The 144,179-nt window shown below is 35.8% G+C and overlaps 1 protein-coding gene and 1 pseudogene across 1 annotated transcript; one reads left to right on the plus strand and one right to left on the minus strand.

The window, feature by feature from the left end:
• Positions 1-10,418: 10,418 nt before the first annotated feature.
• ST8SIA4 (ST8 alpha-N-acetyl-neuraminide alpha-2,8-sialyltransferase 4) lies at positions 10,419-109,670 on the plus strand. Its single transcript, XM_032403932.1, has 5 exons — positions 10,419-10,895; positions 17,221-17,352; positions 27,284-27,541; positions 54,575-54,868; positions 104,272-109,670. The coding sequence occupies exons 1-5, from the start codon at positions 10,783-10,785 to the stop codon at positions 104,552-104,554; spliced, it is 1,080 nt and encodes a 359-aa protein (XP_032259823.1). The 5' UTR covers positions 10,419-10,782; the 3' UTR covers positions 104,555-109,670.
• A 4,484-nt stretch (positions 109,671-114,154) lies between these two features.
• On the minus strand, positions 114,155-117,152 carry LOC116632005 (annotated as a pseudogene).
• Positions 117,153-144,179: the final 27,027 nt, after the last annotated feature.

A 144,179-nucleotide genomic window follows, 5' to 3' on the forward strand; every position in this document is an offset into this window, starting at 1 on the left:
CTGTGCTCTGCTGTATCTTCAGTGCCACGTATATCTGGCAAACAGTAAGTACTCAAGGGATGTTTTTTAACTAATCAGTAAATGAATATGAAAGGGAGCAAAATACGCCACCCCAAAATATACTACTTTGGCATATTGATTAATTTAAATTAAAGTTACTTAAGAAATAGCAGGTACAAGAAGGACACTCTAATCTCCTTTGTTGCCCTGAAAGCAAGAAGTGAATCTCCCATGTGAAAGGTACCCTGTCTGTGTCAGGAGTTAGGAGGCAATCTTATCATCAGAGTTAGTGACACCAAGGCTTAGCAGTCTGCATAGACAAATCTTATTTCCTCACTAATTTACTCTCCTAAGCTCAAAATTCTTTGTCTTGTCAATTCATCATAAATTTATTTTTTCTTTATCTAAAATGTGTAAAAGCTACTTGCTTTGGTCATTTCTTTGAGTCTCATATTTTTTATGAGCTTCTGTATGTATAAAATTAAATTTGTTTTTCTCCTGTTAATCTGTCTTATGTCTTTAATTATTAGACCAAGCAAAGAATCTAGAAGGGAAGAAGAGAAAAATTTTCCTCCTCTACAAATCAATACTATACGCAAATGACTTGAAAACATGTTAACTCATTTTTTTTAATCTATAAAGTAAGAAGATAATAGTAATACATGGTTCCCAAAGTCTCCCTCTTTAACCCCTTGACTATAGGTTGTGAATAGCTGTACCATGATATTAAGTGGGTAGTTGAATCAACTCATTGTTTGAAGTATGTTTTCGCATTTGTTCTATCATTTGTCAACAGAGAACCAATGATATAAGGCTAGTTTTGATGCTTCCTGTGGGTAACTGCATCTTCAGAGGGATCTCGACATCCATGGATAAGAATCATCAACTGCCCAAACACCTCCACTCACCTCAACAGACATATGCCAGGTGTCTATAATACCAAGGACACACACTCAAAATATTCATGCAGCTTAGTCTCCAGAGGAATTCTACACATCAGAAATGTTATTTAAAAAAAAAAAAAAAAAAGAAATGCTATAATAATCCAGTCACCCCTGAGAGTTCACTTCTCTGTCAAAAAAACTATAGGTGAATAAATCCAATCTACTTTCTTCTTCATATCTCCATCTAACATATGTGGTCAAAGGTAAATAGTTTTACATTCAGGTCCCAGAAGAGGTGAAAATTTCCCAGACATTTTGGATTTTCCCAGTTGAATTTTAAAATGTATTTCTTTGTTTTTCTAATGCTGGGAACACAATCATAACCAATATAAGCTATCACAATTTGCATAAGCTATGTATTTCTGAACATGTGTTTAGCTACAATACCTACGTTATCCATAGGTATTTACATAAAGTTTTTTGGTGGAATGTTGGAAATAGGATTATGGCAATGCAGAAGACAGATTAATTATTTATATTATGAAGTACAGGTCAGATGTGAACTAGACTCATTATTATTCCTTTATTCCCACAGGCTCCCTCCAATAAGTATCTATTGATTCATTCTCCCAGAGCAACTTCCTCCTGCTGACAGAATAGGCAGGTATTGCTAGGCTCAGCAATCAAAACTTTAGTTCACAAGGGCTTTATTTAGTTATTTGCTCAACTATTTACTTTACATAAGCCAACATTATCAAAATTTCAATCCATTAAACAGGTAAATCATGAAATGTATATCCTTTAATATAATTATTTACTTGAAGTATTACAAGCTCAAATACATGTAGAGACCAAGTAGATAAAATAAGTTAATAAAAAATTCTGGAATAAACAAAAACAGCTCCTATTTAATCCCACTGAATTGTTACCACTAGAGTAGGTGAGTCTGGTATTAACAAGTCTTATGATATTTTTGAAAATAAATTTAAAATATTAGCAATTCATTGTGTGTGTATGTGTTTATGTGTATTTAATTTTCATTCATTTTGCAAGAAAACAAAAGTCTTCTATGGGCTTTACCAGTTAATAATGTTTACCACTTTACCAGTTAATAATGACTTCAATAGTATTTTTCTTTAGAATCTTAAAATAATAAACACTATTGAATCATTTACAATGTCTGCATCACAAAATTTGATTTACCTAGGACTGTTTCATGTTATAATCATGTACATTTAAACAATATTTTCCAGAGATACTCACTGTATACTATTATAACTATAAAAGCAATTATGGAGACATACATCTATATACACATACATCTATATATCTAGAAAAAGATAGACCTATAAAAATAATTTTTTAACCTTGAACAATTTACACTACTCTTTCTCTTTTGCTTTTATTATGATGAATTGAAAGTAATATAAAAGGAAGGTGGGTTACATTAAAGAGGAAATTAAGTGGATGATTGCACTGGGCAGAAGAAAAAAAAGATAGTAAGAGATGAGGAAGAAATTGTATCTAATTCAGATACAAAAGAGACATTTAGAAAGTTCACAAAGATTAAAGAAATTACAAGCCTAAATAACAAACTCTCTAGATAGCAACAAAGAAAATTATCAAGTGATCACTATTCAATAGGAAAGCTGTTTGTATAGTATTTAGCCCAAAGTTAATCTCTTCCTACCATTCTGTTCCTCCCATCACCAATGAGCACAGAAACACAGCAAAAGGAGTACACAGAAAAAATATTTCTAGGTAATAATGTAGATCAACGAAGATTTTCCAAAACATGTATATGATAGTGTATCTGTTTATTTTAACACTTCAGGGGTCTGTGCAATACAAAATAAAATAGCAAGAGCTAGGATTACAGAACTAAAGGAGTTAAGAGTCTATAAACAATTAAAATGTGAAGGGGTGCCTGGGTGGCTCAGTCAGTTAAGCATCTGCCTTGGCTCAGGTCATGATCCCAGGGTCCTGGGATGGAGCCCCACTTTGGGCTCCCTGCTTGGTGGGAAGCCTGCTTCTCCCTCTCCTACTCCTCCTGCTTGTGTTACCTCACTTGCTGTATCTCTCTCTGTCAAATAAATAAATAAAATTTAAAAAAAAAAAGTATAGACTGTGAGCACATGAAGTGCCCATTCCAAATTGGGGTATATTTGACTAGCAGTAGTTAAAAGATGTCTCACAGAACATTTCAAATGACTATTACAAATTAAAGAATATTTGAATAACAGTACTTACGAATTGTGTCTTCTGTGGACATTCATGTTTAAATAGAGATCAAGTACAAAATGCAAAGGATAATATAAGTACCATGGGTTACATAAAGGGGAAGAGCTGAGAATGGTAATGATGGGATTTATCTTGTTCCAGAAATTATACTAGATTCATGATTTTATCTTGCATTTAAAGTCAAGGTCATCCTTCTGTTGTAAGCTTATTATATTTGGTTATTAAGGATGAAAACAAAACATAAGTAACAAAAGGACGATGAATATATATACAGAAAAACATTTGTGAAGTTTTTATGGATATTGACATAGGTAAAATAAATTAATTTAGAATAATTTTTTAAACTAGGTATTTTGTCCAGAAAAAAATAAGAGATCGAGCTGTCTAGTGGTGAAAAGCCTAATTTTCTCATTAGTATGCTTCTTGCATTTCTTGATCATTGATTCATAGGTAAAGGACTTTGCATGGATGATTCTCACTATATTTTAAGGTCATTAACAAGAACTTCAACCAGCCCATCTGTGATGATTTTATACATCAACTTGATTAGGCCATGGTACCCAGATATTTGGTCAAAGATCTTGATATTACCATGGAGGTATTTTGTTGTTGTTGCTGTTATTTTAGCAACATTTAAATCAGTATGAGTAAAGCAGATTATCCTCCATAGTATGCATGGTCCCCATTCAATAAACTGAAGGCCTTAAGAAAAAACAGATTGAGTTTCCCCAAGCAGGGGGGATGTCTGCCTCCAGATGTCCTCAGACTTAAGCTATGACATCAATTCTTCCCTCTTCTCAGGTCTTAAGCCTCAGCCTACTCTATAGTTTGGGGAATTGTCAATCTCTACAATCACATGATCAATTCCTTAAAATAATCTCTTCCTTTCTGTTTAGACACATATGTTATTGGTTCTGTTTCTCTGGAGATTATTGACTAATGAGCCAACATTCTCATTATTAAAATGTCATAGGCACTACTAGCAAGGAACAATTGGAATTTGAAATGAAAAAAAAAAATTATGTTACTACACTGTTGGTGGGAATGCAAGCTGGTGCAGACACTCTGGAAAACAGTATGGAGGTTCCACAAAAAGTTGAAAATAGAGCTACCCTACGACCCAGCAATTGCACTACTGGGTATTTACCCCAAAGATACAAATGTAGGGATCCGAAGGGGTACGTGCACCCCGATGTTTATAGCAGCAATGTCCACAATAGCCAAACTGTGGAAAGAGCCAAGATGTCCATCGACAGATGAATGGATAAAGAAGATGTGGTATATATATACAATGGAATATTATACAGCCATCAAAAGGAATGAAATCTTTCCATTTGCAATGACGTGGATAGAACTGGAGGGTACTATGCTGAGCGAAATAAGTCAATCAGAGAAAGACATGTATCATATGATCTCACTGATATGAGGAATTCTTAATCTTAGGAAACAAACTGAGGGTTGCTGGAGTGGTGGGGGATGGGAGGGATGGGGTGGCTGGGTGATAGACACTGGGGAGGGTATGTGCTATGGTGAGCTCTGTGAATTGTGTAAGACTGTTGAATCACAGACCTGTACCTCTGAAACAAATAACACATTATATGTTAGAAAAAAGAAGAAGATAGCAGGAAGGGAAAAATGAAGGGGGGGGGGAAATCGGAGGGGGAGACAAACCATGAGAGTCTATGGACTCTGAGAAACAAACTGAGGGTTCTAGAGGGGAGGGGGTGGGGGGAGGGGTTAGCCTGGTGATGGGTATTAAAGAGGGCATGTATTGAATGGAGCACTGGGTGTTATACATAAACAATGGATCATGGAACACTACATCAAAAACTAATGATGCAATGTATGGTGATTAGCATAACATAATAAAAAAAAAGAATTCAAAAAAATGAAATAGGTATAAATCTAACTAGATATGTGCAGAAATATGCCAAATTCTGAATCAAAGAATGAAAAAAGAAATGAACCAAGGAAGAATTAAATAAATGAAGAGATAATCCATGTTCATGCATAGGAAGACTCAATACTGTCAAGATGTCAATTCTTCCCAACTTGCTCTCCAGATTTAATGCAATTCAATCAAAATCCCAGCAAGTTATTTTGAGGATATTAACAAAGTGATTCTAAAGTTTATATTGGGAAACAAAAGACTCACAATAGCCAACACAATTGCAGGACAACAAAACAGAGGATTGACATTATGAGACTTCAAAACTTACTATAAAGCTACAATAATTAAGAAAATGTGATACCGGTGAAAGAACAGACAAATAGATCAATGAAACAGATACAGTGCTCAGAAACAGGCACAAGTATATTCAACTGCTCTTTGACAAAGGAGCAAAGGAAACACAAATGCAGAAAAGATAGTCTTTTAGCAAACAGTGCTGAAACAACTAGACATTTACATGCAAAAAAAAAAAAAAATTAGACCTATACCCTACACTCTTCACAAAAATTAACTCAAAAGATAATAGACCTAACTACAAAATGGGAAACTATAAAACTCCCAGAAGATAACATATGAAAAAAATTCAGATGACCTTGAGTTTGACAATGACTTTATAGATACAACATTAAAAGCATGATCAATGTAGGAAATAATTGATAAACTGGACTTAATCAAAATTTAAAATTTCTGCTCTATGAAAGACACTGTCAAGATAATGAGAAGACAAGCCATGAAGTGGAAGAAAATATTTGCAAAAAGAAATATGTGATAAAGGACAGTTATCCAAAATATACAAAGAACTCTTAAATTCAGCAGTAAGAACAACAACCCAGTTTTAAAAAGGACAAAAGATCTGAACAGACATCTCGCCAAAGAAGATATACAGATGGCAAATAAGCATATGAAAAGATGTTCCACATCATATGTCATCAGGAAAATACAAATTAAAACAACAATGAGATACCACTACACACCTATTAGAATGCCCCAAATCCAAAACACTGAAAACACCAAATGCTGATGAAGATGTGGAGCAACACAAATTCTCATTCATTGCTGGTGGGATGGAAAATAGTACAGCCACTTGGAAGACAATTCAGCAGAAAAAACAAGTTCTTTATAAAGTGTCTTATAAAGCTAACAATAGTCTTACCATCTATCTTACCAGCAACTGTGCTCCTTGGTATTTACCCAAACTGCACATGGATGTTTATAGCAGCTTTACTCATAATTGCCCAAACTTGGAAGCAACCAAGGTGTCCTTCAGCAGGTACTCAAATAAACTATAATATATCCAGGCAACGGAATTTTACTTGATGTTAAGAAAAAAAAGAGGTTTCAAGCCATGAAAAAATATGGAGGAATCTTTAAAGCATATTGCTAAGTAAAAGAAACCAATATAAAAGAGCTACATTCTGTATAATTCCAACTATATGACTTCTGGAAAAGGCAAAGCTATGGAGAGAGTAAAGATCAGCCATTGCCTGGGGCTTGGGGGCTGGGGCAGGCATGAATAGCCAGGACACAGAGGATTTTTAGGGCAGGGAAACTATGATACTCTAAGGGTGGACATAGGTCATTATATATCTGTCAAAGCCCATAGAATGTACAAAACCAAGAATGAACCCTAATGTAAACTATGAACTGTGGATGATAATGATATGTCAATGTAGTTTCATTGATTTTAACAAATGTACTGCTCTCGCGTGGGATGTTGATAGTGGGGGAGTCTGTGCATGTTTAGAGGAGAGGGTATAAGGGAAGTCTTTATACTTCCTGCTCAATATTGTTGTAAACCTAAACCGTTCTAAAAAATAACTGATTAAAAAAATGTTATGGGGGCACCTGGGTGGCTCAGATGGTTAAGCGTCTGCCTTCGGCTCAGGTCATGATCCCAGGGTCCTGGGATCGAGTCCCACATCGGGGTCCCTGCTTGGCCGGGAACCTGCTTCTCCCTCTCCCTCTACTGTTCCCCCTGCTTGTGCTCTCTCACTCTATCAAATAAATAAATAAAATCTTTAAAAAAAAAAAAAAATGTTATGGGCCATTATACTATGATACTCAAAGTGTGTACCCATTTCTTTCCAGCTAAAGAAGAGGGAGCATCCAGCAATTAAAGCATGATTTACATGAAGTTAAAGGATAAAGTAACATTTTAAAACCAGCTGCCATTACCTGCATTATTTATTCATCGGGTTCTGTGTAACTGCAGAATTGTGCTGAATAAAGACAAATGTGTTCTCTTTATTGAAGAACTTGTAGTCCAAAGATGGAATGGAAATTTAGAAACAACTTTAATTTCTTAGGATCATCAAAAGGGGCATTCTAATGGAAGGAGTTGAGTCCAAAAGACTCTTATGTCAATAAGATTTCTTACTCAATATTTAGGTTACGGTTCTTGTACCTAGTTGCATATTGAGAAGAATCAGACTATCCTCCGTTTGGCCTGAGTGTTGGCCTGTATGTTTTTTTATTTTACTTTTTTAACCTGACAAATTGTTATGGATGCATATTTCATGAATCTAATCATATTAAACAAGTGACACTAAATTGCACTCTAAACTCAAAATTGTTCAACTATGGGAAAGGGGAATCTCTTGAGTCTCACGGAACCATTATCAGTCATTCAGAAGTGTTCACCTCAATATAAAAGATGTTATGCTTAATGAATACAGAAATAGCAGCATTTTACAGCTGGAGAGTTCATTTTTTTTCTCTTATCGATGTTTAAATTTCTTATGTACCCCCATAACTAGTTCTTGGTGTGTTTTTGTTTTGCTGCTGGTGGGTTTGTTTTGGTCTGTTTGGGCCAGATGAACAGTTCCCCCTAATTTACTTGAAGTTTAATACATGAATTAAACCCACTTTCCTCTTGCAGATTTTCTTGTTACAACTTCCCCATTAGAGAAGACAGTTTGACATTGTAAAACTATAATATATTATGGTCACACTAAAAACTTATGTCCTACTATTCCCTTTTCCCACTTTGTGTTCTAACAGTATTGAACTACTTCAAAGTTTCCCAAAGCACCAGCATTTTATTCCTCTCCGGAGTGCACATAATCTTTCCTCTGACTGCAGTGTTGAACCCTCCCTTTGCCGGGCTTGCCCCTCAGGTTTGCAAACCCCAGTTGATGTGTGCCCTCTCCCAGGAAGATCACTTTCCTTGCTCCCAACAACTTAAACATTCCATCTGCTTCTACCCTGTAGTGTACCCAGATAGGAGACACATACTTAAAATGCTGGTGTTAGTTCATGGCGCCACATTGCAACTTAATTCTTTTACAATCTGTCCCCCCGCCCTCCATCTTCCCACAGTGAGCGAACTTCCTCCCTAGTTAGATGCTATATTTTATTCATCTCTGTGTTCCTCTGTCCTCACATATTGCATGGACCATATTAGTTGCTCAAAATATGTTGTATGAATTTAATTAAGTGATGCATATTACTCCATCCCCATCAGCAAGTGTTTTATTTAGAATCCAAAATATTTTGTTTACTGTTTAAAAACCAAATGTTAACCTAAAGAATTTAATTAATTAACCTAAAAAATCCTAACCATGCATTGCCCACCCTCTCCCGGCCCCTATTCCCTTTTAACTTAAATAAGAAGCTGTTTTATTCTTGCAGTTTCTGCTAGTTGAGAAGTCAGTGTGATAGAGACGCTAGCGGGATTTGCCTAGACATCAATAAACTCCAAAGGCTCCCAGTGGGCCACTTGTAGTGTCAATAAAGGCTCATAATTACTTGCTCCTTTGAGCATTTTAGACCCAACCCCCTAGTTCACTCTGCTGCGAAGATGAGGCTTAGCAACTGAGAGGCTCTTAACTTCTTAAACCTTAGGCGAGGAATGGCAAACATTGGCAGGGACCTCAGGATTTTAAGCAAAGGTGCTGGCTGTTATAGTTGTTATCTTAAGCTGTCAGGGGAGTAGTAACTCAGAATTCCCTTCTTGCTCAGCTCTGTCCAAGGATTGGTGGTGGGCCTCATCATTTCCGGGCTTGGGGAAGTATAAACCCCAGGGGCCAAGAGTGGATGGCAGCTGGAGCCTCTGCACAACCTGAAGGAACAAGTAATTCAATTGAGAGAGGCTGCTGGACCTATGGGAAAGGGGTGGAGAGGGGAAAAAGCGGAGAACTTGGAAACTTTGCTTATAGATGGGGGAAATTCCTGGCTTCCAGATAGGATCTCACACTAGGGGTGCCTCCAGACCCATTCCCACCAGCCAAACCAAGGCATGGGTACCACCCCAACCGGAGCAGCAAGCTTCTCTCTTGGTGAGGGCAAGACCAAAGAAAAGTGAAGGAAGTACTCAGACTGAGGGTTACCCAGGACTTGAAAGTTCCCCTGCCACACAATACAACAGGAGTTAGAAAAACAGTAGGAGGTGAGGAGAGCGTGAACACGGAGGTTAAATACACATCACTGAGACTTTTGAGGCAGAACTTGCCCTTCCTTCTTTCCTTTCTTCTTATCTTCCTACCTTTTTTTTTTCCTTTCTTTCTCCTGTGTCTGGATGTACTTGCATTTAAAAAGGATGTCCTTGGGGGCTGCTTTTTCTCAGAATTCTGTTTCTCCGCAGTGAAGTTTAAGGAGGATTGGAGTTTCCTTGACTCCTGCGTGAGGAGTTTCCAAATGGCGATGAAAAAGAGTCACATAAATATCCACAAAGCGCCTGACACCTCTGTCATCACTTGTTTCCTGCTAGATCCTAAATCGGGGTGGTCATCCACCACCCACCCTGAGTGGGCGATCAGCTAATTGGTTCATGTGTGTATTTGTACTTTCCAGATTGAGCTGTGCACGGAATACAAAACGTCCTCATCCTACTTCCCCCTCCCTACTCCAATTCACTCTACTTGGGAGGGCGTGTGTATGTGCATTCGCGTGTGTATGTCCGAGTGTGTATGTTTAGCAAAGGCGCTAGGAAGAAACTACCCCTTCTGCATCCCTCCCCCCACCTCCGCTCTATACGAAAACGAAAACGAAGCATCTCTCGAGCAAGATGCGTCTCTAATCTGTCCCCAGCTGAGGTGTCCTCTCCACGCTGATAAGGACAGACTATCTCCGCGCTCATCCAGAGAGCTGATGCTTTGGCTTCCCGGGAGGGCGACCTGACTTCCTCCTGGAGCGCTGCGTTCACCCCGGGCTGTGCGAGTGCTGGTGCGTGCGTGCGTGCGAGTGTGTGTGTGTGTGTGTGTGTGTACACCACTGTGAGCTTGTAAGCTTCCTCTCCCGGCGCTGTGCAGGCAGCTCCGGCGACGTTACTCTCCAAGCAGCCGACAGCAACGCGAGGCAGCCGCAGCCTCCGCCCCCTCTGTCTGGTGATTGGCTGGTTTTGCTCATCATTTCCCTGCGAGGAAAAGGGAAGGGCCAGTGACGCCCCTGAACCCAGCTGCAGAAGCGGCCGCCACCTCCAGTGCACAAGGTGTCTCATCTGAGAAGAAACCTGAGCCCCAGGGAGGCAGCGCGGAGCGACCCGAGCAGGGCTGGCGCGAACCGGGAGGGAGAGCGCTGGGCAGCGCTCAAGGACCAGCGGGAGCTCGGCCGCGGCGGACCCTTGCGACCTGCTCCTGAGATCCCGGCTCCACGCTCTCCTCGAATTTTACAGATCTCCCCCCGCGACTGTCTCTCCCCAAAACGGAGCCTTTATATCAAGAGAAGGTGAGGGAGCTGGGGCAACCAGGACTTTCCCGGGCACCCAAGATGCGCTCCATTAGGAAGAGGTGGACGATCTGCACGATAAGTCTGCTCCTGATCTTTTATAAGACAAAAGAAATAGCAAGAACTGAGGAGCACCAGGAGACGCAACTCATCGGGTAAATGCAAAGCTTCATTTCAGGATATAACAAAACAAAACAAACAAACAAACAAAAAAAGTCAAGCCATAAATGAAATGGGAATATAGACGGTAGAGTGAGGGTTGGGATAGTATGTGTGTTCTGATGAGCTTTTGTGTGTTTAGTCTCATGAATTAAATAACAAAGGCTGTTGTTGAGGTGTGTGTGCTTCTCCACGGCGTGTTCCCAGGATGAGTTCAACTTGCCCTGTGTGGTGGTAGTGACAGTTGTGCTGGCGCCGGGGCTCACACGCCCAAGGAGAAGTCACTGCAGAAGTGTCAACAAAGAACGTGCGCCCTTGTCCTTCCTTTTAAGCCCTGGGCAGAACTCAGGAGAGATGTCTTCATTCCCCATGTGGTTGTCCTTCCTTCTTTCTCTGCCCTATCACTCTAAGGAGATAGTAGAGAGAGGTGGCTTCCTGAAAGGCTGAAGTTAAAGCCCAGAAAGCAGGAAATGCGTCTCCTGTTTCTTTCCTCTTCTTTGGCGTTGGATAGATCTGTGTATCATTTGAATTAGAAACTCCAATACAACCAAGGATTCTTCCCTATTTGCTCTTCTGTGGGTAAAACGCATGGGCGTCATGGTTACAGTTTTAGAAACTGGGTACTGTAGCTTCACACAGACTATATTTCTGCTATTTCTTTAGTTTGTCTAAATGAGTTCAGAAGCTTCCCCCACCCCAGTAAGTTCTCTAAATATCGCACTTCCTTCCTCCCTTCCCCTGGCCTCTGTTGCTTTGAAGTTTACCCAGGAGGTGGCTGCAACTTTGCTTGCTTACATAGCTTGGAAGTGTTTTCTGAGGATGTGAACCTGGTTGTCAACTCTGTTCAAAGTCCTGTTTCGGAAATCCTCCCTCATCCGGAGGCGTCCGCTATCGGAAACTCCACACTGGCAGATGCCAGCCTGGTTTTCATGTTCCCTGGCATTTATTAAAACGAAGATAGAGCCCTTGCCAGTGTGTGTGTGTGTGTGTGTGTGTGTGCGCGCGCGCGCGTATGTGCGCATGTAAAGACTGCTAAAACGTGCACGCGTGCACACATACACACACACAAACTTCATGCACTCGATTTAATATTCCTGCTCCTCCCTAAGTAATGAGTATTTAAGTGAGCAAGACGGAGGCTTACACTTAACAGAGAATTTGCTGTTTTATAGGAAACTAAGCAGAAGTACAGTCGAAAGGGACTGGAAGGGAATGAAAAAGCAAATAAAGAATGAGCTGGATGGTCGTTATGCATCGACAAATCTACAAATGGTCTATTCTGGAAAAGAAAAAAAAAATCCTAACTATATGAGGTCGCTTACACAGGGAGTGGGTGGGTTGAAAACGCAGCCTAGCTCAATTGTCAGCAAAGCAGGACTCTGGGCTGGGGCGGGGGCATGCAAGGCAGACCTGTGCTTCCCAGGCAGACAAAGGGGTCTCGGGGAAGGTGATAAAGCGGTGCGTGGGGGAGAGGCGGAGGCTGGGCGTGGGGGTCGAGGCTCTTTGTTCCCTTACGGGCTGGTGGGCTCGGAACACAAGCGTGAGCCCAGACAAAGCCGCCAAGCCTCGCCAGAACTCTGAGGGTTCGGGCCCTCGGCTGGCTGAGGAGCAGGAGTGGGCGGACCAGTGAGGTGGACAGGAGGCGTCCCATGCCGTCCAGGAGCCCTCTCCCGGCCTCCCTAAACCGCCGCCAGGAAGGGGGCGCACACCCCGTGTCCCTCGCAGGGAAATGACCGACCTGGGACGCTCCACATTTCCCGGGCAACCTTCCTCCTGTGGCCCTTTCCTGGACGCCGCGGGCCGGTGGGCACCGACGAGGAGCAGGCGGGCGCAGGCACCGGCTCCGCGGTTGGGCTAGCTCCGCTGGGTTTCGCTCGCCCCCTCTTGGGGCTGAGCTGCGGTTGCTCGCCTGCTCCTCTGAGAAAGCATGAGGCGGGCGCGTGAGTTAATCAAACAGGAAGCGAGGTACGCACGCACCGGCTACCTCCCCTCCTCCGAGAGAGCTGGCAGCGAGGGTGGAAGAATGAGTGAGGAGACAGGTTAGAGCCTTTATTTCGGGAACCGGGTCCCGTCTTAAAAAAAAAAAAAAAATCACTTCTACGTTTCTGTGGGCAACTAGGCTCCTCCTCCTTAATTAAAACCCGCAATTACGGTGGTGCGGGGGAAGGGCTGAGAGCCGCCTGCGGGCGCCGCGCTTCTCGCGCCCTGCAGCTCCCGCGCCGCCTCGGCCGGCGCCCGCTCTGCCCTGCCTCGGCGCACTTGGCGCTGCCCGGAAAATGCGGCCACAGCCAGTCCTCCTGAGCGCTCTTTCCGTTTTCCCTCAAGGTGGAACGTTCGGTGGAAAAGCTTGTGATACTAGTTCATGATTTCGTTTCAACTTCCAAATAGTGCTTCTAGTGGAGGAGTTGACTCATCCAACGACCTAATGATCTCTTTGACTCTAGTTCTACCCCCAAGCCATTTAGAGGGGCTAGTTTTGAGATGAGTAGAGTGGAGATTTGGCCCAGATCATTGAAAAATGAGGTAACAGGCAATCTCAGACCTTTGGGAGGTACTGCATGACTTGAGAGTGGGCAGTAGGTTCAGTTAAGGGCCTTCCACAATCCTTGTACCTTAGAACCCCCCCCCGCCAAAATCCCTCCTCATATTTCGTTTTCCTGCTACCATTTGCAATATGCAGGCAGTTTCTTTATTCCACCTCCCCCTCTTAACTGGAGGTCCCATCTAGAGTGAGTGCAGCGTTGTTCTTATATACAATATTGAGCAGTCATTCCACGCAGAAGAGAACACCAGCACAACTTTCCTGCCTACCATCCACGTTCTCATATCTCCAGAGGAATACTAAAAGCATGGTTTTTATAAGGAATTATTTGAGAATAGGTCACGTACTTATTGGAAATTTAACCTTTCATGCAAACCTATTAATTGCCTGGTATGATTACTAGTTAATAAAGTTTAACTCAAAAGGCATGAGGCTATAAAGTGGTTTATCCTTGACATATATATATATATATATATATGTGTGTGTGTGTGTGTTTGTGTGTGTGTGTGTATGTATATGTTTTTTCATAACTGGAAAAATGGCACTTGCCTCACAATTGACCCATGATTTCACTGACTTTGTGTGCTCTTTGGGTATAATTGTGTTAACTTAAGGGTCTTACAGATAAAAATATGTGGGTGTGCTTGTTTAATAAGATAATGTATTTGAAAGTGTGGCATAAACTTAAATATTTATCACACAAGTATTTGTTTTGATTGCGATTCCTTAAAACTTGCCACATACTGTGCTCCTAGTTGACCATAAATGAGACTAATTTTCTTATCATCTAGAGATTTCCTTTTTAATTTGACTGTGTACTTTGTCTCACGAAATAATTGTCCATATGAATTCTGAAACTTATGATAATATTGACAGTGGAGATAAGCATTCATAGTTAGAATACTGCCATTGTCAGCAAAGTTAGTTCCAGTTGGTTCTAGGGTAGAACCCACTTATCAATCAGGAAACCCACGATCTGTTTCATTTGAAATTCTACTAAAAACCATAAGCAGTAGGTTAAGGTAGTACATCTCATCTTAATTTTTAGTTGTTTGACACTTAGGGAATGAAGACACCAAATTGCCTGCTGTTGCTATTCAGGCTTAGTTTGATGCAAGTTGTTTTCTTTTGAATGACTTTTATAATTTTATATTAAGGAGGAAATTTAACCTAGTTCATGGGGAACACATTCATTCCAAAGCCAAGTTATGAAGAGTTTTCAGTGGGGTTGAATGCGGGGCTTTTGGGACCTAATCTCAAGAAACAAAATTATATTTGTTATGTACTGCAGAATTAATAGAATAAGTTGTAGTGATGCCTGGCAACTCATATTTCAAAGAGAAAAATATTTGTAAAAACTAGTAACATAACTGATGATTAAATTCTGTCACTACCATCATTGTAAGGTTTTCTTAGCTCAACATAAGCAGGATTACTTTATAAAATATATTGCTTTATGCTGCATTATTTCCCTGATGTGTTTTGTGATTTTCTCTTTAGAAGTATATGTTGGATATTCCTGTATATAGCCCTATGCAAGAAATGTTTTCAGTGCAGCTGTATAGTAATTGGGTTTGATCTGGAATGAAAAACTAGTAGGGGGTGGCAACATCCTTCATGCTTTGCATTAAAGGAAAAGCCTTTCTAAGACAGAATACTACCAAGGTCACAAATGGAAACATCCCTTGGGACTCATTTAACTTTATACAAAGAAATTTGCTCCAGGGACTCAGATTGCACTAAGTCTAGCCTTCTTACATAGGAATTCCATCTACTTCAAGAAGTGGGACTAGTTGTAGCTATTTTCATTCAAAGTTCTTTCCAGGAATGAAACTGAATTTTGGTTTATCATCAGTTCAGTGAAAACAGTTCAAAGGGCAGAGTTATATGGTAGTATTTCATTAATATAAAACTGATTTAAACTTTTAAAGCACTTTTTTTTTTTAAGTCTTGGAGGTTCTGAAAAGCCTCCATATAACTAAATACATCAAAGCAATTATTTTGCAATGCAAAATGTACCTTTAGCTACATGTCAGCGAAACAATCTTCCACAGATATTTAAGAATGCCAGCCCATGTATATTTTTACTTCTCCTATGAAAGTTAATTGGTGGTAAAATAATTGTTATAATTATGGCAATCTGTGGTTAGAAAAAGATGATATTAACAATCCAGTTAACAAGATGAAGATAGGAGAAAAATCCCTACCCTTAGAAATGGTGAGAGTTTGTACCCATATTCTTGAAGGCATATCTCCAAAAGTGTGAAGGTTAGGTTCTGTATATATCCGTGTTCTCATTCATATGTAGTTATTATCATTAAACATGTAATATAAAAATTGACTTCTGGGCCACTGAGTAGTAAATTGCACCCTATGTTTCCTAGCATCTTAAGTTACCTCTATAAAATGATTATTATTGGCCATGCATAGGCATGCAAATGTATCATTTTCATCAGTAGGATAGTTTAAAATATTGATTTTTATGAGTTCTAAATTTCACAGGGAGTAGTTGCATATGATGCTTTGAGTTGCTTCAAATTGGTACATGTTTAAAAAAGAATGCAAACCAAAATACCAAACTATAAACCTCTAATTACAGAATTCATCTAACAGCTGTTACACAGGCAATGTTTCCATTGATAGTAGGAGAGGATTGCCTACATAATGAACACAGTTTTAGACTTTGTGACTGAGCAAATAGTCATATTACTTTTTAACTCTATTTTTGAGATTTTAAAAAAGTAAGAGTTAACATGTAAAGAAATAAATGCAGATACTGAAAGGGCTATACCATAAACAGGTAACATTTTATTTCTCTGAGTATGGGTTTTAGGCTATAAAGTACTAAGAAAATAGTCTATTGAACAATAAACTGGTTCTCCTATAACTGTCCTAGTGATACAAATGCTGTCATAGGTATCTGTCACTGTCAGCACTATGACCAGCACCACCACGCCACCTATATACTTGCCTGACAATATTGATTGAAAGGGATAGCACAGTTGATTGTGTGTGTGTGATGTAATGGAAAATACCATTAAAAATGGCTACTGAATGAGTTTTCTTTCTCCTCATTACAATCTGTCTCCCCACCACCAACAATCAGGAGAGTGTCTCATTGTTGCAATGATTTGGGACTCAACGTAATTTTAGAAATTAGCACTTCAATAGTGCTTTATAAATTACTTTCACATACAGACTCCCACTGAATTCTCACAAAGTCATTGCATGGTAGATAATGTTATTGCAATTTTCAAGATAAGGCAAGGCCACTGTGGCCTAGAAAGAGAATATTATCCAAGGACATATAGGTTAGCAAGTGAAAGAATCACCAGCATGCCCAGATCACCTGATATTCCAAAGTCTTCTTACTCCAAAACAAAATCTCTTTCCATTGTAAAAATAAAATTACAATCTTGAGAGTCACAATTATACAGATGCAGGAGAAGTGGCCAAACTTCCTGTCTCTATTGTTAAACACAACAGGGAGGGAGGATCGAGTTTGAAGACAAGTTTCTTTTTTCTTTAAACACCACAAAGACCTTTTCTTTATATGAAAAATGTTTTTATTTCAAAGAGAATAAGTGTAAAGATTGTCCTGATAAAGTCATATTCTCTTATTTCTTATAATAACTTTCATCAATCTCATACCTCGTTTACCATGTAGAAAAATTTGTATCGACAATTTGTAATCAGTAATCCAAATCAAATTATGTATTATGCTACTTAGATAAAATCCTTCTTACTTTCACAGAGCTGGCATTTTTGTTTTGTTTCAGAGATGGTGAACTGTGTTTGAGTCGATCCCTTGTCAATAGTTCTGATAAAATCATTCGAAAGGCTGGCTCTTCAATCTTCCAGCACTCTGTAGAAGGTTGGAAAATCAATTCCTCTTTGGTCCTGGAAATAAGGTGAGTTTCTTTAATAAGCCATAATAAATTTCACATCATGTTCTCGAATACATTGGGCTTGGCAAACTTATATTGAATGCTTGATTTACAGTTTAAGTATGAATACTTTAATAAAAGAGTGAACCAGCTCTACTTAATGTTGATCAATGAAGGATATGAAACCATAAAACTGAAATCATTATGCAGTCAGAAATTTAAGGATGAATATGTGAGTTTTGAATATTTTTATTCTAATGGAATAAAATATTCAACGGAATACTAACATTTAATAGACTTTTTTTTTATTCTATTACTCAGGATGGACATATATTTTGAGAATTATCTTTAACTTCTTTATTAAGTCTTCATACATTTCTTCTATCTTTTCACACTTGATGAAAGTAGAGCCTATCCAACTCCTATTTTGCTGACTATTCTAAATAAATTTTATTTACTCTATAGATGGATATTTCTATGTGAGTTTCTGTAATAAAAGTCTCAGTAATTATATCCTAAATTGACAAAAGTCAGAAAATGAATTTTCTAGAGTACTGGTTTATTCTTTGTAAGATTTTGGCATTTTGCCTGAAACAAGCTCTCGAAATCAAACTCAAGGCCTGCATATATCTATTATATCTTATTTTCTTCTGGTACAATTCTACAACTAATAAGAAGGTTAGGGCCAGACCTTCCTGAGCATGGAGGAAGCGAACACATCATGTTTTCCTGCAACTACGTTGCTATATTGGTTGATGTGTTGAAATCAGAGCATTTCAGTAAATCAAACTCTTTGAAAGTTTTAGAGAACTATCCTTTACATAATAAAATCATTGCAATTTCATATTGGCAAAATTCTAATTATTCAATGAATGGACATTACTGCACAGATTTTGTAAGTCATTACGAGGATAAGCCATTGCTCTGTCTGTCTGGGTTTCTATCTACTCACTTCTTGGATCATACCTACATGTCATGGAGATTATCAGCACCTTGCGGGAAGAGTCTACTAACACTCATCTTCAGAGTATGCGTAGCAGTTCATAAAATGCTTTGTGGCAAAGACACTCACTCCATGTTGAAATACACTTGAAAGATTGGAAAATTTTTAAAAAGATGGGTGCCAGGGAAATGCAGGAATAGTTTGTTTTGAAGCTTTGGAAGTGGCTGGAATGGGAAATGAATCAAACCATGGCAATATCAAATAGTGTGTACTTGGTTGCTTTTAGTTATGGGAAATTTTGTGTATTTGTAGGCAGAGTACAAGAATGAGGAGATGAGTAGGGTCTGATGACAGAGTCTATAAATTGGTGTCTTTTGGGTAGAATATGGTCAGCAAGCAAGATTTATTTCAACTGGATAAATAAAAACCCTTAAAACCAATATTAAAATTAGGAGATTCCTTTAAAAGTACAGATTTCCATATACTCTTAAGAAAATGAAAAATTTGACAACTCTGGTCATAAATACAGGCATAGTTTAGTTTAGAACAGAATAAGGATTCATATTTCTTGGAGGTAGATATTGGAAGGAGAGAATTATGGGTGATTTATAAAGGAAATATTTGATCTATAAGAATGTCTCAAAAGGAACTTTCAGGGGCGCCTGGGTGGCTCAGCCGTTTAGCGTCTGCCTTCGGCTCAGGTCATAATCCCAGGGTCCTGGGATCGAGCCCCGCATCGGGCTCCTTGCTCAGCAGGGAAGCCTGCTTCTCGCTCTCCCACTCCCCCTGCTTGTGTTCCCTCTCTCGCTGTCTCTCTCTCTCTGTCAAAAAATAAATAAAAATTAAAATAAAAAAAAGGAACTTTCAAACTGAAAGATTTGGCAAGAAGGGAGGCAATTAGGTAAGGCTATGCAGATCAGGTAAAAGAAAGTAATGGAAGAAAGTAAAGTAAAATTAGAAATTGTAATAGTTTAATTAATATATCTAAATATTATATCAGATAAGGTAAAGTCTAATAAGTAAATTCAAAAAGTAATTAGCAATAGTTTAAGTAATATATACTTCCTAGTATCTATACAAAAATGAGGCTACAGAGGTACACTTTGCTATTTTTAAGATATTCAAGCTAAGGGTATTAAATATAAATTGAGCCAAGCAAATGAGTATTACAATTTTACAAATTAATGCAGATTGCATTCATATCTGTGAAGGTGATCCGTTTTCAAAAATAACAGATGATATTACGTATGAAATGTTAGTACTCTTTTCGTATGATTCTCCTTAACAGATAAAGAAGTAAACAATAAAAAATTGAGCAAACATTGAATAATACATACAAAGTTGTCACTTCCTTACAAGGAAACAATAATTTGTAAAACTATTATTGTACAACATGATACAGTTCATAAAAATTATAATTGCCTATAGCATTAGTGATTTGTGAGTATTAATCAGCTTGACACCTGTAATAAAAAATTTAGAATATGAAAATGTCCTATTGTTAGCTTAGCTCTTGTTTTTCATACTGGAAACTAACAATAAACTAATTTGGATTATTATCTTTCTTTATTTCTTCCCCACATCTGTAACATTTATGAAGAACCACATTACTTGGTTTCTGTGAGTGGGTGTGGGCATATTTTACAAGTGTTTTTAAAATTCTACTTTGAAGTTTTGATTAAGATATTACAACTAATCATTTTTGATCTTACATGATTAAACCATGCTTACAAATCTTTCTCATTTTAAAAATCTCATTAAACTTATAATGCTCTTGTAACATTCCTAATAAACTATTTATCTATTTGTATTAACATGTGAAGCAGTCACTGATGATAAGTTGTTTTTCCCTACATTTGTAGAAATTATTTTTTTCTTATTACTAATTTTTTCAACCCTATATATACTCTGCTACTTTCATAAACACAGCAAGAGTTAATTCATATATGTTCATCAAACAACTGTACCCCTGGGGAGTTTTTTGAGAGAGATGGTTCCACTTTCATGGTGCTTTGGAAATTCATCAAGATTTAGAAGAGTTTATCCATTCCACAGCTAACTTCACAATTAAAATAATTACCTTGGTTAAGGACTTGATTTTATTGGTAGTAGTTTGTTCTTTGTTATTGTAAGCTAGGAAATGACATATTTGGGGTTCCTTGGTGGTTCAGTCAGTTGAGCGTCTGTCTTCAGTTCAGGTCATGATCCCAGGGTCCAGGGATTGATGAGCCCCATATCAGGCTCCCTGCTCCGCAAAGAGCCTGCTTCTCCCTCTCCTGCTCCCCCTGCTTGTGCTCTCTCTCTTTCTCTCTCTCTGTCAAATAAATAAATAAAATCTTAAAAAAAAAAGAAATGACATATTTAAGATGTATCAGATGTTTGTGAGTAAATCTATAAACATTGTACCAAGAGAGTATTTTGGTCATGTCCAACACTTGTGACTTGACCCTTTTTTCCCCATCTTTGGGTTGTTTCTTTTCTTTGTTTTCCCCTCATTCTTCATATGCTGAATAGAAACCTAAGGAATTACAATACCAGATGTGGATGCATAGAGATATATGAGCTCAACTACTCATCAAGGCACATCATAATTAGAAGGACTATTTTCAAGTTAATATCATCAGATGTCAAGGTTTTTAAACAGATCAAACTCGCAGGTTAACTAAACTTAACTGCAAATTTATATATGCTTACCTACCAAAAAGAACTTGCTGTTGCATGCATTGATTTACTTTAGAGAAAGGTCCACATACAATTCTTCTACTTACTCTGTTCAGTAAGTAGCCAGAGGAGCACATCTTAGGTCATACAACTTGTTAGTGGCAGAGTCAAGCTTCAAAGCTAGGCCTATCTAACTAGAACCAAAGCTCTTATCATGAAACAAATTTCTTGGAAGACTCTATTTTAATACTAAAAATGCAGCCTTAAAAAAAAATAAATAAATAAATAAAAATAAAAATAAAAATGCAGCCTTATGCAGTACACACAATGGAGAGTTTTTTTTGCTCCAAAATAATAATATATAGTATTCATCCAATATTACTAAATGCTGGGTCAAATAATCAAATGGCCATCTGAGGTGTAAATTAAACTAAAAAATGCTTTTCTTCAAGCATTTTGAGACCATTTTGCCTTTTCATTTGGCTGCGTAGGATTTTTCTTTGATACTAGAATATCTTTCTATAACAGCTGGGACCCTAAGCTCAGAAGCCCTAACAAGCTACAGGTTATGTTCTTTCAGTGCTTTGAAGAATCTTGCCTTGCCAAAATAATCTTTGAGACAAAAAATTGTGTGTTCTCTCTGCTTTTTTGTAGGCATAATGAAACACTCGGCACTTCTTAAACCTTTTTAAATTTCTTTTTAGTAAACCACGTTAGTAACAATTGAATTGATTTGGTGATTTTTGTCTGAAGTCCAAAGTTTGCAAAAACTGATTCCTAATACATGTATCATAACCTAATTTGCTTCTCAACTTGTGATGCATTCCAGCTGTAAGATTTGTCTTAACAATACTCGCTGATGGAGTCAACAGTGTCATTTAGATTAAATTTTAGTTGCCACAGCACGTATGCTTGTTGTTGACAAGAAACCTACAGAGAAGAAAGAGTGGCACCTGGTGATAGGTTAGCTATATTTAACATTTCACAAGTGAAAACAATGTTTAGTAAATTAATTCTCTGGAACTCTGCAGCTGCTATTTCAAGGGATGTGTGATGTTGAAAGGGAAGTTCTAGTTGAAAATTCAGTTGAAAAGTTTCTGTATAAAATCTATTCCTGTCCGTTGAACAGTCTCAACCAGCCTTTCAGTTTAAACCAGCATTGCCTAACAAAAAATAATCTTTATGACTAAGATTTTTAGTCTCACTGAAAGTGAAACGTATTTTTAGATTCTTTCAGTTATCTTTAACATTAAGACAGTTGCTGAATTTAGGTTTTTGCTTATTAATAGGGTTTCAAAAGTTAATTATGCCCACAAAATGACAGTTAAAGACCTATAAGGGATCTTTTTTGTTGTTGCTCTTTGCAGTCAAACACAGAAAACACAACCCCTGCTTTAAATATCTGGTAATGACTTGATCACCTATCAGGAAAACTAGTATTGAGACAGCCTGCATATTAAACTTAGCTTTTGTTGATTCATGTTTCTTTCTTTTTTTTTATTTTTTTAAAGATTTTATTTATTTATTTGACAGAGAGAGACATAGCGAGGGGGAGTGGGAGAGGGAGAAGGAGGCCTCCCGCGGAGCAGGGAGCCCAATGCGGGCTTGATCCCAGGACCCTGTGATCATGACCTGAGCCGAAGGCAGACGCTTAACGACTGAGCTACCCAGGCTCCCCAATTCATGTTTCTTTAGAACCCAGAAGTTAAACTGAATTTCCTTTCTATCTCTCTCATTCTGAAATAATTTTGTTTAATCTGCTCTCTTCATTTATGTCAATTATCTGAGCAAAAGCATATATGTTCTTGGTGATACTGAAAATATTGTTCAGTTCACTGTAAGAGTTTTTCATGCTTCCAATGACATTTAATTATATTTAAGCACTAGTTTTCTTTTTTTCATATATTTACAGTGTGAATAACAACTAGACTTAGCAAATCCACAGAACTTTTTATAGTCCATTACATCTATAATCTAAAAAATGCCTAGTGGTGCCTGGGTGGCTCAGTTGGTTAAATGTCTGCCTTGGGCTCAGGTCATGATCCCAGGGTCCCTAGGATCTGGCCCAAGTCCGGCTCTGTGCTCAGAAAAAAATCTGCTTGTCCCTCTCCCTCTTCTCTCCCCACCTGCCACACTTGTGCGCATGCTCTCTCTCTATCTCTTTCAATAACTAAAAGTCTTAAAAAAAATAAAAAATAAAATAAAAAATGCCTACAGCTTGCTAGAGAGGAAAAAAAAACCCTAACCTTTCCTTACTGTTTCCAAAAAAAAATATTAAGCATTGAAGCCACAATACTGCTCACTCAGAGTAATTATTTTCAGTTTTTCTTGAATCCTACACCAGGAATCTTAGCTCAAATAATTTTCCATGCATAGATGTAAGCCCTAAGATGGAAACTAAACGTTTAGTTCAATATAAGAAAAAGAATTTACTGGAGACATTCAAGGTTTCCTTTCACCCTTCTTTCAGTTTAAAAACGTAAATACTGCTCTAACAGAATAAACAATTGTTGAGCCTATAAAACAGTTTTGGAAGAACACATAGTATTATCTGAGTTTAATAATTATGCCGTTTATCTCAAGAGTTAGGCAATGTGGTATCTTTTGAAATTTCGCTGAACTTTTTTTTTTCTTTAAAGATTTTATTTATTTATTTGAGAGAGAAAGAGAGCACAAGCCCAGGGAGGGGCAGAGGGAGAGGGAGAAGCAGGCTCCCCACTAAGTAGGGAACCCTACACAGGGCTCAATCTCAGGACCCTGGTGTCATGACCTGAGCCCAAGGCAGACGCTTAACCAACTGAGCCACACAGGCACCCCTGAAATTTCGCTGAACTCATTGTCCACTTTTTTATATCAATTTTTGCTAAGAGTGAACAAATTAAAGATGTTCTATTATACTCAGGAATGTAAAAGACCTATGTTTAAAATATTTTGTTGTTAAATTTCTATAACACAGCAAAGGTTCTGTTATTGGAAAGTCCCTTGTACTATCAGTTGACAAGCATTTGAGTGTTAGCTTGTTTCGTGAATAAAGGTGTTTTCCCCTTTTGGATTTCCAAGTTAAGAAGTCTTCTTTCAAATCTGGATATCTGGTCTATTCACATCACACTTGGAAACATTTCACTACTTGTGAGTTACATCTTCAAGTATCTATAACACTACCTTTAAACTATGTTCAAAGGAAAATTATAATACCAGCTAGTTTGGCGATTTGACCACATCCGTGCAGCTTTTATTTTAGAGCCAGCCTTGTCATTTCCACAGGAAATGAGATTTTTTTTGAAATACAGGTGTCAGGCATTACTACATTTTTTCCCCAAACAAACAAGTGGTAGTTAATAAGTATGTACAAAAGTTTCTATGGATTGCTGTTCTTGGTGCTAGATAACTTTTGCAAAGAATTATATGTGCTTAACATAAGGAGAGACTTGTCAGTTTTCTGCAGTTCACACACCCAAAAGTTGCTGATTTCTCTGGCAATTGTCTTCATATGTAATCTGTACTTTGTTAATATGAACTGTTATGGTGCCTGATAGCATTACTATTAATTTTTAAGTTTCATTTGTAGGGCATTTATACAGATTTTCATCTATAAATTCTACTTACGAACCTGATATTCTGATTGAAGAAAAAAATTCAATAAATATTTTCTTTTCCAGAGAGTTAATGAACATATCCCTTGTGTATCAAACCTGGTCAAACAAAGTTTTCAGTCAACTGGTTTTCTAATAAGACTACACATTAAACTGGGACCTATTTAAAGCAAACCAAAATTAAACAAAAATAAAGATTTAAGTTATTTTCCATCCCTTCTTGCTAGTCATGCTTCTGGCTTGTAAGTGTGATTGGGAGAATTGCCCTTTTGGTGGAGTAATGGGAGTAGGTCATATTGTGCTCAGTAATAGCATTTATGAATGCGGTAGAGCTTAAACAGTAATAGCACCAAAGGAAAACATGTCTGTCATATCTTAAATGTTATAATAATGGTATTGTTTTTAGCACTCTGAAAATACAAGCTCACAATAAGAGCACTTCAGTAACTAATATCCAATCTCCAGTCTGGAGAGAGCTTTCTCAGATTGCTTCTAGCTGGTATATGTTTGGTAGCTTGAGGATGAGGTGAAGTCAGATTTCTGTAGGAAGGCTTATAGTTTCTTTGGCCATATATTTCCCTCACAAACTTAGTAGGCTCCTGGGCCATTTCCTTGTACTTAATTACTGGTATAAATAACTGCACCCAAAGGTTTCTTCTGAACAGTTCTTCAGCCTCTGAGTCTCCTCTATTCTAGCCTAACCCTCTTTCCCTTAATTTCCCTCCTAACTCATTTGAATCTATAAACTTACGTAGGAAGGATGACTCTTGTTCCTGGGATGGCTCTGATCTACAGTTGTATCTCTTGCTAAGTGGGGTATTAGAAACATTTTGGAGGTCCGAATTTCCAGACTTTCACACAGTTTACATACAGGTCATTGCCAGAGATATTCCTTTCCTTCTGAGCTTGCAACTTGGCTATCTCATGCCTGACTTTGCATCTTCTATTGCCTTGCTAGAAGGAGCAACTAACATAAAACAGCATAGAAACTCTTTTTAACCATTTCTCCAAGAGCAACAGGCTTATTAGATATAGGATTTGACTCCAAAATTATTGCAGACCATCATTTTATTAGGTGCTTTGCTATATCATGCCAAGGTCGCTAGCTTTCCAGCCAGCTATAGCTTTATTTTCATTTTCCATCATCTAACTTAGCATTTACATATTTGTTTATACAGCATCTCACATCTGTTATCAGTTTCTTTATTATGTATGGGATAGGCTAAGCTTCCATCAAAAAAGAGTGCTATCTTAAAATACAATGGATCAAACATGTTGGAAGTTTATTTCTCTCTTGTATATCCATGCACATTATCCACTCATATCCCACGTAAGAAAACTCACATGACCAAAACCAGCTGCACTTGAGTTTGGAAACTTGCAAATTTTCTAGCTGAGGAGTCATGTGCCTGAGTAAAACTTAGAAGATTCAAATACTAAAAGGAAAACTGGAAGGAAGAACACTAAGGAACAATTAGCTGTCTCTGCCGGGCATAGTGTGGTGTTCTATCTATCCATTTTTTCCTCTAACATACCCATTTTTCTTCCTGGATTCTTGAGCTTCAAAGGGCTTTCATATACTATAGTTTTATTCTTCTTCAAATAATTGTAATATACACATGATTTGGATTAATGTATATAAATTTATTGGGAAGTTTAATCCTTTTCATAGAATTAAGTAAGATATAATTCCAAACCATTTTATTTCTATTTACCTTAACTAGACAACACTGAACAAAACAAAATGACTATAGAGAATTAATTAAAGCTAGCAGAATATCTAGTTATGCAAAGTCAAGTCATGGTATTTTCATTTTATTTAATAAACTAATTTTTCTTATTTTTTTCTTCAAGTTTTTATTTAAATTGTCTTTAGTTAACATATAGTGTAATATTGGTTTCAGGAGTAGAATCTAGTGATTCATCACTTATATGTAACACCCAGTGCTCATCACAAGTGCCCTCTTTTAATACCCATCACCCATTTAGCCCATCTCCCTGCCCACCTCCCCTCCAGCAACCCTCAGTTTGTTCTATATAGTTAAGATTCTCTTATGGGTTTGCCTCCCTCTTTTTTTTCCCCCTTCCCCTATGTTCATCTGTTTTGTTTCTTAAATTCCACATATGAGTGAAATCATATGGTATTTGTCTTTCTCTGACTGATTTTGCTTAGCATAATATACTCTAGCTCCATCCACCTTGTTGCAAATGGCAAGATTTTATTCTTTTTGATGGCTGAGTGTATCTATCACATCTTCTTTATTCTTTATCCATTTATCAGTGGATGGACATCTGGGCTCTTTCCATAATTTGGCTATCGGTGACAGTGTCTATAAACAGTGGGGTGTATGTGCCCCTTTGAGTAAGTATTTTTGTATCCTTTGGGTAAATACCTAGTAGTGCAATTGCTGGATAGTAAAGTAGTTATTTTTTTCATTTTTTGAGGAACCTCCATACTGTTTTCCACAGTGGCTGCACCAGAATAAACTAAATTTTCTGTATCTTTTTTCACTCTATAAATAGATGTATATACTATATTTATTTACCAAACCATTGAGAAACTATAAGCAAATGATTTTTTTAAGAACAAATTCAATATCAATAGAATCTACTTAATTGGTTGGTTTAATTACCACCTGACAATTTAAGATTCATAGTGTACCAATTTACATTTTATCATATGTTACTTTGTACATGATATCACCAGTTCTTGGATATGTTGTCATTAATGGAAAACTTTGCTTGTATTTCCATATAGGAAGAACATTCTTCGTTTCCTAGATGCAGAAAGAGATGTCTCAGTGGTCAAGAGCAGTTTTAAGCCTGGTGATGTCATACACTATGTGCTAGACAGGCGTCGGACACTAAATATTTCTCAGGATCTCCACAGCCTCCTACCTGAAGTTTCACCAATGAAAAATCGCAGATTTAAGACCTGTGCAGTTGTTGGAAATTCTGGCATTCTGCTAGATAGTGAATGTGGAAAGGAGATTGACAGTCACAATTTTGTAATAAGGTGAGCTTTCTTCTGTTCCTAAAGATTGTAATTTTTTCCAAGATGTTTTACTGAGGTGTAGAAAACTGACAGAAATGTGTAAGGCTAATATTAACATTAAGGATTACCGAAAGCTCAAATATTTATTTATGATATGTTTTTCTGTGTGGTGTCCAAATTAACATATACCCTGGGATATAAAATTAAAATTATAGTATCATTGAAAGGAAAGGTGATTTTATTATAGCAGTAGGATTCACACCAGGTTTTTTTTTGTTTTGTTTTGTTTTGTTTTGTTTTTGCCAAATGACAATTCTATTAGATTTAATACACAGGAAAATGACTTTTATTAATAGTTTTTCTTTATGTCCATTAATTTAATATTAATTAATTCATTCAATAATACAGTTAATAGTTAATTATTAGTTAATTAATAGTTAATTTTTATATTAGTGAATGGATTAATTTATTTAATCCACTTAATTGATTATATTTGCAATCCTTTTTATATACAATAAATTATATTCATTTATTCATAAAGATTATGAACATTTCTATGTAATGATGTAATAGATGTAAGTAATTTTACCCTTTTAATGACAATTATTTAGCAGATTCTAAGAATATAACAAGTTCATAAAGCAAGTTTTTAAAAAGTATATACATAAATTTACATTTGATACCTTGCACCAAATTCTCTGCATTATTCTTTTATGTGGTATTTATGTATGTTAGTATATTTTAGTTTTTGAGTTTTCTCACATAATTAAACATACCTGTTTTTCATTGATGGTCAGCAGATGTTTGATGAGTCATGTGTTTGGTTAACTTTAGATTAACTGAAAGAAACAGCAATAGAAATGGGATTGTGATGAAATCATAGATACTAGTTTTTCATTTCCAATTCATGCATCTGGACATTTTTTTTTGGCTTTTTTTAGTTCTTCAGGAAAATTTGCTGAATGAATGAAGTATGTATGTTGAAATATGAAATAGTTCAGTGTAAAGATAGCGAGATTTTTAGTTTTTCAGAGTCTGAGGATGAATTGGTGGTCTGCAAATTTTTTAAAAATTAAGGAAATAAATCCATTATGAAACAGGAAAATTCAAAGTTTTTCAGGAACTACACTGCATTCTTCTATTGCGAATAATACTAGTCATATAAAGTCAGTCATAATTATGTAAAACTGAATACTAATACAACAAAAAATGATTGTGTAATATTGAGGGGATTGGAGAGGAGAGAGGTGTGTGTAATGGGGAAAAATCAGTCAAGATCTAATATAGAGAGGTCAGTAAAGCAGTATCAACACATTATTTAAAAAGCTAAGAAAGAAGTGGTTGTCTCTGGAGAAAGAAGTCAGAGATGGGTGGAGAAAAGGTGGAGGATTGCTGTCTTTCACTACCAGTCTAACAGTATTATTTTGGTTTTTCTTAATTGTATATATGTATTTCTCTGATTAAAACTTAATTTAAGTAAGTTTCAGTTTTAAACGTTTCCCCCAGGCAATTGAAATATACAGTACTGGTTAAGAGCCACCACAGTAAAATGGGATTGAGCTTTTTTTTTTTTTTTTATGTTATGTTAATCAGCATACATTATATCATTAGTTTTTGATGTAGTGTTCCATGATTCATTGTTTGCGTATAACACCCAGTGCTCCATTCAATACATGCCCTCTTTAATACCCATCACCAGGCTAACCCCTCCCCCTACCCCCCTCCCCTCTAGAACCCTCAGTTTGTTTTCAGAGTCCATAGTCTCTCATGGTTCGTCTCCCCCTCCAATTCCCCACCTTCATTCTTCCCCTCCTGCTATCTTCTTTTATTTTTTTTAACATATAATGTATTATTTGTTTCAGAGGTACAGATCTGTGATTCAACAGTCTTACACAATTCACAGCGCTCACCATAGCACATACCGTCCCCAATGTCTATCACCCAGCCACCCCATCCCTCCCACCCCCCCACCACTCCAGCAACCCTCAGTTTGTTTCCTGAGATTAAGAATTCCTCATATCGGTGAGATCATATGATACATGTCTTTCTCTGATTGACTTATTTTGCTCAGCATAATACCCTCCAGTTCCATCCACGTCGTTGCAAATGACAAGACTTCATTCCTTTTGATAGCTGCATAATATTCCATTGTGTATATATACCACATCTTCTTTATCCATTCATCTGTCAGTGGACATCTTGGCTCTTTCCACTGTTTGGCTATTGTGGACATTGCTGCTATAAACATCGGGGTGCATGTACCCCTTTGGATCCCTACATTTATATCTTTGGGGTAAATACCCAGTAGTGCAATTGCTGGATCGTATGGTAGCTCTATTTTCGACTTTTTGAGGAACCTCCGGGGATGCAGAGAAAGGGGAACCCTCCTACACTGTTGGTGGGAATGCAAGTTGGGATTGAGTTTTTAAATCAGGCAGATCACTGTTAAAATACAAACTCTTAATTTTGTGGTTGTAGGTGAGTCCATTAATCTGCCTAAAACCCAGTTTGCTCAACTATTAAAAGAAGATAAAAATACCTACTTTGAAAAATCAGAGAATTAAAAATAAACCTGCCTTAGTGCTTGATATATACACAATAAGTAGTATTTGTTCTAACAAAATATCTCATTAACATGTGAGTAAAACTTAAAACTCATAGAACGCCTGTTTTTTTCCAGTGGAGCTTTTCAGTCCTAAAGGTGATCTGTAAGGTACTGACCCTGAGGGCCTGGGGCAGAGCCTCCAGAAGGATTTTAAGAGATAAAAGGCACCATTGTTTGGAGAGATAAAGATTTATAAACTATTTGCAGTTTTGTAAAAAAAAAAGATAGCTAGGAAAGTATACTGATTTGCTATGTTGATTACCTGGAGTCTTGAGGTTATGCTGGAATTCAGCCTGTGAAAGTATAGATCTTGAAAGAATTTTTTTTGAAATACAGTCTTAAAAAATAAATGTAATTAATAAGTATTAATCATAAATAGGCAATATTTTTTTCATAAAACAATAATAGCCATGAAAATTATAATAGAACACTATCAGGTGAATACATTTCATAACAGTGAATATAACTACAAACACTTTATTATTTTACCTTTTCTCAACTGGGTGCAGGATCAGAGATTGATTATACATCAGTTGAGCCTTTAAAAACCTGAACTATTATATTGATTGGACTGAGTTGGGGGGGGAACTCTGTCAACATGTAGATACGCAAACAAAATTGTGTCCAAAGAGGAGGTAAAAATATTTAATTAGGGAATGACAATGGAAATGGAGGTAATGAGCTCCGAACATTGAAATCTGTGTGAAGATGGTTGTGAAAGAAAACTAAGGCTAGGGCGCCTGGGTGGCTCAGTCAGTTAAGCGTCTGCCTTTGGTTCAGGTCATGATCCCAGGGTCCTGGGGTTGAGTCATGCATTGGGCTCTCTGCTCAGAGGGGAGCCTGCTTCTCCCTCTGCCTGCCACTCCCCCTGCTTGTGCTCTCTCTCTCTCTCTGATAAGATGATCTTATCAAAAAAAAAAAAAAAGAAGAAGAAGAAGAAAAAAGAAAGAAAAACTGAGGCTTGTAGAATTTCTGAAGAGGCTAAAAATCAGAGGTCAGGAAAAATGAAGTAAAGATTTTACAGCAGAAGTGGAAATTGTTGCAGTGTAAAGAAGAGAATTTTCAAGTTTGTTAATACAGGATCTACACGTGACTGACTCCTTGTTCTTACATCGCTTTAAGCTTTAACCCTGGGATCTATATAACTTACCGGGTTCAGCCCCACTTCTGATTCTGAAATTAAGACTGTAGTCTTAACACTTCTGTCAATTCACGTAATTACCACTTCTTTCTTATAGTAAGAACAATTAAGACCTAGCATTTTAGCAACTTTAAAATCTATAGTAGAGTATTATTCACTATAGTCACTATGTTGTGCATTATATCTCCAGAACTTTATTATCTACTGTTGCAAGTCACTTACTGGTGTTTGAGCATTTGCAAATGGTGGAGTGTTTTTAGGAATAGAACTTCAAGAGGTTATTTATACTTTACTAAGCTATGATTATTTTTGAAGCTTATTTAACAAGAACAAAATAACGACTGATCCTTTAAGTTTACAGCTGTATTATGGAGTTACCAAGAAGTATAAAAAATGAGGATAATCATCCTGATGAAGACATGAAAATTATCATCATAATTACTTTTGTTTTATTTTCCTCCTATTTTTTACTAGCTTCCAAAAATAGAAGTTGGAATATTCTAGATTAAAGTATGTACTAGGGAAATATTTCTGATTTTAGGATAAGGCTTCTGATTTTATGAGGAAAACTTTAGCAAGAGTCCACTTATGATTAGAAACAAATAATCTCTATAGGAAAATAATCTTGGTTGTATAATAGCTATTTGGGGAGTTCATTCATTTGAGTCTCATGGACACAATAGTTTCAATGACATATCATTATACCAAACTTCAGTCCTTCCTAAAGCTCTTCTCTTCCTCATGGAATTCTGCCTCATCATCTATGTCTTAAATACGTTTTCCTTCCCCAAGTATGTTTGGCCATTCCTTATTGTACACATGTCTCTTTTACCCTAGAACACCATGAAGGACTTTTTCTTAAAAACTCCATCAGAGCCTTACTCCTTGAAATAGTTTCCCACCCATATCAAACTGGTTGAAGTTGTTACAAATTTTGGTAACAATCTTCAGAATCTTTCAAGGTTCTCACCTTCCTAGAAATGTACTGCATGTGTATCTGCATATCTAAATATAGTTTTTGTTATTTGATTGCATGTATAGCCTGTGTTCCCAGGTTGTTTGTTTCCCACTTCTCCTGTTAGTAAGTTTGTTAAGAGAGAGCTAAATTATGCCTGGTCTGCTTGCAGAAGGCACTAATTAGTTTTGTGACCCCTCAAGGATCAGGTTCATCTAGGTATTACATTCAACTTGACCTCTAACTTAATAAACCAAAGCATTATTTTTAGACAAAATCTTCATTTGACATTAATTAAATTTTAAACTTCATCTTTAGTTTTTTCAAAAGGACTTTATAGGAATAAAATGTTATCTTTTTTGCTTCATTATGTACCGGTGCATTATTATATGCCAACAGGTATCTATTGTTCCAAGCAGTTATTCTATTGGGGGAGGAGGGCATGGCATATATATGTGGCATTATTGTGCTGTGAAGTATGATTTTGGAGAATGCTATTTTTAATGCCCCACGTAAGTATTTTAAAATTAGCCTGTGAAAAGTGCCTATTTGTATGTTTACACATATAATGGTAGCTATTCATAAATACAAACACACACACACACATTGTCATGCATTTCCTCTCCTAAAAGAGATACTCCTTTAGGTGGCAGTTTGTATCATCAATTAATCGATTAAATTAAATGCTGGCTTCAGTGGGATAGTACACAAATTAAAAGCCCTGGTCAATATGATGTTTAAAGTAAAAAAAAAAAAAAAGAAAAAGAAGTTAAAGCCTAGTTTTGATTCACTAATGACTGACTAAATACTGAATTTATTGGTAAAATATATTCTTAAATAACAGGAAAATGTACTTAAATAACAGATTCCACATCTGTTGTTGATCTGTTGATTCCACATGTAAGTGATACCATACAGTATTTGTGTTTCTCTGACTTCACTCAGCATAATACCCTCAAGCTCAATCCACATTGTCAAAAATGGCAGGAAAGGAAATATTATTTTAATATTATTCATTAGACCTATTTCTCCGGATATAGGCATTTTGAATTCTCTGAATCTGCTATGTTGGAACCAGAGGAAACTATGACTTCCTTTTATGTGCCTCTGCATCCATAGAGTTGGCACAGGCCAGGATCTATACAGAAAGAATGTTCTGTGCGATGTATAATTTTATCTCCAATATTCTTTTTTCCTGTCTGGGATAAGCTCGTCTTCTCTTCAAATAAAATCTATATCTATGGCATTTTGAAGAAAAGGGAAGTACAATTTTAGGCCTAATAATAACTTTATTTTATTAATTAATAAAAACACATTCCAAATATTCAGTTGGCTACTGTTACACTTCTAACATCATTTTAATGATGTACATAGATCAAAGAAGGAAAAATATATGTGATTTTAAAATTGTGAAACATTCCTTTGTACCAGTATTTATAGAAACAGGAAATTTAGAGGCTTCCACAAATGATTTTCTCAAATTCTTCTCCCATCCAAGTGCCACATTAACTACAATTCTACCCATTGAAACACCTTTGTTTTGTATTATTCTTATTGTCATTTAAAATGAAAATGTGTTAAAAGGTAAACATTAAATTTTTTCTCAAAAGTACTAGTAACTTACTACATTACAAACATTTATGAGTGCCAACCATGGGCAAGTCATGAATGGAGCACAATTACAGAATGATGATCTTTACATCCTTTCTTGCAGGAGGCCTGTCTGTGTGGGGTCAGGAATAATTACAAAATCTCTGCTCTGTTTATTCCACATGTACGTATCTAAAAGTATGCTGTAAAATTCCAAGAATTTAGAGTTTAGAAGACAGTATATATCATATATATATATATATCATTTATATATAATCATAGACAAAGGAAAATAGGTTTAGAAAACTACTTGTTTAAAAGTATCTTTTAAATCTTTTTTTTTAAATTTGTGTAGTAAAATCATTAGAACAGTGTATATCTTACATTAAGCGGTAAAAATTGTTTTGGATTTTGGAAAACAATATTTATTATTATTTTTTTAAGATTTTATTTATTTATTTGACAGAGACTGCGAGAGAAGGAACACAAACGGGGAGTAGGAGGGGGAGAAGCAGGCTTCAGGCAGAGCAGGGAGCCCGATGCGGGACTTGATCCCAGAACTCTGGGACCATGACCTGAGCCGAAGGCAGACGCTTAACGACTGAGCCACCCAGGCACCCCTGGAAAACGATATTTAAAGTGCTTTTAAATTTTTCTGAAGTTATTTTTTCAATTTTTTCAGATAATTTACTCCCATGTGAATTTATAAAACAGTACGTTCTAATATTTGTGCTGTCTATACTCAAGAATTTTGAGCTTAGCAATAGTGATTTTCTAATGACAAAAAAAATGCAGCTATTTCTTAATATTGATAATGAGAGATGGTGGAGAACAAACCCTCATTCCATCTTCTGTAATTTTCTCGCCTTGGTGTGGGAAAATGTGCATTCTTTCCTGTTTCTGGGTTGTCTAGTGATTGAGGGAAATATCAGGCAACCCATCCCTACTGGTTTTTCATAGAAGAGAGAATATGTCCAGTCTGATAGAAGTAAATATGGTCCCACTCTGTACTACCTTTGGCGGTAGGTGGAAGCCTCTGAGGGAGGAGTTAATTAACAGTTGCAACCGGCAACTGTTATTTTTTTGACCATGATATGCAGCTCCTCACTGTGCTTAAACAGAGATGCTAAGAATCATGAGTATGACTTAAGTGATTCAGAAATGGTTAACTAAGAGCTATAAAACACTTTTTCTGTTCGGGCTAGTTGGAATTTCAAATTTAATTTTGTTCATTTATTCTTTTCTTGATACCTCCTTTTTCTCTGTTTTATACTGTCCCCGTCTTCCCTCCAGCTTAGATCACTGTCTTCTATTTGCTTGGTTTCTCCTTTGTTAATCATCATACTTAGTTCTTGCCATGCTTGACCAACTCACTCCTAATTTCCTATTGGTTCATATTTTTTTTTCCTAAAAATATAAAACTAACAATGAGGGATCAGTTAAACTTATCTACCTACCTATATTTGTATATATATTTATATAAGTAAATCTGGCTACTCAAATTATAGTTCTGATCTGCCAATGTTGGCATCACCTGGAAGTCTGTTAGAACTACAGAATCTCAGAACTTGTACCAAACCTGCTGAGTCAGAATGGGCATTTGATCACAGTGCTCCGGTGATTTTTATGTGTATTAAGGTTGGAGATGTATTGGACATCTCAGTATATGTGGACACTAAGCTCTAGGCAAGCTGGAAGTCCCAATATGTTTAATTTATTTAGCCTGTATCTTCAGGATTTAGTGCCAAAATTGATATGTTGAGGTATATGCTATTTATTTATGGAATGAAAGAATGTAGGACTCAAGAAAAATGTGGTTTGTGTTCATATGTTATTGTACACTGAATTTCAAAATTAATATGTAAGAGGAGTCATATATAAGTAAAGATCATTTAAACCCTTACACTTAAAAAGAAAATACAGAATATGAAGAGTAGTATAGTGAAATGCCCTAGATATTGGGAGTCAAAAACCTGGGTTCCTGGTAATTAATAGAAGCATCATATTGGATAAATATCTAAACATCATTATTTCCACTGTCCAGTGATAATAATAATATAGGCCTATTATTTCAAAATGGTATTCTAAGTATCAGTTGGGAAATATAGTAGAGAGATGGATAAACTGTAAAGCTTAATATGAATGATACTAAAGCGCATCTTGTTTAAGTGTTGTAGTTGAAAATTAAATTTGTCACTGCATTTCCTAATAGCCATGGCCATTGACTAGAAATGCAAATTCTCATTGTCTGATATAAACAAGAAGATATACTTTCTCTAAATTTATCAAATATGTACACAGTTGACACTGAATTACATAAAGAAAATATGGAATGCAAAGAAACAGGAACTCTTCTCAGATATGAGTGTCTGTCAAATCTGACTGTATAATATTAGGAATAATTGTAGTGAAGATATATATTTCTTCAGGAAACTAAAGCAATAAGATAAAAATGTTTTACTTTATAATGATCTACCTTCCTAAGAAAAGGGTTGGTATGTTTCAAAAAAGAAAAAGATGGAGGAATTGACTTTCCTTGACTGATACAATGCAATTTTTTTTTTTTTAAAGATTTTATTTATTTGACAGAGAGAGACATAGCGAGAGAGGGAACATAAGCAGGGGGAGTGGGAGAGGGAGAAGCAGGCTTCCCGTGGAGCAGGGAGCCCGATGCGGGGCTCGATCCCAGGACCCCGGGATCATGACCTGAGCTGAAGGCAGACGCTTAACGACTGAGCCACCCAGGCGCCCCGATACAATGCATTTTTATAACTCAATCAGTTCTTGATTCTCTACTAGTGGGTAATTTATGGCAAACTTTAAATCATCCTCTTGACCTTCTATGAATGCTAATTCCTCATAGCAAAATAAACTCTTTTCTGGGAAAGAAAAAAAAAATTCTGCTTTTCTGTGTGTTCCTGAAAATGGCCTTAATTCTTTCCTCTCCACTCTGGCAGAAAATATGTTTGTCCTTAACTCAAGTATGTTAACTACAAACAGTTAAGTTTCTGGTAGTGAGCCAGGTCCAAGGCATTAGAAAGCTTTTTAAAAATTCATTTTGATTAAAATAACCACTTAATATTTTAGGGATAGTTCCACTACATATGCGATATTTGCTCCATTTAATTTCTACCATATTTTTACTTACTATTTTATTCATATTTTGGATTTATGAAATTTTATAGCTTATACAAAACTAATTACCTCTGTGATTTCTATTGATTTTAATCATAAAATTTATGTTCTAAGTAAAAATCAAAATTCCATTTTATTATATTTATAATTTTTTATGATTTTTAAAATTTAATTTAAAACCAAATATGGACTTCATTATGGATTGTGATCTGAAGTGAGGCTCTAACTTTTTTCTCCCCAACCATATAATTCCTTGTATAAAAAGATTTTATCTAGAAGAGATAATTTTTTTAAATGGAAATGACAGTGATTAACTATTTTAAATTTTAAAATGTTGTCTTAAAATGCTTACCCCATTCTCTAAAACACATTATTTTGAACAGATACAATTTCTCATCTATCAATCTAGCAAGGATTTTTAAAACTCTTAATATTAAGTACAAAGTTGTGTCGATATTGGCACTCCTGTGAAATGCTTTTAATTATGTAAATTGATACAACTATTCCCAAAATCAGATTGATAATGTCTACCAAACCTTATAAATAGTGTATTCCTTTAGTCACTATTTCCAGTTATAGAAATCTATCCAAAAACGAACAATTGCTTACGTATCAAGGCATTTTGTAAGCATGACAAAAAAAACGTAAGTAAATCATGGTACATCTGGATGATTTGTCATTCAACAAGTGGAAAAGAGGAATCTAAGGCAAAGAGACCAGTAAGCATAAAGACAAATAATTTCCATGGTCTTGGAATAGATAGAGTTTGGGACCATTCTACTATTAGGTTCATAATGAGAAACAATGTGGAAGGAGAAATGTCAAGGTATGTTGGAATTACATGATGAAGAATCATTATACCCTGTTAAGAATTTACATAGCATCCTATAGTCCAAGAAAGGCCCTTAGAGTTTGTTGGTTTGTTTGTTCTTGTTGGTGTTTTATTGTTGTTATAAACAGAAGGGGAATATACTTAGAGGCATAGAAGCATAAGCACATTAACAGATAAAAGGACCATGATAATAAATAAATCAAAGATAAAGAAGAGGAAGAGCACTCAATAAGGAAGATACTAGAGGAGGCAAAATGTGATGAAATCCATCTCATAGGACAGAGTAAGATGATAAACTAAGCTTAGATGCTATGATTCATAATAACATAAAATGTTGTGGAGATTATCATTTCCTGACATCAGTTGAGCATTAGCAAATGGTCAGTTGATCAGTCCTTCCACAGATTTTTTCTAAATAAAGCTTCAGTTTTGGGTTTACAGTATTTGTTATTTTTTAAACAAACTCATCTGTAAATAGACATAGGCCCAAAATATCTACTCCAAAATTAAATACAAACTTTTCAGTACCTATTGTTTCAAGTGATAAATAGCATAGCTTTGATCTTTCTTATAATTTATTCAGTGGATCAGTCTTTTATCCACCTATTTATCAGGAATTAGAGATACAAAAATGAAAAGCAAGTCTCTAAGTTTGAAATGACTGTGGTCTAGTGAAGGAGATAAAGTAATGACTAATAACGTGCAAATTGCTTTATTAGAGTTATACAGAGAAGTAAGCACTGGTAATGAGACAGAGAGGAGACATAAGCTGGAGAGTCAAGGATGACTTCCTGGGAGAAGAAGCACTTGAGTTGACTGAGAAGGTAAATATAGAATGGAGGGAAAAGAGAGTGAGACCAAGTCCAAACTGGATCCATTATGCACAAAGGGCCCTAAGCATGGAAGACGGTGGCTTTTCCAGGCCTGCAGGCAGTTTCAGCATGCTGGAATAGAAGGTTGCATGGGTCAATGAAAGCAGGTGAAGCTGGAGAAGGAGGCTGAGAGACAGGTAACACAGGGTCCGTGGTGTCTGGCTAAGGAGATTGGGCTTCATTTTGCAGGCAGTGTGTAAAGCCACTCTGTAGAGGAATGACATGACCAAATGTAAATTTCAGGAAGATTTCTGGTGATAGGTAAGTTAGAGAGGGATAAAAATGGTACTACTGAAAGCAGTCTAAAGGTGGAGATGATGAGGGGCAAAGTAAGATGGTGACAGTGTAAGGATAGAGTAGAAGGCAAATGAAGAAAATAAAGGAATGATATCAATTGTATAATAGATGGAAAAGGCAAATGATAATAAACACGAATGTGCTCCATTTTAAATGTGACAGTTTTTGGATGTCATTTTGGCAGAAAATGAATCTTGAAGAAACCTAACTGGTTCCCATTGGTTCCTCTGAGTTAGTTAGGCTTAGTTTAACAACCTCTATTTTTTCATAGAATAGAGAGTTGGAGTGACTTTCCTGAGTATACACAGTAGGTTAGGGAAGGAAGCAACAATAGAGCTTTTTCCTCTCCTTCTCAAAGTTTAATATTTTATTTTTAAATAAAGATTGGAAACACTTATATTTTTCAATTAGAAATAATAGTTTATGCTGTACTAGATTAAGAGGTTTTTAGTTGTATGTTTACTCTGAAATATGAAGACCAGTGAGAGATTGTCTTTATTAGGGTACATTTCAAATTTTGATGACTTAGCATGTAAAATAGAATAGGGATGCCATTATAATGTCTGATATTTCCACAAGGCACCAGCCATTCTTCAAAGTAGGCTAAAAAAACAAATCAAACAACGCATAAAACCACACACACATAGTAGTAGCTATGTGAGGTGAGGATATATTAATAATCCCTGTTCTGGCAATTATTTCACAATATATACATGTATATCAAATCATCATGTTGTATACCTTCAACCTACACAATATTATGTGTCAACTATATCTTAATAAAATCGGAAAAACAATTAAAAAAATCAAGAAATATAAAATAAAATAAACACTGACTTTATAGTGTTGAGCAATTTCTCCAGTTGTGATTTACGGACCGTATTATGGGAAATTCTTTTCTTTTAGTATCTACTTATTGGGGGACCCAAGTGGCTCGATCACTTAAGCGTCTGACTCTTAATTTTGGCTCAAGTCATGATCTTGGGGTCCTGGTATTGAGCCTTCTGTCACTCAGCATAGAGTCTGTTTGAGATATCTCTCCCTCTCCTTTGCCCCCCCCACTCTGTCTCTCTCTCTCTCCCAAATAAATAAATAACATCTTTAAAAAAAAATCTACTTATTGTGTGCCAAAAGTATGCCAAAATATTCTAAGGTCAGATAAGTGAGGAGGAGACTGAGACCTTTTGTTTCAAGGGAATTAACACCTCAATGAAGCGAGATAAATCTTTAAGTCAAGTATATCTGATTTCAAGTTCCAGCTTTTCCATTTAATATATATATTCAATCTTAAGTGATTTATTTACTTCTCCAAGCCATGGTTTCTTCACATTTAATATGAAGAAAATACTCCTTACCTTCTATTTTTTGTGGGTATAGAAATAAAATGAGATGTATGAAATTGACTAGTATAAACCCAAGTACAAATTATTTATTCAATAAATGTAATCTTTCTTCCCTCCGATGTTTTAGGATTAATGTCTTTGTAGTATATTCATGGTGTGAAAATTATATCTGTGACCTAGGTACACAGAAGATGTAAATATTTGCAGTTAAATGGTCATTGTTGCTAAGCAGTTACGTTTTCTCCCATGAAGTATAATTGAAATAATACTCATTTGAGAGTTCAGAAACCTGGATCCTCCTGCTGACATTGGCACTAAATATAGCTGTGTAACTTTGAACAAGTAATGTAAATCACTTTGGGTTTCACATTCCCAATATGCCAAATGAGGCTGTTGAACTAGATGGTCTCATAAATTTCTTTCTGGCTCTGAAACTCTATGACTCTATTTTCTTATGATTCAAAAGACACCTTTGGAATAGATCCTGTCAACTTGCACTGTTGTTTCAATTTTTTTCCTTCTGGTTGCCATGTTTTTAATAAATTTCCTTCTCATCAGTCAATTTGTAGAAATAACATTTTCCCCTTAATATCGCATCCTGTAATCTGGCTTTTGTTTCCTTTGGTCCAGGAGTGTTGCCTCTCCTCCTGATGTGAGCAAATGTTAAGCCTCAAAATCAGGAGAAAAGTATCACTTCTTAGCAAAGGAAAAACAAAATGAAGTTTTAATGATTCATATGGATTTTTGTAAATGTGATGAGGTCAGGGCCTTGGGAAGTCATGGTACATAGAGAATAAAGAAGAACCAGTAAATACGAGTATTATCAGAAGGGAGAGAAGTTGTTTTACATCAACATCATTTAGTATAGTTTTGGGGAAAGGACCCTGACATTTTTCTAAGAGATAAGACCTTCCACTTCCCATATCTACTTAACTGGCATCCACCGAAATTCTTGGAACCACAGAATGCAATCTTTTCGGTATATTGACTTATGCCGTTACTGGAAATTTTTTTTTAGAATGTTTGCAGTCAGTATGGTACAAAATGTTAACAGTGATTATCTTTTAGACAGAGACTTAAAAGTGTTTTATGTTTGAATTAGCTTAACTTCTGTTTTTGGTAGTGATAGTGTGTGTGTGTGTGTGTGTGTGTGTGTGTGCGCGCGCGCGCGCACGTGTATGCATTTCCCCATGCAGCGAACACAAATGCTGTTTTTAAATTGGGAACAAAACCAATTTTTACTTTAAAAAAATAAAAAAAAATATGTTAAAAATCTGGAGTATAGATGGGAAATGTGATATACTGGGAATTTGAAGAGTTGGACTCATGTTCCAGCTGTAATACTACCTGAGTGATTTTGAGCATGAAATATATATATATACACATATATATGTATTTGTTTTTTTAAACAATACATAAAACTTCAACTTATAGAGTTTTATAATCTGTAGTTTCTTTTTTTTAATTTTATTATGTTATGTTAATCACCATACATTGCATCATTAGTTTTTGATGTAGGGTTCCATGATTCATTGTTTGCGTATAACACCCAGTGCTCCATTCAATACCTACCCTCTTTAATACCCATCACCAGGCTAACCCATCCCCCCACCCCCGCCCCTCTAGAACCCTCAGTTTGTTTCTCAGAGTCCATAGTCTCTCATGGTTCATCTCCCCCTCCGGTTTCCCCCCCTTCATTTTTCCCTTCCTACTATCTTCTCTCTCTCTTTTTTTTAAACATATAATCTATTATTTGTTTCAGGGGTACAGGTCTGTGATTCATCAGTCTTACACAATTCACAGTGCTCACCATAGCACATACCCTCCCCAATGTCTGTCACCCAGCCACCCCATCCCTCCCACCCCCACCACCACTCCACCAACCTTCAGTTTGTTTCCTGAGATTAAGAGTCTCTTATGGTTTGTCTCCCTCTCTGGTTTCATGTAGTTTTGAGTGTTTTCTCATTAGTGACAAGCATAGTGTGTGTGTATATGTGTGTGTGTGTTTGAGAAAGAGAGAGAATATGTGTTTTGGATAATCAAAATCATGTGAAACTTTGGTATTATGCAATAAATTTTGGATTCATGTTGTTCCGTTTTATTTACTTCAGTTTTATTTTGGACCTACCTATTATATTATTTATTTATTTAAGTATAGTTGACACGTATGTTAAATTATTTCAGGTGTTCAACATAGTGATTCAACAGGTTTATACATTATGCTATGCTCACCACAAGTGTGGCTACTGTCTGTTTAATTTGCAGTGTTTGAGATTCAAGGTTGGGTTTAAATCCCAACTTGAAGATGTGTAAGTTGAAGGTTTTTCCCCCTCATTTGTAAAACATAATTGCAGATAACTCAATTATATGAATGTTCTTTAAAATGTGAATAACTTAGATAGAAATAGTATGTGACAAAAGGTAGTAACTGATAGTTCTTATTATATTTAATGAATTATATAGATGATCAGACTGAACAACATGGTCTTGAGTCAAAAGTATGGTGATCTTATAAAGAACTGAGAATGATTTTTTTTTACCGCGACTCATAACTTGGTCAGGAAAGAAGTTCAAAATTAGAGTCCCATAATTATTTTTTGAGTACTTGTGTCATCTTTGGTGTAAATGTATGGCTCTTAAATATGATTATTTAAAAAATAAAAGCAGTTGTTTGAAGTTTAAAAGTAAAAACAGTAGTTCCATTAATTTGTTGTCACATAATTTCAGCAAGTATTTGTTCATTCAACAAACAATTATCAAGCAGCCACTAGATGCGAAATCCTGAGGGACTGCAGTAGATATTAGGGAAATAAAGACAAGTTACATGGTCTATTCTGTTTGGAGATTGCTGTCTGATGGGGGAGATAGACACAGAGAGGAGTAAGAGAATGGTACGGTTACTGTAATCCAAGAGCTAAGAACAAAGCGTTGCTGCCAGTGAGACAGAAGGAATTAATTATAAAAATGAATGAAACTAAGTTTTAAGACAGTTCTATTTGGAACAGTAACAATAATTCCCTTTCCAAGAATGTGGTTATGTTTATGGATATTCTTGTCCTTATTCTTTGTGCACATCCTCCTATCAAAGTATTGTGTGGATGTGCTTTTAGTTTCAATGATCAAGGTCATTAATAATAATCCTTAGTTTTTTAACATGTATACGTGCATGCTTTGCCCTTTACTTCAATTTTTCAAATTCCCCAGGCATGACCTTCTATATGTAACTTAAGAAAACTATTAATATTTGGAGTGCTTAATTTGGTACCTTTTATATTTACGATATTTCTGATCTATTCTTTAGTTACCTGATGAGGATATTTCTATGTCTTGGACAAATTTAATGCATAATAGACTTTTAAGCTTGCCTCAATATTTTACGTGGTGTTTGTTAAAAAGCAGAACACTATTTGGTTAAGGGAGAACTGGGAGTTTCATTTTTACAAACCACAAACTGAAACTTGTTATACTTTAATAAAATAAAGGGGGAGGGATCCTAACAATTGGAAGAATGCTAAACACTGTAGTTTCTTGTTTCCACTTATCCCTATGTACTAACTCTTCTTATGAGTAAATTTTGACTTAGAGCTGTTTTAAAAAATCAGAATGAAAAAATATTATGTCTTTAGAACTTCTCCAGTCTTCCTAACTTGTTTTGAATGACAATGGCTCTGCTTACAGGAAACACCAGTCACCTAAAATAGGTACATCAGTGGAACAGATCTCATTTCTTGTTTTAGGTTAAATAATTCCAACTTAAAATGATGATTTTTTTTTCAATATTGGTCTATTTTAATTAGCACAGCTTCTGACTGTTAAACATTTTAACGGCTACAGTTAAAACCCAGTTTTCAGGGGTGGCTGGTTGGCTCAGATGGTTAAGCCTCTGCCTTCTGCTCAGGTCATGATCCCAGGGTCCTGGGATCAAGCCCCACATGGGGCTCCTGGCTCAGTGCGGAGCCTGCTTCTCCCTCTCCCTCTGCCTCTCCCCCTGCTCATGCTCTCTCTCTCTCCGTATCTCTGTGTCTCAAATGAATAAATAAAATCTTTAAAATAAATAAATAAATAAAACACAGTTTTCAGCTTAACACATATTTATTAGTACTGCACCTTTTGTTTTCCTTAGCTCAACTCTCAAAACACACACTATATCATATTTCTACTGAGACATTTTTAACATGTTTAACACAACTAACATGTTAAAAATAAAAATTGAAATAATTGTACAGGTATCAGAAGATTTGGTGCAGAACTCACAAACTGACAGCCTGAGGGCCCAGTCTGGATTCTTTGGTATGTATCATCACAAGGCCAGAAGAGCCTGTCCCCAATAAATGGGGAAATATGCAAGCAAAATTGCCCATTTTCCAGAGTTGCGTTAACCTCTGACTCAGCACTGTGTGTGTTCAGGACCTCGTTTAGAGCATCAGCAGTGTTCTTAGAAGACTGAGAGATCAAATACCTGTACACAGGTTCTCAATTCACATACACAAAATACACAGAGTAACTCTCATTATTATTATTATGGTGGCTCTACTATTTCATTAAAGATATCAATCCTATACAAGCAACTAAATATGATAGCTTTTCATATGTGGTAGAATGAAGATATTAGTAAATATTTTAGAACAGTGCAGTAGAAGCAATTAGTTCTGCCAAAGAAATCATGTCAAACATTGCAATGGATATTAACCTTTGAGTTTTAAGAACAAATATGACTTCTGGGTTAGAGGCTAAAGTGTCTTGGAGAGGGAGGTCATTTCAGGCAGAGACCTCATCATAAATAAAGGGACATAGAAAAGACATAGACTACATGGAGTGGACTGAAGCCACTCAGATCTAAGATAGGCAGTGGGCTTGTAGAAAAAAAATTCTGAAAAGTAAGGGTAGAGACAAGTTATGAAAATCCTAGACTGATATCACTAAAGATTTTTTGGTTAGGATAGCAATGTGATCAAATGTGCATTTTTACAAGATGATAACATCCTTGAAGCAGAATAATAAATTTGGAGTCTTTGTGTTAAAGAACTCGTTAGAGCAATGTTTTTCAATTCTGTTTAATAAAGATGCATCGTCAGAATTACAACTTATGTCATGATATACTCCTACTACTGCTTCCATTACTATTACTACATACACCACACACACACACACACACACACACACACACACACACAAAACTTCAACAAATTTTCATAAAATTATGTGCCAGAAACACTGTTGTTTTCAATTATAATCCATTCTGTTCTTTCACATTCTTTAAAAATTGCTTATCTGTGACCCCAAATATAATTCATGATCCACCAGTGGGTCTAGCTAATAGTTTGAAAAACAATTCATTAACAAATTGTTGCAACAGTAGTTCAAAGAAACATGGTGGTACCTAAGCTAAGTTGAGAAAATAGCAGTACGAATAGAAAAGAGAGAATATATTCAAGAGAGATTTTCTGAGAGGAACTTTCTGAATCAGATACGGAGGATAAAAGAATTATGGAGATCAAGGCCTTTCAGCCAAGTGAAAAATGTGACTTTCTACTAAAATAGAGTATGAGAAAGTTCCACTTAGAATAAATATGATTTAATGAATGTGAAGTTGCCTTGGCCTACTGTTATATTGGAAAATAAAACATTCATTTTTATTCACCCATAATTTGACAGCATTTCTGAGATTGGTACCAGAATGCCTAAGTACTCTGAGCATTATACCAACTGTCTTTCCAGGGCCAAGTGTTGAATAAATCATATATACTAAGTTAGAAATCATTTTTCAACCTTCGGTTATACTTTCAAAAAACTGAAAAGAAAAAATATATTCATAATTTATAATGACAAATGAAACTCTTTTTATTTTTTATTTTCTTAAATGAGAAAATTAAATGTCAAAGCTATGTTGCTGTGACAAGTTTGATAGTGTAATCACTAAAAATTCAAAAACTCAGATGTGTTTCCCAAGCCACTGTAACGACCACAATGTATATTGTTTATTAACACTATGAATTGCAAAGAGAAAAAGTTATAGTTTTTCTGCCTTGTTTTTCTGGCATGAGTGATTAAAATATCAGCCATAATATTTCATGAATCCTGTTTCCTTCTTTTTAATGCACAACATAATTTTTAAGAACATAAATTTCATGCTGAATCAGTTCTTCCCTCAAAACAGTAGTGACTACTCAGCAGCCACTGATCAATGGAGAGTGGTCCAGTTCCCCTGATTATGACAAGAGTACCTGAGAATATGCTCTAAGGATTCTTGCTTGGTTTCCCACCCCCTTGTCTTAAATATCCCAGTCATGATTTTTTTTTTTTTAACCCAAGACAATGAACAGGGAATTTCTCAACAACTGGCATCCTTTTCTCTTTACACCCTCTTCAGAGAAATAAAAATGATTACTTTTTAATTACAAAGGAAACATTTAGACAGGATGCTTAGTATTCATTCTATATGCAATTTCAAGGAACAACATTTACAGTAATTTAAGTAAATATTAGTCATGCTACTCTATATTCTATATTTACTTTTGTGAAAAAGAAAACAATCACATGCAAATTCTTAATTGTGATAAAGGCTTACATTAGTAAATCATATTTAAATTCCTTTAAAATCCGTGCAGTATAATGACAAGTTTTTAACAATGCTCAGGAAGTTTATGAACTTTTATAAATATATTGTCAAGCCCTAGACAGAGAACAGCCATCAGAACTCTCTCCTTCTGTATTGTTTAGTGCACACAACCATGCATTGACAACCAGAGGCTGTGAGAGTTTATTCTTAATTGAGAAAAATACATTTTTGAGTCATTGCCCTTCCAATGTCTAACTTTTCCCTTTTACTTCTCCTTTTCTTCCTTTTATCCCTCCTTCTATTTTTTTATCCTTTCTTGAAAAATAGGTGATGATTTTAAGTATTCATACTACTCAAAACTAAGTAGGCTCCGAGAAGAAGAATGATAAATGTCAAGTTTGAGATTGATTAAAAATATCAGAGTGAAAAGCTCTGACTCTCACCACCCTTCCTGATTTCCTAGACTCTTGTCTATTCATATGCTAGAGTTAATTGTGACAGTCTAGGTAGAGGCCTCTTGAGTCAAAATATTGTCCAGAGCTGAAGTCTTGGAATAAGTCTGCATTTTTAGGCCTTATTTTTAAACCAGTGCTTTATGTAAGAGGAGATATTTGTATTATTTTTGAGATTTTGTTTATTTATTTGAGAGAGAGAGAGAGCATCAGACTCCCTACTTAGCAGGGATTCCCAAGAAGGGGCTCATCCCAGGACTCTGAGATCATAAACTGATGACCTGAGCTGAAGGCAGGTCATGATTTCTGAATGACCCAGGTGCCCGAGATAATATTGCATTCAAATTTGTTAAAGTTACTGATAGCCTTCCAGTACTCTCTATAATACTTTGAGATCATTTCAGTATCCTCTCATTATTTTAAGAAAGATCGAGGAGATTTGTCGTTTCAGCAATACCACTTGTTCATATGTAGTTTTTCATAATGAGAACACTTTTTATGAGAAATAAAGTTCCAGAAGAAAAAGAAAATGAACACCTAAACAGGTCAGTGTATTTATTTCAAAATTAAACTCAATATGTAGACTTTACTTCTCATTCTCACCTAGGACAATTTTCTTATTTTACCACGAATTTTACTATGGGGTCTCATTTTGAATTTTAGTCTATGTTTTTAAATGGTACCGTCTGTCTGCTGCCTTTTTTCTTCCTTCCTTTTCTCTTTCCTTCATTTCTTCCTTCCTCTCTCCCTTTCCTTCCTTAGTCTGTGTTCACCTACTTTGGATTACCTCACCTTTCTTCCATACTCTGTTGGTAGGAAATCTCAGAATTAACCTTTTCTCCCCCCCCCCCCTTCACATTCCTTTTCATATGTACTTGCTTTGGTGGTTTTTCAGAGGAGCACAGGTATTTATATATCCTTGCTGCCAAGGAGTAACCTCCGCGTGCTGGGACAGTCATCTTCTCCCATCCAACCCCCACCTTTGGTGAAGAGTGTTTACAAGAGAGTGAGGAAGGATGTAACTTCCTCACTTCCTTTAGCCAAGCAGACCTTCGGACCAGACATATGAATTAATGAAGTCAATGAGATTCTAGACTTAGCTGTATCACATTTAAATGCAACTGAACTTGTGGCCAAGATATCTAACAAAATTTGTTTGTCTAGTTCTTCATTTTCATTCACAGAATTAATTGATGCATAACATCATGCACGAGAGCTTAAAACCTGCCTTTACATCTTACAAGCTTTGTAAATGTATACAGCTTACCACGGCTCAGTTTCTTCATCAATGGAGAAACATAATGATAGTGCCCGTCTCATGGGATTATTTTGAGAACTGCATATGATATTACATGCAAAGCAAATAGAACAATTTCTGGCACATAATGAGTACTCAATAAAACTTAGCTATTATTCTTCTTACTGTCATAATAAAAGATCTTCACTACCTTTTATAAGAATTGTGTCAAAGTTCTAATTGTAGAACTTTATTCTAGTTTTTCCTGAATACATGTGTCATAGTCTCTTTCTTAAATACAAATGACCATGTCTATGAGCTTCTATATTTTTCATACTACCTATGAAGTTAAACTTGTTTTGTCTAATATTCAAGATGTTCTTAGTCATTGAATCAACCATTCAAATCCCAATTAGTTTTTTTGGGGGGGGCGGTGGGGATGGCTAAATTCCAGGCAAAATGGTTTGTTAAGTGTGCTATAAATAAATCTTCTCCCCACCCCGCACTCTTCCTCAATAAGTTCTTTCTATCCAACATACTCTTTAATTTATCTGCATGCATTCCTTTTGTCTCTCACAAGAGGTTGCAAAAGGAAAGAGCATATAAAAAATGATTACCATTAGCTAATATTTATTACCAACTCTAAGCAAGGAATTCTGAGAGGAAATCCAGATATTGTGTTTCATTTAATTTTCTCAATAGCATTTCAATCAGTGTTAATAGCCTCATTTATGGAAAAAGTTGGATCTCAGAGCGTTTAAGTAACTTGCCTGAGGTCACACAGATTGGGATGTGAGCACCAGTGCCCACATTGCTACCGTTTAAACGATGGCTGAGGGCAGAAACTAAACTGAATACCTTTTATTCTTAAAGTTTAAACTAAAATTGGATACATAGTAGATGCATATGTCATATTTTATTTGATTTAAGCACAACATATCCATTCATTAGCATGTCTTCCCCACCCTTCACCCCAAAAAAACTTAAGTTATTAAATAATATCTGTGCAGTTGTAGCAACTTTGCCCAATAACTCTATTTTGGTTTTGGGAGAAGTGTGGGAATGACATAGCCTAATATAATTCTCAGTATTCATCTTTTTCTTTTAGAATGAGTTTGAATTTTTTTTTTTTATTCTGTGATTTCCCTAGAAATAATATGGCACAGTTCTTCCCACCTTTACCAGTAATGTAAACAAATCTGGGTCTGTGAAAAAATTTCCTTGTCTGTTTTGTCACTTAGTCATTTTCATGACATAAGTGTCATTTGTTTTTATTTCTGTCAAGTTGAAGATTTCATTATTTGTTATCTGATCAGCAAGCATAAAATGTGATATGTGTATATTTGTTTGTGTATTTCTGTGGCCATCCACCACATTGCAATGCAGATCTTCAACATGGTATTTCATCTCTATTTCTTACACTTTGTTTACTACATAATGGTATGCCACATATAAATTAACTGTTAATCCTATGCTTCATATTTCAAAAAGTCACATCGATATTTAATCCTTTTATCTGCATTTTGAAAATCCTCTCTTTCAAGAGCTCTGAGATGTATTATTTTTATGGTTTAGATACTTAAAACCCATGGTTTAATAATTGCTCAGGATTTGGGGAACATCATGGCCGAGTGGACTTGTGTAATATGCCTAAGTCCTGGGAATCTGCACTCTTTCTCCTATAGGAAGGTTGGGTTGAAGGATGAACATATTGATATTTTCTCTGGTTCTGAAAGAAATCACATGTGTAAATAGTGTCAATTAAAATTCCTGTCCTAAAGTCATTCTAAAACAGCTGTGCTTTTCTTTTAAATGCACTATGTCCTTCGACATGTTTCTTAACCACTTTGACCTTTGTTTCTCATCTCCGAAGTGGAGATGATACAACTACTTACCTCAAAGTATTGCAAAAAATATTGGTTTCAGGTCTATTTAGGGCCTACTACCCTCACTCGAGAAAGTCAGAAAGACTAATAGGGTGCATGTTTTAGCTTCCCCTAGCCATTTGGAGAGGTTAACCACAAAACCTGAAAAAAAAAAAAAAAAAAGAAAAAAGCAGGTATTAGAGATTTTGTTCTCTTGACTCTCCAAGCTCAAAAGCAGGAGGGGAGCAGATAGGAACCATAAGCTTCCCCTTGTGGGAGAAAAGAGAAGAGGCTATCTCCTATTTCAGGGTCTGTTGACAAATGTGGTTCTCTTGGTAATGATGGCTGGGGTTGAGAGATTTCAATGTTAATACAGAGAAATACACATACAATGGGATTAGCCAAAAGAGAAAAAGGGTATTATTCAGGTGTTTGGAACTTGTTTAAACATTAAATGGTGAAAAAGAACCGAGTTTGGTCTGTAATCCATTCATTAGTTTTTTCTTCTCATTTAGTCTATGTGATATGTGTAAAGAAGTAATTAACAACCTCCTGTATCACAGTGCACTGTCTTACCTTAGTATCTCACATGACTAGTTCTGTAGCTAGCGTAAGTGTGTAACACACATCACGGGATGAATAAATGCATGGCTAAATGAAAGAGCATTATCTTAATGATATTACTGACAATAATGGTCAAGATTATTTTTTGGCCAAATTATATCATTGTAAAACAGCACAAATAGTAAAATAGTTGGAAAAAGTTCTGAGTATAGTATATAGTATTTGCACAGTGAACTCTCAAGGCGTATCTGCTGAGCTGTTGAAAGGCGGACCTCCTAGTTGCTTAGACTATTGAGCTAATACTTAAGGGAAATGCAGAGAATATTGACACACCTAAGAGAGACATCTTCCTAGGGAATTCTGTGATCCTCAGGTTTTATACATGAAATAAGCAGTTCTTTCCTTAAAAAATTAAATGAATTAAATTAAAATTAATTTAAAACATTTTATATAGCCTTGAAAGAAATGAAAGTACCTTCAATTCTGCATAAAAGGAATGTTGAGAGGTGATCCTATCTGGTGTGTGATCACGGAAGAAATTTCAGAGGTCTGGAGTACCTTCCTGCAGGTTTTGAATGATGGAAAATAAACACAAATAAATTTAAAATTGGACAGCTTAGAGTAAACAGGGGTTTGGCCTACATACCTACTTCTGAATATATGTTTTCATGTTTTTGATATGTCAAAAATAGTTGGACAGTACAAAAATTTAATTTGGCTAAAGAAGATTTTTAAAAAGAAAGATGAAGAAAGATGAAGAATGTTTGATTGCAAATCTATTCATAATCTTGCTCAATCAGCAGTATTGCTACTAGTAACGCTATGAAGTTCACAACAAGTCTACTGAATTGCTGGAGTGTGACACAGCTGGTTGGTTATTTTGGGTTTCTTAATACTTGCCCTGATTATGTGGCATTCAGCTAATTATATGACTAAATATCTGACTCAACTACAGAGTAGTTAATTCACTGACCACATATGGACACAACAATGTTAATCTTTCCTTCCAGTGAAAAATTAGACATAATCATTCCAAGGAAAATGAATATACTGGACTCCGAGAGCTAGCATACATTATATTTTATGATGTGTCCCTCTGTCATGCTATTTTCAGTACCTCTATTTCCATCCTCACAAAGCTGGGTTGGGCTATGCTTAGGTCATAAAAACTCTACAATAAAGCTCACATGAATCAATTACTCTTTGATCTCACAGTGCTCTGCAATCATTTATCATTCTTTGCATCATATACATTCATTTGTCTCCTAGATCAATACTATTCTTCAGAAATATTCTTATTCTCTTAGTTTACTTTTGCTTCCTAGTGGAAAGTACCTGTCTTTCAACACCCAATTTCACTGATCTCTTGTTAGTTCTTAAAAGACACATGGCCAGACAGTCATGCTTAAGGAATATGCTGAGTCAATCTAAAAGTCAATCCTAAAATCCTAAAAAGTGTTAACCAACATGGGAGTAGAGGCGTTTTTAAATAAGTGATAAGAAAAAATAATGAAAAGCATAATGTAATCAAGTGACTTTTTTCCCCTGAAAAGATAATGCTGTAGAATGTTATTTTTGTTCTGTTTAACTAGGTTGGCTCTGATTATTTTTACAATTATAAAGAAAATGAAGTATAGATCTTATTTTTTTCTATCGTAGAAATCCTCTGAAAAGAATTGCTGAGGAATTGTTTTAGTGGAAAGATATATCATGTTAACTGTAACGTTAGCAAGTGTTGTCTATTTTTACCTGAGGAAGGAGAAGTGTCTGTAATAATGATGTTCTGAATGCATTTTCCCCACAGTATCCAAATTCATCTTATAATTAACTTGGTTAGAATTTTAGATTATTTTTAAAGCTGGCACGGAGCACAGTTTTGGACTTGAAAAATTACCATGTCCTCAATCTTCCATGAATTCCACAGTAAGATGTTCATTTTGGCTTCTGTTCACATGTAGCTATTTTCCAAGGCAGTCCCATTCATAATATTCTTACTGTGATGGGAATGAATAATATCTAATCTCATATAGTACACAGATCATGGCTAGACCAAATATTGTATCATATGATATAGTGGGCATAATTAAATATATATAACTTGAAAAAATTGTTTCTTTCTAAATAATATGGTGTGTTATTTTGTTTTGTTTTGTTTTCTCTGAGGAGCTTGTCCTAAATAACATAGACTTTGCTTAATTGTGTGAGATGTTTGTTGCGGTAGCTAAATGTTGTCAGAGATCTAGAAAGTAATAAGATGTATTAATTAAGAGAGATAAGGAAAGATATACAAGCCAGTATTTTTAATAGCAGAGCACACACTTCACTCTTTAATTAAATCTAACTTGTTTGAGAATTTAATTAAAGTGGCAAAGAGCACAAGGAAGAATATTGTGAGAAACTTTCATAACGCAGTCATACCTGCAAAAATACAGAAAGAAGAAATCAGTTTATTTCCCCTTCTCTTTAAAGGCTGATATAAGGAAAGAAAAGTAAAAGAAATCGTGTGTGTGTATGTGTGTGTGTTTTCATGAAGCGGTAGATTGAATAGATTTAAATGATTTTTTCTAAATTAGCAAACTCTTGTTTGTTTCAAATCTGACTTTTCACTTATTAACTAATTAAAACTTGCCTTTTTTTAGCAAATTAAAAATATTTTTAAGCTATCTTTTAAGTTGAATATCCAAAGATCTGTGTGATAGAATCAAAGAAGCATCACGAATTGGTTGAAGACAAAATTCATGGTGCTTTTCAAAGCTCCCTTTCAGCATAAGACTGAAATCAGGTACAAGAATAAAATCAGGTGCAAGCACTTTGTGAGGCCCTGGAACTTCAGTGGGAAGAACAGGACATCAGATTCTGTCCCTTCTCTCTGAAACACAAAACGTATGTGGCATGTTAGCAGGGGAAAATAGACATTTTGAGGACGTGCTCAAAAAGAACAGAAAGATATTTGGTAGTAAGGGCTTCTCTGAATTATTTAATATCCCAAAAAGGCATATTAAATGTGATAATTCCACTTTTCTAACTTTTCTTTCCCATTTAGGGTGGTAGAGGGCAATTACAAACACGTTTGTGGAAAATACTATAAGGAATTGTATTTTCATTTGACCTCAGGATACAGAAAAGCTACCTTCACTTGATTATGTTTATAAAGTTGTTAAAATGCCTTAAGCTTGACAAGTAGTGCAGATTGGAACATCAAGTCTAATATGTTTTACTTATAGAATAGCATGTGGTTTAGATTGCCGACTGCATGGCAACTGAACTTTTGTGAATTTACCATCATAAATTCACTTATTAGGAATTCATATCATGTGGTTTTATGAAGATAAACAGCAAAGAGTATTCTTAGACAACAGGTTGAATTAATATAAATGACAATTTAAGCCCTATACTAGGAGATCACATTATTGAAGACAATATTCCTGAATATGGGGTACCTTACTGAAATATAATTTTACCTGGCAGATTCTTTTTTTTTTTTTTTTTTTTCCAACCTGGTGAAAAGAAAATGCTTGTTCCCCACTCTTCTTTTTATGCACACCATTTTAGGAGTGAATGTTTCATATTTATTTTTCATTTGTCCATTAATTTTTTTCCTCTTCAGGTGTAATCTAGCCCCTGTGGTGGAGTTTGCTGCAGATGTGGGAACTAAATCAGATTTTATTACCATGAATCCATCAGTTGTACAAAGAGCATTTGGAGGCTTTCGGAATGAGAGTGACAGAGAAAAATTTGTGCATAGACTTTCCATGCTGAATGACAGTGTCCTTTGGATCCCTGCTTTCATGGTCAAAGGAGGAGAGAAGCACGTGGAGTGGGTTAATGCATTAATCCTTAAGAATAAACTGAAAGTGCGAACTGCCTATCCATCATTGAGACTTATTCATGCTGTCAGAGGGTAAGTGTCTGGAAAGGACCAGTCTGTCCTTGGCACAATGGAACACATAACTAAACATTTTCCCTAGACAGGAGGGAGCCTCAGTAAAATCTCCCGATGGATATATGTTTCCACTTTTTTTATAATGTCTACTCTATCAACTTGAATTTTGTTTATGTACCATATTATTTTAGCTCACTCTCTTTCTTGAAAAAGCAAATATTTGAACTTGGCACTTATTTATGTCTGTTTTTATGTTTTGCTGTGTTAAAAAGTAATAAGGATTCACTGTAAAGTTAATGAATTTGAGGTAAGAAAACTACCAACAGAAGTGCTATATGGCTACTGGGCAATATTGTGGAAGCATAAATGTTAGATGTATTTAAGGAGCAATTAAGTCCCATCTGTAGTTAAGAGGCCTACCAGAAATAGAGAAAGCTGGCTGAGATGACATGCCTTAATGCTCCCCCCACCACAAGTCACAGATGTCATTTTTATGAATTAAGTCAACATTTCCCTTTTATTAATACAAGCTAAGATGTAAAACCTAAGAAATAGACTTTTATTTAAAAGCGGCAAGTGACCAAAAGGCCAAATTCAGTCATGCATATGTATAAATCTGTAAAATACGTAATACAAATATAAGCAATGATGTATTTTATTGAATATCTACTGTCAGATATTGGAGGCAGAAAAATGAAGAAGGCTGACCACTGCTTTAAAGGAATGCATAGGTTTTACGGTAGAAACAGACCCATATATAACTAGCTAGGACATAAACGCATGGTAAGGTGGTATGTTGTCAGGAGTGTAGAATTTGTTCCTCATATTAGCAAAGAAGACTTAAAAGTCTAGTCAAGTCAACTAGACTTGAAGAACAGAGTAGCTATTCACCAGGAATAAAAAGAAAAGGAGACAGAGACAGGGACAGAGAGAGATGGCGATAGAGAAAATGAAACAGAAGGAAATATTATTGCATTATTAGAGTGAACTGAGAAGGAAATAAGTACATGGTAAACTTGTGAAATAATGGAGTCCATTGTGGAGCATTGGAATACAAAGTTAGAAAAATAACTTATGATCTGGTTAGGAAGAGAATCAATTTTATTTTGCATAAAGCAAAATTATATGTGTGAATTTAGGAGAGTAAATCTTCTAACAGCCGACTTTGCATGGGCAAGAAGAGGTGCTAAAGGTGTGAAGACTAATTTGACTTTTTGATTAATTTACTCATAAGATGATAAAGATGTAGGGCAGAATCAGTGGCCATGGGAAGGAAGGGCAAGTGCAAGGGACCAATTAAGTAGAATGGCTGGAAGTTCTAAAAGATAAAAGGTTTCCAAATGCAGAGTTAATAATAGTCTGCTTCAAAAACCATAATTGGGTCTGGGCTAAGGTGTTTTCATTGTGTTTTGTTAATATGATACTTTCCTTCCGGGATTTATCATTTCCTTGGTTAAGACTCAAGACAGTTTCTTGGATTGTGTTATTCTGTACACAATTAAATCTCATTCTTATAATTAGATCATGGTTATTCAACATTCATTCTTTTGATGCTTGACATGAAGCTTCAAGAAAGTAAGATAAAATATATTCATTTGGAGGATAAGTAATTTTTTTTTTTAATTACGAAGATTCCTGGTAATTACAATCTGACTCTGAAGAAAAAAATCTGTTTTTAACAGAGTAACTTTATAAAGCATTGTGCTAGGAACACATCGTATTTTTTGACATGTTAATGTTGAATATCATTTGAGGGTGAATTTTAAAGATAACACTCTATCTTACTGTCTTATCTTATACACAGACACGCTTTGACACATGTGCGCATATACTTACACACTTCAGTGATAGCTTATTAGATTCAAAAACAAATATTTTATAGTAATTACTCCTGATTATAGGAAACTAATAAAATTTAAGATTACTCTGATTTATTACTATTTTTAATAGACTATTTTTAGAGCAGTTCTAGGTTCACAGCAACATTGAGAGGGAGGGACAGAGACTTCCCATATACTCTCTGCCCCCACAAACGCAGAGCCCCATTATCAAAATCTTGTACCAGAGCTGTACATTGGTTACAACTGATGAACCTACACTGACACAACATTATTACCCAAAGTCCATAATTTATACAACAGTTCACTCTTAGTTTGTATATTCTGTGGGTTTGACAGATGTATAATAACATGTATCCACTGTTATAGAATCGTACAGAGTAGTTTTGCTTTCCTAGAAGTCCTCTGTGTTCAGCCTATTCATCCATACCTCCCCACTAACTCATGGCAAGAACTGTTTGTTTGTTTGCTTGTTTTTGTCTTCATAATAAAAATTTATTGCTGAGCAATTTTCCACTGAGCTGATATGTCATAATAAGAGATACATTTGCTCGTCTCATATATTTAGATTTTATGTAGTTTTCTGTTATTATAGATAATGTCCACTGACTATCTTCTTTTTTTTATTATGTTCAGTTTGTTTGTTTTTTTAATGTCTCTATTGTTTTGCCTTTTCTCAAATATCATGTAGTAGGAATCATACAGTATGAAGCCTTTTTAGATTGTCTTCTTGCACTTAGCATTAAGCACTTAAAGTTCCTCCATGTCTTTTCATGGCTTGATACTCATTCTTTTTAGTACAGAATAATATTCCATTGTCTGGATGTACCAGTTTATTTATTCATTCACTTGTTGCTTCCAAATTTTGGCAATTATGAATAAAGCTGTTATACACATCTGTGTGCAGGTTTGGGGGTGGACATAGTTTTCAGCTCATCTGGGTAAATACCAAGGAGTACAATTGCTGGATCCTATGATAGGACTATGTTTAATTTTGTAAGAACTTGCCAAACTGCTTTCCAAAATGGTTGTACCATTTTATATTCTCAGCAGTAAGGAATGAGAATTCCTGTTGCTCCACATCTTCACCAGTTGGTGCTTTCAGTGTTCTGGATTTTGGCCCTTCTATGTAGTGTTATTTCATTGCTGTTTTAGTTTGCACTCCTCTGATGAAATATGATGTAGAGCATCTTTTAATATGCATATTTGCCATCTTTATCTCTTCTTCAGTGAGGTGTGTGTTGAGGTGTTTGGCCCATTTTTTTAGTAAGGATGTTGGTTTTCTTTGCTGTTGAGCTTTAGGAGGTTTTTGTGTATTTTGGATAACACTCCTTTATCAGATATGTCTTTTGCAAATATTTTCTCCCAGTCTGTGGCTTGTCTTCTCATTTTCTCGACAGTGTCTTTTGCAGAGCTTAAGCTTTTATTTTTAATGAAGTCCAGCTCATCAATTATTTCTTTCATGGGTCGTGCCTTTGGTGATATATCTGAAAAGTCATTGCCAAACCCAAAGTTATCTAGATGTTCTTCTATGTTATCTTTTTTTTTTTTTTTTTTTGAAGATTTTATTTATTTATTTGAGAGAGACAGAGATAGTGACAGAGAGCTCGAGCAGGGAGGAGAGGGAGAAGCAGGTTCCCCGCTGAGCTGGGACTTGGTCCCAGGACCCTGGGATCATGACCTGAGCCAAAGGCAGACGCTTAACCGACTGAACCACCCAGGTGCCCTATCTTCAAAGAGTTGTATAGATTTGCATTTCACATTTAGATCTATCATCTATTTTGAGTTAATTTCTGTGACAGATATAAGATCTCTGTCTAGTTTCTTTTCTTTATATGTGGTTGTCTAGTTGTTCTAGCACCATCTGTTGAAAAGACTATCTCTGGGGCACCTGCAAGGCACACATCAGAGGACAGGAGAAAGGTTTCAGCACATGCGCAGTCTGGGTTCTCCCAGCAACCTCCAGCCCACGGTGGCACCAGGAGAATCTTAAAAAAAAAAAAAAAAAGGAAAGAAAGAAAAAGACTATCTTTGCTCCATTGTATTACATTTGCTCCTTTATCAAACATTAGTTGACTATATTTATGTGTATCTATTTATGGGCTCTTTACCGGTTCTGTTGATCTATTTGTCTGTTCTTCACCAACATCATGCTATCTTGATTATGCTAGCTTCACAGTAAGTCTTGAAGTCAGGTAGTTTCAGTCCTCTGACTTTTTTCTACTCCATCAATATTGTGTTGAATATTCTGGTCTTTTGCCTTTCCATATAAGCGTTGGAATTAGTACTTTTGTTCCCTAAATTGTATTTTATATTTCTTCATTCATTATCAATATCAAAACACAAAATAAGTGGTATGGTTGGAATGGAGCATGTTCAATTAATTAGAATCCAGATAGAGTTGTACCTGATCAACAACTGTGAATTCATATACACTTTTTATAGACTTTCCTAAATATAGAAAGTACAGAGCATTTTAATAACTAGTTCATCAATACTCTCCATTTATGTTTCATCTTATCCACTTTCCTTCATACCATTATAAACTACTTCACTAATTCCTAAGCATTTTATTCCAAAGAGTAACAAGGCGAAACAAACCTCTGATCACTGATGAAGTTAATGGTATACTTTCTTTTGATTACTGTGCTCTAGGTGTTTTTAACAAGACTTATTTTGAGTTCTCCAGGAGGAACTTACCTTGCTACTTTACTTCTTATACATCTACATTCTCCCCCTCAAGTGACAAGTGATTGAATTCTAAAAACTGTGACCCAGGATATAAAAAGTAGCTCTAGAGTTGCCTTTCACCTTTCAAATACATTGTAAATTTGTACACGTGGTATATATGAAAAGTAATTTCATTTATGGAATTAATGAAACAAACACATTAATGCATGCAGTGTAGCATTTCAACATGTTTGTACTCTACAAAGCTACTGAAACTCTGAAAGAAAATAAGGAAGTATGAATGCTGATGAGACAAAGATTCACATGATATGAAAGCAAGAACAAACTCCCCGAAGATCTGTTCTTTAAGTATCTGTTTTACATCTCTCTGAAACATATTTTATATTTTAATATTTTAATTAAAATATATAATCATGTGTAGCTTGTGAAGAAATACCAATGAAAAGTTTGCAACCCCAGACCACTTTAATACATTCATATAGTCTCTTAAATTTGTAAATGTATCTTTATTTGTCCCTATTAGATTACTCTGTCATTATTTTGTAAGATTGTTTTAAAATTAGAATCTAGCTATATTTTTTCCTCCTATTTTATTTAATATGGTTTGGGATGAATGACCATTCAAACTTTTCATTGGTATTTCTTCACAAGCTACACATGATTACATATTTTAATTATTATTTTGCAATTTTCCTTGTGAAAAATGGAGCAATTTTCATAGGACTTTAAGAATGAAGAGGGGAGTTTGAAACTTTAAAATGACTTATTGAAACTTTAAAAATGTGACTGCAAGATATAAAAAAATCAGTTCTTTTACATTTATAATAAAATTATCAACGGACAACCTACAATATCCTGAAACAAACATTTAACCTAATGGCATAGTTTAAGATACAATTTTAAATTATAAGACATATCAAAATATTTTTTAAGATTTTATTCATTTATTTATTTTAGATAGAGAAGGTGAATGAACATGGGTGGGGGGGAGCAGAGGCAGAGGGAGAGAGAGAATCTCAAGCAGACTCTACGCTGAGCATAGAGCCTGATATGGGGCTCAATCTCACAACCCTGAGATCATGACCTGAGCCAGAACCAAGAGTTGGATGCTTAACCAACTGAGCCACCCAGGCACCCCTTAAAAATATATATATACATACATATATATATTATATATATATGTATATATATATAATATATATATATTTTTTAAAAGGTTTGTCTTATTTTTTTTAAGATTTTATACATTTATTTGACAGAGAGAGAGACAGAGAGGGAACACAAGCAGGGGCAGAGGGAGAGGGAGAAGCAGGACCCCGCAGAGCAAGGAGCCCAACCCTGGGCTCCATCCTAGGACCCTGGGATCATGACCTGAGCTGAAGGCAGACGCTTAACCGACTGAGCCACCCAGGCGTCCCTCAAAATATATTTTTATAAAATATTTAGTCTTAGCCAAAAAAAATCCTATTTTTATAATTACTATGATTTGATTCATAATAGCCAAGTGTTTTATTGACTGGGATGGTTATACTTTAGTTTCTTATTTTTTTAACATAGTGAAAAAAAATCAGCATGCAAAAAGTAGATCCTTAGTTCCACTACCAAGTGCAATAGATAATTTCTTAAGAATTCTCCAAGGAAAGAGATTAGATAGATACATATGTGTATTTTAAAATGATGTTTTATATGCATAAACATGTTACATATAAATTGCTAATTCTTCATTAGAATCATATGTAGTCTTCTGCCTCTTTTTTTTTTTTTTTTTTGTGGATATTGGTACTTTAGGAAGTTTGCTCTTTTAGTTCTCATCTCTATTATCTTATATCTTAATTCTCTTACCTCTATTAAGATATTTATGTTTAAGAACATAATTGATTTAATTTTTTTAAGATTTTATTTATTTATTTGACAGAGAGAGAGGGAGAGATCACAAGTAGGCATACAGGCAGGCAGAGAGAGAAGGAGAAGCAGGCTTCCCCCTGAGCACGGAGCCTGCTGCAGGGCTTGATCCCAGGACGCTGGGATAATGACCTGAGCCGAAGGCAGACGCTTAACCGACTGAGCCACCCAGGCACCCCAAGAGCATAATTGATTTAAACTTTAGATTTGTTTGCAATCATTCTGGAAAATATATTCAAACATTTATATTTGAATCCTTTGCCCCCTAATGATTATTATGAAGCATTAAAATATTTAAGCCAAAAATTAAATATTCAAGTCTTAATTATTTTATAAATTTATATGATCCATTAGTTTTATTATTTTAATTCTACTATAATAAAAATAATGTATCTATCCTATTTTGTCATCACCCCTAATTATTTGTTTTAATATCAATATTCATACAATAGGAACTATACTCTCATTAAATTGATAAACACTTTGTATTAATTGAGATTAACATATAGATTAAGGATTCACTGGTTATTATTGAGATTAATAAAAGTACATAATGTTCTATGTGTTGGTAATTCTACAGTTGTCCAACAGTTCTGTAAACATCTTCACCAAAATGATTTTTTTTTTAAAGATTTTATTTATTTATTTGACAGAGAGACACAGTGAGAGAGGGAACACAAGCAGGGGGAGTGGGAGAGGGAGAAGCAGGTCTCCCGCTGAGCAGGGAGCCCGATGCGGGGCTCGATCCCAGGACCCTGGGATCATGACCTGAGCAGAAGGCAGACGCTTAATGACTGAGTCACCCAGGCACCCCCAAATGTTTCTTATTTAAAGGATAATTTAACAACTACAAAAGAAATGTACAAGTGTGAGACAAAATGACTACATGACTGCTTTAAATTTGCTTGGAATTAAGACATTTCATTTGAAATGGTTGGTATACCCCATGATCTGTAGCAGTGTTTCTCAAATTGGAGTCCACAGATGTATTTTGCAGGTTCTGAGAAAATGTTCTTAATCTTTTTAAAACTTGTTTCTACATTGATCCAAACTGAGAACACTGGCTTAGAGAATTTTTAAGAATTATTTAGGAGTTTGATATACAAGGAGGCTCAAAATAAAACTTCAATTCTGTCCATCGATAGACTATTTACATCCTTCAGACTCAAATTAGTATCCTTTAAAAAGTGGGTATTAACATAATAATCATTTAGATTCTTTTCAGTGCTGAGTTTCACTGGTTTTGTGCTTTAATTGTCTTACTCAAGTAAATATTCAAAGCACCATGATGCATATTTGTACTTAATTTTTACAGACATTCTCAGAAGTGCCTTCTCTTAACCTAAATAAAAAGCTTCATTTAACTTTTGATCATCATGATAATTGAGGTAGCTTAATAAAATATTCCTGCTTCAAAGACATTTCTTTTGGAATTTAAGTATTCTTTATGTTTTTCAAGACCATAATTAAGCTAAATGTTTCCTTTTGCTGGTAAAAGATACACACACACACACAAACAGACACACACATATACACACGATAGATAGATAGATAGATAGATAGATAGATAGATAGATAGATACAAAAGATAAAGGTACATATGTTTGTTAGGGAGCCATTTAGCCTATTGAGTTTATTCTTTCTTTAAATTTTTAAAATTATTAAACTTTTAAAAAAAGCATAGTTCTTTCTATAAATGCAAATTATGTAAAATTATTTCTGGAATGGTGTTTATATGTTGTATACAGGAAAAATAAAAGTAATACATATAAGCTATATATACACAGAACATAATACAACATTAAATATAGTATTAATATTTTATATACACTTACAAAGTATGTAATGTACAGTATAATACACTATTATAAATAAGTATATAGCATATGATATACTAATAGTATTCCATGCAAGTTGCTTTGCTAGACGTTTTGCCTGTCAAGCACAGTACCAGTAATACACTGGCTTTGCTTATAAAGACAATTCATGTTGATTCATGTTCAACTTGCCATCACTTGGGATTTTCAAAGATTAGTTTGGTTTTGCCATGCTTAATATATAGCAAGAGTTTCCCACTTTATATTTATTTTGTTGGTATTTGTTGTGCTACCTTGAATTTGTTCTTAGTAATTTCATCTTGTGTTGGGAGGATAGGTATTCTTTTCCACTATTACTGTAAGTGACTAAAAAAACTTTTGAATTATTTCCCCTTATGCAAAATGTAAGATGATATTCTATTAATTTGCATATTTCATGAACAGTATACTTATTTCTTCATTTTTGTCATTAAATAAAATTACATTTAACAATGGAATATCACTTAATATACCCTCTTAAGTTTCCCAGAGTTTTGCTGGATCAATGAGGTTTTCTTTTGGCATGCAGCCCCTAAACTAGCAGGCTGTGAGTACTTCACTCACAATTTAATAATCAAAGTCATAATTTCTAACTTGTGGATTTAAATGTAGGAAGGAGTAACAAGCCTTGCAGAAATCAAATCAAGTGACATCTCTAGTTCACCTCTTAATGGTGTGGTTGTCATTGTTCTAAATTTTTCATTATCCAAGTATATCTTTCTTTTTATTTATTTATTTTTATTTATTTATTTAGAGACAGAGAGTGCTAGTGCAGGGAGGGCTAGAGGGGGAGAGGCAGAGGGGGACAGAGGGAGACAGGCAGGCTCTGTGTTCACAGTGTGGATCCCAACCTGGGGACTGGATCTCAGGACCCTGAGATCTTGACCTGAGCTGAAATCAAGAGTCAGATGCTAACCAACTGAGCAGGCCAAGCACCCCAAAGTATATCTTTATATTAAAAGGAAAAAAGCGCACATTAGTTTATTAGTTGCTTTGTTAAATGTATGATTTTTTTGCCTTAATTTTTTTATTTGAATATAGTTGATGCACAGTTACATTAGTTTCCATGTACAACGTAGCAATTCTACTTCTCTATACATTATGTGATGCTCACCACAAATGGAGCTCCCACCCGTCACCATACAACACTATAACAGTATCATTGACTATATTCCCTATGCTGTGCCTTTTGTTCCCATGACTTACTAATTTCACAATGGGATGCCTGCATCTCCCACTCCCCTTCACCCATTTTGTCCATCCACCCACTCCCTTCCTCTCTGGCAGCCTTTAGTTTGTTCTTTCTATTTATGGGTCTGATTCTACTTTTTGTTTATTCATTCATTTGTTTTTCTTAGATGTTGCATGTGAGTGAAATCATATGACATTTGTCTTTCTCAGTCAGACTTATTTCACTTAGCATAATACTCTCTAGGTCCATCCACGTTGTTGCAAATGGCACAATCTCATCCTTTTCATGTCTGCATAATATTCCATTGTATATATAACAATGTTTGATTTTTAATATAGTTCTTAACAAATAGATTGTATCTTCACACATCTTTGAGCATCAACTTTTTTTTTCCACTTTTAAGACTAACACAAAAATACCATTTCTCGGATGTTAGTTACTGCACTCATCTGTCAGACGTGAAAATCTTTCATTTTTAAAGAGTGTAAAGATAAAAGGCTATATAAAATTAGGGTAATCCTCTGCAGGCTAAATTCTTGTGAATGGGATGAGCTTGCAGAATTTGAATCAGACCAGCCTCCCAGTAGAGTCTCCAGTAAAAGTAGAGACTGAAATAGACCACTGGTAGGAAATATGAGTTCATCACTGTTACTCAAATGGATTGTTTTGGAATATTGGACCAAGTCAAAGTCACACAAGGAAAAGTAATTTAAAAAAAAACAACTTTGAAGATCGTGACATTCACTCCAAATGCTTTCTGAAAATGGCTTACTTATTTTAAATTTAGTCTTATCCCAAAAACATTTCTAAATTGTTTCTATTTTGACCAATGAGCAACACAGCTGTAATATTTCTTTTAAAAAACATGCCTCTTTCTTTAATATTTTTGGTTAGCTAGACTACTGCATAATAGGTATTTTAAACCTCATGATATTTCCACGATGGAGTATTTCTTCCCTTGCTGGGGATGCTGGAGTGTTCCTGAAATCATAATCCAGTTACCTTTGTGTCACAGGATTATTTCCTAGCAGCTCCTGTCATTTATATTTCATTGTGGAATGTGAACATATAAATGGCTTATATCTATGAAATCATTCACAGGTATATGGCTCAAAAAGGAAGTTATTGAAAGCGCAGCTGATAGACTACTCTTGGCCAATGTACTTCCCAATTCTTGGTTCTTTCTTATTGAGACTAAAAAGTTCTGCAAAGTATCTAGAATAGCTTTTGAGCAGTGGGGAAGCCTTCATGGCCATCAGTGACAGTGACATATCCTAATTTTTTTTTCCTTGGTGTGCATTTTGTTCTTTTCTCCTTCTGGACCATTTCTATTATTTCTTCAAGTCTCAGTTTAAAGGTAAGTTCCAGTTGGACACAATTCCTCACTCTTGTCCCTTTCTCAGAGATTGACATGGGTGTCTTTTCTCTATTCTACTTATAAAGGATTTATGTCTCTAATAGAACAGTAATCAGAAAATATTATTACTTTTCATTTTGTTCTCTATGTTGTAAATCTCATAAGGGCAAAGACTGATTTTTCCATCTCTTTATATAACTAAGAAAAAGGATGGAAGGCCTGTATTCATTATGGTGGGGGCTGGGACACAGGTGCAAAAGTGTAGAGAATCAAGTCATGAAAAAGGGCAAAGTTGTACTGACGAAAGACTTCGAAGTCTGATTCAGGGTTAGTTCTTTTTTAGAGCAATCAAAGACGCAGGGCAGCAAGCTGGATGGAGGAAACATTTTTTTTTTTTTTTTTTAATCAGTCTGGGTACCACTGGAAATCATATTTACCATTTAGCTAATGTGGAAAAAGAGGAGAACCATGCCAATAAGGAAGGCTTGAATCTCAATAGAGATAGCTTGTCTTCCCAGAAATTTATTAATTAATCAGCTGGTATATATCAAAAACCAACTTGTGCCCCGTACCCACATAATTGTAAACAATTGCTAACTAAATTGTACCTGCCTAAGGTATTGTTAGAATGAAAATGTAAGACTAAGTTCTGATTAAAAAGTAAATGAACCATAATAATGAAGTGAGACACTTGGGCACATCCAGAATGGATATCTGTAAATTCATCCTGGCCACCTGAGAAAGTTGCCTTAGTTCCGTAATTTAGTAACTTGGTAACTTAGAGTTATTTCTTGATTATTATCTTGAGCATTATCTTCCAAAACTGTATAAATATATGTATATGATTTTTAAAAATATTGATTTATTACAGTGTTTCCTAGAAGAAAAATGGCTATTTTAAACACTTTAGCCAGAGAAATAAATTGATTTTCATCATTTTTTTAAATTCCAAGACTGAAATTTAGTATTCAGAACAAATGTTTATACTGCTATATTTAAAAGCTACAGGAAAAATTCAAAGATTTATTTCATAGGTTATATTCATTACATGCTTTGGCTGTTTATTGCCTTTCTACTTTCAAGACCCAATCCTGTAATGAGTGGTAGAAAGTATATAAATAACCTTAGAAATTCCCTTGTTTCTCTGACCTTTCAGGAGGAAAAAGAGGAACACTGATCAATATGCAAACTATGTGTTGAATTAATCTGTATAAAGCTATTCTAATTTAAGTTCAGGTGACTGGGAATTTATTACATTATGGATTTTTTATATACACTAAAATAATTGTGAATTTAAAAAGAAAGCAAATATATAATAATGAAATTTTAAACAATGAGCATGACTAGATACTGAGTTTGCCAAGGAACATTATTGAATCAACTACTCCGTAAAGCTTTAAAAAAAATTGTAGTTCCTTATTTCCATAGAATAACTTAGATATGGTTTAGCTTGAAGGGAGTAGTTTAGATTGGGTGTTTCCATCTGATTGATCATAGCCAATCAACTAACTCTAGCTCCTAATATGGTTGATTAGATGATCACAGTCTCAGGCTACAATTTCCATATGGCTTATATGGAAATATCTATGGCTTAGATATTTGAAATGCCAGCTGGTACCAAGATACCAGTAATATATGAGAAGGGAATAAGGCAAAAGACTTGGGACTTGGGGACTAGAATTTTCATGTAGGAAACGAGTTATTGACAGTGTCTGTTGCATATTTCAAAGGCCCGTGTGACAGCATACCGTGCTCCCTTTTGGCAAGAGATCAAGGAGAAGGTCATCTCTCCTTTTTCTCTCTTCTCAGTGGCCTTACCCCCAAATCATTTAAAAATCTGGGTAAGTGAGTAAGCATATTGTACCAGAATAAGGGCTTTGACTATAAAATATTTTTAAAGTCCTTTTAACAATTCCTTTTAGTTATGGGTTATATAAAAACCAAGAATTGGAAAGCATGTTGGAGCAAGCTAGAAACTCTATTTTCTACAGGTTCCAGTTGGAGCCATACCCCTGGGACTGACTTCTCATAAGTAAGACATTTACATTTTCACAATCCATAGATGAAATAAGGCAAGGAAAACATTCAGAGAGGTGATAGAAAGCAAAATTATAGGACCCTAGTAAAAACCAATATTCAGTGGTAGGAAGGGAGACCACAGTACTACACACGTCAGTTTGATAATTCTGACAGGTTGCCCTCACCAATGTGCACCCAAAAAGCCAAGGGCTATTCTCTGTCCCCCACTAATATGCTGAATGATGTTCCTTTTATGCATTAATAAATGAATGTGCTCTCCCTTCAGGATAGGGCTTGTGGTTCCATATGGTTTTCTGAAGACTATATTTAAACACAATATATTTGTTGACATATGTGGGAAGTAGTATTCAATATTTTATTTTGAGAACCAATCAAATCACATTATATAAGTTGTAAATCCTTACACTTCTTTTCAGTGTTCATTGTCATAGTCATTTCCTCCAAATGGGGGGATGCTGGTGCTGTCACTCCAAGGACCTAAATGAAAGTAAAATCCTGAAGTATTTTCTCAGTTCTTAAGAAAATGTAATTTCTATCATATCTTAAGAAATTTAGCCTTCTGTATATTGTACATCTGAAACTAATATAGTACTGTATATTAACTATACTGAAATTAACATTAAAAACTTATTAAAAAAACAAAAGTCAAAAAAAAGAACAACAGCAAAACAAAAACTTTAGCATTCTGATACACCATTGTTACTCCATGTCAGTAACTTAGGGTCCCGCCTAGATGGTAGAATTTTTATATGTGCCATGAAGGCATTCTCATTCCTTAAAAGACCTTACTTCTATATAGTTTGACAGATTTTAGTTTCAATAAGAAATAACCACCTTAACTTCAAATACTCAGAAGAGAGAGGATAAAGTAACAGTACCTTAGAGAAAGAGTAAGGTATACATAACCGATAGCTAATTCTTTTTTTTTTTTTTTTTTTTTAGGCACTTCTGTATGTTTTTATTTTTTTTCTGTTTCATTTTTTTTAATTTTATTTTATTATGTTATGTTAATCACCATACATTACATCATTGGTTTTTGATGTAGTGTTCCATGATTCATTGTTTGCATGTAACACGCAGTGTTCCATTCAATACATGCCCTCTTTAATACCCATCACCAGGCTAACCCATCTTCCCACTCCCCTCCCCTCTAGAACCCTCAGTTTGTTTCTCAGAGTCCATAGTCTCTTATGGTTTGTCTCCCCCTCTGATTTCCCCCCCTTCATTTTTCCCTTCCTGCTATCTTCTTCTTCTTCTTTTTTTTTTTTTTTAACATATAATGTATTATTTGTTTCAAAGGTACAGGTCTGTGATTCAACAGTCTTAACACAATTCACAACACTCACCATAGCACATACCCTCCCCAATGTCTATCACCCAGCCACCCCATCCCTCCCACCCCCACCACTCCAGCAACCCTCAGTTTGTTTCTCAGAGTCCGATAGCTAATTCTTACCTAATGGCAAATAATTTGTTGGGAAGAAAGGAAGTAATCATAAAGGCCCGATTAATAGACTTGGGAAATTTGGGGAGTAAGAAGTGGAAAAGATGTGGGTGCAGAAGTACTGCTGATTTCTGTCCTCTAATTGCTCCTTACTCTGCATCTTTATCCAGTTGGATCATGAAGTTGGGCATTGAAGTTAAGGTCAGCGCCAAAAATTGCAGATGACAAGTCACTGCCTTGTTAATGGGTAAAGGGCTGCTGCTTTTTTGTTTTCACATGAGTTTGTACCAGACCTCATGACCTCAGCAATGGGATTACTTAGCTATATTTCCTGATTATGTTTTTCTGGACAGAATATCAGTCAAATACTTTGTATGAAGAACTCAGTTATAGTCACTTGATTCTATCCTGCCTCCCCTTTTGTCCTCCAAACCATCATCCAATGACCATGTTGGTTGTCAAAGGGAATGTGTTACAGAGAGAGAATGGGCTGGCAGTTGCTATCGTATCATTAATTTCTTACCAAAAATAAATTGGTTTTGTTTCAGGCAGTATACATTTTCATTGTCAACACCAAACTATTGTCATAATAAAAGTATGGTTCATGGTGCATGTCCCATTCTCTCGACCCTCACTTGAAGCACACTCTTAAAGGAAATACTGCCCTTTGATGTCACTCTAGGGATAGTAAAAGCAGGGGAGGAATCCATTTGTCCTTCCATAAAAAAAAAAGTCATAAAGTGATTGTATAATAAAGGAATTAGAAATTCTTCGATACTTGGATTATATTCAATTTCATTGAATGAATTATATAGATTGAGTTTCCTTGGCCTTTATAACATTTCAGAGAAATTTGCCAAAATTAATTAAGCTGTAGTACCAAATAACTGAGTTCAGATTTAGAGCTTCCTTGTTTCAGATATCCAATGATATTTGTGCCAGTTAAAAACTTGGACAAAATTAAATAGCTAAAATGATGATGTGATATCTAGATATTCTTTACATAATCTAAAATGCAAGGGATTCTATATTACACTATTAATATTTTGATAATTTGTTTTAATAGCAACTCCTTTTTTTCTTTTCCTTTCCTCCAGTGGATCTTACTTAAAGTAAAATTATTTACCTGCAGCTAATGTTATGATTTTGCATTTTATTCCATTGATCTTATTCCTCTCAATAGAACTCTATAAGCTTTCTGCAGAAATTATTTTATAGCCACATATAAAATTTTCACAATGTGACAAGCTGATCTTACATTAAAATATATATTTTTCAGTAGTGCTTGAGAAAATTGTAAAGTCTTATAAATGTTAGACAGTATCATTTTAAAACAAAAATTAAATGTTGGGGTAGGTTGTGGGCCTCTTCCTAAAACTCTTTTCTTTGTTTTTGCTTCTTAGTAGTCATCATTTAAAAAAAAATAAAAGGACTTGATACTTTGTAGAATCTGTATGTGTTGTAGTCAATCCATCAGCAGGTTCCCATTAATAAAAGTCACTACTAGGAAGAATCATTGCTGCTAAACACATTTTGTAGTTGCTTCAGCTGGCAAATATTTTCTCTGTTTCTTTTTTCTCTAGACCAGATGCCTACAACAAAATTGCTGTCAGTTTCAAAATTAGTAAGCTGATTATTTTACAGAAAATAATTAACACAGAATATGTTTTATACAAATATTGTAGTAATACACATGGCACTCCTATTAGACAGAATAAAAAATCAAATGCAGAATTTTTCATTAAAAATGTTTTTATTGAAACAAAATACTTTAAATCACATAATTCCACATTGTGCAAAACTGAATAAATGTGTTTCTGCACATTCCCTCCTTCAGCAACATTTACAGAGTGCGTCCTGTGCCAGGGGCTGAGCTAGGTCTGGGGCTGCGAAGAAGACAACAAAGCAGGGGCTTCCTTAAGTGATGGAATCCCCACTTATAAAGTCCAGAGGTTTATGTAAGGAAGGACAAGGTTATTGGGAATTGTTAGCCCAAGGAATTTGGCAAATGCTTGGAATACCTGCGGTGGAATAAGTGAGTGAGGTCACTGAGTAGAGATACGCAAAAGAGTTTGCAAGCAGGATTAAAGGTCAACTGAGTATAAACCAAGAATTCACAGTATTGCCTATTTATAAGTTTTATCAGAGTTATCTACTGCAAAACAGTCCTTTTTTTGAAAGACCTAAATATAATGACTCCTATACCTATGGCTTGATTAAAAAAAAATGTTAATCAGAGTCCCGGTTTACAAAAAGCTTCAGGATCCAAACAGTACTTCTACATGCTAAAATTTATTCTAGAAAAGGATGGAAGGTGATAAAAGGAAACAGTTATACAGCTACTGAAATGAGTAACCTGTTTAGAAATAATTCAAAGTGACAGAACAAAATTATGTTCAAATAGATTTATGAATCTCTCTTCTTTCTCCACCAAGATATACAGTGGGTTTGACGTTTCCCTTATTCCATTTTTCTCATTTAACTTGGTGTGCACAGGAACTAAGTCCTTGGATTTCTCACTGTGTGTGAGACACTGAATATGACAATGAGGAGGCATATTGTGATGGCAAATAGGTTAGGTGGAGGGCAGGGATTTACTGGAGAATAGAATAAGAAGAAGCAATTATGAAAGAAAAAGGTGACACACTGGAAAATCTATCTTCATTTTGTTTTATTTTTTGGATCTATGTAATAGGAAAATTTTGGAGATTGGTTTTCTTATATCCTTAACTAACCAAGCACAAGAATGTTACAAGAGCAAATGAGGCTGATCCACCTCAAAGAGACCCAAAGACAGATAAAACTATTCAGTAGGATAGTGCCCTGACTGGTCAGGAGCTGATGGAAGCCTGAGGCTTCCTCTGTAGTAGAGTGTTAGGAAATAACTTTGCATTGCCCAAGCATTGTGACTCATGATGAAATGAACTGCTTGGGGAATTTGACATCCCTCCTCAATGTTCTGGACCTTTTAACACTTAGGTTCGATTGGGGACTTTCTAACCAAGCTGATTTGATGATATGACAGAACATTTTCATAACTTGTGCTTTATTCCATTACAGTAACACGTTGAAACATGTTTTGTAGTTTCTTTGAAAATCCCCTTTTACCCTAAAGGAAACTCTGTATTTGCCATGTCTTTATATATGTTCACCAAACAGTTGTATCTTCTGCTTTGGATTTCTTTATAAATAGCACTACGATCCTCCCTAAAATAAGTAGAAAATATTTGAAAATGTTGGAAAAAGGTGTAAGGAAATTCATAACTGCTTAGAAAAACCTAAACCCATTTGAAAATCATTGGAAATTCTCATTTCATGCATCAATTTTTCTGTGTCTCACTAATAAAACCATAATAACATAAAAGTAAAGGATCAGGAATATTTAAAAATAGATTTTAGGTGTAGTGAAAATATTTAAATGATATAATTATCATAAAAATATATAAATGTATTCCATTGTGTGTATGTGTGTGTGTGTGTGTGTATACACACACATTCATTAGTCCATGGATGGGACGGGGGGAGAAGAAGGGGTAGGCTAAATAGGCAATGGGGATTAAGGGAGGGTGCTTGCAATGAGTACCAGGTGTTTCATGCAAGTGTTGAATCACTAAATTGTACACCTGAAACTAATGTCAAAGTGTATGTTAACTAGTTGGAATTTAAATAAAAGCTTGGAAGAAAAAAAAGTATATAAATGTATTATCCATAGCTAATTAATTTGTATTGATTTTAGTGATCCTTTGATATAAACTAGTTAAACCTCTCCTTTTACAAAGCAGATATTAAGGCCCAGAGTCCCATCTAATGAGATACTCAGTGGCAGAGCCAGAATCACTGATTCTAAGAGCAGCTCACTTTCCACCAATATCTCCATAGAAGAGTGTAGCTTCATATTATTATGACAGTTTTTGTGCCATTTTATAATTCCTTTTTGATATATTATTTTCAATATAATAATACCTATTAATTTATATAGCCTTGCACTCTTTGCCAAAGTTATTTTCAGAAAGTGAATGCATTCCTATTTATATAACTTATCACAGATCTTGAGCTGTTTCTGGCTTATGTTTCTTGGCCAGAGATAAAAAGATTATTTTTCATAAACAAGAAGAGGAAACACCTAAATAAACTGCCTATCTCGCTAAGGATTTATATCCCAACTTCAGACACAAGTTTTTAAGTAATTCTAAAACAGAATTCCATTTTTTTTTCAACTCAAAAAGAGATAACATGAATCCTATAGCTGAGCTCTGAGCGTTTCATTATATTTAAGTTCATTTACCCACTCAGGCTTTCAGCTGACATCTGCAGAGCAAAATCAAGATCTCTTCTAGAAAATTGATTGATGGTGTGCCATATTATTTGTGAAGCTCATGTCTTCTAAATTTGAATTGTCTTATTTTTAATAAAATTTGAAACACATTAAAGAACTTTAAAATATGTATTTGGCCAGAGAACAAGTGAAATTTGTATCAAAACTAAGTATCAACTCTTGCACATTTTAAGTTGGTGAAAGGTTAGAGGAATAAATAATAATCTGTTTTTAGAGAAAGCTTTGTCAAGATAGTTTACATAAATTTTCTGGGAAGTTTAGTGTGGACAACAGTGTTAGGATCAGAATGTTGCTGTTTCACAATTTGCTGAGATTACCTGGTGATAATCTTTTCTATTGTGCATATTTATTATCCTATGCAAAGCAAATATGCATAAGGATATACCTGAGAAAAGTGCCAGAGAATATATTCTAAGTAACTACAATGTTGATGATTTATACTTGAGTCTTTGGACTCAAATCTCCATATTAAATCTTTATTTTAAGTTTGAATTAAACAAATTGCCTTCTTCTAGATACATAACCAAGTGACTTGTAGTAGACTTTTAATTCAGTGTTTAATTTAACAGATTCTTTTTCTCTGGTGCTCCCTAACTCCCTCGGTTACTAATGTTGGACTGGAATGAGAAAAGTATAACTTAGATGTTACTTCTGGCCAAAACAGATTTTTAAAATATGTTGTTTATATTATTTATTTGTTGGCAGTATATGTAATATAACGTTGGTCTTTATTAAAACCCCTAATTTCTTTCACTTCTCTTGTAGAAACACCCTATTGTTATTTCTGTTCCCCTTCCTGATTATAGAATACGGGTAACAAACTGATGACTAACAATTTGATGACTAACAAAATAAATTTTGATTTCCAGTGTACTGACCTGTGTTTAACAACACAGATATTTAAAAATGAGATTTGTTGCCAACATTTAATTACCATCAGCTTTCAAATAAAAATTTCATTTTTTTTTGTTGATTCTTTAAAAATAGGAAGATCTGGCAGCCTTTATATCTGCATGATCACTATGAGCCACGGTTCAGTTCTGTATTCATTAGTCGAGGCATTGTTATCCAGTTCCTCAGAAGCTGCATTACCCTTGGTCTTGTCCATTCTGACACTCACTTATCCCGGTTCTGCTTTTTCCAGCTCTTAACCATTAGATTCATTATTCTACCTTTTGGGAAGAGAATGAGGTATAAACATATATGGTAATTGATTCAGACAGTCTTAGAACTGGAGAAGACTTTGCATGTCTTCTAATCAAAAATCTCATTAAAAATAATGACATTAAAGCATATTTGGGCAGGTTAAGTGACGTCCTAAGACTCCAGGCAACTTGGCCTCAAGCATACATCGTTTAACACCAAATGTTCTGCTCTTTTCACTAGTTTAAGAAATTGATTGTGAAATAGTTGTAGAAAATTACACAGTATTTCACCGATAGAGATTCTTTTCAAGCAGTGTGGCTAATAAAAACTGTTTAAGAATCAGCTCTCTGGGAAAACAAACAAACATGGATTATAGCATTTGCTGATTTCCATAATGTAAATACTGCCACCGTGTCCAATTTCAAGCTACTGATGAGATGTCAACCACCTTATTAAATTCAAGAAGATTTAACAATGGCCTTCGTGAATCAATAAGAGCCAGTTCCAGCCCACCAGTCTAAATGTGTGATTCAAGGAGATTCTTATGTATCTTGCAGAGAAATTCAAGCCATTAACATACAGGCTTATTAAATAAGATCTTTTCTATCACACTGGCAAACCTATCAGAAATGTCTATCTCATTTATTATAATATTTTCTTTTTATTATATCTGTTGTCACAGTTTAGACTGGCTAATGAAAATGCGATGACATCAGTGACATATATAAAATCAAAATCAATAACTTTTATATAATTCATATTTTTCATTTACTATACTAATCAAAATAAGCATACATAATGGATATTTTATATAATGATCTCTAAAGTAGAATCTCTAAATGTTATTGACTACAGAAAAATTACTCAAATTCTTTGCCCTGCTATTGAGTTTGGCCTGGCTAAATGCTTTTGAATAGATTTTGGATTTTATGATGTCTGTCAGAAATGAATATTTACTTTAAATCTATTATTATTGACCTACATGTTCATCATTTTTTCTAAAATATAAGAACCCCTAATCTCATTAATAATAGTTATGATATGGCAAAATTCTTTTTTTTTTTTTTTTTTTTTTTTTAAAGATTTTATTTATTTATTTGAGAGAGAGAATGAGAGACAGCATGAGAGGGAGGAGGTCAGAGGGAGAAGCAGACTCCCTGCCGAGCAGGGAGCCCGATGCGGGACTCGATCCCGGGACTCCAGGATCATGACCTGAGCCGAAGGCAGTCGCTTAACCAACTGAGCCACCCAGGCGCCCAGATATGGCAAAATTCTTATATTCTGATTTCTCTATTATAAATGCTTAAAACATTTTTTTCAGGAAAAATTAATTTTTCCATTTTATTCTAGAAGAAACATGCTTACTTACATAACTGGAAAATTTTGATTTCCTAACTATTTAACCAAAAAACCAAATGATATTAGGAAAAATGATAGTAACTTATCTGAGAAAGTAAAATTATATTTAAGTTGTTTTCTTTAGTAATAACTAAATATATAGGAAGAAAAAATAATTTTTGGTAAAAGTTTTATACTGAAAACAAGTAAGTTTCAATACTTGATAATACATGATTAAAATATTATAACAAATACATATATATACATGTTTGTATATATGTGCATATATGTGTGTCTATTCCAGTTAATGCACATCCAATATCTAATTCCAGTACTCTAATGCAGTATTTTATTGAACTAATTGAATTAATTATCAATATAGGTAAGATTCATTCCTAAATAGAAAAAAAATATGTGTGTGCGAAGTAGTTCAGATTTTTAGAGAAAATACTCATTTCACTTGTGATATGTTATTGTAACTCTCAGAGATCTATTTCAGACATGTTTTAGTTAAAAAACTGAAATATTGTTTCTTCCTCATTCCATAAAAAAAGTATCTCAGCAGCAAAGAGAATTAGAACCTTTTACAATACTTGAGATCACACATTGTTCATATTACTCTATTTTCTAGCAGTTTTAATCTTATAATTGAAGAGAATGATTTTGTCAAGAAAACTGATTTTATAGAGCTGTTTTGGCAAAATAAAATAGTGGATGTTTCATCTTAAATCTCTTAAATTCCTTCCCCTAGTTGAACGTCGTTCTACTGCAACCATGACATCTGAAATATTTCACCCCTCTTGCAAGAAGATGACTTGCCCAGAGCCACAGAATTATTAAATGTTACAGATGGTGGACCTGTGCCATTTGTTTCCATTAATTTTCTTTGCCAGTTGAAAGAAGCAATAAGGAAACAGGCGAATGTAACATTTAATTTAGGGAAAGCGAGGAAAGATAAGATTTGGGGATAAACATTCAAATACTAGTGAAAGGTTGCTGCTACTCACAGGACCTGGGACCCCTACTTATTTTATTTATTGACTGAGAAAAGACTGGCAAAATGGAAGAACGTGTGTGTGTGTGTGTGTGTGTGTGTGTGTGTGTGGCACTGGGAGAATCACTTGGAACAGTTGTTGAAATCTGTCCTTTATTATTTACAGTTTTTTGCCCATAACATATAGTAAATTAAATCTTTTACTCAATGGTTTGGAGAAGGTTAGGACTTTGAGTTTGGGGTGAGTGTACGAAAAATAACGTAAGAGAAAAGTAAAGTAGCCTGTGTTCTAGTACTCTAAAACTATCCTCAAGACAGAATGTAGGAGTAGAAATGGATGCATAAGACTAAGATATATGGGGCGCCTGGGTGGCTCAGCCATTAAGCGTCTGCCTTCCGCTAAGGGGATGATCCCAGCGTCCTGGGATCATGGAGCCCAGTCTTGGGCTCCCTGCTCAGCGGGAAGCCTGCTTCCCCCTCTCCCACTCCCCCCTGCTTGTTTTCCCTCTCTTGCTGTCTCTCTCTCTCTGTCAAATAAATAAATAAAATCTTAAAAAAAAAAAGACTAAAATATATATTGGCTAATTACTTAATGTGTCTTTGCCAAATTTAAAAAGAAATTGTGGTAGGGAAAATAAAGCTGCAGGAATCTATCTAGCCAGCTTGCTAGCGACCTATTTACCTGCTATCTATCTATCATCTGTCATTTGTCTTTTTTTCTTTCTTTCTTTGTAAACCAATTCAACACTGACTCTGCAAGGCACCTCTGACACTTATGATGACTCAGATTTTACAAGTGGAAAGTAGAGCTAATAATCAGAATAGTTTCAAATTTCCCTCAGCTTTCTGGTTTGTGTATGTGTGTGGTGTGTGTGTGTGTGTGTGTGTGTGTGCGTGTGTGTGTGTGTGTGTGTTTTGGCACTAATGAGAAAATTCCCTAGACTTCTTTAGAGAGCCTGTGAGTAAAGTCAGTAGTGGTAATAACTGGCATAGGAGTATTTTTACCTGGAATTGGAAAGTAAATCTCCAAAGCATTTCATTTAAATGTTAGCACAGAGTAGTTTTCTCTGATGGATTTTATTCTTTTCTAAGTATCAGCATTATTTCTGCCAAATCTAGGTAAAAATAGAATCTGGAGATGATAAAATACTTTTCTAGAGTTTTTTTCTTCTAATTATGAGTAGTTCAAGTTGATTGACTAAATTAGTTTTTATTTCTGAAAATTATGTCCCCCTCAAATATATGCAATGATAACTTTGATTTGACAAGTGGAAGTCAACATGGAGTTTAATATTTGCCATGGAAAACTAGAAGTTGTTTAATCCCAGGTAGCATTCAGTAAGGAGTACCATATATTTAACTGAGAAAAGCATGTTAACCTTCTTTATTACATTTTAGAATGTTTCTACTTCTCTGTGTTTTTTTTTTAATTAGCTAATGTAACACAACTAATAACTAATCTCAGAATAAAAAGAAAGTTATAAAATGGAGTATTGGATCTTCAGTCACATTTTACTTTTTAGTAATTAAATTTTAAGATTTGAAATTAATGTAATGCCAACAAAAAATGGCATGACCAAATTAATAGAATTACTGAGATTCAGTGCAACATAATTTTTAGGGCACATTCTCTGGAGGGAGATCATTTCCCAGCTCCACAGCTTAACAACACTGTGACTTTGGGCCAATTCTTTGTTCTCACGATGCTTCAGGTTTCTAACCTGTAAAATGGGGTTATTAAGAGTTAACCTCATAGAGCTGCTGAGAAGATCATTGGATTTTATGTAAAGTATATAGAACAGTGGCTGGCACACTGTAAATGCTAAACAAGGCTTAGCACTAATTAATGCATCACTGAAAAACAGGTTCAATAAATTACCCTGTGGGTAATTAAGAAAAGCTCATTTCTCTCTCCAGGTATTCCTCTCTCTAGGCATCCCCCACCCCCACCTTTCTCCTGGTTTATTTAAAATAGTAGTGATTGCTCCTAATAAAATATATTGAAATAAATAAAAACTTTGGCGAGAAAAACCAATAGCAGACCCAATAATTACATTTTATGCCTTACCCCAATATCAGAACTCTACCCCAGATGTTTGGGTTTATCTTCCTCTTTACTGCTTTCTCTTAATTTGGTGTGAAGTCAACTGATGTTTATCTTTCCATTCTGGTGAATATTAATAATGGATGAATATGTCTAATGAATCCCCAAAAGGGGAAATACCTCCATTCCAAACCTGGCAGATTTATCAGCTCTATATCAGTTGTTGGTAAATCTTTATTGTCTTTTACTATGTTATTTCTTAAATACTAATTGGCAGATATATTAGCCATAACAACTTTTTCCATTTTAAACTTTCCTCAAGTGACAAATATAATTCTTATTTTTTTTAAGATTTTATTTATTTATTTGACAGAGAGAGACACAGCGAGAGAGGGAACACAAGCAGGGGGAGTGGGAGAGGGAGAAGCAGGCTTCCCGCTGAGCAGGGAGCCCGATGCGGGGCTCGATCCCAGGACCCTGGGATCATGACCTGAGCTGAAGGCAGACGCTGAACGACTGAGCCACCCAGGTGCCCTGACAAGTATAATCCTGATGACAAATTTGGTATAAACGTATATGAAACTTATTTCAATTACCAGTAATATCAATACTACAGAAAGCAAATTATCCCGTGTTTACTTTCCATAACTCTGTATGTGTTCCAATTTCAGGTGGCTGCGTTTGTTGGGATGGAAAACAAAAGGGATTTAAGAAAATTAATGCTTTTGCCCATGTATTTTCCTATGCATTTTCCACCTTAATTTGGTTATGTTTGAAAAAAATAGCAATTATCTTTCAAAATAGCACACCATGCTGGCTATCAGGATACCCAACATTTCCAGGAACAACTGACTAATTCCCTACATGGCAATCTCTGGAGTGTTTCTGATACCAACAACCAATTCTCCAATTCTCTGGACATCAACTGGTTGTTCAACAGTTCAATTCTATTTTGACTCAATCTAATCTAGCATTAGATCCCACAAGTTAAAGGGCTCAGTCCCATAGGCCTACCTCCACTTCAGACACAATCCCAGGTGCCCAGCCACCTGCATTTCTGACAGACTGGCTCTCAGGCGGGGTTCCCACAACTTCTTCCTCAGGTTTGATAATTTACTAGAACTCACACAACTTAGGAAGGCACTTTACTTACTATTACCAGTTTATCGTAAGGGATGTAACTCAGGAAATGCCAAATGGAAGGGATACATATGGCAAGATATGACTGAGGTGGGAGAGTGAGAAAAAGGGCATGGCTAGGAGCTTCCGGCATCGTGGTGTGTATGCCAACCAGGAAGCTCTCTGACTTTCCTTGTTCAAGAGTTTCTATAACCCAATCTTCAGCCCTCCCCACCTTTCAGAGGTGGGGCTGGAAGTTCCCACCCTCTAATAATTGGCCTTTTTACCCACCAGCCTCAGTGCCCCCACATAAAGTCACCATATTAGTACGAACTCAGGTGTAGGTGAAATGGACGCTTTATGAATAACAAAAAACACTCCTATCAGGAGACTTCAAGGGTTTTAGGAGCTCTGTGCCAGGGACTGGAGACAAAGACTAAATATATTTCTTATTATATCACCTAACTAAGAGAAATGTCACTTTGTTGAGTTAAAGAAATGACCGGTTGCAAAAAAAAGCTGAACCTACAGGTCTCTTTAGAATTTGGACTGAGAACTTCATGTACGAATTGAAAAGACAAAATTAGTGTCATGTCTGGGATGTAAAAGTGCTACAGCTATGAATACAAGAATATAAAGGGGAAGACTTCTTCCCATTTCTCTCTTGTTTTATGGCTTTGAAGAAAAATTGATCCAAGAAGGATGAGTCAATTTCATTAAGAGTGACAACTTGAGATGAGAATAAAATAAAAAAGGCAGAAAAAAAATACTTTTTAAGCATTCAGAAATTCAAAACCATCAAATTAAAATAAGTCACACAATAATCTCTTCCAGCAACTATGTACCCATTAGATAACCATTATAGGCATTGTCACAAATAAGGACATTTTTTTAAAAATGTGAGATAGATAAACATGAAGTTACTATATTTAATATCCAAGTAAAGTTTTAAGAAGTGCTAAGTGCTAAGCTGTTCTACTCTCTGTGCCCCACAAACTAACAATTGCTCCTTTTGTCACTATAGGATTTCATGTTTTCTTTCCTTTTATTATTATTTCATTTTTTAAATGTTTCTAATTCTATTAAAAATAGACCTTAATAGTATATACTTAGATACATTATATATATATGTATATATATTTAGATTGTGTTTTATAGGCATCTCTTTTATTATATTAGTGCTCACATGGTTTCACGTGCTCACATATGATTTCCTAAACTTCAGTTTTCTATAATTCTTTCATTTATTCATTCAATTTGTATTGAACATATGCTATGTGCCAGGTACTTTGCTAGGTCCAGGGTGCAAATTTGGATTAAACAGACACAATTCTCACCTTCACGTGGATATTTATATCAGTACCAGAAAATTGCAGTATGATGTAACAAGTGCACAGACAGGGGGGAAAGCAACACTGTGTGTGTGGGGGGGGTAGTAACTTCTAGAAGTGACAGTGGGAAATTGATTAAAAGAAAAAGACCTGGGCGCCTGGGTGGCTCAGTTGGTTAAGCAACTGCCTTCAGCTCAGGTCATGATCCTGGAGTCCCTGGATCGAGTCCCGCATCGGGCTCCCTGCTCGGCAGGGAGTCTGCTTCTCCCTCTGACCCTCCCCCCTCTCATGTGCTCTCTCTCATTCTCTCTCCCTCAAATAAATAAATAAATAATCTTTAAAAAAAAAAAAGAAAGAAAGAAAAAGACCTGCTGGAGAAATTGATGTTTTAGTTCATGCCAGGAATAAGGAGGAAGTATCTCTGGTAGGGAACGTGGCGTATATAAAGACAGATGCCTTTTTGCAATCTTTTCATTATATATTAGCTGAGACTCACGTAACATTCACCATGTGCGAATCATTGTTAAAAGTGATTTTCACTAGGTAAACAGTGCTGTGGGCTACTTCCATTCTTACTTCCGTTTTCCATATAAAGAAACCAAGGAAGGGGCGCCTGGGTGGCTCAGTCGTTAAGCGTCTGCCTTCGGCTCAGGTCGTGATCCCAGGGTCCTGGGATCGAGCCCCGCATCGGGCTCCCTGCTCCGCGGAAAGCCTGCTTCTCCCTCCCCTGCTCCCTCTGCTTGTGTTCCCTCTCTCGCTGTGTCTCTTTCTGTCAAATAAATAAATAAAATCTTTAAAAAAAAAAAAAAAAAAAAAGAAACCAAGGAAGTAACTAGTTAAGTAATATGCTCAAGTCTACACAACTGGTAAAAAGCGAAGCCAGAATCAAAGCCAAGGAACTTGATTCCATAATCTGTGCCCTTCCTCTCAATTCCATACTACATTTGTCAATGGACATATATTAGAGTAAAATTTTAATTTATTACACTAGGCATTCCTTTTGGAGCCCAATAAAACCAGACTTACAATAGTTGAAATAATATAAATCACCAAAAAGCCTGTGTCATTTATCATGAATCAGAATTCCATGACAGACGAGGAATTCACTTCATTTTGACAAAGATTTATTGTCTTCCTCTACATGCAAAGTTCTCTGCTAGGCCCCAGGGACATAAAGATCAATTAGTTTAATCTCTGCCCTCCATTGGTTCTCAATTTTGCCTACAAGATGATATGTTAACCAATAAGAGTATATAAAACCTAAGACAAATACAACTGAGCAGACATCTGAATGACATGAGAGCAAAGAGTTTACCTTATTCACCTTTAGATTCATGGCATAGTAGCAACACCTAATTAAATACAGGATAAATGAATACAACAATGTGCTATAAAGGGAAGAATTGTTTTCATCAGGGTAAATCATGACATAGCTCATTAAAAGGAGGGATTTGGGGTCCTGAGTAGTGGATTAGATTTCCCTAATGGAAGGTAGTAGAGTAGCAGGGTAAGTGAAACTTGTTTGACCCATGGAGGAGAGGATGAACAAAATCATTAGAGTAGAAAAATAGAGAACTGAGTAAATACAGTGAGGGGATTATCTAAAGAGTTGACTGTATAAGAGTCATTCAAAGTCTTGAATGACGTAGGAAGGAGCTTTTTTCTTTTGAAAGTGGACAATCAAAAACTTGTGAGCAAGAAGTGACAAGATCGGAGCTGTACTTACTTAAAATTAGTGTTGTATTGGGTAACTGGACGCTATAAGAATATTTTAGATGCTAATTAGTTCAACTGTGTGTAAATTAATGATGATGTAAAGCAGGCTGATAAAAGCAAGAAGAGAAGGAAACAGAAAGATGTGGGAATTAGCCAAGGGTATATTGAATTTTTAGGATGCTGCAATGCATGTTAGTGCACTAACCTATATTAACTGAGAGTCGCACTTTGAAAATAAGAACAATTTCTTCCACTTCATTGATGAGAATAGCAAATCTTTCTTCTTATTATTACAGTTGCTGTGGTCCAAAGCATATTTGAAAATGAAACATCTGTGATACTGAAATATCTTCAATAAGGAAACATCTGTGGTACTGAAATATCCTCAATATTTTTTAAGAATTGGGAAGGCTTCCCTCAGGCATATGTCCCAGATATACAGTACCGCATTTTAGGTATAATTGCAAAACCTGTGGTCCCCGACAGAGCCCCAGAAGTAAAAACTAGTAGCCATAGAGTTAAGAAAAAAAAGATAAAACCTGAAGCATGGACTGATTCACATCAAAGGTCTTGCTTTAAGTATAAATGAACGCAACACATTTAATTTATCCAAATATGAAGTCTTTGTTATTGATACTCAGTATCTGCTTAGACAAAGATAGTGTTTAAATGAAAACAGATTCTGTTTAGAACTCATAGATAAATTCTAAGTCTTTGCCAGAATCAATATTTTAAACAAAGTTATGGTTCCAAATTCTGAGAGACTCAAATATTTTTCACTTGTATATATAGATTCCTACCATGTATCAATTTCTGTCACTCATGCATCCCCCACTCCAAGAGAAAAAAAAAAATTGTAGAAGAGTTAAATCAAGAGTCAGATGAGAAGAATTTTAAAAAGTAAAATGATTTGTTTTGGGCCCCCTCAGAGATGACCAGAACTCACTCATCTCGGAACACTTGATCTGGCTATGAACTGGATTCCTACTCCAATGGAAGCTTAAGTGGTAGAGCAGAAACAGTGGAGAATGAAAGGAAAAAGTAAATGTGATGCAGCAGGGTGGAGATGAGCAGATACGCTGGAGATCTGTGCCTCTGCATGGGGGAAATGAAATACCAATACCGATAACTCCATTGACCGAACATTTACCTTCTCATTTAATCCTCATAAAAATTCAATTTTATAAATCTCTTTAAAGATGAGAACAGTTGAGGTTCAGAAAGTAAGAACTTGTTAAAAAATCCAGGTAGGAAGTTGCAGAATGGGGAAGTACTTTATTTCGTAAGACATTAACCCTTGTATTTTTATCATCACATTTTGGAACTTTTCCTAATCTGGCACTGCCAGGGCATAATACACATCCCTTCACTTGGCTGATAAACAGCTCACTGAGTGTTCAGTTACAGGATGGAGATTGTCACCTCTCCAGGATAGTAAACTGTGTCTGTCCTGTTCTGTACTTGTTCCCCAGCAATTTACTTGGTGAGTAGTAGACCCTCAAAACCCAGTTGTTGCTGGAGGACAGGAGCATTAAATGAACAAAAGAGAGAGTTAATTTATATAGACAAATATAATTGTATAATGTAAATAACGATCCACTGGTAAAACCCAGCAACTTCAGTTTCAACTCGTATTATGGTCAGTGGAAACTTAAAGCAAGTCCTATATGTATTCACAGTAGGATTTATTTTGAGAAACTATGGATCTGAATTTTAAGAACTAATGCATCGGTCATACTGTGTATTAGCAATTTGTTATTAAAACACGGTACTTAGTGGAGGCTGGGTGACTCAGTCGGCTAGCGTCTGCCTTCCGCTCAGGTCAAGATCCCAGGGTCCTGGGATCGAGGCCAGCGTCCCATCGGGCTCCCTGCTCAACAGGGAGCCTGCTTCTCCCTCTCCCTCTGACACTACCCCTGCCCCGCTTATGCGCTCTCTCTCTCTCTCTCACTCTCACTCTCTGTATCACAAATAAATAAATAAAATCTTTAAAAAAAAAAACAAAACACTGTACTTAGAGTTAACCTAAGTAACATAATAAAGTAACAACCTAAGTAAACATAATAAAAGATATGTAGATTTGAAGTCATATGCAAGTATGACTATATAAATAGATATGACTATCCACTTAATCCTCTGTAGAAATCATTGGTCTGAAAAAAAAAGAAATCATTTGTCTACTTTTTTTGAAATTAATTTTGGTTGCATTTGCACACATATACCTTTTGCATGTATATACAAATGCACACACACGGACAAATATAATGCAGTCATTCAAAAGGATATCTTTGTTTAAATAACACAACAGTGATTTGCCATGTTATTCTGGACGAAGTGTCCTTGACTGCTTGCCTAAACTCACAAGCATTATTACAATATATTATCGTCCAGAGATAGTACAAGATATAAAATAGGTCTACTGAGTTTGAAATGGTATCCTGAATTCAGAAAAATAAACTCTTTGTTTTATATAGATACTTGCTGCATATGCACAGTTTTCAACTTAGAAATGGATTGAGTTTCTTATTGGCTGTTGTTTTTGTAGATTTTATCAATTGATTGGGGATTTTTGCAATAAATATATGTTGATTAATTTCTATGTGCCAGATCTAGTGTTAGTTGGTAGAGATATGTTGGTAAATACCACCCTGACTGACATAGAGTTTGCACTGTGTCAGGGGAAACACTAAATAATTAGACAAATTATTTGTATTAGAATTGGGTAAGTAGTACAAAGGAAAAATGGGTGAAGAATAGGGAAGACCTCCCTGAGCAAATGATAATAAGCTAAGACTCTCTTATTGACTGTTTTATTCAATAATAAATAGTGTAGTGATTAGGTGCCAGGCATTATTTGCAGCACTCTAAAAATGTTAGCTTATGTTATCTCCATAACAACCCTATAAAGGTAAATATTATCCCCATTTAACTGATGATGAAGTGAGACACAGCCCAGTTAAATATCTTGTACAAGCTCACCCAGTTAAGTGGTAGCACTGGGCCTTGAACCCCACACGGCTCCAATGTGCCCACAACTACTGCATAGTGATACATCTTGTTAAACTCTGCAGACTTACACTTGTTTGCCCCTTGGAAAGTCTTCTTATACAACATTTTAATAATTTTTATAAAGAGCTAAACTCTTGACTAGGCTGCACAAGATAAGGGGCTTTATCTTTAAAAAAGATAAAGATAAGGCCTTATCTTTATTGTTCCACATTCATGGGCAAAGATTCCAAAAATGTCACTATTGCAATCTTAATAGTACAGCACACATAATAAATAGATGACTTTATATCTCTTTATTTTGTTTAATTGTACTTTAGAAAAATCAGTTTTACTTGGAGGAGAACATGTTGCTAGATAGAAATATTGTGGTAACTCTGAAGGAAGGATATGTTCAAGCATCTTAAAGGCTAAGGACACAAGTAATTTATTATGTCCACTTTCTATTTACTATGACTTTCCTTTCCCTGTTAAAGATCTATCACTGTCAGTATCCTTTGTTTTCCAACCTTTCCTTTATTACTCTAAAACAGAATTAAGGCAAAGAAAAAACTTCAAGTAAATGAAAAGAGTAAGTAAAGCATTTGGGAAATAGTTGGAAGGAGTCAGGGAAAATGGATATAAGAGATATACATATGGTCATGTTTGAAAAAGGATTAAGGTTAAATTTCTAATACATGAGAGGAAAAAAGACAAAGGAGAAGGCATCAGGCCGAAAGATAATTGCTCTGAAGAGAGAAAGACAGTGCTGGGAAAGAGTCCTTGGTCACAAAGCTCTCAGGGGCTCACCTGGTTCTTTTGCTCACTGGCATCCTTTTGGTAATTATCACACAAAGATGGAGCATGGAGGGCTGTGGCATGCGTCCACTGATATTTCTATGAACAGGATGGTCACATTTCATGGAGAAAGATCTGTGACATGGGAATGAATAGTCCTGTACCTACAAATCCCTATTCCCACATCATCCATTGGAGGATCACTGTCCTGTGTTTGGGCTCAAATATTATCTGCCTCAGAATTCCTTGGCATTTCAGAGTAGGCCACTTGATAAGGTTTTCTCCTTTTCCTGAATGTGGTACTTTAGCAAATGAAAATTCTTCTCAGTCTCAGACTTGCTAAGGCATTTCATAGGAATCTGGGTCTTTGAAAAAGCTGAACTCCTCCTTTGTTCAATTAGGGAGCCTTATTAACTGAAAGCCTTTCCCTTTTTTGACTTGAATCAACACCTGTGGACTAAGGATCTCCCACACCCCATGCAAACTGCTGATCCTCCTGTATTGGAATTCTAGAGCTTTCTATCTAGATTTTTGACAGGGAAACTGCAGATTTAATCCTGAAACGTGGCCTTAGATAAGTCTCCGGAGTCTTGCAAGTAAGAAAATCTACAGCACAGTCTAGGCTTTTGGCTTAGGAGAAATCTTTTTGCAAAGATGTGCTTAGAAATCTTAAGCTCAACCTATATTCCCATCTAACACATCTTTTTTTAATTTTATTATAAGCCGCTTTCAGAGAGGTTTCCAAAGAGGTCCTACTTTCTGAGATCTCAGGGAGTGAAAAGTGGAGCTTCAAGCTCACAGGAGTAGCAGAGGATTGCTTTCTCGGGTGCGCTGGGTGAATGACCTGAAATCTGCTTGCTAGCACAAACAAGAGACTCTGAAAAGCTGAGGGAAATACTCCTCACGTCAGGGCTTACTAATTTATCACCCATCAGCTCATTAGGATTGCACAGTGATTGGTTTATGCAAGCCCCAGTTGGTAATGAACTCACGAAGTGTAAACTCCCCTCCGGAAGGAAGCAAGGGCTCACACAGGACAGGTAATTCACTTTCCAGTGAATGGACTCATGTTTCTTTGTAACAGTCAGAGCTTTGCTCTGATTGGTGAGATGTCTCAGAACTGTAAGTTAAGGTGTTTGATTTTTACTTCAATTTATAGATCCGTATATAAATAGATAATTGATGTAGATCGAGATTCAGTTTGAGACTTGAACCACTTACCCGGTGTTTATAACCGTGTGCGTGGAGCTGATGCTGCCCATGGCCTCAGGGAAAAGTGCTACAACAATGGGACACGGGGAATCTGGGATCTTAAAAGACACTTCACACTGTTCTCCTAGAGTCACAGAGATCGCCACCGCGAATGTCACTGCTATTTAGGGAGCAACCAGAGTGACAAAGGTACATCCTGGACTTCTTGGAGGGGCTTGTAGCCACACGTGCAGCTTGTCTCTGAAGCCAGGGAGGGCCTGATTAAATACAGGGCCCACCCGCTGGGAGAAAACTCTCTGGCATCCCAGCTGCCATTCAGAATGTGAAATCCAGGATATGACCTGTCAAGATGAGCCACTTCAGTATATTGTAGCAATGCAGCTGTCACTGAAATACATAAGTCTCCAGAGAAAAACATTCAAACTGTTTCCAAGGTGGAATGAATACAAATGCACAGCTCCAGTCACACTGAATGTGACTTTTTCAACAGGATCCTCGCCGCTTAATAAGCAGATGGGTGGAAATGACCCCAGTACCTCTTCTCCTCTTTGATTGCTAAGCCTTTTCTGGAGGCCTACTTGTTCAGTATTTCTCTTGGTCTGTATTGGAGAGAGGCAGGGGATATCTGCAAGTCATAAACATTTAAATTATGCATTGTTGTCCTTTTTTGTCAAGAAGAATAAAAATTGCTATAGATCCCCCAAGATATTTCAATGAAATGTTTGCAAAAGAGGCAGTTCTATAACCCAGATTTTAAAGAATTATTTCGTATTTATTCCTTGGACTTATCCTAGTCAACAAGTCAACAATTTTAGATCAAATTTCTTTTCTTGTAATTTCATATTAAGAGTTTCTGAAAAACCGGCTAAAATAAGTCTCATTACAAAATTGCCTCATCTTAGGCCAAGTTTTATTAGGGATCATACAGATCTGCATTTTCAACTAACAGACTTCTAAAAGCAAAAGGAAATGTGAGAAATATATATATATATATATATTTTAATATTTTATTTATTTGACAGAGACACAGCGAGAGAGGGAACACAAGCAGGGGGAGTGGGAGAGGGAGAAGCAGGCTTCCCGCTGAGCAGGGAGCCCGATGCGGGACTTGATCCCAGGACTCTGGGATCATGACCTGAGCCGAAGGCAGACGCTTAACGACTGAGCCACCCAGGCGCCCCAATGTGAGAAATATTTGATTCAACTAACTCTACAGTCATAAAAGTCTTGCTATCTCAAACTATTTTTTATTTTAAGGCAATATTGTCAACTATGTATTCTGATATTTAGGTAATTGTAACATACTATGGAACGTTTATGTATACATACATTTGCATAGCAAACTAGAGATATATTTACGTATGTATTGTATATGATTATTTTCATGTGTATTTCTACATATTAGTGTATCATATATAATTATACATGTAAATATATGTAGCATATAACTATATGTATTATATGGCCATACTTAGTATATAATACATAGAGATGCACTTTTTTAAAGTGTATTTATTTTAAGTGATCTCTATACCCAATGTGGGGCTCAAACTCATGATCCTGAGATCAAGAGTCACATGCTTTTCCAACTGAGACAGCCAGGTATCCCAAGATTCACTTTTTTAATTGGAATGAAATATCTTATTTCCTAATCATAACCTGGAATAATTTGTTTCACGTGTTTATCTCAGAAACTCTTGATTCCAGTAATTCATCACTTTATTTAACAAGTATGTTCATGCTCACTATGTAAAATTGTGGAGTATGTTCATGCTTACTATGTAAAATTGTTGAGTAGATTAATGTTTGTAGTTTGTATGTATAGAAATTCAAAACTTGTCTATTGCAAGGTACCTGAAAGTCATCACTGAACCATGAGGTAACCTTGAGACTTTCCCACATGTCATTTCTCCGTTGCACCGTGACAGATATTTTTTCCCCCAAACACCTATCATATTCCCCAGATGGCCTAGACATCATCCCTGGCAGATTATGAATAATGTTTTAGGTTGAACAGATGTAAGCAATTTGTAATTTTTCCCCTTTCTGAACCAGCTTTGTTTTGATGAATCAATTGGAAATTGAAATTTATGTAGAACTTCTGTTTGAAAAGGAGCAATGTTTTCCCATAGTGGAATATGCAGTCAGCTCTTAAGTATGGACAAGAGACAGGGAACAGGGAAACTGGCCAAAATGTGTGACAATAAAAACAGAAAGATCATCACATAGCATTGCAGTGCACTTCCCATTCCTTTCGTCTGTCTAAAGGACCACATATAAAAAATAGTTTTAGGTCTTTCGAGATCAACCCAATTTCCATCAACTTTTGAAAGGACAGCAAAAGTATTAGGTTACCTGTGTTTCTCTCTGGTCAGAAAACTCTACCGATAACTAGTTTGAGAAATGTATAAGTGCTGATTAAATGTAAAGACAGAAGGAAATAAACTACTCTTCAGGCAAGGATTTGTTTATTCTGCCAAATTATATTTTACATAAATTACACAGGTTACAATTATATATTTGACCTTCATATAGTCAACTTAAAATGAAACTTACTGGCAATGCAGTTTTAGGGAAAACACTCTACAAGATATAAATTAAATAACCCCTTTTGTTTAAAAAAAAAAAAAAGATGATAAAATATCTACCTAAGACAGGTCCATCTTTATAGCGACAGGATGCATCTTTATTTATATACCGATATTCCATTTGTAAACAATATGAATTATTTTCCTTACCCTAACCAGTTGGCAGACCTAAAAGACCACTTAATGTCTAGATTTCAGCACTGTCCTGCACATTCAGAGCCTATCTCTGACCTGATAATTCTTGCCGTGGGAAAAACAGTCATAGCGTTTTTGGCTTTCTTTAAATTAAAGTCTATGAGACCAAACTAATTAGTAGTTGGTCTGGATTAGCTAACTCTGAATTCTTAAACACTTAAGAATTTGGAAACGCAAAAAAAAAAAAAAAAAAAAAAAAAAAAGACTTGGAAACTCCATCTGCTACAGACAGAATATGATAACCAAAATGTGAACTATTAAAGACAGCCATCAATGTACTTCTTATTTCTGTGCTTATTACTACATTTCAACATCACCGACTTGGAAAGTTTAATGTTAATATTATAAAATATTTTTAGGTAGAATTCATACCACAGACCATTCTCAAAGCTTTTTCAAACCTTGCCCCCCTTTGAAAAACAGAAATCTTATGCCCTTCTTTAATTATATTTGGAATTTCAAAATAAATAGTATGACTTAAACCCAATCGGAATAGTTATAATATTTATTATGCTTCTTCTACTTCCACACCACTCCAGAAATCCACCTGTTTCCCCTTCTTCAGTGAATAATCTCTGGTTTTAATAAGCTAGTTAAGGATCTTATCTGGTCTCTCATGTAGGCAGCCATTTCAAGGAACTCATTAGCTATATTTTCTTACTTAATTAAAGAACTCTACAGGATGGCCTATGTTGGCTCCTTTTTTTCTCTTAGATTCTATAATTTAATGTTCTTTGGATTTATAGCTTAGTCCCTAAAGTTCCTGAGTTTGCTTTTATACACAATTGATAAACCAAAGACGAAAAGGCTTATTTTCATGCCAGGACAAAATGAAGGCCCCTCTAGACCGCTCTTACAGAGTGCCCATGAATTTTAATGATTTGCAGCTTTTTGGTGTTGCATTTCATTTATCCTCTTTATTTGAAAGTATGAATATTAAGATAGCAACTGAGACATTTGAGAGGTGTTTTATTAGTTAAGCAAGACCATTAGAGATTCAGTGTGAACTTTCTTAATATTTTAATCACTTTTATTCCAAAATTTAAATGTAATTTCCTCTCCAGTATTGTACACTTCTTTTCTGAATCTGTATATTCCCCAGATTTCATCCTTTGCTTTCCATATTCTATCATGTTCTGTGCATCAAGGAAATTTATAAATGAAATTTGTGTCAGCATTCAAAACAATATTACATGAATGTACTAACACAAAGAGAAGCAGATGGTCAAGAATACTGTACACATGTTTTGTAAACCAACTCCCACAGATTGCCTGTCTTCAATTTTTTTTTTTCCCCAAGTAGAATCAATCATCAGATAAGTGATTTTGGATTCTTTATTATGGAAATATTCCTCTTGAACAACAATAAAAACAAAAAGCCATTTCAATTACATTTCCATTTTAAAGAAAGTTATGTTTCACCCTCTTGATAAGTTTATTGTTATGAAGTCTGAGCTAATTATCTCTATCAACTTATATTCTCATTCAAAGAGTCAGGAAAAAAGTTTTGGGACTCTCATTCCTGAATTTCTATTATATCAGTATAACTAAAAGAAAACAAATCATCTGTCTTAGGCAGTGCCTCTAAACTTACATGAATTTCATGATTGCTACATTCAGTTGAATTGCATATTTCACATTCTAGATGGAAACCTTATGATCATTTCTCCCTGCTTTTTAAAATTTATCAAGTTTAAAAGAAGTAACTATTGGGTTTTTTGTTTGTTTGCTTTGTTTTGTTTTGCTAGATGATTTGGCCCTAGTTGTATAATGTAGGCAATAATCCATCGAGTTATTTAAACAAAAAACAAGAACTAAACTAAACTCAAAATTCACTAGTTGAGTGAATGTTCTATAGCCATGTACATAGGTAATGTGACTGACCTTCCTAATATTCCAACAGCACGATATATTACATTGAACTTGTAAATAAAATTCATAATTTACAGTGAACTGTTATTTGTATCAGATCATTCAATTCCTCCAATATTCCAGAAGATAAGATGTTTTGCCTCAAATTTACAGATCAGGAAACTGAAACACGGATAAACAGACATCAAGGGTGGAGGAATTCTCACTAAAACTTAAACTTGGAAGGATTCTTGCTAAAAACTAGACTCAAAAAGGATGGACACAGATGGCCAAAGTAGATGCCTAGTTGAGAAGAGAGCTCAGAGGAGTCTAACGAAATTTGGTTGAGGAGAGAATCTTCTACCTATGAGTGTGATTGCTACAAATATAATAACTTCATGTTTAACCTTTTGAGGAACTTTGGAGTGTTTTCCAATGGGTCTATACCACTTTACTCTCGTGCACAGGTACCAGCAATATATGAATGTCCAATTCCATAATATCCTCAACACTTACTGTCTTCTTTATTATAACCATTCTAGTTGACTATCTTTTCGTGGGCATGTTGGTAATTCGTATATCCTCTTTGGAAAAATATCTATGCCTTTTCTCATTTTTAAAATTGGTTTTTTTTATATTTTTATTATTGAGTTTTAGGAGTTTTTTATGTTTTTTGATGCAAGTCCCTTATCAGATATGTGATTCACAGATATTCTCTTCCTTTCTGTGAGTTTTTTCACTCTTTTGATGGAATCTTTCGGAGCACAAAAATTTTTAATTTTGATTAAGTCCAATTTAATTTTTCTTTTGTTGCTATCTAGTAAAAGCTTTACCTAAGGTCACAGTACTTTACTCCTGTATTTCCTTCTAAGAGATTTAGAGTTTTAACTCTTAGGTTGAAGTCTATGATCCATTTTGAGTTCTTTTTTTTTTTTTTTTATGGTATGATGAAGGCGTACAACTTCATTCTTTCAACATTGCATTTTAACTGAATATTATGACAAACATCATAATGGGGCACATCTCAGTCAAGGTACAGTTTGTTACATGATAGCCTGATTTTGTAGTACTGTTTCCACTTTTATACTTTTCTATTGCAAATAATACCTTATTACCTAATGTAGTTGTCTTTATAGCTGTATTTCACTGTTTTATTTCCTCAGAAAATAAGAACATTTTTTTTTTAAATTTCTACTAATGGGTTTCCATTTAGCAACTATTTTATAAATGTGATTTATAAATTAAATGGTTCTACCTAAAAATACAATGAAAGGATTGGCATTAAGTGAGGCTGAAAGAGAGGAAAAGGAGGAAAATTACCACTGACTGCATCAGATTGGAGTTTCATCAAATAGAGACTGAGATCTGGAGGGAAAAATACTCAAGCATTTATTAATGTTTGACTTAATGAAAATATTATGTAACACCTCGTAGTCCTTCAAAGTTTCAGGGATAAAAATATAAAATTTCCCCTAATTAATCTTGGGACAGAATTACAGCACTATTATTTCTAGTGACAAGTAGCTTTGGAATATAATTCAAATCCCAAAGCCTGCATTAGGGGCATTGCCCTAGCAATATTCCTTCATGGGGGCCTTTCCCTCAGCTAGATGCCCCTTTATCAACTTATATGCTCGCAGAAAGCCATTTATTGAATGATAAGTTTATGCCAAGGATTGTCTAAATGGGCAGTCCCTTCAGTATTGCACACTTTATGGCAGGAATAAATATAGAAAATAATGATCTAAATTTGACTAACCTCCCCAAATGCTATCATTTTGATACTTGCTGGGAAGGCTTTAAAGAACTACTTTGAACTTGCTCATAGCTATCGTGATTTTGTTCCTTCACACTGGGCTTTGAGAAGAAGTCTGATCTTTGGCTTATGTGTAGTTTGTATACTTTGCTAGCAAGCATTTTACATTATTGAATGGATTATAGATCATATTTGTTGGTCTTTACTCCTCTTGAAATAGATTTTAGCACAATTCCTATTTGGAAGGTTAATGTAACCTGACTTATTGATGGAAACGGGGCATACCCATTTGTAAATTGTCCACATCAAGCTAAAATAAGATCATCAGACCATTAGAAGAGTTGTTTATATTTTATCATAGTAAAAAGGGACTTTTATTGGGAGTTGTCCTTATGTTGTCTGGGAATGTGGAAATACAATCTCTAAGTGCCTTCTTGGAATAATGTTTATGTAAAGAAAAAAATTTGCATGGATAAAATACTGCTATCATTTTCATCTTTCAATATCTAACCCATTTTTGCTAAGCTTTAGGATTACCTATCCCCACCTGCTTTTAATTATTTATTTATTTTCTTGTAGGACTCCACATCTTCTGATAAATGGTTTGTTTCCTTTTAATCTTAATAGGAAAAAGCGAAGGTTTCCATAATTTTTGGCCTTCAGAAAGCAATCTGATCTCATAAGGTGAATCAGACACAAGGCACATTAGCATTAAGCTTATTTAATTCCATCATCATGTTTCAAAAGACCACCCCCTTCTGTTTCCAGTATTTCACCTTTTGGACGTCACCACTTCCTCATTCTGGCAGTTCAGGTCATAAATTGCAGTTGTCTTTCAGAGTTCAATTGGGTTAAAAAAGAAGGTCATTAAAACCTGTGGCTTTACATCTACTTCATTTTTTTTTTTTTTTTTGCCATACCCCATGCACCAGTTCAAGTTTTTAAGTATAATCTTTGAGAAGTCCCCAAAGATATTATCTTTAATATCTTTTTTTAAGATTTTATTTTTAAGTAATCTCTACACCCAATGTGGGGCTCAAACTCACAACCCTGAGATCAAGAGTTGCACGCTCCACCAACTGAGCTAGCCAGGCACCCCCATCTTTAATAGATACAATATAGAATTCATCTATAATTATTTTTTTAATTCTCTTTCACCAAAATCTAACCAACATGTAATATACTTTTGGAGTGATCCACTTAAATTCCATTCGGATTTCTTTCATGGTAAATAAAGTCTAAAGGATCCCCTCTGTTTTTAATTTTTCTCACATCTCAGCAAGATTCCATTTTCTTTCACTTTATTCTCTTCCACTAGTTTTATCTTTGAAATTATGATGGACAATTTTATAATTCTTAAATAATCAAAAATCAATTTATTACGAATTTGTAAGTAGAGAAAATTTTCTGACCACTAGATAGAAGTATTATAGGAAACTGGGTATGATGTTAACTTTTTAGCAGGGATGCTTTTATCCAACAGCTCTATGCCATTATTGAAGGGATAGGCTGCATGGGATGTCAGATCACACGTTATGAAAGTAGGAGGAGTTAATTACTACAAGCAAAACATAAGACTCCAGCTGCAAATGGAGGAACTCTCATGTTCCTCAATCTGAATTCAGATTACTTGTGACCTTTTAAAAATGAGAGTTTTAGATGTAGTAGGAACCATATTAAAAATCTCATTTTATTGTTGAGTAAATTGGGTTTGCCCAAGATCATATATTTAGTTTAAGGTAAATCAAAGTCAAAACTCCAGCTTTTCCAGTGCTTATCCTATTAAGTACTGTCACTCAGAGAATGCCAAACCATGAATATGTTCCCTTTTATTAACACTAAAAATCTCTAAAACTCCAGCAAGAGTAAATTAAATATGCACTCATTAAGTATCTGCTGTGTATCCAACACTGGGCTTAAATATCTTATTTGAGAGATAAAAATAGAAGACTCATTCATCTCTTTCTGTTTTCATTGTATAATAATGTTAAACTTCTCTATTATATCATAAGAAGCAATTTATACCCCCATCTTCTCTTTTTACAAATGAGGTGTATATAAACAATTACTTGGAAATTTTTCTAAGGCAAGTTTCTTTAATGTTGAATTTTCTTGTGCAAACATTATGGCGCTACAGGTCATGGAGAATATTTTCTGTGCGTCCTACAGCTGGTCGTGTACTGGAGCTAGCTGGTGCTGGCTGCCAAGAGTGGATTGTACCATCTCTTCCCTCTTCACTGTTCACTGATGTCAGGTCCGTAGCTTGAACTCAGCCCTGATGGGAGTATTTACAGCACAGAAATTTGCAAAGGCTACAAATCAGCAATTCCTTCTCCCCTAGTTAGTGTTTGCTGTTAAACAGTTACCAAACAGCGTACAGCACATTGGCTGAGAAAACTCAGACAAATCTTGAACTTTTCACTGGATCTACTGTGAAGTAGAAATGATAATATACACCACAGCATCTATAACAGAATTTTATGAGGAGCATGTGAAAAGACTTTAAAACCGTGAATACGAAATAGAATTACTAATACCACAATAACAAGAGTTATATGTTCCACTAATAAAATACAAGACACTTGGCAAAACCAACATAGATCTTGAGTTTTGTAATACTATCTATGCTCAACCAGGCTATGTATCTGGCTAGATAAAAAGAAGGCTGAGATTCAGAGTTAAGGTCAGAGCCTGATTCCTGTAGTGGACATAACACAGATAGAATATAGAGATTTGGGGCCCTAACTTAGTATTCCTACTCCCTTCTCCATGCCATGAGAACTCTATGCCTCTGATGAATCAGGCTTTTGAAGGTCAATATAATCATATAGAGCTCTGCACGCAAAGGACACCTAGAAAACATATTGACAAATTGACCCCTTGAGGTTACAATCCCTGTTTTCATTTTAATAACACTTACAGATACCTTAAGAAACTTATTCATCTCTGCATGGGAATCCCTACCCTTTGATACAATGTCACTGCCTTTGACATTTGCAATGTGGTTAAGTTATATACTGAAACTACAAAATCATCTGATTTGGAATACTTTTGAGAGTGTTCATGGGAAAAGTGGGTCAGCTCTTATTAACCTTTGAAAGAAATAAAAAAGCCCAAAAAGCTCCATGTGTAAAACACATCACCACTGACACCAGACTGTTAATTGCCAGAAGACCATCCAGAACTATTTTTTTTCCCATATGAACCCTATGTTGAAAATGTACCCAGGAAATTACTATTCCAAGCTGAATTCTCTTGAGAAGTTAAATAATCCCATTCCTTTTTAGTTAAAATTGAAATCATCATAGCCATCTAGGTGTGGGCTTGAAACCTGGCCCTGTCACCTACAGTCTCCATGACCTTAAACTGCTTATTTAACCTGCCCAAGCCTCGGTGTCCCCATCTGTGAACTAGCATCCTTTCTAGGGTTTGTGATGAGGATTAAATGAGAAAAACAACATAGGTAGAGCTCTTAACAGGGTCTCTGGTCCTTTATAAACACTCAATAAATTAGTATTATCATTGCTACTTTGTATGACATTGCTTATGTTTTTACTCCTGGGTTTACTCCTAGCTTGCCAAAGAACATGAAATATGCCTCTCTATCCCTTTGTTTCTTCACATGAGAGGGAGATCTAAGATGCATCGCTTTTTGCTTTAATGGGATACTATAAGGATTAATTCATGGTGGACTGAATTATTCTCTGTGAGTACAGTACTGGAAGTTCTTTTTCTGTTCTTAAAGAAATTATCACCAACCTACCGTTATAGAAAGACAAGCTATTTCATAATCTTGATAAGAGTTATTATAAACTTTACCAAAACAAATTTATGTATTTAAAAAAAATTTTTTTTCCATATAGCCACACTTTATTGTTGTCTTTGGATATTTTCATTCATCTTAATTTTTTAAATTTAAATTCAATTAGCCAACATATAATACTTCATTAGTTACCAAAACAGTTTTGAAACAAAATTAAGTTTTATGCACTTTCAAAAGTAGATTCATATGATGGAGCATACCATAGACTGGGAATACAATGGAAGGATTGTGTGAACAGTTGAAAACAAAACAGCAGAGATATTCCATTTCAATATGGAATATTGAAATGGAATGACTGCTTTAAGTTTTATATTATGCAGCTTATTCACATGTCCTTTCTCTAAGAATGAATCAACATATTAACAAATATGGAGGACAGAATATCCGAACACTTGTGTATAATATTCAGGTATCATTAAAAATTAGTTTTGAGGCATGGAGTATGGAATTGGGGAGATGAACCCATCTTCTGCAAAGATGAATTATGGAAAGCTAATTCTTTTATAATATCTCAAATTTCTGTAGACATTTCAGACCCAGAAGCCATATTACTTACCCTTAACAGAATCTTCCTGCAGGACAAGGACAAAGCTCAGTTGTGGGAAGATAAATAAGAGAGGAAAATTGTATGCACAGGCACCTTATGCTATGTACTTCATATCACATTCCTGAGAAAAGAGTTGCTGGGTTCATAAATGGAAACTTTGCAAATAATATATTAAAACTGGCACAGTGGAATTCCATATTCTAGAATATTTTATATCATATTTTATATTCTTCTAGAAATTTTCATGTTCGATTTTTAGAAGAATAGTATCTTAAGAGGAAAAAATACTACTTCTAAATTTGTACACTTCTTTGGTTAAATATAAATGCAAATTAATGTTCCTTTTTTGCCAAATTGTTGAGTGTGAACTGTCATAAGTATATCAAATGCTGAATGCTGTTGAAGATAAGTTTTTTCTTTTATTTTGAAAATGTTGGTTGCTTGAAATAATATATTTTGGCTTACCAGGTGATTATTACCTAATTTGATTATGAGATAAAATCTAAGCTATTGTGGGCTTTAATACCAAAACTACTATATTGAGTACTTTCTTTGCTTTTCAGTGTATTAAAACCTGAAAAAAAGTTGAAGAGAACAGAATGAGGAGGGGGTAGCAGAGAAGAACCAAGAGTGTTTCACACAATTTCAAGCAGTGTGCAGTTTCATGGAGAGAGAAGATTTGAAACAGCCATAGAATCTTATAGATAGAGGAAACCTGAAAGCCATACAATTAAATGTTTTTGTTTCTCAACTAAAGAAACATGCCCTTTGAGGTTAAATGACATGACCACAATTCTCCAGGCAATATGCAGTTATGCAAGGCACCAGGAGAGAAGTAGGATGTGTGAGTGGGACTGAGGAATGGGTTGTTGTGGGATAGGTTAAAATTCAATTAATATTACTTACCACGTGTCAAGCTTGTGCAATGACCTTCATACTTACTATCTCTTTTGCATTATCATAACAACCTTACAGGTTAAATATTACTAACTGAGGTCCAAGGAAGTGAAGTAGCTTTCCCAAGGAGTGACATTGATTTGGTGGGTAGACACTGCAAGTGTTGAGTTGGTTTGAAATAAGAAATGGGATGGATATGTTGGAGGAAAGGGAGGTAAGACACTTGCTTGGCATGAACAGAGCTTCCATGCTGGGAAGGATTGAGACCTATGGAGGCTATTGCATCTATAAAAAGTTAGAAATGTTCAATTTACACTTAAAATCCAGGGTGAGTTTGTTTCACACAACAAGACAGAGTATTACAACACTGAAGCAGAAAGAAAGGGAGGAAGGGAATTAATAGTATCTGAAATAAAACTTAGCCTAGCTGGTGAAAAACACCCTCTGTATGAATGATTATAATACATATAATCATTATATAATATGTATATTTTATTATATATTATATATTAATATATATAATATGTATCCATATAATATATAATATAATATATATTAAGATCCAAAACAGCTAGGGAAACAAGAGGATGCTGCACATTATAACAGTAATTATCTCTATGTAGTTGGATTATAAGTAATATTTTTCTTCCTCATTCATATCTTTTTTCTTCAAATTTTCTACGGGGAGCCCGCATTGATTTTATGATTAAAAAAATCAATTTCTATAAAAAGAAATACATACATGGAAACTAGATTATTTGCTGAATTGAAAACATTGCCAATTTTAAACTACAACAGAAATGAATTTGAGATAAAAATTAGAACAGCTTATACTGAATTAGAATATAAGTAGTTCATTATTTTATATATGTATTATTTTCAATTCTATGTTTTCCTAATTAGGGTTAAAAACTTAAGTTAACATTCTATTTTTGATTAACTCTTCACAAGAAATTTGTGGTTTTTAAATGTCAGCTTGTACATAAGTAGATACTTCCAGATATGGATTTTAAAATTGTTCTCTGGATTTTGGCTTGTAAAGTTGGCAGATACTATCTAACTGACTGTGCTAATAGAATTTAAAAAGAATATCCATTTTTGTCCTTTTCACATATGGAATGTGTTCCCGGGCAAATACTGAATATCGGTAATTTATGTTGGCCTATACAATTTCAAGCCCGACATTAGATTTATAATAAGCACATAGGAAATTCTTACTGACTATATTCGGATCAGTTCCTGTGTCTTTTTAATTTCACAGAATGTTATTAGCTGTGGCCTTAGTTCCCAACCTGCTTTAAGGTTTCGTTTCAATTTATCAGTTACATGTTGATACCATTTATTAAGATCTGTTTGATAAAACGGCATTTATTTTGTGCTTTTTCTCCAAAAATGTCCTGAAAATGGGTAGTTCATTTTTTCTTTGAAATTATTCAAATTGTTACAAGCCAAACATCAGAAAGCTTTAGGATTTCTAAAGCAACATTTATTAGCACCAGTGTTTGAACTGCATAGATTAAAGTAACAAGTTTCTAAAGCCTCTCTACCCATTATTTTCAAGTAGGATCATTTGCGATCTGAGTTTAGTTTTCAAAACACAATTTTTCTTAATATCAATTAATTAATATCCCAGGTATATCTTCCCTATTCCAAAAGTCACAAATTTATTTCCTCTATAAAATCCTCACTGAAATCACATCACATACTTGAGAATTGTCCCAAGAATTACATTTTTCTCTTGTTTTCTTCTGGATGTGCTGATGTCTCCATTATGCTCATTTACCTGCTCTGCTTTTAGATGTCAGAGTCTTGAGGGTAAGAAGATGCCGTCACTCATTTTCTGCTTGTGGTATCGCATGTGATGCCCTGGATCAAAAAATGTTGAGTGCCTGCATATCTCTGACACTATTTAAAAATATTTAGGCCAATAATTTTGCCTTTGGCGTTTTTTTCTAATATTATAACTACTTATTTGTATTACATATAAAAGTTGCTTTGGTATTTTTTCTACGATTGATCATCGTTGAGTGGCTATCCAGGAAATCTCTCCAGAAAATGGAAAGTGTTTATTTATAATGTGTTCTTGAATTCACATATAAATGTGACCTTGGAGTCCCCTACAAATAATATAGCATTATATTATTTCCTGACAGTTATTTTCTTTTCTCACTTCAGGAATAAGGTAATTCAGCACGACCTCCATATTGCCAGACTATTCCCAATCATTGACGTTCCCCGATAGAAATAATCATTTTTTGAGTTTGAACTTGCCTCAGCCGCTTTAAAAATTTATAAATAACATGCATTTTTTTTGTTTGTTTTTGTTTTTTTAAGATTTTATTTATTTATTTGAGACAGAGAGAATGAGAGAGAGAGAGAGAGCACATGAGAGGGGGGAGGGTCAGAGGGAGAAGCAGGCTCCCTGCCGAGCAGGGAGCCCAATGAGGGACTCGATCCAGGGACTCCAGGATCATGACCTGAGCCGAAGGCAGTTGCTTAACCAACTGAGCCACCCAGGCGCCCCAACATGTGTTTTTTTTTTTAACTAACCAACTTCATCGACTGACATTTGTAACCACATACAGATCACATTCACAAAATTTTCCAATAATAATCATTTTGTGTTTGAACATCTGCTTTCTCAAAGCTAAAAGAGCTTTCGGCTGTATCACAGTCTCTTCAAAACCTTCAAACTGTATTGTAAGCTCCTTGCACAAAACCAATATCTATGGTTTCTTCATGATGCTAAGAATGCACGTGCTATGGTTTTTGTTCATTAGCTATCTTTATGTTGATAAAATTTCTTAAATAATAATCTCTGAAAATTCCTTATGAATCTTCTTTATTGAAAATAGGCTTCCTTAAAACACTTTTGATAACAAAAGGGCTACAGTGCATTTCATATTGCTCAAAACATTCAGCACGAGACCTTCAACCAACTAGAGAATTAAAAAATGTGAAAAGTCAATCCCTGTTCAAAGGAGGGGGGAGAAAAGAAGGGGGGAAAGAAAGAGGAATGATAGTGGATAAGTGTATTTTCCCTATTTGAATGTAGGAATGTTTCAAAGTCCAGTATTTCTTGGTCAACATTCAATAGTCTAGGTGTATTTGGTGTCCCCTGGAAAGCTTCATAAATTATTTAAAAAAGAAGACAAAGGAGGGGTGCCTGGGTGGCTCAGTCGTTAAGCATCTGCCTTCGGCTCACATCATGATCCCAGGGTTCTGGGATGGAGCCCTGCATCAGGCTCCATGCTCAGCAGGAAGCCTACTTCACCCTCTCCCACTCCCCCTGCTTGTGTTCCCTCTCTCGCTGTCTCTCTCTGTCAAATAAATAAATAAAATCTTAAAAAAAAAGACAAAGGAAAGAATATTATATAAAATCTAAGGCAAATATGTAAATACAGCAATGACCAGAATCTAATAGAATCTTCCACTTTACATTTGAATGGCAGGCAGAGTATATATTTTCCCAAATAAGAGATGAGTAAAAACAAAAATTTTAAAAATATATATATTAACTTTATTCTATTTGTAATTGGACAACTTTGAAAGTTAAAGAAAATCTATGCCCTTCCTCTTTTAGCTGTTTCTGTATAAGATAATGAGTATGCCATGAAGTATTGGAAACCCCCTTCCTCGCCAGGGGTGATGATTAACTTGTGAGTTTGCATGCTTTTCAGGTGAACAAAGTTTAGCAATAATGATGGATCTGAACATTTTGGAGTATTTTATTGCCTTCGAAATGAATAGTATAAAATACTGATCAGCATTAATTTATTTTACCTATGTAACAAAATGTTAAACTGAATAAATGGTGAATTGTTTATGTTTATATGTTATTTGTTTTATGCTGTTTTTCTGTGGGTTGAGGCAATATTTTTAATTAGCTTTTGTAAAATGGGGTTTGGACAATTGAAATTAAGTCAGTTAGTATAAGGCAAGCAAAGCATTTGTTTGGATTTTTAATTGAAATATCAGAGATTTTGAAAAACCTATGGGCAAAGTTTTAAAATCTCTTTTTCTAGGAGAATTACCTAATCTTTGCCCAATTACTGTGTCGTTTACAGTCATATTTAACACTTTCTGAGAAGATTCTATTCTGTATATTATTATAAATGTTTGCTGCTAATTCATTTTGAATACGATAGTCCACAGTAATATTTACACACTTTCTAGGTCCCCTGACTATTTGCATGACCTCACAAATAAGCAAGGAAATAAAGGATAAGGAAAAATAAGATAAATATGTTAATTTTTCTAAGTGCTTGAGAAATATGTTATTTCTTCAACAATCTTTTGAATGTTATTCATAACAATACTTTTCAAATTTAATTTACTTTGATTCCACATAGTATATACTTTGCTGTAGGGTATGTTGTATGTTTCTCTAAATTCTTCTCTTCTGTGTGCTTTTTTCTTTTCCAGTTACTGGCTGACAAACAAAGTTCCCATCAAAAGACCCAGCACAGGTCTCCTCATGTATACACTTGCCACAAGATTCTGTGATGAGATTCACCTGTATGGATTCTGGCCATTCCCTAAGGATTTGAATGGAAAAGCTGTCAAATATCATTACTACGATGACTTAAAATATAGGTATTTTTCCAACGCTAGTCCTCACAGAATGCCATTAGAATTCAAAACGTTGAATGTGCTACATAATAGAGGAGCTCTGAAACTAACAACAGGAAAGTGTGTAAAGCAATAAAGCACATTTGAAAACACACAAACAAACTGAAGATGCACTTCTTTTCTGAAGATGCTTCCTAAGATTTGAAAATGGGATCCAAAACAAGACTGAGTTTCAGCATCCACCAAGTATCGGCAAGGTGATAAAGGACACATGAGAAATCCACTACCAGCTGATGAAATACCTGCAAAGTGCTCTAAAAAACACATATTTTGACTTCAAGGGTCCTAGTAAGTGCCACTTCCACTAAGAACACAGTTTGAATGTATAATCAGTAGTGTTTACAAGATCCAACAATGCACCTGTCATTAGTTAATGAGGCAAATATGTTCATCACTGTTGGGCTGCCACGGCAATGCCAAGCACATTAGAAGAGTCACCCAGGAACACAACTCAGCCCTGGGGATTAAACCATCCTTGTCAGCAGAAACCGAGATGGAAAGAGTTTGAGCAGTGAAATCCATAAGATGAAACAACTCAAGTAAATGCCTTCAGTCAGGACTCTGAGTCTGATCATGAACTTTTGTTTTTGTTTTTGTTTTTGTCTTCTGGAATCTCTTTTGGTTTGGGTATTGGGTGCTTAGAAATCCTTTCTGAGATAAAAATGAATGAGATAAATAACCTTCAAGGAATCATTTTTACAGTTCTTATATTTTTAAAGAGCAATCACAGGACGACTTTGTCAAAGAGTTTTATTTTGCACAACTCTAAACCTCCAGATTTTTTCCAGGGGTGGAGAAGGTACCAGCTAAACTGTATCACTCAGTAATCTTGAGCCATTCTAAAGGAAAGATGTTCTATGTCATCTGAGATGGTAAAATTAGCAGAAAAAACAAGTACGTTTGGTACCAAAGATTGTGCTGATGTTTCTACACAACAAACCATTCTCCTTTCATGAAAATAATATATTAATATATTATTATGCTACTAATATGGAAGTTGTCTTTAGAGGTATTAAAGTTTGCAAACTCAAACTTTATTTTTATTTGAAGGAAGACTTCCATAGCTTTTACATTTCATAATAATTTTGTGGAAGCATTTTGCCCTTTAGAATAAATGTTAGACTGATGGGGCTGAAATGAGACTTCCAGTTCTTTGATATTCCCCTTATACTTCAAATGGAAAGATTGGCATTCTCTTTATGTCACTGTTAAATTTTCTTAGTGCAGAAATAACATGATTAATAGATTGTTTTCTCCATAATAGATGATTAATTTTAAGAGATTTAATAATGAAACTGTGGGTCAGTATTTGCACGTCAAGTGAATTAAATTGACCAATATTTTTTCTGTGGTTAAATTTATTCACAATATCACCTTAATGTGTTTTCAAAGAAGCACATGAAATTATCAAGAAAGTGATTCAAAAAGTTGTAACATGGGATAGAATTGACCAATAGGCCAGTTTTCTGTTAACTTATACTACACTGGTAGGTAATCCTAATGGTAAATTGTTTAGAAAGCAGAAGTACTCTGTTCCTACTTCTACTCTTGGCCTGAAGCACTTGGCTGACTTCTTGTTTCTTAGGGAAGACAGTCTGAGGAAAGAAGAAATAGTGTGGGGAATATGTATGTTTTGTTTCTTAGGGAAGACAGTCTGAAAAAAAAAGAATAAATAGTGGGGAGATTTTATATATATATATATATACACACACACACACACATATATAAGTTATCATAGAAAAGGATGTTCACAGTAGGACAGTTCTTAATATATTAATAATATGTGGTATTATGTTTAAAAATATAAGAGAACCTTGGGTTTCAGAATACTATATTTTAGAATTCATGTGTCTCTAAGAAAACAAAATAGAATGCATAAAGGAGATGCAGAGCTAAAAATGGACAGAACATGATGCACTTTTATCATTAACCTCTTATCTATTGGAAATCTTAAAAGAATTAGGCACGTATTTTGAATGTAAAGTTGAAAAGTCTGATTTACCTAACAAATCCAAAGGAGGTGATTTATAGAACCTTAATTTTTACTATTTGTGGGTAAGTTGTTTGAATAGCCCTTAATTTGAATTCAATAGAAAATTTGAAGTTACAAGTAAATTCTGATAAGTAAAATCCATCTCAGAACTCATTCAAATTATGTCTTAAAAAGCAGCAGCAAGGAACCTTGCCATTTTTACTGCATCATCAAATGTGTTTAAACAATTTTAAGGCCACAGCAAAAGCATCCCAGACACTCACTGTTTAGTGCATTAATGTTTATCTCACAAATGCATTGAGTAGTGCCTTTTTAGCTTCATGTTGCTTTGTTACCCTATACTTTGTGTTCTCTAAATAAATGGCCCAGTTCTGAAAATGTTCAGCATATGAAAAGGGCTTCAGTATCGACTGAGACTACTTTTGTTCATCTCAGGGAACTTTCAGTACTCAAGAATGAATTCAATTAAAGGCATTTAGTGTTCAAAGAAAACAAACTGTCCTAGACCATTTTATTCCCTATTGTATACCTTTCCATCCACCCCACCACCTTCATAAAGCTACTGTGGCCTTCTTACAGGGATAAGGCAAGGAGATCACTGAAGGCTAATAGCAAGAATAAGAAAAATAATTCCATTTAACCAATAAGGGGCCAAAAGGGATCATGATAAAATCAAATTATAAATACATACTTGAAACATCTGAATTTTTTTCTTTTGAGACGTGTCACATGTTCACAGCTTTAATTTTTTGTTTCTTTTTCACGATTTACCCCTGTACCTGGCAATGCTCAGGCAGCTGATTGTGGAATATTCTGTCTTTTAGAGAATGTGGTTGTTACTGTGCTGTTGACATGAATAGGCCATGGAAACATTTTCATCATTATTACCCAGCCTGTTCTATATTTAATATTAAATTGCTGGAATAAAAAAAAATGAATCAGTAACAGATTTTCTGGGCAAATCTAGTGATTCAGCCCACAGGACTGATGAAATTACTGTGGAAGTTTTTCTGTCTGAAAGAAGGTGCTGGGCATTCAAATGTCTTTATGTATTGTATATCATATGAAATGTATATCAATTGCTAATGGGAATTTCTGCATATATGCTTACATAAGCAATTTATTTAAGTAATGCTATGGGTAGTGTACATACCAACTAGTTATTAAGCTTCTACACAGGAAAAGGGTGAACAAAGTAATTTATTTCTAATTGAGCCAGTTAGTCACAATGCACACAATGTGGTATTTGGTTCATAAGAGTTGTTTTCATGTGCTTATTGTTGGGAGTATCTATAATTGTGGAAGAGGTATAGGAAGAGTTATGTATAGTTAGTTGTTACCTCTACAAGTTTGAAAATTTCCCCATTAGACCTTATCAATATACCAATGTTTTAAAAATTGAGTGAAAGAGGGTTATTGTTCATATCTGATGAAAAAAAATCCAAATAAAGCCCACCTAGAAATAGATATTTTATTATACATGTGCTATAGATATACCTATATAGTACAAATAGACATGTGTGATGCATATATACAATGTTATATATGTGTGTCTGTGTTATCCACATAGTCTGTAATATACACCCACTAGATTTGTGTCATGCTAACATCTTCAGAGGCTGTATTGTTAAGCACTCTGGAGAGAAGGACACTTTAGAATAAAGAAGTTCTTTTGAGACTTCAGTTACTAACCTGCTTTAAGACGGATCTACTTTATAACTGAATTCTATTGTTCATATTTAGAGTTTCAATAAGGGTCTAGTATGGCCAAATCTTAAAAAAAGAAAAAAAAAAGAAAAAAAAGAAGAAAAAATTAAAATTAAAAAAAGTTTTCAAGCTGGCAATGTATTTGAATTGCAGTTTTCAGTGGTTCCCTGGCCCTGTGTCTCCCATTTAAGTAGCACCTTTTAATAAATACTGTTTCTTTGTGTAGGCAAAAGCACAAGTGTTTCAAATGTATATAGCAGGAAGAAAAAAGTTTACAGAGATAGCACTGCTGCACAGGATAATTGCTACTGAATATTTCTTATATCATTTGTGGAATTGAAAGATGAGATTTATTCTGTCAAGTTCATTCTGTTCAACACTGTTTCCTATTGTTTATGTATAGCAATTGGGTGTTATTGTTTTATCATTTGTAAAACTGTAAAATAAATTAAATCTCCCTTTTTTTTTTTTCAAGTTCTCTCTTATCTCTTACATCCAAGCCCTCGGTTCCACTTTGTATGTCAATATAAGAGGACAGTTTTTAACAAGCTTTAGCTAGTGCTTTTGTCTTCCCTGCCCCTCTGCCCAGCCGATGGCAATTTGGCAAACCATTTATTTTTACAGCGTATGCACAGAAACATGAACAATATCCACAGCCCCATGAACATCAGGAAATCTTTAACAATTTTTGCCGTGGTACATTCTGTTTGTGGTTGAGGGAATGGAGTGTTACACCAGTTACATTTGTATCCAGTTTATATTCCCACTGACTGCTGTCCGCAGGTCAACCCAGTTTCATGGCTGGAGAGGTCCATGGCCCCTTGCACGCTGCATGCTCTTGTGGCTCCCCTTGCCTTGTGATTTCAACTGCTGTTAGGTCCACTTACTACTGTTTGCAGTTCACATTCCAGGAGATGATTCTGAAAACCTGCATATTTAAATCTTCTTCCATGGCTTTCTCTAACTGACAAATCTACGTTTTCAGACTCTGCACTATTTTCTCCAGAAACTACTATGTCTGTTTTCATGAGGTCACTTCTAGCATTCTGCAATTTTAAAGTATTTGCTAGAGACCAAGAGTGAACCATTAACAATGTTTAATGACTATAGACGTTATTTGGATTTACATAATTACCTTTTATTTTCAAGGACCCATATACAATGGGTAATCCCTGTTGATTCTTGGGATAAAATCACACCTCAGCATGAACCTATGCAATGGATATGGCAGTATCTCAGTTTTACAGATGAGCTGGAGTGGTTATGTGACTTGCTAAGGGTGACATAGCTCAGAAGTGAAAGAACCAGGATTTAAATCCAACTAGTCTGACTTCTGTGTCTACCTTCTCAACCGTCACATTTTGATGCTGCCTCTTTTTAACTGACAAGAGATTCCCTGCAAAACTAAGTTTGCAAACAAATTATTATTCAATGAGCACAATGCTAAGTGAAACAAGTCAGAGAAAGACAAATACCACATGATTCCACTCATATGTGGAATTTAAGAAACAAAACAGATGAACCTATGGGAAGAGGGAAAAAAAGAGAGAGGGAAACAAATCTTAAAAAACTGAACCATAACATACAATGTATTATTTGTTTCAGAGGTACAGGTCTGTGATTCAATAGTTTTACACAATTCACAGCGCTCACCATAGCACATATCCTCCCCAATGGATACCCTCCTATCACCCAGCCACCCCATCCCCCCCACCCCCCACCACTCTAGCAACCCTCAGTTTGTTTCCTGTGATTAAGAATTCCTCATATCAGTGAGATCATATGATACATGTGTTTCTCTGATTGACTTATTTTGCTCAGCATAATACCCTCCAGTTCCATCCACGTCGTTGCAAATGGCAAGATTTCATTCCTTTTGATAGCTGCATAATATTCCATTGTATATATATACCACATCTTCTTTATCCATTCATCTGTCGATGGACATCATGGCTCTTTCCATAGTTTGGCTATTGTGGACATTGCTGCTATAAACATCAGGGTGCACGTAGCCCTTTGGATCCTTACATTTGTATCTTTGGGGTAAATAACCAGTAGTGCAATTGCTGGGTTGTAGGGTAGCTCTATTTTCAACTTTTTGAGGAACCTCCATACTGTTTTCCAGAGTGGCTGCACCAGTTTGCATTCCCACCAACAGTGTAGGAGGGTTCCCCTTTCTCCGCATTCCCGCCAACATCTGTCGTTTCCTGACTTGTAAATTTTAGCCATTCTGACTGGTGTGAGGTGGTATCTCACTGAGGTTTTTATTTGGATTTCCCTGATGCCGAGAGATGTTGAGCACTTTTTCATGTGCCTGTTGGCCATTTGGACGTCTTCTTTGGAAAAATGTCTGTTCATATCTTCTGCCCATTTCTTGATTGGATTCTTTGTTCTTTGGGTGTTAAGTTTGATAAGTTCTTTATAGATTTTGGATACTAGCCCTTTATCTGATATGTCATTTGCAAATATCTTCTCCCCTTCTGTCGGTTGTCTTTTCGTTTTGTTGACTGTTTCTTTTGCTGTGCAAAAGCTTTTTATCTTGATGAAGTCCCAATAGTTCATTTTTGCTCTTGCTCCCCTTGCCTTTGGTGATATGTCTAGGAAGAAGTTGCTGCAGCTGAGGTCGAAGAGGTTGCTGCCTGTGTTCTCCTCAAGGATTTTGATGGGCTCCTATCTCAATTGGAGGGAGAGACGAACCATGAGAGACTATGGACTCTGAGAAACAAACAGAGGGTTCCAGAGGGAGGGGGGTGGGGGGATGGGTGAGCCTGGTATTGGGTATTAAAGAGGGAACGTATTGAATGGAGCACTGGGTGTTATACGCAAACAATGAATCATGGAACACTACATCAAAAACCAATGATGTAATGTATGGTGATTGACATACATAATAAAAGTAAAAAAAAAAAAAAAAGAAACTGAACCATAGAGATCAAACTGAGGGTTACTGGAGGGAGGTGGGTGGGGGATGGGCTAGGTGGGTGATGGGCATTGAGGAGGGCACTTGTGTTGAGCACTGGATGTCATATGCAAGTGATGAATCACTGAATTCTAGTCCTAAAACCAATATTACACTATATGTTAACTAGAATTTAAATAAAAAACTGAAACAAAAAAAATTATTTAATGAGCACAGATCAAAAGTATAGGTAAGTATACAGGAGGGGTATATAACTTAGACTTCGGGACCATCCAATAAGCTATCCCTGTCTCCAAATAGAGCAATCATTTCTAATGACAAGAAGATCTGTGCCTCCCAGGTCAGTGGCTCTCTCCTAGCTGTGCTGCATAAACACTACGGATTCTTGCTCCAAACTCTTCCTACATTTTTTTTTTATGCAAGTTTCATTACTCTTATGTTAGAATCTGACTTTATGTATCACAAAATCTGTTACATTACAGTTATTTAAAACTCTTAATTATGAGATTCCTATATAAACATGTGATTGAATTTGGGTGTTTTGTTCATCTGTTTTAGCAACTACTCAAATATCTTAAGGTTGAAGTTGTGCAGATGGCAAAGTTCATGCATTTTATATGTTTTTAAAATATCTTTTACTAGTTTCCTTTCTTTATGAGAATGGGAAAAACCTAATCTCCAAATTCACGGGGCATCTTAATGATCTCCCTTACAAACTAGTTTCATCGTGCATGAGCCCATGAAAGAAAAAAAATCTTGGATATAAGAATAAAATTATTGTTTGATCCATTCTTAAGAGATATATCTCAGTCACTTAGTTGCTTAATTTCTGGAATCTCAATAAACAAATTATGTGAAATAATTGAATGCCAATATAAATCTCTCTTTTTAAACTTTTTTCCTTCCAGATTGCTGATTTCTGACTCAATCACCAAAGTAGACTTTCTCAAGTAAACACAAGAGAATATTAGTCCAGTATATGTTCCACAAAAATATGCTCATTGAATGAGAATTCTGTATCTCTCTCCCTTGGAGATTCTGAAAATACATCAACATATTAAAAGATCTGAGAAATCTTACAATAAAGAAAGAAATTGCTATTTAAAAAGACATAAGTAATTTTGTATGTAACTTCTAGTAAGTGTGAAATTATGTTACACACAACACACTTTGAATAATACTTCAGACTATAACAAGCAATGCAAAGAAGAGGACATGTAAGAGCTTCAGGTAGAAAGGGTGATACTTCATTCATTCGGTGTTTTTTCCCCATAGACCAAAATATTATCTTAATAATATTTTCAAGTATGAAAAATATTTTAAACTGATATATTTATTTATTCTCTAAACTTTCAATATTAATTTTTATATTAATTATTCTTTTTTTCCTAAAGTACTAATCAGACCATGGCTACATGTTGAAGAGCAGTCCCAAACATAACTTTATTGCTTATTCTGGGCAATGCAAACAAATTAGTTCACTATAAGGCATTAGTAGCACAGGAAGAAAAAAAAAATGCTATGAGGTGCTAATTTGCATTTTCTAGAACAACTCGGTGTATTACAATAAGCTCTCTCCCCGCTGTCTGTCCAGACCAGCTCCCTTACCTCTAGCCTCCCAACACCACACAGATGGGCTATCTATGAGCACATCTGCCAGGGCTGCCAAAATGTAAACACACTCAGCTGGTAGCAGATGTTTTCCAGGAAAGATCGCTACACTGGAGTTGTTCTGCTGTGGATTCTATGTGAGTTGATCTCCATGACTAGGCGTAAGGTCAGTGTGTTCAAACAGATCATTTGTTTTTCAGATATAGAACAATAACGGTAGATGCAAGCTCAACTGTTTGGTATTTACCACGTACATATATAGAGAAATGTTTCTGAAGCCTCTGCTAATAAGTCAAGTTTTTAAAAAATATAGGCTTTATTTTACTTGATGTGCTTATTTCCTGAGCTCTTCAAAGGTAAAACATAGACTTAGTAAAAGAAAAATAAGGATTCTCAGTTTTTGTATGGTCATTGTTGTAATCTTGTGGGTTGTTATAATAATTGTCTATATTCATAGTTCTTAGTCCTTTTTATCAATATACTAGGTATTCATTTATGGGGTAATTTTATTTAGTTTTGTAGACACTGATGGTATGTTTTTCTTATGTGAGTTTATAAACTCATTTAATATGTATGTATTCCCAAATCCTGATGGTATGTAAAATCAAAAATACTTTATAAAGTACTTTTATAAAGTACTACTACTTACAAGGTATTTTACTAAACATGAGGTTTACTTGGAAGAGACATACAAGAAAATAAGTAATCATATCCGTTGGTAACAAGTATTCTATTTCTAGAGTGCCCTGAGAGTTCAGGGAGCATAACGGGGCGAGGCAAAGACACAGGCTACTTTGAGCATGGTTTATAGTCCGGCGGTAAAATCAAGACAAGCAATAGTCCACTAACAAAAAACTAAAGAACAGAAACCAGCTGCCATTCTCATTATATATATATATATATATATATATATATATATATATATATATATTAGTAATCTGAACAGTAGGGTTTGAAAAACCATTATCCTAAAAAACTGAAATACTGAATTGAGCAGCAGGAATTGCTGCTTATGGGAATTAGATAATTTCCACCCCCACTCCTGACTAGTACAGTACCATTGTTGAATTACAAGTTTAAACATAACTGAAGTCCACCCTAAACCAAACACCTACCAAGGCCAAGTAACTGCAGACCTATTGAAATTACCCATTGTATAAGACCCTCCACTTCCAAATATTTCTGTGTTAATATTTACTTTGTTTCCTGCTTGATGGAATACACCAAAAAAAAAAAAAAAAAAAAAAGTCTTGTACTTGCCTCCAAGTAATGACTTTTAACAATAACTTATTTCTCTCACTTTGATACATGCTTCCAAATTATCATGACTTTAAAGTTTGATTTCGGGATGGTCCCAGAATTTGAAAATCTACCTGCCCAAACTTACCAAGATATAGAATGTGAGCTTTCTAATATTACTTCTTATTCAATGACCACACCCTCACTTTCCTCTGTTGGCTTCTGATTCATGTCCTTATCTAAAACGTGTTTCTGAGGATTTTTCTTCAGTCTTCTTCTTCTCCTTCTTCTTTATTTCTGTGCTTGGAAATTTTATTGGTCCTGGAGAAAGGAAGGCATGCAGGCCCCACCTCCTGCACAGAATGACAATACTCTCACTGCTTCCTGTTGCAGTTGATGGGAAGCTTCATACGCTAGGGGAAGACCAGGAAGGACTTGAGCTTGGGCCCGGGGCCAAGGCATGCCACATAGGCAGAGAGCAGGGGGAAGGAGTCCAAGCAGCCGGGGGCCAGGACCTGGTGAATCAGCGGCAAGTTCAACAAGGTGTAGTCCGAGAAGGAGATCTAGTTGCCTACGATAAAGACGTGCCCCTCCCTGGTTCTGGGACAGCAGGATCTCAAAAGGCTTCAAGTGCCCTGGTCGTGCCTTCATATACCCCTCCTTGCCTGCTTTGTGGTTGGATAGGTAAGGATGAGGTATTTGCAGTGGAGATCCTCCACGGGGACATTCAGCATGTCCACCAGGGCGCCCTCCCACTGGTCCTTCCCATAGAGCACAAGGGGCTGGCCCAAGTATTGCAGGATGGCAATGGACTGGTACAGGGTCAGGTCTCCATCCTGGAACTTGGGAAGCTTCCCGGGTAAACAGGAGGACTTGAGTGAGCTCTGCAGCCAGGTCTCCTTGGTCACCATCTCTTCCTTCCAGCTCTGACCCTGGTCAGCCAGCAGCATGCTCATGGCCTCATGTCGCTCTCCAACAGGCAAGGAGACAACACTGTAAGGTGCCGTGGTTGCAGCGCCCACAGCGCTGGCGGTGGTGGTGGTGGCGGTGGCAGGGCTCTCTTCAGTCTTCTTCTATCTCTACACCTCTACAGATCTTACCTACTCTGATGCTTTGTAAACTGGCAGATGTACAGATACACAGGAATAATAAATTTAAGGAATATATTCATAGAAAAAAACATGCATATTCATGTCATATTTATAGTATAGGTTCCTTTTAAAACACAGCTCAAAGGGGTTTTAATGCAAACAGTGTATTGGGCAAATGCTCCCAGGGAGTAGAAGTGAGGAACCAGGGTGCCATAAACTGTCTGTGTCCCTCCAAAATTCATACGTTGAAACCTAATCCTCAGTGTGATGGTATTTGGAGGTGGGGACTTTGGAAAGTGATTAGGTCATGAGGGTGGAGCCATCATGGTTGGATGAGTGTCCTTATGGAAGAGCCCCAGAATGCTCCCTGACCTTCGACACCATATGAAGACATGGCAAGAAGACGGCTGTCTTTGAACCAGGAAGCAGGTCCTCAGCAGACACCAAATCAGCTGGTGCTTTATTCTTGGACATCTCACCTTCCAGAACTGTGAGAAATAACTGTTTGTTGTTCATTAGCCCCCTAGTCAATTCTATTTTGTATTTAAAGATATGTTTTTAAATTGACTGTTTCTGTGGAGACTGAGTGCTCAGTCCCACCTGGAGTATCTGAGGAAATTTACCATAAGGTCTCCAGATCCAAGCAATGTAAAGAAGAAGCAATTACTCATCAGAACTGACCCTCCACTGAGAGTTTTTCCATGAGTGATAAACTCCTTGAACTTGTGGGTTGCACATGTGAATTTTCAGTTAGCTGCCAGAGATGACCCAAAGCATGTGCCAGAAAAATACTCAAGTAGTATGCAAAAAGCAATGCATGCTTGATATTAGGCACAGTCCGCACAATATTGTTTGCTAAACCAATGACTAGAATGAGTCATGAGGCAGTGAAGAAATGAAGTAGTGCACAAGGTATTTAATATAGTCCTTCTAGCATACCACTTGCGTAGGCTGGTGCCCTCCATTAATTCCAATCCATAACCAACTCTCCAAATTGTCAGATAGCTGTAAGCTTTACAGAAGAGGATTAGTTTGGCAACGATAGTCCTAGCACCTGTAAATCATTCCTAGTCATAAATGATATTCATCATCTCCTCTCTCAGAGTTCCCTCACTTCAGCTAGTGTGGGTTTCTTGTCTAAGAGGTGACCCAAATCTTCAAGGAATCTGAGCACTTAGTTGACTTCTCCGTGGTGGACCTGGATTGCTGTAATTTTCCATTCAGATTTATGTCTGCGCACTGAAGCAACAAGAGATTTCCAGTGAATCTTCTGGGTCCCAGATACAGTTCCCTCTTTCCCCATCATATAACACCAACTCTATCTGTCATGATCAGTGTCAATTACTCCTGCCAGTATGATAACTCCTTTCTTTGCCTATTGGCTCATTGCTACCTTCAAGTTTAGTGGGATCTTTATTGTGTCCACTGGAAAACAAAACAAAACAAAACAAAACAAAACAAAACAAAACAAAACATTCCCACATTAGAAATCAAGACTTATAATCTAATGGAATTTGAATTGTGAATACCAGAAACAAAAATTTCTAAAATGAATTGACAGAAGTAATGAAAAAAAGAGCCAATGGTACTTTTATTACTTGATTACAGGACTGGCATTCTAGATATTAGGGACACGGCACCATATATTGGCCATTAGTTTAATGGATATTACACACCTTAAAAGATAGCATACCAAAACTGAGTGGTGTCCTGGCTCTGAGCTGTCATTTTACTGAGCAGTTAAGGGTTATTCTATTATCACATTAGGTTAACACTTTGTGGCGATAGGGTGTAGAATGAAACAAGTAGATTCCATGGTAATGGTAATTCATGCACTGCCTCACCTACTTTGCCATAAAATTGTCTTGTTAGCCTAAGGAAACTGATGATCCCATTCTAATGAATTAGGGATTTTTTAAGACCCAAGATGATATAAGGTTGGCAAAGTACTGAATGTAGGAAAGCAAATCCATATCGAGAATTATGTTGATTCTGGTAATTATAAATTGCTGTCTCCTCCAGGGTTGAAAAGGTCTAATTTGAAAGGGTCCAAAAATTTCACCTTTCATCATTTCAACATACCTCCAAATCGTTCAGCTTGAGTTAGAACCATGTTGAGGGCCCACACTGATTGCTGCCATTGATAGGTTATACATTTATCAGGGGCAATAACTAATCTATCTTAGTGAGAAGGAATCCACACTGTTGGGCCCATGCATAGTTCCATCTCAGCAACCATGGACAACTTGTTCATGGGCCAATTGGACAAACACTACACTGGCTGAGAAATGAACTGATGCTCATCAGCAGGATGGCCCATCTTGTCCACCTAGTAATAAAGGCTTTTTGTCTCTGTCAGCCATTAATATGAGACAAATAATAATCTACAAATTTTATCCCAAATCCATCTGAATGTAATACTCCAGACTTCCTTTTTTTCCTATGTTCCAATCTTTGCCTCTCTAGGTCCCTATTCAACTACTCAAATCATATGTCACTTTGATTCAGAATAAATGACCAAGCATACTACTCCCAACTTTACTCACTGGGAGGGTTTCCGCTTACCACTGTCCTGTAGGACCACACTTGGATTGAGCAGAAGTATAGTCAGATGTACATTTTCAGAATCTACTGAAGCTGACTTATCTGAGACTTAGACATGAATTTTCCCTCTGTCACTTGGTCCTAGGGAACCTCCTTAGAGGCCACAGATTTGAGCTGAAGGATAAACAATGGTTCAATAGAAGTAATTGATATGGAATTTTGCACCACCAATTTGTATAACTTATGTGTGTATCCTAGACTGACTTAAGCCCTATCCTGGATCATTCAGGGAATTCAGATAGTGTACTGGTGTCATATAACAGGTAGAGCAGAAATAGCAATATTAAGGACAATAGGATTGAGTGACTATTGGTAAGCACCATAACTGATGCTCTAGAAAAATATAATAAATAGCTATTGCTAATTAACAGCAATTGAAAAGATAGAGAAAGGGACTCCCTGGGAGTTCACACAGATATATTGTTCCATTGAGGAGGGAACAAAGAAAAAGCTGAGGACTAGATCCAAAACTTAATCATCTGAATAACTCAGCTCCAAAGAAGGTAAAATCCTCAACCAAGGAAGCTTGTTTTATCAAAATCAGGGCCATGTTTGGGGAAAAAAATCAGGGACACATAGATTGACACCTCCCCAAATATTGAATTTGTAGCTTTTAAAGTGTTCAATAGCAACATAAGGCTAATGACTATTGACTTAGACTGCATGGTTCAAGAACATCCTACTTTAATAGTTTGTGGGGGAATTTTCACAGTCAACAATCAGGTTATGTCTACAGAGGAAGGAGCTCAGGACTACAGACAAAAAGGCCTGGCTTAACCCTGGTTCTCTCATTTATTTGCTCTGAAATCTCTAATTTTCAAATTATCTGTTAACTGCAGAGAGTAATAATATCTTCAAGGAGATTAACACTTAGATATGCTAAAATGTAATAATTGATAGGAAATAATTTTATGGTGAGGATTTATGATATACTATACACTGAAGGTACTTGATATTAGAAATATTGTAAAAAACTATTGTCTTATAACAAATAAATTATACAAATCTTAACATATATATTAATGTATGTTCATGACAAAATAGAATACAGAAACCTTGATTTTCCAAGATAATTTTACCACGTGTTTATAACATTAAATAATATACAGTTTATTATGCATGGCTTAAATTTAATTAAAGTAGAATCATACTTTATGTATCATCTTACTACTGGATTTTTCTCTTAGTATATGTATGGCCTGTACTGATGTTGATGCATATAGCACTCTGATTCATTTTCACTACTATTTAGTATTCTGTTGTGTGAATGTAAATTTTAAAATTCTGTCTGTTGGAATATTCAGATGAAAGAATGATTTTCAGACAACATCCTGCCTCTAGCCTTCCAGATGCAAAGCTGAAGCTTCTCTGCATGTGTCAAGATGTACTCCATGTGCACACCTGTATGTCTCAACTCAAAAAGTTCTGTTAATTACAGGTTGATCCTCCAGGTAAATATTTTCCTTACAGCAAACATTTAATTCCATTTCACTCCAGAGGAAACAGGGTATTTCAAAGAGAAGTTGCACTCAGGGTGACTAGGACCCTGACTGTATTAAATGATAGCTATTATAGATCTCAGTGCAGTTTTCTACTACTCTTGGCTTATCAACCCTTCAGGAACTTGTATCTTTTTGTTTCTTGAATTGCATTTCTTGACTTAAATTTTATGAACCAAACCATATGTTCTAGCCATACTAAAATTTTTTTAAGCACCATCCTTTTCCTGTTTCCTCTGGCCAACCCCTTTTAGCTAGAACACCCTTTCAGACACCCACTACATATTAGCTGGCTAGCGTCTACTGATCATTTGGGTCCAGGCTCAAACATCAATTCATATTTCCCATTTCAAAGCACTGTCCAAACTTTATTATTATTACTTATTTAATATTCTCTCTACTTCGCAAAACTGTTGACAGCTTGGGGACAGAGATTGTATTGTATCAGTTCTGTTAGGACTAGAGTGCCTCTCATAGTACCCAATACCTAGTAGGTTTGTGATACCTTTAGTTGGATGAATTATTTAACTACTATATTTAGTTGATTCCAAGGCACACATATTTTAAATTCTAACACGTCTAAAGTCAGAGTGCTGCTTAGAATTCGTCATGTTTATAGATTAATTGGAAGATTTGTTTTGTTTTGTTTTAATTTCACCTAAAATAATGAAGAGTCTTACAAGTGAGGAGGTATTTGATTCTACAAAAAGATGGTACTTAATGACGAAAATTCTTGGAGTTTGAAGTTATCTTCTCAATGTAGTGTTTGACATTTAATAAATGATAAGTGTACTAGTGATGTCCAAATGAGTGAATTATTAGCCATCAATTAGCGTTGACCAGATCCTTTCTGACTCATTTGTATTCTCAAGAGAAGTTGCTTAACTATTTCCTTCATGCTGCATTAGCTTGTTCTTATTCCACAAATTTCTATAGTCCCAAATTTTCATCAGCGGGATCTCAAACTATCTTGGTGAGAACATAATGTATTAATATCACCAGGTTGTCCACAAAGAACATCTTTCCAGCTTGAGAAAGAAACATAAGTTAGCTCTAGCCAGCCAAGAAGTACATTCTTTAGAGAACTTAACCCTAAAAATGTAAAGTGTCCTTCCATATATAATCAAAAATAGAAACACTACTATGTAGTAAAATAATTGTAAGAAAGTAAAATAAGTCTCTAAGATGGATTTATACTTTTTTTTAAGTCAATTATCAAATTCTAAAAAAAACAACAACAAAAACTGTGTCCCCATCAAGCTGGCTATCTTCCTACTGAGTAATCTAGCATTGGCCAAAACCCTCAGGCCACAAACATCTGTCCTTTGCATCTGAAAGGACAGAAGATGCTTCACCATGTATTTAAATCTAAAGCCCTTTATTTGCAATTATGAGTAAAAAAAAAAAAAAAAACTTAGAAACCATCTGCAAGTGACACAGAAGGTCTATCTTTTCATCTGAAGGGAAGGTGTTGTGGACTCCTTTTGAGGCACAAAACCATGTGTCCACATTGACTTTGGAGGTGTGCCAGGACATAGGTGCTCCTGGCAATGCCTTGTTCTCAAATCCAGACCTCCAGGGCTCAGTGGGCAGGAAGTGCTGATCTTCCTGTTCTCAACTATCGCTGCCAAGCAAGGGCTCCCTTCTGTTGGTCTCCAGCCTTCCTGAACATTCAGACCCAGGTGTTGAGCCCTAACTCTGGCTCTGAGAAGAGAGTCTGAACTCAGGGGCAGTGATTCCCACTCTCTGCTCTTCTCTGCCCCTGCAATTAGGACACCTCACTGAGGAGCCTGTCTTGGGATTTTTCAGGATGATCATCAGTATGAAGAATATATCTTGGCCTTCTAGGTCCAGTTTAGCCCTGATCTATGCTGCTTTAATCCCAGTGCCCTGTATCAAATGTTCATACTCCTAGAGGTTTGACAGTAGGAGCAGTAATGTGACAAGAAACAATAAAATCCTCATTTCTGACTCAGGGAGAAAGTGGAAGTCATGGGGATTAGCCCTGTTTGGAACTCCTGCTCCAAAGGATTAACATTCACATGAATTTTGGTGCTAAAATAAAATTTATGTATCCATGTAGTGGAAATTCCCACCCCTTCCCATCTCATTCAGACATAAAGCAGGTCCTAACAGCGGCCCCTACATGATCTGCAACACTGAACCCCTCACATACTACTATTGTCCTCCTTCACACCACTCCGGCCATAGTGGCTTCCTTGCTATTTTTCTGACATATTTATGTTTCTGCCTCAGAGCCTTTGTGCTACTGAACCCTCTCCCTAGTGTTCCCTCTACCCCTGGATAGCTTCATGGCTCACTTCCTCTTCGTCTTCTGTTCTCTTCCCAAAAGTCACATTCTCAGTGGGCCTTTTCTTAACTACGTTGTATTAAATGTATTCCTATCTCCCTTTCCTGCTTTATTTTTTATCCCCACACTCATCACTATGTGATACCTATTACGTTACTTACTATTTACTAACTATGTACTTCCCTTTAGTAGAATATTAGCTTTGGGAAGGCAGAAAGTCTTGCTTCTATTATTCACTTCTCTATTCTCAGCGTTTAAAATGGTCTGGCACATAGCAGGTGTTCAAAACATAGTTTTTGAGGGGAAGAAACATTTTTAAAATATTTGAAGATTTAGAGTTACCATGATATTCAGGTCCATAATTTTGATTGCTGAACAAGAGATTAAAGTGGGGAAATATCCTATGTCTAATTCAACAAACCCATTATTTGTGACTAAAATTCGTAACTTTATTTATAGGAATTCAGTGTAACATTGGATATTAATTTTTAAAAAGCATCTAAAGCTGCAAATTTTAAAATGTTGAGCTCACCCTTCACACTTTCCTAAATTTCTCATACCATAATGATAAATTAATCCAAATTATCATTCATTCACTTGTTCACTCTGTTAATATAGGCTTGTAAAGTGCCTCCTCTCAGTTCAAACATTTTCAACAACCTCATGGTACACTAGTAAATTTGGCTCATCATAGGACACTTTATCAAACAAAACAACAAAGAGTAGAGACTTTCTCAGTTACAAAACTTCCCTATGCAAATAAGACAAAATACAGTTTGCTTACCTCAGCAGTACCTATTTTTCTTCATTCATAATATCAGATACGTACTTCTAAGTGTATCTAAGACATAGGAGTCTTCTAACTTTTTAAAATAGGCCTCCTAGGGCACCTGGGTTGCTCAGTTGGTTAAGTGTCTGTCTTCGGCTCAGGTCATGATCTCAGGGTCCTGGGATGGAGCCCCAGGGATCAGCAGGGAGTCTGCTACTCTCTCTCCCTCTGCTGGTCTCTCGTGCATTCTCTCTCTATCTCACACTCTCTCTCTCAAATAAATAAAATCTTTAAAAAAATTTAAAAAGAATAAAAATAAATAAATAAATAGGCCTTCTACTACAGGGAAGAACATAAGTATGCTTCTCAGATTGAGGAATAGTGGGCATTTCACACCAACTTAGAGATGTATAAAAACCTGTGCCCACACTGATGGTTTTGGTTATGTTTCTTTTCTAATTTGAATTTTGTTATTCTGGATTTTAAGTTTCACTAGCAAAAGATCTTCATATGTTTTCAACTAATATCAGATCCAGTTATGAACATAATTTTCATGGCCCAAGAGAACTTAGGTTGGAGTATATCTCAGGGAAAATTAAAGTAAGAGAAAGAAATGAAAACTCCCCCCCCCCCCCCGAAACCTCCTTTCTTAACACAATGGTTAGTTTCAGGGAGGTTCCCTGGAGATTCCCTCTCCTTCTACCCCTACCCCTGTATGTGCTCTCTCCCCCTCTCTCTCAAATAAATAAGTAAATAAATATTTTTAAAAAGTGAAAAATAAAAATAAATTTAATCAAACTTGTTTAGCCATCCTTGGCTGGATGCCAGGTAGTCCTGTGACTCATTAAAAAAGAAGGCAGGAGTAGGGTAGGAGTAGATTTTATTACACTAGATAAATCTCAGACAAGCATATCTATATAGAAGATATATTTGTTTCACCAATTTACAAAACTCCTTAAAATGTTAAGCAGCATACAATTTCGTTGAGACTTGTATTCAGGAGTAATAGGTTTAAGGGTGCTGAACCAAATCCGTTCTTGAAGCTTGCTTTGCCATTTGCACATGGAATTCATTCATAGTAAGGCGATTGTACAGTAATTACATAAAATGTAAAACCTTCCATTTAGATAGATAGATATATGGAATTTTAATTACTACCAGCTAGATTGAGATGCTGCTCCAGTTCAGGGAGTTGAGAAATCAGTGGGATGCTATTTATGTTCTCCAGAACATAATACAATTTTGTTTTTCTATTATCTATTGCTCTTGGAAGGCAATTAGTTCCAGGAGCTATGCAGTTTAAGGAAAAAAAAATTAAAATGCCCCCACCTATTCCTAATTAAGATTAAGAGAATTCTTTGTCACGTTGAGCGTATTTAGGCATAAAATTACAATCATTTTGACATTAAATTCTCATTACCGTATTTCCCCAGAGTGATTTTTTTAACAGGTATTTGTTGAAATGCTGACTGATACCACTCTTCCTTTAAATGCCATTCTTTTGCCTACTTTTTCTTATTGCCTCTGCTTTCATTTCTCCCAACACCAACACGCAACCTCTTCTCTGTGGTGAACTTTGAAATTCATGCAAGAAGGAAGTGAAAACAAAAAGAAGCACAACATTATTTCCCCATCGGTTTACGGAAGATGAAAAACTAAGACCAAAAAAAAAAAAAAAAAAAAAAAACCGTTGGTAAAATCATTCTCAGGCTACCCGGGTTGCTGAAAGCCCGGCTCCGCAGTCAGGAGACCCTCCGGGCGGCGGGACATGGGGAGGCATCTGGGCAGCTCCCCACAGCTGCTCTGCTCCAGGCGCCCCCGCAGCCGGAATGTGTGAAAGGCACCCAGTGGGATGGAACCCCCCCAGCCTCCGACCTGCAGTTCAGGTGCGCAGGGGAGCCTCTAACTGCCGCAGAAGGTCTCTAGAGCAGCTGAGGCCAGCTCCCTATGTCCTAAGAACTTGCTGCTTTCTGCTGGACACAATGGCTCCTGAACTTTTCTGCCCTTGGCTCTCCAGAAGAGCTGACATGCACAACCCCGGACCACGGAGCCTAAAAGGAGGCATGCTAGCTCCATTGTCTCTTTTAAAAGTCCCTTCTGAAGGAAGTCAGTCCACAAGACCATTGTAGCTCCCTCTAGGACAGTACTGCAAGGTCAGCCCTGCAAACGAGTCCTGCTCTGGAGACAAGAGAAAAAGATAAGAATATTTGACTTCCAACCTCCCCGCGATTTTCATTAAAAGATAAATCGACCTCAATCTATTTTGAGCTTGGGTTTTTATAACACAATAATAAAAGGGGCAGTGTGAAAAAAGACTTTATTTCATCTACCACATTTTTTCCTACTGCTCGTTCTCAGCCTATAAATGCATTTAGCAAGTCTAAAGGCAACTGGAAGTGTGTAGCATGTGGTAGCTTTGCAGCCAGGTGAAATATTGCTCAGTCAAGTTAGAAAATTCAAGATCAGACTCTCCCAGAGAGTGGCTTTGTTCACTTCTGAGAAGACAGCTAAAGTCAACTTATTCTCCATCTGAGTCTCTTCATGTGAAGTGACAACGTGATCAAGAGCAGCATTGTGTGGAAACGCAATAAGCAGCAGAATGTCACCTACCATTTCACAGCTATACTTCAGTGTACCTAAGAAGCTGAGAGATCCTGAGTAGGTGATTCAGTAAGGAGAACCGGCCTTCCAGAGGCAGAGTGTCTCTGAGCACACTGTTCAGTGATTCTCTAGGGATAGATGAGTTTCGGAAGGAGATCTTTCTGCTGCATTGAGTCAGGTCAGAAAGGATATAATCACATGGGAAGGGTGTGATTCTGATGGGATAATCAATGGGCCACATAGATAAAAGAATATTATGAAAAACTATATGCCAACAAATTGGACAATCTGGAAGAAATGGATATATTCTTACAAACATATAAACTACCAAAACTGAAACAAGGGAAAATAGAAAACTTGAACAGACTGATAACCAACAAAGAAATTGAATCAGTAATCAAAAATCTCCCAACAAAGTCCAGGGTGGGATGCCTTCACAGGCGAATTCTACTAAACATTTAAAGAGGAGTTAATACCTATTCTTCTCAAATTATTCCAAAAAATAGAAAAGGAAGGAAAACGTCATATTCATTCTATGAGGCCAGCATTACCCTGATACCAAAACCAGATGACACCACTTAAATAAAGAACTATAGGCCAATATCCCTAATGAATATGGATGCAAAAATTCTCAATAAAATACTAGCAAACTGAATCCAGCAATACATTAAAAGAATCATTCACCACAATCAAGTGGGATTTATTCCTGGGTTACAAGTGTTGTTCAATATTTGCAAATCAATCAATGTGATACACCACATTAATAAAAGAACAGAACTATATGATCATTTCAATAGATGCAGAAAAATCATTTCAAAAAGTACAACATCCACTTATGATAAAAACTGTCAGCAAAGTAGGTTTAGAGGGAACATACCTCAATATAATAAAGGCCATATTTGGAAAACCCACAGCTAATATCATCTTCAATGGGGAAAAACAGAGCTTTTCCTCTGTGGTCAGGAAGAAGACAGCAATGTCCGCTCTCACCACTGCTATTCAACATAGTACTGGAAGTCCTAGCCATAGCAATCAAACACCATAAGGAAATAGAAAACATCCAAATCAGCAAAGAAGAACTCAAACTTTCACTATTTGCAGATGACATAATAACTCTATATAGAAAACCCTAAAGACTCCACCAAAAAACTGCTAGAACTGATAAATGAATTCAGTAAAGTTACAGGATACTAAATCAATGTACAGAAATCTGTTGCATTTCTATATGCCAATAATAAGCAGCAGAAAGAGAAATTAAGGAATCAATTTCATTTATAATTGCACCAGAAATAATAAGATACCCATGAATAAACCTAACCACAGAGGTGAAAGAGTTGTACTCTGAACTATAAAATACTGAAAAAAGAAATTGAGGATGACACAAAGAAATGGAAAGACATTTTATGCCCATGCATTAGAGGAACAAATATTGGTGAAAATATCTATACTACCTAAAGCAATCTACTCATTTAATGCAATCCATATCAAAATACCACCAGCATTTTTCATAGAGCTAGAACAAACACTCCTAAAATTTGTATGGAAACCACAAAAGACCTAGAATAGCCAAAGCAACCTGGAAAAAGAAAAGCAAAGCTAGAGACATCACAATTCCAGACTTCAAGTTATATTACAAAGCTGTAGGGATCGAGACAGTATGGTACTGGCACAAAAATGGATGCATAGATCAATAGAACAGAATAGAAACCCCAGAAACGGACCCACAACTATAAGGTCAACTAATCTTTGACAAAGCAGGAAAGAATATTCAATGGGAAAAAGACAGTCTCTTCAACAAATGGTGTTGGGAAAATTGGACAGCAACATGGAAAAGATGAAACTAGACCACTTTCTTAAAACATACACAAAAATAAATTCAAAATGGATTTCAGACCTAAATGTGAGACCTGAAACTATAATAATCCTATACATGAACACGGCCAGTAACCTTTTTGACATTGGCTGTAGCAACTCCTTTCTAGATATGTCTCCTAAAGCAAAAATAAACTATTGGGACTTCACCAAAATAAAAAGCTTTTGTTTAGTGAAGGGAACAATCAATAAAACTAAAAGGTAACCTGCAGAATGGGAGAAGACATTTGCAAATGACATATTGGATAAAGGGTTAGTATCCAACATATATAAAGAACTTATAAAAACTCAATGCCCCAAAAATGAATAATCCAATTAAAATTGAACAGAAGACATGAATAGACATTTTTCCAAAGAAGACATACAGATAGCCAACAGATCCATGAAAAGAGGCTCAACATCACTCATCATCAGGGGAATATAAATCCAAACTACAATGAGATATCACCTTGCACCTTTCAGAATGGCTTAAACCAACAACATGAGAAACAAAAGGAGTTGGTGAAGCTATGGAGAAAGGGGAACCCTCTTGCACTGTGGGTGGGAATGCAAACTGGTGTAGCCACCATGGAAAACAGTATGGAGGTTCCTCAAAAAGTTAAAAATAGAACTACCCTATGATCTAGCAATTGCACTACTAGGTATCTACCCAAAGAATACAAAAACACTAATTCAAAGGGATACATGCACCCCGACAGACATAGTAGTATTATCTACAATAGCCAAATTATGGAACCAGCCCAAATGTCCATTGACTGATGAATGGATACAGAAGTTGTGGTATATACACACAATGGAATATTATACAGCCATAAAAAAGAATGGCATCTTGTCATTTGCAACAACATAGATGGAGCTATGTTGCAAAAACATAGATGCAACAACAAAGATGGGTTATGTTAAGTGAAGTAAGTCACTCAGAGAAAGACAAATAACATATGATTTCACTCATATGTGGGATTTAAGAAACAAAATAAACAAGCAAAGGGGAAAAAAAGAGAGAGAGGCAAACTGAGAAACAGACTCCTAACTATGGAGAACAAACTGATGGTTTCTAGAGGGGAGGTGGGTGGGAGCAGGAGTAAAATAGGTGATGGAAATTAAGGAGTGCACTTGTTATGAGCACCAGGTGTTGTATGGAACTGTTGAGTCACCTGAAACTATATTGTACACCTGAAACTAATATTACACTGTATGTTAAATAACTGGAATTTAAATAAAATTTTAAAAAATTAATTTGCAGAAGTCTACCTCTGCATGGAGAAGACCCTTGAGATGAGAGGATGTTATTCATTTTTTTCTAAATCTTAATCAATTTTAGACTTGCTGAATATCAGCCACAGGGAGGATGCAAAGGCACTAAATGCAGGCAAGCTACAGTCCTCAGCTCTCCTCCCTCCATTACTCTCCCCTCCGCAGGCACCTCCTCTACCCCCACCGCTGCAGTGGCCTCTTTATACTAGCATCTTCCAGCTGAGATTTAGCCCAGACTTGTCGCCTGCCTCCAGATTCAGATAGACAGCTGCTTATTGGTGAGTTTAACATACTTAAAGCTAAACACTCCCTCCCCCCATTTCTACCCATTTTCCTCTTCTAATGTTTTCTAGGTTAACAAATGGTATCATCATCCACCCAGCTACTAAGGCCAAAATGTAGTCATCTATTTTCTTCAGTCCCTACAAATAATCAAATGTCATTATTTATAATGCTGAATACCTCTTGAATATGGAGATTTCTCTCCAATTCCTTTGCCACTGTAATAGTCTAAGATACTACAATACCACTAAAAGGTAAGCACCTTTTAGTGGTATTTTAGGTGCTGGTCCCCCTGTGCTGGTCCCCTGCCGCTACTACTCCATTTGCCCACAGAACATGATTCAAAGACAGAGCCAATTATATCCACCCCTTGTTTGTAATGCCATGCAATCTTCTGACAAATTCAAGACTCCTTAATCTCCTTTGCAAAGCCCTCCATTATCTAACCCCAAGTAACCTTCCCATCTCCCTCAGAAATGCATACCTCAATCTCTAAGGTTTATTCCTAAACAAAACCAAATTGACTCTCATTTCCTCATATTGTTTATTCTCTTTCTACACGTCAAACCCCATCCCTTTAATTTGACATACTCTTGTTGATCACTTAAAACTCAGTATAAATATCATTCTCACTTTCCATCTTTTTTTTTAAGATTTTATTTATTTATTTGTCAGAGAGACAGAAAGCACAAGCCGGGGAGCGGCAGGCAGAGGGAGAAGCAGACTCCCCGCTGAGCAGGGAGCCAGACTTGGGGCTCGATCCCAGGACCCTGGGATCATGACCTGAGCCAAAGGCAGATGCTTAACTGACTGAGCCACCCGGGCACACCTCACTTTTCATCTTCTATAATACATTATAAACCTGTAGGGGTTTTGGGCGTTTTTTTTTTTTTTTTTTTTTAGCTAGTGATAGGCAATTAACACAACCCCTCCTTTTTTTCTGTGAAAACCATACCCAAATAAAACTTTTAAATCATCCCTAAGTTTTTTTGAAGATAATAGGAAAAACATAAATTCTTCCATTATGGAAAGCTTACTGTGTACTATGTATATTGCCAAGTGCTTTACATAAGCTACTTTATTTAGCCATTAGTTGTCTTTAGTGTTAATAGCATCTCATTTTACTGACGAGGACTCATAGGCTACATTAATGATGAGTGAAGCTGGAACTCAAAGACAGGAAATCTGATTTCTGAGCTTACACTAGCTCACAAGTTAGCTGTGCTTACTTAGACAGGCATTATGACAAAATAGGCCAAAGGAAAGGACAGTAGCTGGGGCTGCAAAAGCCAGATGTCACCCAGAGAGACAAAGGATTATAGGAGGTTGAGAGTCAGCAAAAAATCGGAGATAATGATGAAGATGGAACCCTGCTAACTAGGTTACCAGAAACTCAGACTGGGTCCCGATCCCTGAGGTGGCCCTGGCTTCCCATCCCAACCTTTAGATGTCCTGGGTCTGAGACTGGCTATAATGGTACAGATTCCTTTTGCCATGGGAGTTGAGCAATTTCTTAGCAGGACGGTCCACGTCTGAGGGACATTGCTTGTGTGGCTAGAGCCAGATTCCCCACAGACACCAGTGAGTCCATTCACCCTAACCTCCATCTTGATACTCACTTTCAATCAGGAAATGGCCTTCTTTGAGCCACCTCTTCCCCAAAACAACAAAATAAAGTATAAAAGAAATATAAAGGCACCAATAACACCTGGCCAAGCCAGAACTACTGACGACTCCAGGCAAACATATCTCCCAAATGCACTGACCAATTTAGACATATTAATGATGCATATATATGGCCCAGACATGTAGCTCACTCTGGACAGATTGACCACTCATGACAGACTGACAACATAAGCATACCAACTGCTTTGGACATACTGACTTTTTTTTTTTCTCATAGTTATCTGTTCTTGAGGCATGGATTGTTTGGCCATCAAGGATATGCTGAGCTTCCTAGACAGATTCACAGTTTCAGATATACCAACTACTTGGGACTAATATATACTGCCTACTTGAGCCTGGTGCCTAGATGGACACCATCTGCTCTGTCCCAGTTGTCCATGGGCAATGAGTTCAGAAGGAGGAACTTAGGTCATTTAGAATATCTAGGAGGCAATAGCACACCTTCATATTTTCCCCAAGCGAAACAGTTGTGTTTTTTATTGAACATTTGAGTCACTGACTTCACTACCTTTTATTAATCTCAGGAAAGCTATGCCTATTATCTCACAAATATAAACCTTTATTTACATAATCACTTCTGAACTCAATCTGTGAATTTCTATACTGTTAAACACATCATCTATTTTGAACTTTATCTAATATTTAAAGGGTGTATAAAAATTGGCCTGCACCTCTGGTGCAGGATATTACAAGAATATTCCTTTGAAAGCAAATGTTTGTATCTTCTAAAACCCAAAGATCGTGAACAGCTATGTTATGTTTTCAATAACCAGACTCATAAAGTCTTATACCTAGTGAAGATTATTAATAGTGTTAAAATTAAAATAGAGTATATTCATAGTTTGTTAATAATTATTAAAATCTGCTGAAACAGTATATTTTATGCTGGAAACAGGTATTTATTTGCTAAATCTGGCATGTCAGCACTGTATGCCTATGTCTTCAGGTTTTGCCAGGTATAAAATAGACAAAAACATTTGTTAAGTGAATGAATCAAGCAACAGTTCTAATCTCAAGGAGTTTCTACAGCAGGTAGGAATATGAGAGAATGGAAATACAAGATAAGTGCCACAGTAGTGACACTAATATGTTAAAGAAAAGACAACACTGAAGGAAGTGGTATTGCAGATAAGAATGAATTTTAAGTCACATAATCTGATTTCAAAGCCCTGCTCTGTTACCGACTAATTAGATGACTTTGGGCATTTCTCTCTTGAGCCTTAGATTTCACGTATTGAGATGGGTATAATCAAAGTCCATGACTTGCCATCATATTGCTACTTTAACAACTAAAATAAGATTTGAGGGCTAGGGGGAATCATGAAAGAGTTTGAAGGAAAACTGGACTGTAAGGTGAGATTTTAAGAACAGGTACAATTTCAGATAAATGAAGAAAAAGGAAATGAATCTTGATTCTAGCTGTAGTGAAGAAAACAGTAGAGAAGAAAAGCGCTTATGTGTAGGAAGTAGGTGCTCTGTGTAGTATGGGGAAAGACAACTATGCCCTTGAATAAATCAACAGTGAGGATTTGACTGTATTGCATATGGGGGTGAATCAAGGATAAGTGCCCTGTTTCTAGTTTGTGAATCAAGATGGAGAGTAATCCAATTCATCGAAGCAAAGAAAATGAGAAAAACATCAGATTGGGAGAGTGGTAAATCAAGAGTTCTGTGCATGATAAGTTGAATTGCTATAGCTTTTTGACATTAACATGGAGTTCTTAAGGAATCTGTTGAGTATATTGAATGTATTGATCTGGAGCTAAAGGTTTTAATTAGAGAGGTGATTGGTATTCAGGAGGAGACTATAGAAGCAAACACACCAAGAAAGGGATATTCCACAAGCCTTGCATGATCAGAAAGTTCTGGATGCCAAAAATATTACATAGGATGTATATATGGAGTTTGTGGATGGGGAGATGACCTTGGAACTAGAACCATAAGAGAGGTCTGCTGCTGAAGAAGTGGGTTAAAATTTTTTCAACTTGGTTGTAGTATTTGAAGCCCTAGGAGTATATGAAAAGTATGAGGGAGAAAGCATACATAGAAAGAGAATGGAAACTTGGCAGAGGGCCTCATTTACATAGTAGAAGGGAAAAGAGGAGCTGAAACAGGAAATGAAGAAGGCATGAGTCAGTGGGAGAAAACACTAAGTATAACTTCACAGGAATTGAAGGACAAAAGTTTGAAGAAAGAGCCTGTGAACAGTTATAAGAGACACCAAAAAGAGACATGCCCCATGAGATTGGCAATTTTACAATGAATGAAGGTAGTGATGGAGGCTACAGTCAATTTGCCAGGAGTTGGTAAAATCTGTAGATATTTCTCAAAATATTCATTGATTGTTTTCTGAAGAATCCAAAATCTTTCTAAAAATCATTATTTCTTTGTTTCTGGATTCAACAGAATATCAGAAAAACAAAATATTTTCTTTTTATTTTTGCCACTATAATGCATACATGTAAATATGTTCTAAATCTATATGATGTTAGTAATAGATGTTAACAGTTCTCTGAATTACATCAAGATTAGTATCTCCATTTCCAGTTGAATAGTCTAAGGCTAAAGGCACATCATGTGACTTGTCATATTCGTTCCAGTAAATCAGAAACAGAACGGGTCTATCATTTTACATGAATAGCAATTGGAATGTTTTCCAATTTGCCTAAAAGAAGAGTTGCATTATCAGAACATTTTTCCACAATTTATTTTTAAATAAATTACAGCAAAGAAAAACTGTGGTTTGTTAAGTATAACCACATGTAAAAAGTTGCTTCCAAAATTATTAAAAGCATTCTTCTCTCCCTTAAATCAATGCTGACATAAGATTCAGAGATAAAATTCCCTTTTTGTATTCTGGTACTGTGTAACTCAGAAAAAACACTTTCTCATTCAGTTCTCCTATATGAGTATTATATTTACAACCATGTACATATATATATATAAACATATATATACATATATATATATAAAGATGTATATATATGCATGGTTTATTTATATATACATGCATATATGTATAAATATGTATACATGTTTATATATATGTATGTTTATATATGTGTATATATATATGTTATATTTATATATATAAAATTATATGCAAGCAGAATATTTTTTTTTTTTTTTTGCAAGCAGAATTTTTTCAAAAAATAATTTAAGCCATAGGTTAGAGCTGTGGTAGGGAAAAACCTGTACTTTATTACCCAGGCTACTACATCTTAAAAAAAAAAAAAAAGTAACAAAGGTAAGAATGCAAAAACAAAATATGTCATATGAGTTGACCTAATTTCCTCATTCCCATGCTTATCTCTGAATGAATAGTTGCCTAATTAAAAAAAAAAAAAAAGTGAATTTCCTTCCACCCTGGGAATTTTTGCAGTATTTTAGGGGAGCAAAGCTCAGCTTTAAAAGAATTATCTTTGCATTTAGAGAATGTTTGAACCATTGAGCGTGTCCATCCTCAGATGCATTTGTAAGGAACTACAGCACTCCCCCTTTATCTGTGGTTTCTCTTTCTGCAGTTTCTCTGACCCCGGGTCAACCACAGTGGGAAAGCAGATCATCAGAAGGTCAACAGTTGCCTCACACTATGTCACAGGAACTACGTCATTCACCTCACCTCACCTCATCGCATATAGTCTCACATCATCACAAGAAGAAGGGTGAGTACAGTACAATATTTTGTGTGAGAGAACACATTCATATAACTTTTATTACAGTATGTTGTTATAATTGTTTTATTACTAGTAATTGCTGTTAATCTCTTACTGTGCCTAATTTATAAATTAAACTTTATCATAGGTGTGTATATGTAGAAAAGAAACCCAGTATAAAGAAGGTTCAGTACTATCAGGCATCCACTGGGGGGCTTGGAATGTAAACCCCACAAATACAGGGGGACTACTCTATCAAATCTTCGGGCATTATCACCCTTTGGCATCTACCTTCACCCACACTGTCACTCTGTGCCTCAGGGAACATATGGAAGTAATCCTACCAGAGGAGTTACTTGAAGTGACAGCCTGTTCATTGCTATGAGAAGCCAAGCATTTGACTCCTGGCTTTTGCAATAATATTTCCTTTGTTAAAAAGCACTTTGCCAGTTTTGAAATTAATCAAAAAAATACAGTTGTTGTAAAAAAAGCAGTATTTTTTTCTTTTTTTCAAATTTTTATTTAAATCCTAGTTAACATATAGTGTAATATTGATTTCAGGTGTAGAATTTAGTGATTCATCACTTACATGTAACATTCAGTGCTCAACACAAGTGCCCTCCTTCATACCCATCACCCATTTAGCTCATCCCGCATCCCCCTCCCCTCCAGCAACCCTTCGTTTGTTCTCTATGGTTAAGAGTCTCTTATGGTTTGCTTCCCTCTCTTTTTTTTTTCCCCTTCCCCTATGTTCATCTGTTTTGTTTCTTAAATTCCACATATGAGTGAAATCATATGGTATTTGTCTTTTTCTGACTGACTTATTTTGCTTAGCGTAATGCACACTAGCTCCATCCATGTCATTGCAAATGGCAAGATTTCATTCTTTTGGTGGCTGAGTAATATTGTATTTTATATCTATACCACATCTTCTTTATCCATTCATCAGTTGATGGACATTTGGGCTCTTTCCATAATTTGGCTATTTTTGATAATGCTGCTATAAATAGCAGGGTGTATGGGCCCCTTCGAATCTGTATTTTGTATGCTATGGGTAAATACCTAGTAGTGCAATTGCTGGGTTGTAGGGTAGCTCTATTTTTAACTTTTTGAGCAACCTCCACCCTATTTTCCATAGTGGCTACACCAGTTTGCATTCCCACCAACGGTGTAAGAGTGTTCCCTTTTCCCCACCTCCTCGCCAATATCTGTTGTTTCCTGTGTTGTTAATTTTAGCCATTCTGACTGGTAATTTTTTAAAAGATTTATTTATTTATTTCAGAGAGAGAGAGAGAGACAGCATGCGTGCGTGAAGGGAGGGGCAGCAGGAGAGAATCTTCAGACTCCCTGCTGAGCATGGAGCCTGAGGTGGGGCTTGATCTCATGACCCATGAGATCATGACCTGAGCAGAAAACCATGAAGGGGGGCTTAACTGACTGGACCACCCAGGTGCCCCTGACAGGTAATTTTTATGTTGAATTTTCTTGGATCACTTTCATGTTACAGCCCTGTTACATCTTCTATTCACCCAATTTCTCTGAAACTCTGTAATTTTTTGTTATACTATCCCTCTTGGATACTCCTTTTTCTTCCCCCCCATCTTCCTTTCCTTTGCAAACAACTGCCATCCTAATCCCTCACCTTACCACCATACACATTCCCTAAACTCTGATTAGCTGTGCCCTGTATATAATTCTCAGAAACTTCCCTCATCATGTCTTTTGCCTAAGGGACAGGCCATAACATTAGAAAAAAACTTTTCAGCTGTTCCACCTTTTTGTGGTAAAATGTTCTACTATTGATTTCTAACATATTCTTGCAAACACAAAAGAAACTCTTTTATCACCATCGTACAAATTACTTCTTTTCTATGGTAAAATTCACAGCTACTAGACTGGAACTTGTGGAGTCTCTGTTCCCTGTCTGGCTTCATCCCCTCACCTCCGCCTTATCTCAGAAGGCCAAGCTGATATTATTGCTTGTCTCGTAAGCTATGAGAACAGAAGTGCATATTTTGTCAAGGCCATTAAAAAAAAATTTCTATGTTAGGGTCATTGCAGTTCAAGGTTGGGGCTGATGTTTTTATACTAGCTTCCAATTTTGTCTCCATGTACTTTGTACTCTTTAAACTGCATGAGATATAAAGTGTAAGAGAAATAAGGAGAAATTATATTTCACACAAACGGCAATAAATGTAAAAGTATCATCTCCCCTAAGAGGTGGTCTTAGCATAAATGGATCCTAAAAACGTGTAGATACTTGTAAATGATGAAGCCATATCTAGCAGTAGAGAGAAAGTGCGAGTGGCAGACCTTATTTTTAAGTTTGACTAAGGCAAGCAAGCATATTCTCCATGGTTTGACCCTCAGAATCCCTTTTGGCAGCAAGACACCGAGTGAGATGCCGGGTGAAAATGGCCCTTCGTTGGCTACCCACTCTCACTGCAATGCCTTGGTGAAAACAGACTTGCCAAATCACTGCAGGAGAGTCATTTAATTCCATCCTGATCAAATTTTACAGGTCTGTGATTCAAATTGTTCCACGTTGTCAGCTGCAAGACTTCATCAGGAAGGAATTTGCTCTGCTTGGAATCCTTAGTTAGCATTCAGGAACGACCTCTGGGATTCGCCAAGCTGAAACCTTTCAGCAGCAGGCACAGCCGCGTTCAGACCGAATCTCTGCAGCTGACTTTTCTAACAAAACACTATCTTCTCTTGAATCAAGGGCTAAGGCACATGATTTCATTTTTCGCGTTCAGTAAATAATTGCACCATGAGCTACACGCGGTGTCTGGAGAAGCTAAGAGCCACACCCTAGTCTCCCCAGGTGAGACAGGTGCCTCTCTTCCAAAGCCACTCCTTACAAATCCTCTAGGTTCTCTCAACCTAGCTCTGCACTCAGAACATCAGGGAGGCCTTTAGAATCCTTTCTGCCAAGGGGAGCTATTGAACGACGCAACTCAAATTTGTGTGAAATATCCCAGTAGGAGCACACCAGGGAAGTCTCTGCCTGACCAAACAAAGGCATTTCTACCCCACTTAGCAGCCAGAATCTGCTTTAGGTTAATTGCCCTGCTTATTGCAGGAAGCTCATTCCCCAGAGTCTCTAAGAGCCATAGCTTCTCTCCACTATGTAAAGCACTGGGCATATTTCCCTAGGTCTTGGTGGAGATTCTAAATGCCATCTTGAAGTTGCTTCAACAACACCGCCCTCCCACCTTTTCTTAAGCTCACTGACTGGCATCTCTCCTAGCTTAAGCATGCATACAAGTAGAAAATTCTGATTTCTTGTTTCATGCATGGGTAGCTGTTTATTGTTATCATTTGCTAGTCCGCTAAGCTCTTCGATGACTTTAGAAGGCAAGTTAAGTACTGCCAGTTCACAGCTGAGTACCTTGGCTGGCATGGAGCTGTGCTGGATGCGAGCTTATTTGGAAGTCTGGTGTTTGTTCACGGTTTTGTGATGCTCTTACTTCTGCTTCAAAAACGGCAATTAATCAAGACATCTGACAAGTGCTCCAGGATTGCTTTATGACATCTAGTTGCCCAGTACCACCTGTGCCTCTGCCACCCCAAAGGGAGCACCATTGGGGTGCTAATACTGCAAGAGATGCGTTATGATGATGATCCTTGCGGTGACTCCACTCATCAACTGTTGTTTCTTCCTCAACATTCATATTCTGTGCCTGCTTCTTTTTGTGACAAACAGCCATCCGTTAACTAGATATTAAAGGTGACCGTTAGACCATTAGAAAGAGTAACAATGATCATAGTAAGTGCTGTTTATTCATTTTTCTTCTTTAATCTTTATAATAACTATGACAGATAGGTACAACTACCCTTGTTTTATTAACAAGAAAGTAAAGCACAAGAAGTTAAAATGCAGCTGGGAAGAGTACAGTATTATTGGCAGGATATTTTCCTTGCTATTATTTCCACCTTCATGGCCCATACAAAGCAGTGTGTTCATCATAGGATGTGATTTGAGAGAGAGAGAAATTGCCAGTCTCTGGCTTTTGTGTACCCCCAAACTTAAGTTTAGTATTGTTAGTGTTTGAGGAAAAAAGCATGTTAGAAACTGTACCTTTGAAGGAGATATATCAAATTACGGAAGAGGAGGATAACTTACCCTCCAGACAAGAGAAAAATCCTGCTGGGTTAGGTGTCTTTGCACAAATGTATAAAAATAATAGATAAAGAGGAAAAGAAGCCAGGTAAGAGGGGAGAAAAACCAGGAGCCTAACCTGCCAAAAAACTGAAAGGATTGAAATCTCCTTGAATATCAGGATAATCTTTAAATTGAAGGATACAGATTATTTTAGAGGTTTTAAACCTGGCTCTATATTCATATCACTTGGGGGGGGGGATTTAAAAAGATAATAAAAGAATGGCTGGTCAGACCACTTAAATCCAAATCTCTTGCAGTGGGGTACAATTTTAAAAATGCTGCTCCCTGTCTGAGTCTAAGGTTCAGCCATAATCAAGAATCACTGGATTAGATGATCTGCATGATCTCTTAAATCACGAACATTCCAACTTACAGAAAAATTATAAGTGCTTGCTATATTTTAAAAATACCTATTTTTGCTTTGATTTTTCCCAGACCTTCTCAGTCTGCCGCTTGCTTCAATGCATCATTATCCTTCCAGTACCCAAAGTCATTTCTGACCCTCACTTCCCCCTCACCCCCTGCATCCCACCAGATCACATCCCACTGATTCTTTCCCACAATTTATCCTTTCCTTTACATTTTCTATGCCACAGCTGTGGTTCGCCTCTACACTTTCTCTTGCTACGGCGTTACTTTGTTATATGATCTCTTTAAATTGAATTTCTTGTCTCTGCCATTTATTACTTTCTTTGCCACCAGACTTACCTTCTCAAACACACATCGGATTGTGGCACTCCCTAGCCAAGAAACCTTTATGGATTTCTATTGCTTAGAAGGTAGAGTCCAAACTCCTTAGGCTTGCATCCGAAGTCCTACATGAACTAACTTCACCCTCCCTCTGCAGCCTCCACCCCTGTGTATCCTCGCTCCCTCCCAGTGTTCTAACCTCCAGAATAGTCTGTGCTCAGCCTTCCCCATACCCATGAGCTAACTTCGTTATGTCTTCATGCTTCCTTCACCCACCAAAATCTGAATTTTTCAAAAAGCATTAGCACAAAACCACTTTCAGGAATATTTTTTCCTTCCCGAGCCAGAATTAATTCTTCCTTTCGCTCTTCTCTCCTGTCACGCAGTATCTATATTCAGCACTTAATACATTATGTCTTACTTTATGGTTAATTGCTTTCAACTTCTTTTCCCACACTACATTGTGATCCCTCCGAGGCCAGCTGTCAAGCCTTAGCATCTTCATAACCCACATTTCATCTAGCACCGTGCTTTATAACGAGTAAGTACTTAATATAGGCTTATGGCTCTGGCTTGAACTGAGTTGACTGGAACTATGCTAAAAGTATTTTTACGTAAAAATTTAAAAAAACTAAATAAATATGTCCTGGGAACCTAGTAAACACTTTCCCACAAGAAGCTGCAATGAACTTTAACATAACTAAGATGATTCAGTTTCTATTTTAAATATTTATTATTGTTTTAATGGTTTTGAGAAGGTCTAATATACAAATCCATCAGGTTTTTTTTTTTTTTTTTATTTGACCCTATTTATCTGTTAAACCAGAAGCAATTAAAAAATAATCCTGAGAGAAAGGGTAGTTCATCTAACAAAATTGCCTTTGTTCTTTCGGGATTTAAGGTAAATTGTGTTTGTGAAGTAATCAGTTTGGATTTATCCCATCTCTTTGTTAGCTAATGGATTTCTCTTTGTATTTAATAATTAAGGTAGGGACTACTTCTGAATAACTGTGGGCTTAATTTTTTTTTTTAAATGACAGCTCTTAAAGTCTTTTTTTCCCCCCTTTTTATAAAATGAAAGTCAAAATTACTCTCATTGTGTTGCCTAGGTTGTCCCATGCATTAAGAAAACATTCTACCAGAAAAAAATAGTAAATGACTTTCCTAGACACACACCTTCTGCTTAACTAATGACCCGTTTAGAGGAACCCTAATCAGTTCTTGCTTCTCTAGGCATATAGGTGATATAATGCAGGATGGAAGCTATAGTTACAGAATTCATTTTTTATTTTTCCAATGATTTACAGGAAACCACCTTTCTAACTTGTCTGCAAAAGTACCTTATTAATGAGGCTCTCTAAAGCCAAATTATAACCTATATTAAGGAAAAAAATCAAACAATGTCTATTATTTTTCTCTGTGTGTTAGAGTTTCTTATTTGGTTTTCTGGTTTCTCTGTTATTTCTTCCAAGGACAATCATGCTGTTTGAATACAATAACTAAAAAGTAGCTTAGAGTTACTACCTGTGAATTAGTATGTACCTTTTATGGTGAGTCAAACATTCAAACATACCCTGCCATTTTAGAACGGAGATATGTTTTTTAATGAGAATTATAACTGACCATAGCAAATCATACAGGGTTTTTGCTATTGGTGGTAGCAGAGAGGATTCTTGAAATGTAATAATGTTTTGCCGGGGAGGGCATTATTTTTTCTGTAGCTAAATGATGCAAAGCAGAGACTATTGAAAGGCTGTATAAATAATTACACTTGCCCATAGAGCTATTCTTGTAAAAGTCTACATTTTTATATTAAAGAAAATAATGTAACATCCATCATTTGTGCCTGTATTTTTTTTTTTTTTTTTTTTTTTTTTTTTTTTTTGGTGGTAAGGAGTTATTTGTTGCATGCTTGTCCAATAACGTGCTAAGAAACTACAAAATAGAAGTTGTATCAAGGGCATTTCTCCCAATCTGTTCAGAGTTGGCTCACATATCTGTTTTCCTTATGTATTCACCTATTTCTGAACAACTTCATTAATAGCCTCTCTATTCCATCAAAGAACTCTTTTCATGATCATCCTAATATAAAACAGCACTCTTTCTCTATTATATTGCCTGGCTTTATTTTTCTTCCGACCTTATCATTAGCTGATACTATATGTTTTTAAATTTATTTGTTTATTATTTATTCTCCCCCAAGAGGTAAGTTACATGGGAGGAGGACTTTTATCAGTCATGTTCACCACCAGATCCCTTGTACCTGGCACAGAGCTGGCTACAGCATAGGTTGAGTATATGTGGGGATCTGGATGAATGAACGCTATGGATTATTTTTAACACTAGAAAAAAATAACCACGAGTTTACCTAACTTGGTAAATCTATAAAGTTTCAACCTCCAAAAAGAAGATGGCAGTAGTCCAAGAAAACATTAACAAATAAGTGACATTTTAATATTGGAGATGGTAACACTTTTTTTTTTTTTAAAGATTTTATTTATTTGACAGAGAGAGACACAGCGAGAGAGGGAACACAAGCAGGGGCAGTGGGAGAGGGAGAAGCAGGCTTCCCGCCGAGCGGGGAGCCCGATGCAGGGCTTGATCCCAGGACCCTGAGATCATGACCTGAGCTGAAGGCAGATGCTTAACGACTGAGCCACCCAGGGGCCCCGGAGATGGTAACACTTCTGCATAATTATTTAATTCAAAAGCATTACTTGGTGTCTGTTCTGGTCATCTTCTGTGCTAGATTCTGGAGATACAAATGTGAAGAAAATATCTCCTTGCTACAATCATATTCTAATGAAGAAATAAGATCAGTAAATAATTTCAGCCCCATGATTAAAGAAAAGTAAAACAAAAACAAGAGAACTACAAGGTACGGTGGTAGAGCAGGACGTGTGACTGCCCGTTTTGAGCAAGTCATCAGGGAACCATAACAGAGTAGGTGAGGTGGACCTAGAACTTATAGTTTCCCTTTCTACTTCCAGATCTCTTTCTGATGAGAGAAAAAAAAAAAAAATACACTGAACAAAAGGATAACAATTTTGCAAGTTAATGAATGAAACCAAGGAAGCTGGAAGTGAGTCTTGCCTCCACTAAGAGTTCATCCAGAGATTTAAAACCTTCCCTTAAAACTAATGAGTCTATCCATAGAGAAACATTGTAATCCTGATAAATACTGCAATATTAAGTATTAATTTCTATATGACTACCACTTAGTCGTTGAAAGTTTTAAAAATTGTGATCAGCTGAAACAAATTACGTTAATCAATAGAATTATTGCTAATATATAATGACCAAAGGTTCAAGCTGCCATCTACTCAATAAAAAACTGGTTAGGTTTTCAGCCAGTTAAATCCTATATATCTTTCTGTATTTGGTCCAGACTGTGACCATGGCTGTCATTACAGGCAAATGGGTAGCCAGACACTTCAGAGATTCTATTTTTTCCATTTGTCTACTATGTATCCTTAGAAAAACAATAATACCTATGAATACTATTCACTTGTGCAAGGGAAAGAGGAAAGCAGTCCTCTCCTTTATAAAATGATTCTCCACAACAACCAGAACTCATTTAACTCCCATTATCTTACAGAAGAATATTATTTTAGCACCATCTTTGCTCTAGTACTGTATCTTGGCTAAACAACACATATTTAATTTAAAAACATTTAAAAGAACAAAAGTACGTCTTAGATTTCTTTGTTCTTTATGGTGAAAATAACTAGTCTCTCTGAAATTCTCTCTATTCAGACAATTATTGGTGTCTAATAGACCATATTCATTTTAATAATAAGGAATAGAAGATTAATTTCCAGGATCTTGTGGCCACTATTTTGCAATAACAGTGGGAAGTCATTTAAGGATTTTAATCAGGATAGTGAAGTTAAGAATAAATCAAAGAGAGCCAAACCCAGGGAGCATGAGCCAAGTTTAGAGCATCTAGAAATCCACCTGATAGTGACAGTGGCTTGAACTAGGGGATTGGTAGTAGGAATTGAGAGGCATAATGGATCTGAAAAATAAATTAGAGATAGATTCAATGGGAATTTGAAACTGATTAAGCGGAGTAAAGAGAGAAGGCAGGTGGAGGAATCAATACCCTCAGTGTTGAGCCGTAGTAAGTTTTTCATAGAAAAACTAGAAGAAAACTGATTTGGAGCAAGAAACAATGATTTAAATTTTGAAGTTATTGAACACTAGGGTGTCTAAGAGTCATTCAAGTGGGAGTATTTAGTAGGTAGCTATATATAAGGATCTAGAGCTCAGGAGAAGGATCTGTGTTAAAGATACAAATTAGGAAATCAATACATATGGTGTTGCATGAAGCCTTGGGAAATAATGAAAGATCCAAATAAATAGAAAGCATCTAATTGGAGGAAAGAGGATCACTTGCAATAAAAACTCAAGGAACATTCTCATACAAGTGTAAAAACAGAAAGAAGAATTGCCAAAGGTTATTGAGGAGCAAAAGGCAGGCAAAACATTCTAGAGGAAGGAATATTTTAAAAAGTTGGGAAAGAAACATCAGAAGCTCCTACAAGGTATGCCAGCACCTGTGGGGACCTGAACAGTGGAGATAAAAGTGAATTATGGAAGGTTTGGGAACAGTGAAAGTCCCACCTCTTTTGTGGAATTTGACTGTAAGTGCAGAGAGAGAGAAAATTGCCAAGAGAGCAGAAAAGTTGGCACACCATTTGTTCTTTTGCATTAGAAAATTAGGACATCTCACCTGGCAGTAGAAATGGAAAAGCTAAAGAGCAAGGGTGGGGTGGTAATATTCTTGTGATAATGTTCCTTGATTCACATTCTAAGTCTGGGTAATGCTATGTTACCTGCCCTTTGGGACATTCATTATATATATATATATGATGGCCTTTAATACAGCCTTTCCTAATTTTGTGTCAAATCTGTTTGATTTTATGATTTTTGGTATTTCCCCAAACCAATTTGATCAAGGAGCATGTTTTCTTATACAATACTTGTTAATTGCCTAAAGAAATAGAATTCCTTAGGAACTTTGTGTTAACATAGGGTTCCTGAGGGAAGGAAAGTAATAAGATTCTGTGTTCAAATGGAGGGATTCATCTTAGCAGTGGGATAAACTCTCCTAGTGTGACAGAATGAAAGAAGAAAAACTGTGGATACTGCCAGGTTTATAAGCTTGATGACAATAACAAACTGCACTACCTACATAGAAATCCACACACAAATAGGTGCATAAGCATATACAAAACATATTTGAACTTATAAACACTAACACTTAAACACATATAAAGTCAAAACATGGAGATACTACTGATGTCCAGATATTGTAGAGAAGAGTTTTGAAACAATTGCTGACAGCAATGTCAGAGAAAGTAGAGTAAGGTTTCTGGGCATTACTGGGACCTAGGTAATGTAGAGATGATAATTTATACTACAATCATCTACCACTAATCTAGTGCAATTCCTTTAACAGCTTTAGATAGGTTAGTTGGGACTGATGCAGGATTAAGCTTTCCCAGGTACTATGATGGAGAAAATACGGTAAAATAATTGAAAATTTTGGGAAAATACAGGTTGAATATAACAATAGAAATATAATTCTACTAATAATTATGACGATAGAAGACCACCTGAAGATCTTGGACCCTAACTCAGATAACCTGGCTCCAGATTTTGTGCAGTAGAAAGAGCTAGTCAGACAGAGGAGAAAGATAAAAGATCAGGATGTTTTGTTGGTATCAAATATCAGGTCTAACC

Source organism: Phoca vitulina, unplaced genomic scaffold, assembly GCF_004348235.1.
Source record: "Phoca vitulina isolate PV1807 unplaced genomic scaffold, GSC_HSeal_1.0 scaffold6, whole genome shotgun sequence".
In the NCBI taxonomy this organism is placed as follows: Eukaryota; Metazoa; Chordata; class Mammalia; order Carnivora; family Phocidae; genus Phoca; species Phoca vitulina.

Bases quoted from the DNA above. Each gene is read 5' to 3' on its own strand.
- ST8SIA4 (XM_032403932.1), top strand. From the start codon at position 10,783: ATGCGCTCCATTAGGAAGAGGTGGACGATCTGCACGATAAGTCTGCTC. The intron at 10,896-17,220 runs GTAAATGCAAAG...GTTTTGTTTCAG, and splicing joins CAGGAGACGCAACTCATCGG to AGATGGTGAACTGTGTTTGA. The intron at 54,869-104,271 runs GTAAGTGTCTGG...TTTCTTTTCCAG, and splicing joins CTTATTCATGCTGTCAGAGG to TTACTGGCTGACAAACAAAG.